Source organism: Camellia sinensis, chromosome 6 (assembly GCF_055761805.1).
Source record: "Camellia sinensis isolate YWXY chromosome 6, ASM5576180v1, whole genome shotgun sequence".
Taxonomy (NCBI): domain Eukaryota; kingdom Viridiplantae; phylum Streptophyta; class Magnoliopsida; order Ericales; family Theaceae; genus Camellia; species Camellia sinensis.
In genome coordinates, this window is record NC_138966.1 from 98,950,019 (window position 1) to 99,094,197 (window position 144,179).

The following is a 144,179-nucleotide window of genomic DNA, read 5'->3' on the forward strand; positions in this document are numbered from 1 at the left end:
AGCCCCAGAACATGGAAATATGGCACCCGATACATGGAATGAGACCCGAAACATGAAGTTAGGTACATGGAATGACCTATGGCTATGCAAAGCATGCATTATTTGAACATGAAGTGTGAAGAAAGAATCAACACAGTCCCAAAACAAGCATATTTATGGTTTTAAGCAAGGCCAAACAATGGACACAAATAGGACTATGCTAGCATGCAAAAATGGCCCGTAAGAGAGGTAATGATGCAAGTAGCAGCTGCTGGCCCTAAATGGCCAAGAGCCCTTCAACAAAGTTGAATAGGGGATCAAAATGAAGCACTTTACAATTTACAACAAGCCACGGATCTAAACAGAAACAGGCCTAAAACAATGTGCAAGAAATGGGCCAAAAGGGAGACAAAGAAGCAAGTGATGGTTGCTGGCCTCAAACAGAGGAGGGCCCTTCAACAAAGTTTAAGAGGGGCCCAAAACATGATATTTTATAGTTAGTGACCAAACCCAAAACAGTGCACATGCAAGCTTAAAATACTATACAAAATAAGGCCTAAAAAGAGGTTTAAACACAAAGAGAGAAAAGGGAGCTTCAAAAAGAAAAAGTTCCTTGATAAAACATGAAGAGGGGGTCAAAATAAGGCTATTTAAAGTTTGTACCAGAGCCCAAAAATGCGAGAACAAGGGGCTAACAAATCATGCAAAAATAAGGCCAAAAGAGGGATAAAGAGGCAAGTGACAAAAGGAAGCCTCAAAAAGTGAATAGCCCTTCAACAATGTTGAAGAAGGGCTCAAAATAATCCACTTTTCAGTTTATAACCAAGCTCAAAAAAATTTACAAATGAGCCTAAAATACTATGCAAGAAAGAGGCATACAAGAGAGGTAAAGAAGCAAGTGTTAAAAGGAAGTCTCAAACAGGGAAAGGCCCTTAAACAAACATGAAAATGAGATCAAAATAATGCTATTTTAAGTTAGGGTCGGAGCCCAAATATGCAAGCAAGTATAGCTTAGATTGTATGCAAAAATAGGGCCAAAAAGTGGAGAAGGAGACTTACCTTTGAAGAACCAATCTTTGACAGCCTTTGGACCAAGTTTGGGTGCTCCTAAGCTCTGAAAGACAGCCTCAAGCTACTGGTATGGAGTATGGAGGCCTTGTGCTATGAGGTGTAGTGTAAAATGGTGTAGGATTTGAAGGATTTTGGTGCTTGGAGTAGAGAGGGAGAGAGATGTAATGCAAGAGCCTAAAACAATTTTTTGTAACCCTCAGAACACAGCTGGGGGGCCTGGATATATAGGTAAAAGAGTGGAGAAAAGAGGGGAAAAATGGGGGGGGGGAAAGGAATTCAAGTTTCCCCCCAAAAGTGCAGCCCCCCGGATACAAAATCTGGGGGGAAACAGAATACATTTCTGTAAAGTACCTGGAGAGAGGATCATGGCCGGCCGATTTCCTAGGGTTTAGGTGGCCGACCGGCTCTCCCCATGGCCGGCCGGCCAAGGGTCAAAAGGTTCAAGCAATATTAGTGGCCGGCCACCCTAGATTGGTGGCCTTCTTTGTGTGCACAACACAACCATGTGGTCAAAAACTGGAGAGAATGAACTAGGAGAGAGAAAAGGCCACTTTTAGGAGGGGTTCAAAAGGGGAAAACACAATTACTGGCCGGCCATGTGATATTGGTGGCCTCCCAGGTGTGTGCAACACAAATATGTGGTTTGGGGCAAGAAAAAGTGGCTTTAGGATGGTCAACATTGGCCTTCGAGTGGGAAAAACGGGCGACGGAGGGCGATGGAGGAATAAAACTGGTTGTCAGAACAATTACTGGCCTCCCACCCTTCTATGACCTTTCTAACAATGAAACAGAGGTCCCTGCCAAAAATGAACTCAAACCGATGCAAAATGGACGTTCGGGGGCCGAAACGCGCAGCCCGAGTCCCCGAAAACTGACTGTTAGGCACCAGAAGTGGTGTTCGACCACGAAGTTAGTCTCTCGAGCCACAGTGTCCCTCAAAATGGAGAAAATAAGATGCACGCCAAAAACCGGAGCAAATGGAGGTGGTTAAGCGGTCCCGAACCGAGGCACACAGCCAACGGCTCCGAAAAATCGGAAACCGGACTCCAAACGGGCAAAATGGCCTACGACCATGAAACGTAGCCTACGGCCACTGAGAGATGATCTATGAGACCTCTCCCTCCCTTTGGGAAGAGAAAACAGAGAAAATAGAGCCTGGTTCGCAAACCGAGGCAAAACGTGGAATTATTTTGAGCCCTTCTTCAACATTGTTGAAGGGCTCTTCACTGTTTGAGGCTTCCTTTTGTCACTTGCCTCTTCACCTCTCTTTAGGCCTTATTTTGCATAGTATTTTGAGCTTGCATGTGCACTGCTTTGGGTTTGGTCACTAATTTTAAAATACCATGTTTTGAGCCCCTCTTCAACTTTGTTGAAGGGATCTTGGCCATTCAGGGCCAGCAGCTGCTACTTGCTTCATTATCTCTCTTTTGGGGCCATTTTTGCATGTTAACTTAGACCTATTTGTGTTCACTTTTTGGCCTTGCTTAAAACTATAAATATGCTTGTTTTGGGACTTTCTTGATTCTGTCTTCACACTTCACGTTCGAATAATGCATGCTTTGCATAGCCATAGGTCATTCCATGTACCTAATTTCAGGTTTCGGGTTTCATTCCATGTATCGGGTGCCATGTTTCCATGTTCTGGGGCCGTTTTGCATCATATTTCAGCACTGAAATTTGCATGTTTGCATACCATGTTTCATGCCTTGCCATGCCTTGTTAGTGTTGCATGCTATGCCTTGGGTTCGGTCCTCGATTTGCGTGCATGTGTGCACGCATTTCGAGTGTCTCATTTTTCATCTCATGGCTACTGATGTGAGTGTGGTTGAGGTCCACTCATGTTGGTATAAGTCCATTGTGCATTCTGTATGCCATTTCATTTCATAACATTGTGTATGCTAGGTTACATGTTAGCGCATTGTATATGCCATGTTACCTCATGCATCGTGTATGCCATTTCATAGCATTGTGCATGCTAGGTTGTATATTAGTTGCATTCATGCATGTCATGCATATTGCATTGTGCTTGGGATAGGAGTTAGCCCAAGCACGGGAAACGAGGGACGTTTCGTACTTCGAGTGACGGAATGTATCTCAATTCCCAGTCACTGACACTCCGGATTATCCATGATGGAGTTTAGGTCTTGTTGTGTTTATATGTGCATTCATTTCCTATCAAGTCGTGCAAATCGACTCCTCGGCCATCATGCATCGATATGCGTGATTGGTGGCACGAAGATCGAGGATTACACTCCCTGAAGAGTAGTCATGCATACATATGTGAAAATACTTTGCCATGCCCCTTTGTTGCTCTCTGTTGCAGCAAATCAGAAATCGACAGCCTTCCGGAGCTTGGCACGTATTCCAAGAACAATTGCAAACAGAGGCAAACCGGGGCATCGCAGTGGATTTTCACACAAGGCAACCCGAGCATGCATCATTCATCATCCGGAGTAGATTTGAGGCAGTCCCTGGCTTGCATGCCAATTTATTACTTTCCTAATTTAATTTGTTAATTAATTAGGGTTTTGTACATATTTAGACTGTAATTGTTCATTTGGGACTGTATATTATTTATTTGGACCCTCTGCGCGAGGGCAATGTTGTAATAAGTGTGTGTGTGTGTGATGTATGTCTTCCAACCCCACGTCTTTCTCCCTTTTATTTACCCGCTTATGATGGTTAGATTAGGGCATGTTTCAATTAGCATACAGTATGATAGCATGTTTGCATTCATTCATCTGTCTTGCATGCACCGGGCTCGGCGCATCATACTAACTACATTTGTATCTCAATTCCAAGTTGAATACATGTTAGCTGTAGCATTTCATATGTCATGTCTAGAATAGCTGAGCCTGCTATAGTTGCACTTTTGCATGTGTTGCATTAGGCATTTCGGTATATTTAGGATCATATATGGATTTCTAATTAGCTTCTGTTTTGGCTTGGAGTACTCGGTAAGTTTTATGCTTTAGCATCCTTGCATGCGTGTGAGTGACTGCCATGAATAGCATGCTTACCATGAGGCTATATGCTTATGTGATATAACTGCCTGAATGCCTGTGGGTGAAGGTTGGGTTATTTGAATTGGAACAATTCATCAAATGTGTGTTTTAAGCCCACTAGATAGTGACAAAATCATGTTTTTCTAAGCCCATACGAGGGTGGCAAATCCACGTCTTAGCCTACTTGCGGGTAGCACCATCAAACCACTTTCAAAAATAAACATGAAATGTTTTGTTCCAATTCAGACGATTCAGTCTATTGTTGTATGCTGTGCACATCACATAGTAAATCTAGGCTAATAACTGGAATAAGAACGCATAATGTTTTCAAAAATTGATATCATGGTTAGTAGAGGCCGATCTTTGATCGGGCGAGCGAGGGTGCTCACGAAGTGACCTTCCCCAATCGTACCCAAGTTCCCGAGCCGAGGCAACTTTGGTGATGACGGACACGTGGCCTTAGGCAAACGAGTCAGGGTTTCCTAAATTTCCCCAAAATAAAATATTTAGGTGGCGACTCTGTATCTGGCAAAGCAGTCCATGTTTGGCACTTCTTTCGAAAATCTGTTTTCTCAAAACGATTTGCCGGATTTGGACTCTTTGGTTCAGATTTAAAACCGTGAAAAATTGAGAGTCCGAACTGTAGTGAGCCCAATACGAGCGGAACGGGACCTCGTCCCTCCCGGGGGCATTCGGGGACGTTTACACTGTCTTGTTTAACCTTTGCAGTGTGAACCATGAAAAGGACACATACTTGTATTTTCTAATTTTTTTGTGCTAATTGTGTACATGTTTGTATCTAATGTAAAAGAGTTCTTACGTTAGATTCATGTACCTTTGTTTTTACAATTTTTTTCGATCGTATTTACATGGTAATGCCTAAATGATTGCTTTCAATATTTTTCTATTGGGGAAAAAAATGATCAAAGCCATGGAAAATTAAATAGTAAATTTACATTCTACAAAACACTACACTTCATTGTTGAAAGATACTGATGATACAAAACTATACAAATTACAAATGCAAGAAATCTTTTTCCACACTACAGGAGAAATGAATGTAGTCTAATCTAATTGTGGCATTTTTAAAGATTATCAAAGTTTCGTTAACATTGCTAAACAACAAAATTTTATGTAGTGCCAACAGCAAGCATTACTTAAAATAAACAAATAAATGAATACTTAAGATCCTTAAAATTTCACCTCCTAAATTTTATTATTTATTTATTTATTTTTTATTTTTTTTTTGGGTACAATAGAAGTAAACAGTTGATTTTGTGTTGTGGACTTTCTTTTTTTAAGACATTTCTCCAAGTAAAAAGTTATTTTTGTTGTTTTAAATGACGTGAAATGTTATATAATAATTATTAATTTGTTTAGAAATTAATCACTTAAGATCCAATAACCTGCTATGTCATTATGGGCTAGAGATAATATTTTAGAGATTCTAAACAATAATGTTAAAAATATATAAATCAAAGAGAAAATACAACTGAATAAATAAAATTTAAAAAATTTTATTGTGAAATCCAATCCTAAAAATTTCAATTTATTAATATATTTAGAGGTGACTATTGGTTCAATAGTTAAAACTTGGTTTAATAACCTTGAGATTATGAATTTAAGTCTTGAGACTATCACTTTGTACATTATACCAAATGTTAGGTGTGTGCTTAATCTTTCCCCTTCCAAATATGTATTAATGTGTACTAATTGAGCGTTATTTTTTTATTTATGTGTTCAACATTATATTTAATTTTCATAGTACTAGACTCACAGATTTGGATCCTCTACTGTAGTCCACCCACCTAAATTCAACCCAATTCTTGACAACCCAGCTCCCCCATCCCTTCGGCACCAAACATGTTGGATTGGCAACCAGTTCAAGAGAGAAAGACGCAAAGAAATAAATCATGAAGAGAACGATACCGTCTTTGGTGGTAGAGATTTCTGCAACCAGAACTTCTCACAATTTGGTTTCAACATTTTACAAGTTCCATTATTATTAAAAATTACTTTGATTTTTTTTTTTTTTTTGGGTCATTGAGTCTAACATTTCAACTGGAATCAACCCAAAACCGTCATGGTCATTTGTCAAAAGCATCAACCAAACCCCACTTCACTGTAAAGTTTTTTTCCAAGGACATCTTTGATCTGTACAGTAAGTAAGAACCAGAAGAGAGAAAAGTTTATTACTTTTAGTTGGAAATTTGTTTGAAAGTGTATGAGAGAACACACCAACAACCACGTCGTTCTAGTAAACACATTTCAGTCAAGCATCAACCAACTCATCTTAAGTTTTTGTGTTCCTTTTTCTGTTGCTTACCTTTTCACACCATTTTATCAATATTTTATGTTGCCTCACACTGAAATTTAGCACCTCTAATTGAGCCTTTCACATTTACCTCTCGCAATCAAATCCTTTACATATCCACATAGTCATGCCTAGAACCAAAAGAGCAAGACTAGAACCTGGACAATCCTCAAACCCTACACCACGTTAACAAAAGCCTGAAATTCATGCTTATCCAACTCCAGATTTTCTGACTTATAATCATGAACAAGCCTTTCAACACTTCTGCAGTTGACCTATTGTCACTAGAAAAAGGCTAAATCTTCCTCCTCAATATGATGCTCTATTGGTTACCATACTTGAGACTATGTGGTGGATAAGTTTGATAAACTTCTGTATAACATCGTCTTGTTTCTATATTTTATGTTCACTTGAGATGTACTTATGAAGAAGGTGGAGACTTTACTATTATGTCTTATATAAAAGGTAAATACATTGAATTTGATATCCCCACTTTGGCACGAATTATTGGAGTTGAGCAAGTGGAGATGCAAATCTACTTTCACAATGAGTTTGAACTACTTGATATTGTTGGCAACATAACTGAAGTATTTTCTACTATTTGTGAGAGTAGATTTATTGGAAGTAATTTACAAGGAAAACATTTGAAACCCCACATTCGTATTGTCCATCGATTTATAATAGAAGATGTGACTCCCAAAAGAGGACATTTTGATGTTGTTTCAATTTTTAATGTTTATTTGCTATATTGTTTTGAAGTTGGACACAAATTGGATTTATGTTGTACACTCATGAAAAAAATGGTGTTTGCAAATCTTAGTCAAATCACTGGCTGGTCATTAGTTTTTGGAGCTCTGCTTGCAAAAATTTTCAAAGCTTTCAAGATCAGACTTGTAGATGAAGTAGAAATAAAAATATTTTTTGCAGTTTTGGAGTACACACTCACCCGAACTGGTGGCGGTGAAAACTTATTGTAAAGTCTGAATGCTCCAAACGCACCAACAAATGCTCCCAAAAACCCTATGACTATGCCATGACACAAGGTCAACAACCTCAATACTAGACTAATTTTTTGTTTACGGAACAAGAACAACACAATCAACTCGTTCAATGGGAACAACACATGACTAATCAGTTCGATGAATTTGCTACCGCTCAGAATTCATTAATTCAACAATTTAGTGAGTTTCGTGTGGACACTAAAAGACGTCATAAAGTTACAAGCAATCGCATTGATCAAATTGAGCATTGAGTCAGTTAGATCTACCATCACTACATCCCTCTACCACCACCTGACACTGACCTTTGAAGTTATTGAGGAAGAGATTGGATGTACTACTACTATGTGGTCTCCAATCTCTTCCCCAATAACTTCAAAGGTCAGTGTCAGGTGGTGGTGGCGGAGGGAAATAGTGATGGTAGATCTCACTAACTTGATGCTCAATTTGATCAAAGTGATTGCTTGTAACTTCAAGGCCTTTTTCAGTGTCCACACAAAACTCACCAAATTGTTAAATTAATGAGTTCTAAGTGGTGGCAAATGCATTGAACTGATTAGCCATGTGTTGTTCCCATTGAAGGCGCTGATTGTGTCGTTCTTGTTTCGTAGACAAAAAATCAGTCCAGTATTGAGGTTGTTGACCCGGTGGCATGACATTGTCATGGGGATCTTCAGGAGCATCTCTTGGTGTATTTGGAGCATTCATATTTTGCAATAAATTTTCATCGCCACCAGTTCGGGTTAGTGTGTACTCCGAAATCGCAAAAAATATTTTTATTTCTTCTTCACCTACAAGTTTGATCCTGAAAGCTTTGAAAATTTTTGTAAGCAGAGCTACAAGAGCTAATGACCAGCCAATGACATGACCAGGATTTGCAACCACCATTTCTTTCATGAGTATATAGCACAAATCCAATTTGTGTCCAACTCCAAAACAATATAGCAAATAAGTATTAAAAATTGGAACAACATCAAACTGCCCTTTTTTGGGAGTGACATTTTCTATTATAAATCGATGAAAAATACAAATGTGGGGTTTCAGTTATCTTGCTTGTAAATTAATTCCAGTAAATCTACTATCACAAATAGTAGAATATACTTCATTTATGTTGCCAACAATATTAAGTAGTTCAGACTCATTGTGAAATTAGATTTGCATCTTCCCTTGCTCCACTCCAATAATTCGTGCCAAAGTGGGGATGTCAAATTCAATGTGCTTACCTTTTACATAAGACATAATAGTAAAGTCTTTATCTTCTTCATAAGTACATCTCAAGTGAACATAAAATAGAGAAACAAGATGAGGATATACCTTCTGTGGTAAATTTATCAAATTTATCCACCCCATAGTCTCAAGTTTGGTAAGTAACATAACATCATATTGAGGAGGAAGATTTAGCCTTCTCTCAGTGACAATAGGTCAGCTACAGAAGTATTGAAAGGCTTGTTTATGATTATAAGTCAGAAAATCTTGAGTTAGATAAGCATGAATTTAATGCTGTTGTTGACATGGTGGAGGGTTTGAGGACTGTCCAAGTTCTAGTCTTGCTCTTTTGGTTAATTTATCGAATTTATCCACCTCATAGTCTCAAGTTTGGTAACCAACAGAGCATCATATTGAGGAGGGAGATTTAGCCTTCTCCTGGTGACAATAGTTTGGCTGAAAGGCTTGTTCATGATTATAAGTCAGAAAATCTTGAGTTGGATAAGTATGAATTTGATGCTGTTGTTGATTTTGTTGAGGGTTTGAGGACTGTCCAAGTTCTGGTCTTGCTCTTTTGGTTATAGGCATGACTATGTGAATATGTAAAGCATTTGATTGGGAGAGGTAAATGTGAAAGGCTCGATTAGAGGTACTAAATTTCAGTGTGAGGCTATATAAAATAGTGACAAATGGTGTGAAAAGGTAAGCAACAGAAAAAGCAATATAAAAAACTTAAGATACGTTGGTTGATGCCTGATTACAATTCATAAAATAAGGTAGACACCGGTTGATCGACCAGTCAACCCGCCGGATGATCCCTTAGTCGACCGATTTTGTGTAGTCTGTTCTTTCGACTTTCTGCTTCTAGTCTTGCTCCAAAGACTTCCTCTACACTATAGATGCTTTTTGATCATGAATGAATGAGGTAGGTAGTTGATTAAATGAGGTGGTTGAATGTTTAATGAAGTTATATGGTTATATGTTTAACTGATGCATTCATGAGTTCAAGGCCGCAAGCGTTGGAAAGTGATGCATTTGGAGCAATTCACACTTGGATGCTTTACAAGACTCCACGACATTTATCAAATTTATTATAATAATAAATAATAAAAAAACCCATAAATTATAATTGCCTCAAAAGTTCCTCTTAATTAATTTGGAGCATTTTAGATACTACTGTCAAATTATTTGACAATAGTAATCACCATGTGGCTATGAACCAATTTGCCAAACTGGAAAATATATATATATATATAAGGCTATTTTCAAGATCAAATTAAGAACAAATTTGAGTTGCTTGCCATTTGAGCAGATCACTCAAATGATATTAACAGTAAATTGGATATTAGAACATCAATGAATTTAATATTAACAGTAAAGCAACATAAAATTAGAACATCAGTAAACAGAATACATCAGTAAATTTGATATTAACAGTAAATTGGATACACACAAAATTGAAGGGCTAATAACACTAGCAAAAAAGATGTGTACAGGTTTAAGTGCAACAACAACAAACACTGACAGCATTTGAGTAACAACTAAAATGAAGTATATGTATAGGTTTAAGCGCAACAACAAACACTGACAGTATCATTTGCGTAATCACCTCCCAATCAAAAAAGCCAACCAAAAGCTCATCATTTCATCCACGTGGTGAAGTTTTTTTTCACCATGAAGATGTCACATATGTTCTATTAAATTATTGCGGAGGGCATGATATGCATTCTTATTTCTAATACCTAAATGACAGGACATAAATGATTCAAAGTCATTGCTGCTGCTAGTAGAAACTACTACTGTTGAGTTGGTTGATGATATTTATAATCAAAATAAAGATGACAAAGGAATTGAGGAAAACATAAATGAAGGGAAACAGGTTTTTGGGGTTTACTTTTACCGGTCGACCGTCCAGTCATCCCTCCAGATGACCTATATTTTGCTAACCGCCAAAAATTCACCGTTGGAGAGCTGAATATCAAATAAAGGAATTCCTCAAATTTTCACTCAAATTTGATGAAATACTTGATACACCGTTGGAGATGCCCTTAGTAAAACAAATTTAACATCATTATTATAAGATCATTAATAAAACAAATTGAGCATCATTACTAAAACAATAATAACTGAGAAAAAAAATTAAGAAAATTGATATGAAACAAATTTCGAGCCTATTAGCAGGTCTTCATAAAACAGTCAAGGAAATTTGTTTGTTGATTGAAATAAGATTGTTGTTGAAGATCTTCATAGTAGACCCTTTGCATAGGATTTAAATTGGTCTTATCCATTGACATTGTTTTATAATTCCCATTTCGTTGTTCTCTTTCATTCATCATAGATAATATTTTTAGTTGTTTCTCCTTATCCTCGGCCCTTCTTCGACGTTCTGCAGCCTTTTGTTCACGTTCAATCGCCTTTTGTTCATCTCACTTAACACTTCTAGAGGACATAGTTGACAACACTTCAACAATTTTAGACTAGTTGACAGCCATTTTATCAAATCTAACATCATGAATTGCTTATTTCTTCAACTTTTCTTTCGCAGCTTTAGTACCAATTGGTCGTGTTGATGTATTAGTCAGTTATTGGTCCTCATCAATATTGTTGCTGGGTTGAAAAGCCTCACCTTCAATTGCTGGATTCGAAAATGGATAAGATAGTGGTGTGGGCTTTTTGCATTGTGTTCTAATTTCATCCCACTTACAACTTCGGCACAAAATATCTGGACTTGTATCAAATGTAAAGTATTTTTTATGTATTGCATGATACATGCGCTTAACTTCAGTGACCTAAAAAATGGAAAAGATAATCAGTTCGATAAAAAATAGATATATGCTACAAAAGAAATGAAAATTACAATACCTGTCTCAGTTGTTCCAATTTGTTGCCTCAATTGGATTTGGTCAAAAAAACCACAGAATTTATTAATTGTCTTTTGCATCACAGACCAATGGTGAGAGAAAGAAATACGATTTTGATTTGACTGGCCATTCAATTGTGAATTAAAATAAACGAGTACTCGTTCCGAGAATATTGCCATAGTCTAACTATTACCAGCAATGGGATCCTGAGAAATGGCCAACCAAGATCTACATAAAGTTTCATCTTCTATAATGGTGAATGCTTTACCACGAGAAACATGAAAAGTTTCAGAAATAAAAGTAACATTAGTGTTCTACTCTGAAGTTTGTGATTCCTCAAACATTTCAAAATCTTCCATAGTTTGAAGGTAAAATTTTTACAAATAAACAAGTTAAAAAAATTCAATAGGATACAACATTCAACACACAGTGAAAAATATTGTAAAAGAAACAAGTAAAAATTAAAGAAAGAAGTGAAAAATTCAAGAAATATTGAAAATTGAAGATCACACAATACGAATATTGTCAAAGAAACAACTGACAAACGAAAGAAAAAGTTAATATTATAGTTAACAATGACAAAAAAAAAAAGAAGAGAAATTGTAATGATATTGTGAAATTGAAAAACAAAACAGCCTTATTTTATAGACCACAGCAGCGGCAATTTTGTGAAATCCTCTACAAAACCCACAGTAACCTTATTGGAGTTGCACCCTACAAAATCAAAGGCTAATTTGAGTACAAATTTGAATCTACATGCAATGCATTTGCCTCATGCTATCCATGTATCACTATTGGTAAGAAATTTGGTCTTGGTGCCACAAAAAGCAAACAACTTTGCAAGCTTGTTGATACATTGGTTGTCTGGGAGGACATCCCCTCGATCGTCTAAACCATTGCTTTGTTGTGGGAATTTTTCAAGTAAAAGGATGACCGAGTGGACATCCAGCCGAACGTCCGGTGGCTCAAATCCTCAACTGCTATATACAGTAAAATGCTGAAATGTGCTAGACATCCTCAGTTTGGTAAAATATTTTTTATATTCTCAATTTGATATAGGTTTGATGAAACCATTAGAGTAGGAAGAAAAAAAGAAATTTTTCACCAAATTTGAATTTGGTGATGGATTTGGTGCAGCGTTGGAGATGGCCTAACAAAAAATAAATAATCCATATATCTTGGTAGTGATTGATCTTGAACCTTTCAATTGAAAATGTACAACTAGGAGAGAGTGAGTTAGCCCTTTTGGTTCAATATCAATACATCAATCATGTAAATTTTATGCACATAATATCACAAAAAATAATTAAATCAATAGTCAGACACAATAATATGGGTTGAATAATAATACGTGATATAATATTTGTGTATTTGTTGCCTTGTTTCTATATGCAAATTGGTTTTTACCTCGAGTAATAACTCAATGACTTGACGGGTCTTTGTGTGGCCATTCGACTAACCTAAAGTATCGTACTTGTAATCTCATCTTCTAGTTGGTGTTTGATAATCCATATCAACACCAACCACTGAACACCTACCATCACTACAAGAAATGTCACTTTTGGCGACCAAAATATTGGTCGCCAAAAGTCAAAAATTTTGTGGATGAAACGATTTAGCGACTAAAAGGTTTTGTCGCCAAGTTCGTCGCCTATACCCTGTCGGCGATAGTATTGGCGACTAAACTTTATTTGGTCGCCGAAAGTGTAACATTTGCCTACTAAACTTCTTTTGGTCGGCAAATGTTAGCTTTTCACCACTAAAACCAGTAGTCGCCGAATGTGACTTTTGGCTACTAACATTCGTGTGGTCCGGGAAGGTATTACTTTTTGCAACGAAATAATTAGTCACCGAAAGTGAACATTTGGCTACGAATCCATACTTAGTCGGCAAACGTGACATTTCGACCACTAATGTTTTAGTCACTAAAAGTTTTACATGAAAATTTTAACCAACTATTAGAGAATAAATATTTTGGTCACCAATAGAATACATTACTTTTTGCCACCAAATGTTTTAGTCGCCAAATGATACCCTTTTTTTTCCGTGACTAAAAAATTTAGTGGCGAATAGTTTATTTCTCTCATTCTCAAATGTTTTAGCTACTAACTATTTAGTAGCAAAAAAAATTTTGGTTATGTTTTTGCTACTAAATTATTAGTCGCCAAAACATTTGGCTACATATTTGGCTACCAAAATATTTGGTGGCCAAATACTTTTTGTTTTTGTTTTTTTTTTTTTCAAAAAAATTCTAAACAACCTGTATCCATTTTTAGTACAACCTGTATTGTATAACCAATATAATCCATCAACGCTAAATATATTATCAACCATTCAAGCATTCAACAATGTGCACACATTTTAGTTCCAACCATCCAAAACATTAATATTGAACGTCCAATTCTATATATAATACAAATTCCATACTGTAGACGTCCCCGAACGTTCCAGGAGGGAAATCCCATGTTGTTCATTTGGGGTCACTATAGTTCAGGACTCAATGTCACGGTCCTGTATCTAATCTCGCAGAGTGCAATGCAAGACCGATGAATCATCAAAGAGTCCAAATCCAGCAAATCGTTTTTTTAAAACAGATTTTTTTGAAAGAAGTGCCAAACATGGACTGCTTTTCCAGATACAGAGTTGCCACCTAAATATTTTATTTTTGGAAAATTTAGGAAACCCTGACTCGTTGCCTAAGGCCACGTGTCCTTCATCACCAAAGTTGCCTCGGCTCGGGAACTTGGGTATGATTGGGGAAGGTCACTTCGTGTGCACCCCCGCTTGCCCGATCAAAGATCGGCCTCTACTAACCATGATATCTAGTTTTGAAAACATTATGTGTTCTTATTCCGGTTATTAGCCTAGATTTACTATGTGATGTGAACAGCATACAAGTATAGACTGGGTCGCCTGAATTGGAACAAAACATCTCATGTTTGTTTTGAAAATGGTTTGCTACTCGCAAGTAGGCTAAAATGTGGATTTGCCACCCTCAGGTGGGCTTAGAAAACAAGGTGATTTGCCACTATCTAGTGGGCGTAAAACTCACAATTTGATGAATTGTTCCAATCCAAATAACGCAACCTTCACCCATAGGCATTCAAGCAGGTATATCATATAAGCAAATAGCCTCATGGTAAGCATGCTATCATGGCAGTCACTCACACACATGCAAGAATGCTAAAGCATAAGTACTTACCGAGTACTCCAAGCCAAAACAGAAGCTATGTTAGAAATCCATGCATGATCCTAACTATACAGGAATGCCTAATGCAACACATGCAAAATGCAACTAAGATAGGCTCAGCAATTCTAAAGATGGCATATGAAATGCTACAACTAACAAGTATTCAACTTGGAATTAAAATACAAATGCAGTTAGTATGATGCGCCGAACCCGGTGCATGCAATATAGATGAATGAATGCAAACATGCTATCATGATGTATGTTAATTGAAACATGCCCTAATCTAACCATCATAAGCTGGTAAATAAAAGGGAGAAAGACGTGGGGTTGGAAGACATACATCACACTCACGCACACTTATTACAACATTGCCCTGGCTCGGAGGGTCCGAAAGAATAATACAGTCCGAATGAATAACACAGTCCAAATGAATAGTACAGTCCGAATAAATACAAAATTCTAATTAATTAACAAATTAATCTAGGAAAGCAGGTAAATTGGCACGCAAATCCATGAACCACCTCAGCTCTGTTCCAAATGATGAATGATGCATGCTCGAGTTGCCTTGCGGAGAAATCCATTACGATGCCCCGGTTTGCCTCTGTTTGCAATTGTTTTCGAAATATTGCGCAATGCTCCAGAAGGCCGCTGATTTCTAATTTACTACAATAGAGAGCAACAAAGGGGCATGGCAAAGTATTTCACATATGTATGCATGACTACTCTTCAGGGAGTGTAGTCCTCGATCCTCGTGCCACCAATCACGCATATCGATGCATGATGGCCGAGGAGTAGAATTGCATGACTCGATGTGAAATGAATGCACATGAAAACACAACAAGACCTAAACTCCATCATGGGTAATTCGGAGCGTCGGCGACCGGGAATTGAGACACGTTCCGTCACTCGAAGTATGAAACGTCCCTCATTTCCCGTGCTTGGGCTAACTCCTATCCCAAACACGATGCAAATGAGATGGCATACACAATGCGACTAACATACAACCTAGCATACGCAATGCTATGAAATGGCATACACAATGCGACTAACATACAACCTAGCATACGCAATGCTATGAACTAAAATGGCATATACAATGCATGATGGACTTACACCAACATGAGTGGACCTCAGCCACACTCACATCAGTGGCCATTAGATGAAAATGAGATAGCCGAAATGCGTGCACACATGCACGCATACCGAGGACCGAACCTAAGGCATTAAATGCCACTCTACCAAAACATGGCAAGGATGAAGCATGGCATTCAAACATGTAATTTCCAACACTAAAACATGATGCTAAATGATCCCGAAACATGGAAATATGGCACCCGATGCATGGAATAAGCCCCGAAACTCAAAACTAGTCCAATGCATTGAACCACAAGTATACAAAGAAAGCATTATTTGATCATGAAGTCAAAAGACAGAGCCAAGCCAGTCCCAAAACATGCACATTTTCAGTTTAAAGCATGGCCAAAAGATGCTAACATGATGGACTAAAATAGCATGCAACATTGGCTAGCAAGCATGGTTTACATGGCATGTATATGAAGCAAATAAGAACTCATCAAACCAGCTGAAAACAGTGAATAAAACATGCCAAAATATGCCCAAATAATTACTAAAATGCAGCCAATGCATGCAAAAATGAGGGGCTTCTTTGGAAGGCCATTCAAGGGGTTGTTAAGCACATATAAGGTAGACACTTATAATGACCAAACCAACTCTGGAAATGAGTTATGACAGCCCTAAAACTCACAAAATTGGCCCTGAAATCAGTCAAAGAAGCATACGATGAAAGGCCCCCTCAAAAGGCCTTGAATGGAATTGTTCTACACATGCACTATAGACATAAAATATGATCAAAAGGGCCCCTGACAGACCTAAGGTAGACCTTAAAACCCACAAAATTGGGCCCAAAAAGTGACTTCAAAGCATACAAAATAGAGCCCCTTTGGAAAGCCAATGAGACCACCAAACAAGACAAGGAGAGAGGGGGTCACCCCCCTCTAATTTTGGCCCTTAAAAATACATCTAAGCCACTGAAAATCCACTAGATTTCAGTGGCTAAGAGGGCAAACCATGGCCAATGCAAGTGCTCTAATGCATGGCCCTAATCATGAAGGAATGAAGCATGCATAGGGGAGGATGACCCCAAACAGAAAAATGCCCTTAATAAAACTTGAAGAGGGACTCAAAATAAGAACTTTTTAAGTTTATGATAACTCTCAAAAATGTTCACAAGTAGGGATAAAATATGATGCAAAAATAGCCCTAAAAGAGAGATAGAGGGCAAGGGGAAGTAGATGACCTCAAATAGCAAAGTGTCCTTAAACAAAGTTCAAGAGGGACTCAAAATAAGAACTTTTTCAGTTTATGTCGAAGCCCAGAAATACTTGCAAGTGAAGCTAAGTAATGAAGCAAAAAAATGCAAGTTTAAGGGAAATGGACACTTACCCTTGAAGAGCCGACCTCCAGCAGCTTTTGGACCAAGTTGGTGAGCTTTCAACCTCTGCAAATGACTTCCAAGGTGCTGGAATGGATGATGGAGGTGTGGTGCTAAGGGTTGTAGTGCAAATGGAACAAGAAAATTAGGGTTTTGGAGCTTAGAATAGTGACAATGGAGGAGGGAGGTTAGGTGCCTTAGGAAATTTTGTTCAACCCTTAGATATGAAGAGGAGGGCCTCTCTTATAGAGAAGAGAGGCCAAAGCTTCTCTTGGAAGCTTCAAAGATCCTCCATACACGTATATGGAGGATGCACCAAATGCCCCCCAACTGGCACAGCTGTAAAGTAAACAGAGAGGGCAAAAAGCAAGAAGCAGGCTGGCCAGTTCAAGTGGCCGGCTGGCCACGTCCCCTGGTCGGCCAACCAGGGGTCAAAAGGTTCAAGCAAAATTGCTGGTCGGCCTACGCAGAAAGGTGGCCTCCTAGATGAGTAGAACACAACCCTGTAGAGAAAAACCAGAAAATGTGACCCAAGAGAGAGAAAAGCCAGATTTTAAGCAAGGTTTAAAAGGGTCAAGATGAATTTCTGGCCGGCCTGCCCATATTGGTGGCCTCCCAGATGAGCACAACACAATGGTGGTATGAAAAGCCAGAAAATGTGGCTCAAAAGTGAGAAAAACCAGCTTTCTGTCAGAAAAATCGGCTTTTGGAGAGAGAAAAAGAGAAAATTGGCCTTTCAGGGGAAAAGGTGGCTGGACACCATCTTACCACCTCCCTAACAGTGAAAATAGGGTCTCTACCAAAAATGGACCAAAACGGATGCAAAACGAAAGTTCGGGGGCCAAAACGCGCGGTTCGGGGCCCCGAAAACAGGTTGTTAGGCACCGGAAGTGGCGTATGACCACGAAGGTGGTCTCCCGGGCCACAGTGTCCCTCTAAAGGGAGGAAACAAGGTGTGTACCAAAAACCGGAGCAAACGAAGGTAGTTAAGCGGTCCCGAACCGAGGCACACGGCCGACGGCTCCGAAAACCGGAAACTGGGCTCCAAACGAGAAAAATGGCCTACGACCACGAAACGTAGCCTACGGCCACTGAGAGATGGTCTACGAGACCTCTCCCTCTCTTCGGGAAGAGAAAACAAAAAAAACAAGACCTGGTTCACAAACCGAGGCAAAGCACAAAAGAGCCCCAAAGTCCGGAGGCACGGCTCGCAGCCGGGACTCTGAAACCTCAAAACGAGCATAATATGCAACATCACCGAGCGCCCAGTTGGTGACGTCTGAGTCTTAAGGTTGGTCAAAAATGGGGTGTCTACAGTTGCCCCTCTTTGACAGAACTCGGAAGTCATAAGTGACGGGAGTGAATGTCAAAGTCCAGAGACGACCCATTTTTGACAAGGCCGAAGACTTAGACAAACATACAAGATAACAAAGATGTGCCCGCAGGCAGGGGCAAAATGCAAAATGGTATGCACAAAGCTAGATATAACTCATGATTATGCATAGCAGCAAGCTGTAATGAAGCGCACACGCAACAGTTTTAAGCAAGAATGCAAAGCAGCAACTACATTTCATGTAGTTTAAGAATGCGTAGAATTATTCAATTCCCGCCACGTCTCACACGAAGAAGGTACAATACCTGTGCGATTTGTCTGGTTGCACTAGCTTCAAATGAACCGTACGTACAATATTGTGCCTGAAAGAGGAAGAAACTTAACAAGTACAACATCATTAGCAACACATGTTCAATGCTACATCGAATGCAGGCAAACGGGGTGCCGATGGGAAAGCGTATCGCAATGCGAGAGACACGCGCGTGACAATGCAAGTTAAGCATGGAGGTATGACAATACCCTTGAAACGTGCACAACAATGTAAGTGGTATTGCATGAGAATGCAAGTGACGTGCATAGCAATGCAGGATAGGTGCAAATTCGAATGCGCGTTTGGCGCGAAACAACGAGCAAAGAAATGCAAGTTTCGACGAGTGCAATTCAATCGCGACCTCCGGTTTACCTCCTGGAAGGGTCACAGCATACTCAAAAAGGATACATCTCGCTCTTGACAAGTGACGATGAAACACGCATCGGAAGTTGGAGTTGGAGTTCTCGCGGAGGGATTTTGCGAACAAAAGTGCACTTTTCTTGTACTTTCTCGGGTCCCGGGGACTCCAATCATCACCAAAATTTGCAGAGACCTTGAAGACCACCTTGGAAACACCACCGACCAGGTTTGGTTCCAGGGGGAGGCCACCAACCAGGTTTAAGGGAGAGAGGTGGTCGGCTTACCAGAAAAGGTGGTCGGCCGACCACCTAGCCCAAATCCGGGGCAGTTTGGTCTTTTTGCTCTCATTTCTTTAAATATACAAAGCCAAACACCTTTTGCTTATAACTTCAGCTCCGAAACTACCTTCTCCTCCTTCCTAGACCATTTTCTTTCTCAGATCTGCACTTTATACGCGTTTTCCAACGCCCCACGCCAAGTTATTTCGCGAAAACTTTCAGTTCTCTTCACTTTGAACCGATTAAAATTTGATTTCGGAGCTTCTTTTCTCATTTTCACCACTTGAGGTAACTTTGTCTCAATATTTAGAAGATTTTCTCGGGAGTTGACTTTTGTTGACTTTTTCATTTCCCGAGAGTTGACTTTTGTTGACTTTTTCAAATTTTGGCTCATTTCGCTCATTTTTGCTCCTTTTTGCAGATTTCTTGAAATGGCAGGTAAATTTCCCCACGGCGGAGGTTCTCCAGGCGCCGGAGGCGAGCCTGACATCATGTCTTTGCATCCGAGGGTTCGCCCCTTCATCCCCGAGAGGTGCGATCCTTCGACTCATGTCCTCCCTCGGGCAATTTTTTACCACTTTACCGACTTCGACCCTCGAGCACCTATGGACCTGCTACTGCGAGAGTTGGAGTCCTATCTCTCCCATCAGGCACGAGAGGTACGTACTTCACCTTTTTATATTTCCTGCCTTAATTCTGCATTTTCCCTGCATTTCATGCTATGTATGCTTATTGCTCATTCTAAACACATTCGCATGCCATACCTCTGTTCATTTTAGCACACGACTTGTTCTGCATGCTTAGTCTATAACACAATACTCTGTCCTGAACACATAGCTCAATCACTTGAATCTCTGAAATCTAAACACGCAGCCCAAATTTGATTGTGAACACGCAGCCCATATTTGATTGAAAGTTGAACACGCAGCCCAAACTTTAAATTTCTGAAATCTGAACACACAGCCTAAATTTGACGATGAACACACAGCCCATGTTTGATTGAAAGCGAAACACACAGCCCAAACTTTAAATTTCTGAAATCTGAACACACAGCCCAGATTTGATTGTGAACACGCAACCCACATTTGATTGAAAGTTGAACACGCCGCCCAAATTTGAAATTTTTGAAATCCGAACACGCATCCCAAATTTGATTGTGAACACGCAGCCCACATTTGATTGAAAGTTGAACACTCAGCCCAAACTTTAAATTTCTGAAATCTGAACGCGCAGCCCACATTTGTTTGCAAGTTGAACACGCAGCCCAAACTTTAAATTTCTTAAATCTGAACACGCAACCCAAATTTGATGGTGAACACGCAGCCTACATTCGATTGAAAGTTGAACACGCAGCCCAAACTTTAAATTTCAAAAATCTGAACACACAGCCCAAATTTGATTGTGAACACGCAGCCCACATTTAATTGAAAGTTGAACACGCAGCCCAAACTTTAAATTTCTGAAATCTGAACACATAGCCCAAATTTGATGGTGAACACACAGCCCACGTTTGATTGAAAGCTGAACACGCAGCTCAAACTTTAAATTTCTGAAATCTGAACACACAGCCCAGATTTGATTGTGAACATGCAGTCCACATTTGATTGAAAGTTGAACACGCAGCCCACACTTTAAATTTCTGATATCTGAACAAGCAGCCCAAATTTGATTGTGAACACGCAGCCCACATTTGATTGAAAGTTGAACACGCAACCCAAACTTTAAATTTCTGAAATCTAAACACACAGCCCAAATTTGATGGTGAACACGCAGCCCAAACTTTAAATTTCTGAAATCTGAACACACAGCCCAAATTTGATTGTGAACACGCAGCCCACATTTAATTGAAAATTGAACACGCAGCCCAAACTTTAAATTTCTGAAATCTGAACGCGCAGCCCAAATTTGATGGTGAACACGCAACCCACATTTGATTGAAAGTTGAACACGCAGCCCAAACTTTAAATTTCTGAAATCTGAACACGCAGCCCAAATTTGATGGTGAACACGCAGCCCACATTCGATTGAAAGTTGAACACGCAGCCCAAACTTTAAATTTCTGAAATCTGAACACACAGCCCAAATTTGATTGTGAACACGCAGCCCACATTTAATTGAATTTGATTTGATTTGTACACAGCTCATTTCCTTCATTTGCACACAGTTTATTCATTCCATTCTGAAACTGAATACATGTGTTCGTTATGAATGCAGACATCCTCCCGCGTTACACAGGGATACGGTTACACGGGGATACGGTTCTATTGCTGCAAGGGATTGGTACGCGGAGTTCCCAGAGGCTGTCCGCGATTGGGTTGATCTGGCAGGATTCGAGACCTTTTGTACCGGGATATCTCGCTACCCAGCTAGCCAGACATTGATGGGCGCCCTGGTGGAGAGATGGTGGGACACCACCAACTCCTTCCATTTCTCAGCCGCCGGGGACATGACCATGACCCCATTTGATTTCGCCGTGTTGATAGGCCTTGACGTGGGAGGCTGGGCGATCCCTTACGACGAGGACATGGGCGAGTGGGAGGCTGCCTGGATTCATCTGTTGGGAGCTCGTCCACCGGCAGACCGATCTTCGGGCTGAGTCCGATATACTTGGTTTTCTACACAGTTCAGGGGGACTGAGCCCGAGACTCCTGAGGAGATTGCGCAGTACGCCCGCGGGTTTTTGATGTTCCTTTTCGGGACCACTCTGTTCGCCGACAGGGGGAGCACCGTTGGGCAATATTTGCTGAGTGCCTTGGTAGACCTCACACAGGTTAGTCAGTATGACTAGGGTGGCGCCAGCTTGAGTGCGACCTCCCGCGGACGGGGAAACATAGTCGGTGGCTATTGGAGAGCCTGGGAGGTACCTTCTGCCCTCTTGATTCACATTTCTACTTTTCATTATCTGTATATTGCACACACGACACACTTTACATTCTGTACTTATATTCTGCCCTCAGCATTCTTTATTCAGATTCTGCACTCAACATTCTGTATTCTCATGGCTTTTGCCCTGTTTTCCATAATTATGGGTCTTCGTGTACTTTCCGACGCTAGCCCCGGAACTCGAGGTGAAGGCCCCTCTCATGACCCCTTATTCGCTCGTCTTCGAGGGCCAGTACCGGTCGCGGCCCCGGGAGACTCTTCCCTACCTGCGGCAGTATTTTGACACGGTGCGGGCGACCAAGGTATGTCAGAACTCTCAATTCTTCTCGTGTTCATCTTTGATTCATGTTTGCACATTTGCGATTTCTAATCGGCTTATGCATTGACTATCCGCAGATCTTATGGCAGCCCTAGTTGCCTTTGGGTGAGGATCTCCGATTCCAGTTTGCCGGAAGATGGGCCTCCTCTCGGTATAGGATCTTGTTCAAGGGGCCAGTTGGTAGGGCCTGGTTCCTGGGGGAACGCTTTCTTCGTCAGACTATGGGCTTCCCTGAGCCGAGTGTCCCTTCAGCACCCCCAGACGATATACAGCTCGCTGATAGGCTTACTCCCCAGGGTGTCATTGATGCCAGGCTGGGCACTAATGCACTGCTGTATTTGGAGGACGGGGAGTACGCGACCTACCGTCACACCTACTTGATGCCTCCATTGACAGGTGTCCGTACTCCCTCGAGGAGGTCTACTGGCATGCCGTCTTCGAGTCACACCCGAGCCAGAGACATTCCTTCGGCCAGTAGGGTTGGCACATCCAGAGATGGGGCTGGACTGGTCCCCCCGATTCCCCCGACTTATCATCATGCCGATGGCCAGGTATCCCGACTGAGTTGACGGGATGGAGATACAGGGCTTCCTACCCAATTTCGCTAGAGCCTTCTATGCCAGATCATCCATACACCAGAGACCCTGACTCACCACCGGTATGTTTTACAGCTTTGCTTTATCACTCAGATACTTGGGCATTCATTCATTCACTGATGATTTGCACTTGCATCTGCAGCCTACCACGGAGTATGCTGAGAGGTTACTCGGGTTAGTGGCCTCGCTCGAAGGCATGGTCTTGCGGAGAGAGGCGCAGCTGTCCATCATGGGCGTCTCGGTACTGTTTAGTTTTCTTGCATTTATCATATTCCTGATGACATGCTGAATTTGAACATTTCACTGCATTGATTGACCGACTGTATGCGGAGAGCACATCTGACACACACCACATCCATGTACTATATTTGCATACACCCACTCCATGTAGCCTTTTATCTGTACGTTTGATATACATATTTTAGCTGATGTATTCAAATTGCACTCTTTTTTTTCAGATGCCTCTGATATATACCGGACCACAGGCCGGGCCATCTGGGCCTTCCAGAGGAGCTGGGCCATCTAGGCCTTCTTGAAGAGCCGGAGAGGGGAGTCGTCTCGCAGACGAGGCGGTCGCAGAGCACGTATCATTGAGGAGGAGTCCAGTGAGGAGGAGGAGTCCGTGCATCGTCAGTCAGAGACATCTGCTGGCAGAGAGGATGACTCTGAGTCTGGCTCTGGAGATGAGGTCGAGGAGGATCTCGAGGATGACAGCTCTGACTCAAATGGCGATGATGGTGCTGAGGCTGTTCCGCAGAAGAGGACGAAGAGGGCCTCTTTTTCTTACGCTTGAGAGCACAGATGTTTCCTACTTTATTTGCCTTTTTTACTAGTAGTTGTAGCACATTGTACATTATTAGGCAATTTTATTTTCTGTAAAACTTGTACCCTTGTTGTAAATGTTGTAACAAAGGAAACATGATGGAATGAAACGACTTTTGTTCAAAAAAGTGTTGTATTTTATGTTCTTGCATCGCATCGTATTATTTTGCACAAAAATGAGATTGAATGGAAATCGTGCATTGAAAATTGCCAAGTCAGGTAGTGAACCGACGCAACAAACAAAGCAACTTAACTTACTAAGAAAGAACCGAACCTTAGCAAGTTTACAACTCGATAAGCAAGACACAACAATGTTGATTAAACTTACAACTCGATAAGCAAGACACAATAATGTTGATAAACAAAGAGTAACAACTCAAGACACAAAACTCGTCAACTCGACAAAGCTTAACAACTTGGTAAGCTTAACAACTTGGTAAGCAAAGAAACAACTTGATAAGCAAAAACAACAACTCAATAAGCAGGATTTAACAACAACTCGATAGGAAAATGCATTTCGGACGATCTGGGTGACGGAACGCATCCGAAACAGAGGAAAACTTGCACATTTAACGCCCCCAATGCATAGAAATGCTTAGAACTTTCTTCTAGAGGCTAGAACAAGACCAAAGCCACCTTCCTCTTGATGGCCGACCACATAAGGGAGCTGGCCGACCAGCTTTTTGCATTGGAGGGGAGAGGGGTGGTCGGCCTGCCAGAAAAGGTGGCCGGCCAGCCACCTAGCTTGGCAACCACCAAATTTTCGACACGTGTCCTCCGAACAGTGCCTTATCCTCTTTAAAAACTCCAGCCTCATGGTTCTCTCATTTCATCTTAGTTTTGCACCAAAATGGAAGCATTTCTCACCCAAAATCTCACAGCTTGGATTGCTTCTCTAGATGGCTCGGAAAAGTTGAACTTCCGGGGCTTCGGCTTGAATGCACTATTCATGCTGAGCCGTACTTTGCTACACATTCCATTCCTCCATGCCGCGGCAAGGTTTTGGAATCTGGTAACACACGTCTTTAGCTTTGGCGGGCAAGAGATGTGTCCGACCTTCGAAGATTTTCAAGTTTTGATGGAATCTGAGCGCCATGAAGAGATTTTGTCCCAGTTTCGTTTCAGTCACGCCCAAGCTTTAGGACAGATGTGTGGGCTCACCATGCACGATGCTCGGTCTCTGATCTACAACGGGGAACTGGATATCCTTGGCTTGATTCATCACTTTTCTGATGCCGGTAACCGCGGCGACCATCATTGGCAAGGTTTTCGGCAACACGCCCTTTGCTTGTGTATGCTATCTCACTTTTTGCTTGCCCCGGGCTTTAGCGGATCTAGCATCTGTCTGATTGAAGTTGTTCGAGGCTTGAAAGAAGGAAAGAGCTACATTGCCATGACATTGCCCGAGACGCTGATGGGCTTGGATGCTTTCTATCGTCGAGAGACGACCAGATTCGCGGGGAGTCCACTACTGCTGCAGGTAATGTTTCCCACCCTTTCTCACATATATATTGCTCACATCACTCGGCCCTCAGGCTCGGTTTTTCTCACAAAACCCTTTTCTTACTTTTCTCTCATCGTACATCTCTCTATTCTTTATTCTCTCATTTTCCAATCCCTCCCCAGGCATGGCTGATGGATAAATTGCAGGTTGTGGACTCTTGCCTAGCCTACTCAGCTCGCGGCTACTTCTTCCGACAACGACTAGTCGATGCCCTTGATGAGGGACGATGGTTCGACTGGATGTGCAATTTGTCTACAGACCACATTGCTTGGTGCTGTCCTTGGCTCAATCTCCCAACAATGAGCTATAGCATGTCTCGGCAGACCGGGATCCAGTTGATTGGTCTGACTCACTGTGTGTTCTACTTTCCGTTCCGGTTCCGGCGCCAGTTCGGTCATGATCAGACTTGCCTGCCAGAGGGGGTAGAATATCCCGCCGCATTCCTGGTTCGAGGCGCACAGCTTGCCCGGTATGCCACAGCATGGAGGACTAGAGAGCTCCTAGCCCCTGCTCCTACTTTCAGTTGCACCATGTCTAATGAGTGCTTGGATTGGCTCAATGAAGAGGCACAGGAAGGGCCTACTTTGGCATCAGAGGTTTCGACCAGCTCTGGGAGGGGGTGTAGGAACACCTGACTTAGCTATGTCCCGAATTTATTGCTTTATTAGTACTTTCAAGTTTTCTTTATGATTGTAATAAAAAGCAACTTCAATTTGTATGCAAGAGCAGAAGAACTCTGTATTGAAATCAATGAAATTGAAGGTTATGGGTATTGAAAATTTTCCTCTCTAGTCCAAAAATGGTCTAAGTTGTAAAAAGATTAATTTTGAACAAAGTCAGCTTTTATTAAAACTTTTCAAAACCATTTTCGATATATATCAAAACTGGGCATGCCTGAAATCTGTCACTGAGATGCACAACCCCGGATCCCAGCAACTGGAAAGTTGCCCCTAGTCTGAAGAGTACCGCGGCACTGCACAGTAACGGAAAGTTGCCCCTAGTCTGAAGAGCACTGCACCGGAGACCATAACCGAACTCTTGAATGCTGAATAGACAAAGATGGCCGAGATGATCAAATGGACAAAGTTGATCCGGAAAAAGTTTATGGCTGAACTTCAAGATGAAGTTGCCTACATATCCCAAAGATGGGAATCAAGCCTTACGTAGTTCAGGCTTAGGTTCACTCGAGTATTTTCACTCTCCTTTTACGCTCTAACTTTTGCCAAGGCCGCCCTTTGCGGGTTTTCAACCTTGCAAGCTCAGTTTTTATATTTTTCAATTTTTTAATGCTCTAACTTTTGCCTAGGTCGCCCTTTCGGGTTTTCGGCCTAGCGAGCCTCTCAGGGGTAATATTTCTTCAATTTGTCCATGTTGATCGGTTGCGAGAACTCCAAGACATCTAGGTCTATTAGAACCACAGCTCCGTCTGACCAGATAGCTTTGATGATGTAGGGACCAGTCCAATTGGGTCTGAACTTGCCCCTTGGGTCGTGGATGGGAGCTCGGTTGTCTTTGAGCACCAAATCTCCTTCTTTCAGATTTCTGGACTTAACTTTCTTGTTAAAAGCCTTGGCAATTTTGCGCTGATAGCCTTGAACATGGTACAATGCTTTCAGTTTGCGCTCGTCAAAAAGCATGAGTTCTTCAAATCTGCTCTGTTGCCAATCTGCTTCGGCTATCTGACACTCAGCCAGCACTCGCAAAGACGGAACCTCAATTTCAATAGGTAGAACGGCCTCCATCCCATAAACTAATGAATACGGAGTCGCCCCAGTAGAAGTTCTAATTGAAGTCCGGTACCCCCACAGAGCAAACGGCAGCTTGTCTGGCCAATCCCGGTAGGTTTCCACCATCTTCTGCAATATGTGTTTGATATTCTTGTTGGCAGCCTCAACCGCTCCATTGGTTTGCGGCTGGTATGTGGATGACTTATGAAAAGTCACGTTGTATTTCTCCAACAAGTCAATCACTTCCTTCTTGAAGTGGGAACCATTATCTGAAATGACCACGTTTGGGACCCCATAACGACAGATGATGTTGTTTCTGATGAATTTTGCAACATGTGACGCCTTCAACACCGCGTAGGATTGGGCCTCAACCCACTTTGTAAAATAATCTATCGCGACCAGGATGAACTCATGCCCGTTAGACCCCTTCGGAGGGATAGCCCCGATCACATCGATTCCCCAAACTGAAAATGCCATGGTGAAGTCATATTGTACAACTTCGACGGCGGGATGTTCATGCGGTTTGCATGGATCTGAAATTTGTGGCATCGCCGAGCAAAGCCGATACAATCCTCCTCTATGGTGGACCAGTAGTAACCCTGTCTGAGGATCTTCTGTGCCAGCATTACCCCATTCATATGTGCACCGCATTCCCCTCCATAGATGGCCTCCATCAGGCGTTTTGATTCTTCAGCTTCAACGCATAACTTATGCATTCCCAGATGACCTCTCTTATATAATTTACCTCCGCAGATGATGAACTGAACAGCCATTCTTCTGATTGCCCTTTTATCCTTGGCATTTGCCCCTAGTGCATACGCCTCATTCTCCAAGAAGTTCCAAATGTCATAATACCAAGGGTTCTGATCTTGAACCTCGTCTATAGTAGCAATTGACTCATAAGCTGGCGCAAATTTCTGATCAATAATGACTAGACGCATCCGGACTCCAAACGGGATGTCTATCATGGAAGATAGAGTTGCTAGTGAATCTGCGAACCTGTTGTTCTCTCTTACTAGATGAGCAAAGTTTAGCTTCTCAAACCGAGGAATTAACAAATCCAGGGCCTGGTGATACATCATCATTTTTTCTTCTTTGACTTTTCAATCTCCTTTCGCTTGAGATACAACAAGGTTCAAGTCCCCGATGACATCCAACCGTTTTGCCCCTAGTTCCAGGGCTGCTTCTAGACTGACAATGCATGCCTCATATTCTACTTCGTTGTTCGAGACTTTGAATCGGAGCTTGAAGGCTAGAGGGATACGGGAATTGTCGGGTGCTATCAGCAACACTCTTATCCCATACCCATATTGGTTTGACGCTCCGTCAAAGTACATCGTCCAAAACTCGTCGTCGATATGCAAAATGGCCTCATTTAGGAATAAGTACTCAACTGCTTCACCCCCTTCCACTGGATGATCGGCTAAGAACTCTGCTACTGCTCTTCCCTTGACCGACTTGCGCGTTACATATTTTAGATCGAATTCGGAAAGCAACAACAACCAACGAGCTAGCCTACCGGTAAGTGCCGATTTCTCGAAGAGATATTTGATGGGATCTAATCTCGAAACCAACATTACAGAGTGAGCTAACAGGTAGTGCCGCAGCTTCCTGGTAGCCCATACCAAGGCTAAGCAAGCCTTCTCCAATGGTGTGTAACGAGTTTCATACTCTAACATCTTCTTGCTCAGATAATAGATAGCCCTTTCCACTTTGTCCTCTGATTCCTGCGCGAGCATGCAGTCCATTATGGTCTCAGTTACCGAAAGGTACAATATCAACGGTCTTTCCGGTTCTGGTGGTGACAACACATGTGGGTTCTGTAAATATTCCTTGATTTTTTCAAAAGCAGCTTGGCATCGGCCGTCCCATTGAAATTTCTTTCCTTTCTTCAGGAGACCAAAAAGTGGTTCACAAGTCAAGGTTAATTTTGAGATAAACCGTCTTATGAATTGCACTTTACCCAGAAAGCCTCGCACCTCCTTTTCAGTCCTTGGTGGTGGCATTTCTAGGATGGCCTTGATTTTGGAAGGGTCGACTTCGATACCTCTCTGTGTAATGAGAAACCCCAGCATTTTCCCTACTGTGACACCAAACGTACACTTCTGAGGATTCAACCACAATCGGAATTCTCTAATCCTTTGAAAGAATTTTTGCAAGGCGGTGTAGTGGCCCTCCCTTTCTTTGGACTTGACAATCATGTCGTCCACGTACACCTCAACCTCTTTGTGGATCATGTCATGCAATATCGTGGTCGCGGCCCGTTGATATGTAGCTCCAGCATTCTTCAACCCAAACGGCATCACTCTGTAACAGTATGTCTCCCACGGGGTGGTGAAGGCAGTCTTTTCTCGGTCTTTAGGTGCCATCACTATCTGGTTGTAGCCTGAGAAGCCATCCATAAACGAAAGCAAAGCATACCCCACTGTGAAGTCCACTAACTCTTCAATGTGCGGTAAGGGAAAGTCGTCCTTCGGACTAGCTCTGTTCAAATCCCTAAAATCCACACATACTTGGATCCTACCATCCTTCTTCAGCACTGGAACGATGTTAGCCAACCAGGTCGGGTATTCGGATACCTGCAGGAAACCTGCGTCAATTTGCTTGGTGACTTCTTCCTTAATCTTGAGGTCCCAATCCGGGCGGATTCTTCTGAGTTTTTGTTTAACGGGTCGGGCCTCGGGGTCAAGAGGGATCCGGTGCTGTACAATCTCAGGATCGATTCCAGGCATGTCTTCGTAGGACCACGCGAAAACATCTTTGAAATATTTTAATAAAGCGACTAAGCGCTCGCGTTCATCTGAAGACAACGTAGACCCGATCTGGACCAGCCGCGGGTCCTCCTCAGTACCGACATTCACAGTAGTGATTTCATTCATTAAGGGTTTAACAAATCTTTCCTGCTCTTGTTCAATTAAGCGTTGCAAAATCGGAGGAATTTCTTCCTCATCGTTTTCATCAAAATTTTGAAAGCCTGAATTAATGCAATAAATCAAGGGCACAGAAAAGTACTCAGAAACTACAGCTACTTGATTCTCATTAAGCACATCCAAATCGTCCGATTCTTCGGTTACAACAGACTCAAAAGAGAAAGAAAAAGACGATCTGGACAAGACTGTGGCATCCGGGTTATCATCCCCAGGATTACCAGACTCAGACTCAGTCGATCTGGAACCTGATTCCGACTCACTAGATTCGGTGGAATCAAATTCCGGCTCACTACCTGACCCGGTGCTGCTGGACAAAAATCCCTCTTCATACTGCCAAATGAGAGAGGGTGCGATAGATGCATCCAAAATGTTTGCTGGTGGGCCTGCAGTCGTTCCATTGTAGATCATGCATATCGAGAAGTTATCCCCCGAGCACTTCTATTCGATCGGAGGATCTGAAAGTAGACACGCCAGTGCTACCCCCATTTCACTTTCGACGTCCTCAGACTCCACTTTCTTGCTCTGCTCAACCTCAGCTAATGGGTCTGTTTGCTCTTCGACAACGTCATCCCCGGGTAACTGCAGGTCAAAGAAAATCTCAAATCCCGGCACGCGCTTCCTCTCCGCGTTTAGCCACGACTCTAGGAAGCCACAGAACGGAAAGTCCTTCCCCTCCCGGACGAAGCGTCCGTTTAGGGTACCCTGAATGGGCCGGTGCATTAAGTCAAAAGGCTTCCCCGCCTTCTTCGCTCTGGCTCTCCCAGCCATCTCCTTACCCTTCCTTATCCAATCCTCTTTGGTGGGCAGATAACCCAAACCAAAGGTATGTGGGTTATGTGGCACCTCGGCCGATGCTGCGATGCTCTTCCGGCCGCTCTTTCCCAATCCCATCCCGGGGGATATGTTGAAGCTTGTTCATGAGGTATACCGATTGAGCACTGACATACATCCCCTCATTAAAACCGGATAAGAACACATCCTCCATACCGTGCTAAATTTCCAAAATTGGCACAGATACTTTCGGCGGTGGATGGATCGATGAATTCCCAAAAATAAGGGCTACTCCTTTTCCATGGGGGTATTTCACCATTTGATGCAAGGTAGAAGAAACTGCCTTCACTTGATGCAGCCACGGCCGCCCCAAGGGTAGATTAAAAGTGGCGGGCACCTCTAGGATGTGAAAGTCAATTTCATGCTGCCCTGGCCCAACCTTGGTTTGAATTTTCGCTGTCCCCGTGACTTCTCTGCTTGTATTGTCGTATGCCCGAATCACCTGGGCTATTGGCACAAAGTCCGCGATCTTTAAACCAATTGCATAGGCAGTCCTCGCTGGACATACATTGATGGCGGACCCTGTGTCGATAAGCACCACGGGTATCCATTTATTTCTGCACTCCACGGAGATGTAGAGTGGCTTATTATGGTTCGCACCCTCAGGTGGCAGTTCTTTGTCAGAAAAGGTCAACATCTGGGTTGCTCCTCCCGGAAAAACTAAGCCCACCAGCTGTTCGGGCGTGGTGTCTATAGAGAGCTTGGCCTTGTCCATGGCCGATAAGATAGCTTGTCGATGCACTCGCGATGCCATAAGCAGTCCCCAGATGGAGATGTCTGCTTGTATCTTCTTTAACTGCTTCAGTACAGCCTCTTCTTCGACTTGCTTCTCTTTCTGTCTCTCAACTTCTTTATCCTTCCCAGATGCCTCCGGCTGGTCTAAGTGCGGGAGCTTGAAATACCGTCCGCTTCTCGTCATATGATCGACCTCATCGATATACCGGGTATCATCTGGCTGATTACTCCCCCAATCCTCATCTGTGTGGGCAAGACATAAATCATCGTCTTCCCATCATATTCCGTCGGCAGCCAACAGACACCTGTCTGGCTCCAGTTCAATTGCATTCGCAGTACTCTCCGTCCACATGCTCACAGCATTCTCTATCTTCGTGCACACAGCACTCTCAGTCCCCTCAGGGCCCTTAGCTTTCCTAATTCTCTCGCCATCCTCAAACCTTTCTTGTTCCAGCTGCGTCAGTACAGCTGGCTGTTCAACAATTCCCGCATTCATAATGCCCAAGTCTCAAGCGGAATTCTTAGCACCGGCACTCTCCGACGATTCATTCTAATTTCTGGCCCTTCCGGCCAACACTGATATACTTGCCCCTGCCGGGCCCTGTTCTAATTGAGCTTCATCAACAACGTCTGGCAAGTCATTAAGCCACCCAGTAGCCTCTGTCGATTCCTCATAATCAAACCAGTTGACTGCTGCGTCTCTTGGATCTTGGTCGTTGAAAAACTGGAGGTTAGCCAAGTCCTCTTCCATAACCGTCAAACCATCTATCCCCTGCTCAAATCCATCTCCTTGGATCACACACAGCTCTGCCCTCTCTAGCAATTCAATATTTGGCTTAAGCTGGCCTGCTGGCAGAATGTAATCACTCGGATCGTAGGCTTCCCCAGCGACACTCCCAGACTGCTCAAACCCTGATTGAACAATTTCATCCTCCTCTGAAATCTCCTCTGTTCTATCTTTGCCAGTCACCACCATTGGCTCGGGTTGGGTTTTGGAGATGTCCAACATGCATAAAGAGTCAGTGCAGTCAGGAAGGAGCACCTCCGGCTTAGGTAGGTGGGAGGGAGTGATATATATGCTGGGATCATAAGACATGACCCCAGTCTAGATAAAGTTGATTCTTTTGGGAGGTGGAGCTTGGATGTGCGGTGGGAGAGGGTTTGTTGTGACATTGGGTTTTTCTGGAGGTACAATCACCTCCTTGTCAATGAGGTCTTGAATCTCATGACGCAATCTAAAACATTGGTCAGTGTCGTGACCATGTTGCTGGTGATATGCGCAGTATTTTGCTGGGTTATGAGAAGGTGGGAGTGGATTTGGCAATGGCCTTGGCTCCAGGGGCTTTAAGTGCCCTTTCTTGATTAATACCCCTAGAGCCTTGGACAGGGGCATATATAGTGGGGTGAAGGTTCTTTGGCCTCTGGGTTGGAATCGAGTGGTTTGTGTGTTACTTCCAGACGCACCGGAGAAAGGTGTAGCCGCCATGGGTCTTGGAAAGGGAGGGGGAATGGTGGTGACCACGCTTACTTCTGAAGCTCTAGCATTTGTGGCATTGCTGGTGCCTGTGTTGTTGTTGCGGTTGAAAGTTCTTCGGGATTGCTCTCTATCTTGGTCAATCGGACCTTGTTTCATTGCATCTTCAATTTATACCCCCATTTCATGTAGATCTGAAAAAGTGGGAAAGGAGAGCATAATCATTTTTTGCATCAGTTTTGGCTGGAGATTGCGCACAATCATCCTGATTTGGTCTTTGTCAGTAGGCCTCAAGGTCATCATCGAAGCCTTCGCCCTCCACCGAGTTACGAAATCCAAGAAGCTCTCCTTAGGCTCCTGCCTTGTTGTTTCGAGATCTCGGGTCGTAATCCCGATTTGGGTATTGTAAGAGTATTGCGCGACAAAAGCCTCGGTCATTTCATCCCAACTCCGCTTGACATCATCCTCTAACTTCGCATACCAAATAGCGGCCACACCCGACAGGGTCCGGCCGAATAGTGAAAGCTTTTGTGGTCTGGTGAGGCCCATTGGCTGTAGTATATCTGAAAATAGCCGGAGATGCACCATGGGGTCCCCAGATCTGTCGAAGCGATCAATTTGTGGCATTTTGAACCTATCCGGCAGCGTCACAGCCACGTCGGTATATCCGTTCTCGATATCCGGGATAGCCTTTACCCCTTGGGATTTCTTGAACAACTTCTCAAGCTTCCTCAATTTCAATGCTGTATGGTCTACCTCGAACTCGAAGGGAGAGTTTGGTTGATTGACAGACGTAGGTGCCTTAGATAGTTAGGGCAGAATTGGGGGCGGAGCTGGCCCCGTTGGTATGTCCGTATCTGCCTGGACATTTGGTGCCTCTTCTGGTGCTGGAATTCCTAGTGGGGGGGAACTGGGTATGAAGCAGATGCTCCAGCTTGTTGTTGCAATCTGGCAATTAACTCTACCTACTGGGCCATGATCTCGGTCTGTTGTTTGGCAAATTCGTCCCAGCGAGCGGCATCCTGCTGCATGGTTCTCATGGTGTCCTGCATCTGATGCATCATTTCCTCAACTCCTGTCGGTCCCGCCATACTGCCTTGATCTGTCTGAACTACTGGCAGGTCTATCTCTATAGCAACAATTCGGATCTCAATCTGACTGTCCACTGATGGGGCAATCCGCTGCTCTGGCAACCTCTGCTCAGATGCACTATCCCATTTCGACCTATGTCTAATAACCGGGGGTAGAGAGTGGAACACTGGTTGTCCGTCGACCAAATCCTCAAATCGATTGAGTCGGCAACCTCTTGTCCAGAGTGCTTGGGGAATATCTGCTTGGTCTGGAGCAATTGTGCTAAACTACCTAGCAAAAAGATAAATAAAACAATAATAAGGAAATAAACGAGCAGACGAACAGACAGCATAACAGCGTAAATAAACACAACACACAGTCGGGTATAATTAAAACGCAATTGATACACTGCTCTCAAAGACCGATCATTATTCCCAAATTACTATTCCCAAATCACTGTCCCCGAAGCTGAATCTGATACCCGCAGATAACTGCTTCCAAAAATACTGAACTGGTGCCCATAGGCCTGATACCCAGAAATACTGTATTGGTGCCCGCAGGCCTGATACCCAGAGATACTGAACTGGTGCCCGCAGGCCTGCCCAAACTTGCAAACTGATACATGCATTCGTATAGAGACGCACTCTAAAAGCACATAACAAACAAATAAGAGCCAAGACACCCCTATGTTGAGGTGAGGTTTTCCTGTCCTATTTTGTCAGGAACTAGGGTTTTACTACGCACGCAGCGGTTTCAAACAACCTATAAACGGGTAAGCAACTTGTCCTAGTTTGGAATGGTCACTATGGATTCCGAATATGCACTAGGTCGAATGGTCAAAAAGGGTGCCCCGGTAAAAACCGGGGTTTGTGTTCCCATACTGGCAGAGCCCGCAATCGGTCAGCCAAACGGCATGCTTTGACAAAGCAAGCCTCCGGCAAACTGTTCAGGAATAGCAGATGGCAAACATGGTGTCCTAGGCGCACCAATGCAAATGCAATGCAAAGAAACACATAAGTGTAATCAAAACAAGATATCATGAGTTCGAGTCAAGTTCTCTAAATCCCCAGCAGAGTCGCCAGAAACTGTAGACATCCCCAAACGTCCCAGGAGGGAAATCCCGAGTTGTTCATTTGGGGTCACTACAGTTCAGGACTCAATGTCACGGTCTTGTATCTAATCTCGCAGAGTGTAATGCAAGACCGATGAATCATCAAAGAGTCCAAATCCGACAAATCATTTTTTTAAAAAAGATTTTTTTTGAAAGAAGTGCCAAACATGGACTGCTTTGCCAGATACAGAGTCGCCACCTAAATATTTTATTTTTGGGAAATTTAGGAAACCCTGACTCGTTGCCTAAGGCCACATGTCCATCATCATCAAAGTTGCCTCGGCTCAGGAACTTGGGTACGATTGGGGAAGGTCACTTCGTGAGCACCCCCGCTCGCCCGATCAAAGATCGGCCTCTACTAACCATGATATCTAATTTTGAAAACATTATGTGTTCTTATTCCGGTTATTAGCCTAGATTTACTATGTGATGCGCACAGCATACAAGTATAGATTGGGTCGCCTGAATTGGAACAAAACATTTCATGTTTGTTTTGAAAACGGTTTGCTACTCGCAAGTAGGCTAAAATGTGGATTTGCCACCCTCAGGTGGGCTTAGAAAACAAGGTGATTTGCCACTATCTAGTGGGCTTAAAACTCACAATTTGATGAATTGTTCCAATCCAAATAACCCAACCTTCACCCACAGGCATTCAGGCAGGTATATCATATAAGCAAATAGCCTCATGGTAAGCATGCTATCAGGGCAGTCACTCACACACATGCAAGGATGCTAAAGCATAAGTACTTACCGAGTACTCTAAGCCAAAATAGAAGCTATGTTAGAAATCCATGCATGATCCTAACTATACAGGAATGCCTAATGCAACACATTCAAAATGCAACTAAGACAGGCTCGGCTATTCTAAAGATGGCATATGAAATGCTACAACTAACAAGTATTCAACTTGGAATTGAAATACAAATGCAGTTAGTATGATGCGCCGAACCCGGTGCATGCAATACAGATGAATGAATGCAAACATGCTATCATGATGTATGTTAATTGAAACATGCCCTAATCTAACCATCATAAACTGGTAAATAAAAGGGAGAAAGACGTGGGGTTGGAAGACATACATCACACTCACGCACACTTATTACAACATTGCCCTGGCTCGGAGGGTCCGAAAGAATAATACAGTCCGAATGAATAACACAGTCCGAATGAATAGTACAGTCCGAATAAATAAAAAATTCTAATTAATTAACAAATTAATCTAGGAAAGCAGGTAAATTGGCATGCAAATCCATGAACCACCTCAGCTCTGTTCCAAATGATGAATGATGCATGCTCGAGTTGCCTTGCGGAGAAATCCATTACGATGCCCCGGTTTGCCTCTGTTTGCAATTGTTTTCGAAATATTGCGCAACGCTCCAGAAGGCCGTTGATTTCTGATTTACTGCAATAGAGAGCAACAAAGGGGCATGGCAAAGTATTTCACATATGTATGCATGACTACTCTTCAGGGAGTGTAGTCCTCGATCCTCGTGCCACCAATCACGCATATCGATGCATGATGGCCGAGGAGTCGAATTGTACGACTCGATGTGAAATGAATGCACATGAAAACACAACAAGACCTAAACTCCATCATAGGTAATCCGGAGCGTCGGCGACCGGGAATTGAGACACGTTCCATCACTCGGAGTATGAAACGTCCCTCGTTTCCCGTGCTTGGGCTAACTCCTATCCCAAACACGATGCAAATGAGATGGCATACACAATGCGACTAACATACAACCTAGCATACGCAATACTATGAAATGGCATACACAATGCGACTGACATACAACCTAACATACACAATGCTATTAACTGAAATGGCATACACAATGCAAGATGGACTTACACCAACATGAGTGGACCTCAGCCACACTCACATCAGTGGCCATTAGATGAAAATGAGACAGCCGAAATGCGTGCACACATGCACGCATACCGAGGACCAAACCTAAGGCATTAAATGCCACTCTACCAAAACATGGCAAGGATGAAGCATGACATTCAAACATGTAATTTCCAACACTAAAACATGATACTAAATGATCCCGAAACATGGAAATATGGCACCCGATGCATGGAATAAGCCCCGAAACTCAAAACTAGTCCAATGCATTGAACCACAAGTATACAAAGCAAGCATTATTTGATTATGAAGTCAAAAGACAGAGCCAAGCCAGTCCCAAAACATGCACATTTTCAGTTTAAAGCATGGCCAAAAGATGCTAACATGATGGACTAAAATAGCATGCAACATTGGCTAGCAAGCATGGTTTACATGGCATGTATATGAAGCAAATAAGAACTCATCAAACCAGCTGAAAACAGTGAATAAAATATGCCCAAATAATTACTGAAATGCAGCCAATGCATGCAAAAATGAGGGGCTTCTTTGGAAGGCCATTCAAGGGGTCGTTAAACACATATAAGATAGACACTTAGCATGACCAAACCAACTCTGAAAATGAGTTATGAATGCCCTAAAACTCACAAAATTGGCTCTGAAATCAGTCAAGGAAGCATACGATGAAAGGACCCCTCAAAAGGCCTTGAATGGAATTGTTCTACACATGCACTATAGACATAAAATATGATCAAAAGGGCCCCTGACAGACCTAAGGCAGACCTTAAAACCCACAAAATTGGGCCCAAAAAGTGACTTCAAAGCATGCAAAATAGAGCCCCTTTGGAAAGCCAATGTGACCACCAAACAAGACAAGAAGAGAGGGGGTCACCTCCCTCTAATTTTGGCCCTCAAAAATACATCTAAGCCACTGAAAATCCACTAGATTTTAGTGGCTAAGAGGCCAAACCATGGCCAATGCAAGTGTTCTAATGCATGGCCCTAATCATGAAGGAATGAAGCATGCATAGGGGAGGATGACCCCAAACAGAAAAATTCCCTTAATAAAACATGAAGAGGGGCTCAAAATAAGAACTTTTTCAGTTTATGACAACTCTCTAAAATGTTCACAAGTAGGGCTAATATATGATGCAAAAATAGCCCTAAAAGAGAGATAGAGGGTAAGGGGAAGTAGATGACCTCAAATAGAAAAGTGTCCTTAAACAAAGTTGAAGAGGGGCTCAAAATAAGAACTTTTTCAGTTTATGTCGAAGCCCAGAAATACTTGCAAGTGAAGCTAAGTAATGAAGCAAAAAAATGTAAGTTTAAGGGAAATGGACACTTACCCTTGAAGAGCCGACCTCCAGCAGCTTTTGGACCAAGTTGGTGAGCTTTCAACCTCTGCAAATAACTTCCAAGGTGCTGGAATGGATGATGGAGGTGTGGTGCTAAGGGTTGTAGTGCACATGGAACAAGAAAATTAGGGTTTTGGAGCTTGGAATAGTGACAATGGAGGAGGGAGGTTATGTGCCTTAGGAAATTTTGTTCAACCCTTAGATATGAAGTGGAGGGCCTCTCTTATAGAGAAGAGAGGCCAAAGCTTCTCTTGGAAGCTTCAAAGATCCTCCATACACGTGTATGGAGGATGCACCAAATGCCCCCCAACTGGCACAGTTGTAAAGTAAACAGAGAGGGCAAAAAGCAAGAAGCAAGCCGGCCAGTTCAAGTGGCCGGCCAGCCACTCCCCCTGGTCAGCCGACCAGGGGTCAAAAGGTTCAAGAAAAATTACTGGTCGGCCTACCCAGAAGGGTGGCCTCCCAAATGAGTAGAACACAGCCCTGTAGAGAAAAACTAGAAAATGTGACCCAGGAGAGAGAAAAGCCAGATTTTAAGCAAGGTTCAAAAGGGTCAAGATGAATTTCTGGCCGGCCTGCCCATATTGGTGGCCTCCCAGATGAGCACAACACAATGGTGGTATGAAAAGCCAGAAAATGTGGCTCAAAAGTGAGAAAAACCAGCTTCTGTCAGAAAAACCAGCTTTTGGAGAGAGAAAATGAGAAAACTGGCTTTTCAGGGGAAGAGGTGGCCGGCCACCATCCTACCACCTCCGTAACAGTGAAAATAGGGTTTTTACCAAAAATGGACCAAAACGGATGCAAAACGAAGGTTCGGGAGCCAAAACGCGTGGTTCGGGGCCCCGAAAACAGGCTGTTAGGCACTGGAAGTGGCGTATGACCACGAAGGTGGTCTCCCGGGCCACAGTGTCCCTCTAAAGGGAGGAAATAAGGTGTGTGCCAAAAACCGGAGCAAACGGAGGTAGTTAAGCGGTCCCGAACCGAGGCACACGGCCGGCGGCTCCGAAAATCGAAAACTGGGCTCCAAACGGGAAAAATGGCCTACGACCACGAAACGTAGCCTACGGCCACTGAGAGATGGTCTACGAGACCTCTCCCTCCCTTCAGGAAGAGAAAACAAAGAAAACAAGACCTGGTTCGCAAACCGAGGCAAAGCACAAAAGAGCCCCGAAGTCCGGAGGCAAGGCTCGCAGCCGGGACTCTGAAACCTCAGAACGAGCATAATATGCAACATCACCGAGCGCCCAATTGGTGACGTCTAAGTCTTAAGGTCGGTCAAAAATGGGGTGTCTACGAACCAAGTCTAATCCAATGTTAATAATTTCATTTCATACATAATACAGGACTAACCAAAACCATTCATTTCATTTCTTTATATAATACAAATCATTAGTTTGTATGTCCAAAACCATCATATCCACATTTGTATGTCCAAAACCATATCCACATTTGTTTGCCCTTCCGTACTTGTCAAAAAAAATCATATCCACATTTGTATGTCCAAAACCATCTGCAAATTAAAAAAAATGTCATTAGTTTGGTGCCTATAAAGGCACTTTTGGACGACATATAGCAACTGTATTAATTTCAAACATGAAAAGACAAGGAGAGTAATAACTATTAACTAATGAAAGACACCCAAACATGAAATGGTAGACAAACATCGATTCTATGACATTTTCAACAGTGGTTCGGGGGCTGTTTCGCATTTTCACCCCCCAAACCCCTTTTTGTCGACTAAATTAATGACATTTTCAACTCTAAATCACCACAAACTGGCATAAATCACCACAAATATTAATAATTTTGACAACAAAAAATTGTAAATCTTCTTACGATAAAGAAATAGTAAATTAATATAAGCTTCCCATTATCCACCTATTTCTCCATCCAGATGCAACATAAAATTTAACAAATAGGAATAATATATGTGTTTAACTTTTGACATCTAACGCGGTTAAAAATTGACAGGAACTAATTATCATGTTTGTCCTGAACAAAAGTAAGGAAATTTATCTATGATGAGAAACTAATTACCATGTTGGTATCAAATTCACTGCTATGAACAACCAATACTCAGTAGTCCCAAGAATAAGAGCATTTTTCAACCCTAGAAATCGAACCACCAATGCAGCAACCAAAGAAAAAACCGTAAAAGATGAATACAAAATCCCAAGTGAAATCGTCCCTAAATCTTCCTTCTGAAACCAAAATTCAATTCAAATTAATCAAAATATTAGCCTAAAAGTAATGAATTATTCAACGGATTAATTTCACTTCTATCCCTTAAACTATTAACATTTTCTTTATTTCATCTTTAAAATTTCAATTGCATTTAGTCCTTCAAATTTCTGATATCTATGGAGAATATCATAAATGGTTGCAATTTATAGAGTTCGTTATTTAACTGTGTGTGTATTTTTGTCCTTCTTCCTGATAGTTAAGATATTTATAGTTTTCTCTTAACAGTGCTTCTATAAATAATGAATTTTAGCAATGAACTGGCACTGGTTCACAATAGATGGTTGAACAGGGCTTTGCAGCATTACCAGTAATGACTCGATGTTGGGAAGACTCTATGCCTGAAGAAGATGACCACAATGAATCAAGTGAGGTGAAGGTGTCTGGACGAGCTACCATTGCTAGAGATTTGTCTAATCTTCTACAGCAGGGTTGGCTTAGACCTGCACAGCAAATGGTTAGTCTATAAATGTAGTTAATGTAATCGGATTTATTTCTCGAGTAAGAAAATCCATCACCAGCTAGAGAGTCCAAATATATGATGTTGGAAACTTGGCAAACAAAGATCATCAATTTAGGAGCTTAGTTAAGAAATATGGGTAATATAAATGCTATTTGACATTCAAACAAATTTATAACCTTGGACCAGCTATTTGACATCCAGTAATGTAGTTTGGGAAGGCTTCCCTTTGTCTCCCGTTTCAAAATTGAATGGTCCTACATAATATGATCTAAAGATTGTTTCACACATTACTTGAATTAACTGAATTGAAGAGAAAAACAATTAATTTGAAAACTTATTAAGTGCTTTCAATAGATGAAAGTAGAAGAGGGTAAACAAAACCTTTAAGTCTGAAATTCCATATCTTAAAAACACAGAAATTATCCCAGATCAACGAAAATCTAAACCAAAGCACAGCTATTTTATTTGATTCAAAGGGCCATAGCATCTGAATCCACAAACTGGTTATTTGAAAACTCAAAAAAGAGCCCCAAGAATCATAAAGATATGGGAGAGGTTATAGGAAAAGTTATACTTTTTGAGAGAGAAGTTGTATATTTTGTGAGACGAAAATTACGATTTTTGTGATGAAAGTTATGAATTTTGAAGTTATAAAGAGCACCTAAAAGTTATGTATAACTAAAGTATACTTTTTGTGAGAGAAGTTATATATTTTCTGAGAGGCAAAAAAGTTGTATTTATAGTGAAGAAAAAAAGTTATACAAAATGAAGTTATGTTTTTCGCGTAAGGTGCATACGATCACATCATAGCATTCTCCTAAAGTGATTTCAAGAATTCTCTATCCTATTCTGAAGTATGTGGCTATGGAAACAAAATACACACTTTACATATTTTGAAGTACACAATATAAAATTTTCATTTGTGCCTCAATCCAAAGAATCCAAGCAGTTTTAGTGATTCACAAGATTAGCAAAAGCTTCAATCAAGTTTTCCTCAACAAACCAAAAAAGACAATATGGAAACCATACAGTAACACAAAGAAATAGGTCCAAGACTCACAAATATAGGAAATAGGTATAGTTCAATTTGTGAGTGTTACTTCAAAAGGGAAATAGGTCCCCAAAGAGTCATTAGCATTAGAGATATGAGGTTCAATTCAAATGTATTGTTTTGTTACTGTTGATATAAATTATAATCGTGCAAAGGTAGGCTACAATTACGAGGCGCATTCAAATTTCAATTTTTATCCAAACAACAGAAACTAAATTTGCCAATAATATGTTTCTGTAATTCCACGCTTACCATAACAATAAGAGTTCCCATCTCTTCATAATGATAGTATTCAATGCGTTTCAACCGTAACGCACTATTAGGTACTTAGCAGCAGTCCCTAAGAGAATCTAGAGTAGCTTGTTGTAGCAACTAAATATCAAGCATGGCAAGTATACTTACATTTATAAGGAAAGGTATAAACGGATTTGAAGAAGACTGCTCAGAAGAATAAGTCTGATTTAGAATAGCAAGAGTAACCAAACGTTGAATAGGTTTAAGCATCTTCTTGTTCTGTAACAATATGTAGCTTATTAGCAATCACCAAGCAATACCACAACCCAAAAAATTCATCATTCACATTAGGTATCTATGAGGTTGCAAAATTTAATATAAAATTCAGGGAGAAAGGGAGGGAGAATAAGGCTTGCATCCAACCAGATGATCGAATTTACTTATGCCAAAAAATAATTTATGATGATATGCCATCTCAATTAGATAGTGAAATGATAAATGCGAAATAACAGAGCTGCAAAGGGTCCAACAAATAAAGATATGAGGAATGGCAATCTTTTCATTTAAAATTACAAATAGATAGCATACTCAGCATTTTTTCCCTAATTCATTTGTCTCCTCTTTCACTCACACAGTGTTAAACACAAAGCAAGAAAAGAGCAAGCAAAAAGCAGTCAGATTAGTAGGTAGACATCTAGCAATGTTTAAGTGAAACCCTAACCAAAAATAAATTTTTAAAAAAAAAATTTAGAAGAAGAAAAAGAACATGAATAAAGTGAAAAAAGAAAGCAAAGATTAGTGAAACCCCAAAATAAAGTTGAGTTGAATTAGAATTTCAATTGACACGAAAGTTATGACTAGCATAAAGAGCAAAATTAGCCCCCTTTCAGTGTTAACAAGCACCCATACTAGAAATTCCCAAAATCGCATAATTCAATTTTCAAAAACCAAACAGTGTGCATATTCGTGTTTGCATACAAAACCTAACAAAAATTCCAAGTTCAATCTCAGAACCCAACACCTCATATGGCCAATAAACAAAGCCCTAACTGTCCAAAGTCTTACATCTAAACTCCAATCAGCTAAATTTATTATCTTAATCAAGTATGAAAATCTCCATTACAATTGATAAATAAAATAATTATATATATATATATAGAGAGAGAGAGAGAGAGAGAGTTGCCCCTAAGGCCCCGTTTGTTTCCAGAGATGGAATGGAGGGGATTAATAATGAGGGGATTAATAGTGAGGGGATTGTTAGTGAGAGTCGTTTGTTTTCAGAGATAGAATGGAGGGGATTGATAGTGAGGGGATTAATAATGAGGGGATTGTTAGTGAGGGGATTGATAGTGAGGGGATTAGTAGTGAGGGGATTGATTGTGAGGGGATTAGTAGTGAGGAATTGTTAAATTATTTTTATATAAAATAATAAAACAAATAAAAAAATATAAAAAATTAAAAATTATATTTAAAAAAAATTTCCAATATATAAAAAATAAAAAAAATAAAAAAATTTCTAATCCCCTCACTATTTTTCTAATACCATCTCTACCTTCTCACTATGAATCCCCTCCCCAAGGGTATTAGTAATACCAAGGTATTAGTAATACCCTCCCTATCTCTCAAAACAAACAAGGTATTAGTAATACCAAGGTATTAGTTAGTCCCAAGGTATTAATAGTCCCAAGGCTATCTCTCAAAACAAACACCCCATATACTAATCCCAAGGTACTAGTAATCTTAATCCCCTTGCTATAACCCAAAACAAATTGGAGGGGGGCGAGGGAAATTGGAGTTGAAATCCGCCATGATTTCATCGTAGGGTCGTTGATCTCCGGAGTTGAGCAGACCCATCAACGACTTCGAATCTTCTTAAAAAATTTGAAGTATAGGTATAGGTATAACACAAACAATACCTAGTTGAGCAAACCCATCAATTGACGGTGGTGCTCCTGTGCGATGGCGATGATGCTCCCGTACCCAATGACGATGGAGACAAAGGCGAGAGAGAGAGCTGGAGGAGGGCAGAGGCGTGAGAGAGTGAGAAAAAGAGAGAGAGAGTCACAGAGTGAAAGACAGCTGAGCCTGTGGAAGTGTATTTTTTATATATAGATTTCTTTCCCGACTACTTTTTGTAGTCACCAATAATAAATAATGACGTTTTTCCGACTAGCGACTTTAGTAGCCAATTAAATTTCCCTTCGAAATCTGAAGTCCAATTTTTAAATTTTTTAATTATAATCGCCGACTAAAATTTAGTCAGTAAAAGTAAATTAATACAGACTAAATTATTTTTAGTAGCTAAGGATTATACATTTAGAGACCAAAATTTTTCTAGTCGCCTATAGGGTAATTTTTTAGCGACTGAGTCATTTTTGGTCGCCTATTGGGCTATTTTTAGCGACTAACTGTTTTTTAGTCGCTGATTGGGTCATTGTTTAGCTACTAAGTCATTTTTAGTCGCCTATTGAGTAACTTTTTAGCTACTAATTGTATTTTAGTCACCTATTGGGCTATTTTTAGCGACTAACTGTTTTTTAGTCGCTGATTGGGTCATTTTTTAGCTACTAATTATGTTTTAGTCGCCAATAAGTAATATACGGCTACTAAAAAAATTTAGTAGCTAAAATATGAAACATTGCCGACCAATTCAAATTTTAGTCGCCAAAGGGTTGACTTTTGGCGACTAAATTAATTTTAATAGCCAAATTTGATCGCCAAAAATGTAATTTCTTATAGTGCATTGAAGGGTAAATTAATTATATTAGGTTTTGTTAACAAGTGCCCTTTGGCACTAGTTAAGATTGCATTAAATAAATCTAACAACCACTAGCATAGAATTTAGAAAAAGTAATCAGTGTTTGATTTAATTTTTTTTTGTAATATGTCCAAAATATCCTCTCTTTTGAGTCAAATTTTTTATTTACTTTTCAGGTCTTTTTTATGTTTGGTTGAAAAAAAAAATAATATTTTACATTTAAATTAAACTTGTATACACTAACTTATCTACCATAACGTTTTTCAATGAACAACATAAAAAAATATTTTTTTAAATAATAATACTTGGTTTTCAAAAATCATGTTTTAAAAATGTACATTTTCTTCTTTGAATATAAGCGTTTAATTTGGTCAGATTTGCAAAAGAAAGAGTTTATTTTTTCTTTACCAGGTTTTTTTTTTAAAATAAATTTATTCAATTTTTATTTATTTTTTATTTTTGAATAGTCTATTAATTTTTTGAAATTTTTGAAAAAGGTTCAAAAAAAGAAAAAAATGATTTAATTTTTGCAAGATTTTTTTTATATAGAATTTGATTTATTTTCGCTTTTAATGAAAAAAATTGACTCAATTTTTCTAATTTTTAAAATTTTATAGTCAAAAACATAACTAAAAAATTATATTAAAAAAAAATTGACTAAAAAAAGAGAGGATGTTTTGGTCTTGTTACAAAAGAATTAAATTTTTTCTAATCAAACATTAATTAGATTTTCCAATTTTCATACTAGTAAAGGGGGTTGGCTTCATTTAATGCAACCTTAATTGGCACTTGTTAACAAAACTCAATTACATTTTATTCCCTTAAGTTTTCTAACTTCTCCAGTTTGGCCTTTAAAATTAATTTTTCTTCCACTTTAGCCCCCAACATTTGTAATTTTTTTAATTTACTCTGAAAACCAACTTCTGTACAATTTACCCAACAAAATAATAATATATTAATAGTCACATGGCGTAAATGGATAAATTACACATTGCCTTCTTGGTTAGCCCCAAGAGATGAGCCAAGATATATCAAAGGAAGACGTAGATATTTGCAAGTAAAGGGAAGCACAAGTCCTTCCCCAGATTCTCCTCAACATTCACCCCACAAACAACACTTTCATAGAAGTTGATTTTCAATCCTTACATAACTTCAAAAAAATCTCAGGGTTCTCTTAAATTTATACTTTAAATCAATTTGTTTTGCAAAAAATAACTGTATCATCAAAAAGTTGTGTCAAACTCATCCTATTTTGACCACACTATTCCTCTAAGAAGACACAATTGCTTAGCTTAAAAAATAAATAAATAAAAATAAAAATTCCAATTAAGATAATCATGTAAAACAAAGTTCCGATTAAGATAATCATGACCCTTTTTCAAATCTAACTTTAGCAGTATATCCTCTTTCAAATTAGCCCTCTAGTAATTCACTATCTTATTAGGACACCATCCTTAATAGTTTTTCTCACCAACAAACAAAGGCTGATTGAACTTCACCAATAATTGAAGGTATAATAATACTTGATAATCCGAATTTTCATAGATAGCTCAACTATCTCAAAACGACATTATTTTGGGTATAAAACGATATCGTTTGGATATATTCGAAATCATTCGAATCACAAAAATTCGAATTACCAAACATTTTTCTTATCAACTTGAGAATGTTTGTCCAAAGTGATTAACTTGTGGGGATTGTTTTGGGCGGCTCCAAGCTTTGTAGGTGATTCTTTTTCCATTTCATGGTCAATATGGGGGTACTATAAATAATTATATTTTTAACGAAGGACAACCTAACTAGGAGGAATTTACTGACTCAATCAAGTTTAGGATTGTGTCTTGGGCCAATGAATCCGGATCTGCTGGATGATGTTGCCAAAGCTAGTGGGCTTATTAAGGGCTATTTTGGGGAGTTGACTAAAAGTCACTTTTTTTTGTTTGTAACAAAAGTCAAAAGTTGGTTTTTTTGTCTTTTTTTTCATTTGGGAATTTGGTTTTTAGCCAACGGTGAAATTACAATTTTACCCTCATGGGTCAAAATGTGTTACATAGGTGAAGTCGTAAATATTTTACATAAATGGGGGTAGTTTGGTCATTTTATTATGATTTGACATCATAAACAAACATTAATCAAAAAAGTCAAAAGTCACTTTTTACCAACTTCCCAAATCATTTGTCTAAAAAAGCCAAAAACTTGATTAAAAGCCAAAAAACTACTTTTTACCATCTTCCCAAAATAACCCTAAGTCAATTTGTAAGTTAAAAAATATATAAAGTCTAACATAATTATATTTTTGGGTATATATCTATGACTTTTTTACTTGTGTAATAGTTGAAAGAGATGTCCGTAAAATGAGTCCGGATCTTCTGCCATACATTCCTGCAATACATTCCTGCCATACATACAAAACGACGTCGTTTTGTATTAGTTTTTTTTTTTTTTTTTTTTTCAAAATGTTTTTACGTTGCTTCAGAACTGTTTAGAACCCTAGGGGTGTTGCTTCAAAACTCAGACGAATTGAGAGTAGAGGCAACACGACGAGGAGATGAGAGGCAGCGGTGAGGCAAGGGGAAACGACGGCGACGACGGCGAAACGACAGCGACGAGGTACGTTCGTCTTCAGGATCATTTTTCTCCCTTCTCCCTTCGTCTTTTATTACTGATTTATGGATTTGTTGCCTATCATATGATTTCTGGATTTGTTGCCAATATATGATTTCTGGATTTGTTGCGAATAGATGCTTTTATTACATTCCAGGACACATATCATTACTGTAATTGATGAGCTGCATTTTAACAAGGAAATGACTTCTCTCCATTTGGAGAGTTAATTGGACCGAACCAGTTCTATCCAATGGGCTCATCATATGGCTCACTTCAACAATTCACATCGTTGATATATTGGATGAAATTGATGTTGATTGTTGTGGTTGAATTTTTGCTCAAATTTTGACTTTTAATGATCATAGTGCTATTGTAAGTTCTGTAATTATAGTCAGCTTCTTAATTTCTAATAATAGAACTCAGATTCTTACTTGATGTTGAAACATGAATATAGTGCCAACTGAATTCTTAGATTTCCATGTGGATTTCCTTTTCTACTTTCCAAAGTCATCCAAGATAGTTATTCAGATTGCCTATTACATGTTTGTTTATATGCCAAGCTTAAGTTGAAGACTGTTTGGCAACCATTGAAAAGAGAGAGAGACAGAGGGGCTGGTTTATTCAGATTGGCAACCACTGTGCTATTATAATCACTTTTGACTTATAGGCTTGCCATCTTGTGGTATTAGCTAATTGACACTTGACAACATACATTGACACATATCATTATGATAGGCACCTCCACATGTTTGCTATGTCTATGCTGCACAATCACAAGAAATGGGTTAACCATAGTCATATTGAGCGTAATTTATTGGCATAGATTTGTCATGTTTCTGGAGGTGCTCTGTCATGTGGTCCGGCAAGCATGATCTGTCATTTTATAAATAATTACATGATTTCCGGGGAGGCTATTTCGGTGAATTATATAGATGATCTGTCATTTATCTAAAATTCCATTATTGGTTCATTCTTCATTGAATTATATAGAGATGGAATTTTTATTCTGTTTACTGAATCACATGAAATTTTGCCCAACTCCCTATATGGAATGTATGAAATACGTATGAACGGAGGAATAAAGAGAATTTTCTACTCAAATTGGAATTTGCAACGGATACAAATGGAAAAGAGTTGATAAAATATGCCTAGAAACAGAATTCTGCCACTTAGACTTATATGTTATGGGAAAAAAAAAGAAACAGAATTCTGCCACTTAGAATTCTGCCACTTAGACTTAGAATTCTGCCACTTAGAATTCTGCCACTTAGACTTAGAATTCTGCCACTTAGACTCAAATGCAAACCTTTCCCTCTCTGACTCGAATTCTGCCACTTAGACTCAAGCAAACCTTTCCCACTTAGACTTAGAATTCTGCCACTTAGAATTCTACCACTTAGACTTAGAATTCTGCCACTTAGACTCAAATCTAGCATGATGGCTGCATTCCTTTCCCTCTCTGACTCGAATGCCAATATAAAAGAAAGCGATGCTTGAGCTGCAGCATTCCCACCACCTCTAACTCCACATAACTAAACGATGAGGAAGCAAGTCAGAAGTACTATAAACATGGTTTTTGTCTCCATTAGGGTCCAAGAAAATAAAAATTAACATTTTAACACAAATGCCTAAGCCTATAATAGAGGCCGTGACTAGCTTCGGATAAAACAAAACCATGTATATGATCTAAGAATGAACTATGTATATGATCTAAGAATGAACATGAACTATGTATATGACTAGGATGAACATGAACATGAACTATGTATATGATGTAGGAGTGAACATGAACATGAACTATGTATATGAGTAGGATTAACATGAACGTGAAAATGACAATGTTTATTAGACAAATAGTTATTATATCATTGATTAGTGCTTTATTTGACAGCTTTGTTCGAATGTTGTCTTAATGGACTGATTGTAATTGTGGAAAATGCTCTTACTAGGATCATGTCAATGTCAATGGGTTCAAACGTTGATGCTGGATATTTGCAAAATCAGAGATGCAATTGTGGAAAAAAAGCTGCAGTGTTCATATCAGAATCAGAGAAAAATCCAGGGAGGCTATATTTCAAGTGTCCAAATAGGATGTGCGAGTTCTTTGGGTGGGGACCGGCTTCGACTGGGAATGCATCAGATTTCCAAAGGAAAAGTAAAGCTAGTCATATGCAGAATGAAGATGAGAGAGGCTATGATTATGATGTTGACAAACTCAATCAAATTATAAATAAATTGGAACGAGTTGAAGCAAACCAAGAAGCTATGAAACTGTTTATGTTCACAGCCAAAGCAAACCAAGAAGCTATGAAACTGTTTATGTTCACAGCCATAGTCTTGATTGGTTTTACCATGCTAATAGCACTACTGAAGTGAATGTAACCTTTTAGTTATTTTTTTGGTATTTTGTATTTTTTTTTTTTTTTGGTGGATGTATTTGGGTTTTGAATGTTGTAGACCTTAAACTATGAATGTTGTAGACCTTAAACTATGAATGTTGATATGTAAAGCTTAATGGAATTACCTACGTTTGACGAATGTGATGCGCTTGTATTTTGTTTCTGTCAATGACGTTACCTGAAATTACCTATGCTTGACGACTTCATTATTTTATAATGTTGTGGACAGCTCTCATTATTTTATAATGTTGTGGACAACAATGTTGTGGACAGCTCTCATTATTTTATAATGTTGTGGACAGCTGTCATTATTTTATAATGTTGTGGACAGATTTTATTAATTTATATTCTTATTATTGGTCAGGTCATACTTGTTCTTCACCAAATCTGTCCACAACATAACACAACCAAATATGTCCACAACATAACTGAATCTGTCCAACACAGTATACATGTATCCAAATCTGTCCAGAATCCACATCTGTGCAGACAACACAAAATAACACTGTCCAAAAGCAAATCTGTCCAAAAAAAAAAAAAAAAAAAAACCTGTCCAAAACAAAAAAAAAAACTGTCCAAATCTGTCCAGATCATTCCAAAATCTGTCCACAACATTATAAACCTGTGCAACACAAAATATGACAACCAAAACTGTCCAAAATCAGTCCAAAACCCAAAAATCTGTGTAGATCATTATAAGCATGTCCAAATCTGTCCAAAACCCAGATCATTATAAAGCAGTCCAAATCTGTCCAAAACCAAAAAAAATTGTCCAAAACCAAAAAAACAGTCCAAAACAAAAATATCTGTGCAGCTCATTATAAACCTGTCCAAATCTGTCCAACAACCAGAACATTATAAACCACTCCAAATCTGTCCAAAACCCAAAAAAACAGTCCAAAACCAAAAAAATAGTCCAAAATCAAACAATCCAAAACCCAGATCATTACAAACCTGTCCAAATCAGTCCAAAACCAAAAAATCAGTCCAAATCTATCCAAAATAAAAGCAAACTATCCATCGGATGTCCATATCATTCAACATTTGTCCACAACATTATAAACCGATAGTCCATATCATTCAACATTTGTCCACAACATTATAAACCTGTGCAACACAAAATAGCACAACCAAATCTGTCCTAAATAAAAGCAAACTATCCATCGGATGTCCATATCATTCAACATTTGTCCACAACATTAAACTATCAAAATCTATCCACATCATTATAAATCTGTCCAACACAAAATACATCTGTCCAAAACAAATGAAGATAAAATAAACTTCTCAGGGATGTCAATCTACATGGCTGTCAGCAGGAGTATCGGGCGCTTGCGACAGATGGACTGCAAAGTTTTCAACACTTGTACCTCGAAGCAACCCCTGAAAAGATCTGTGAGTGGGATACACAGAAGGCATTGACTGAGCCGTGTTATTTCCCTGCAATGCACCAAACCATGTATTCAACTTCGATTACAATGTATACTACATTTTAAATGTAAACTATGTCACTAATTATAACTCACATCATAGGTACCATACGTAAGAGGAGGACCACTTGTACCACCCATAAGAACTTGAGGTCGAGGTTGAGATGGAGAAATGTACATATCATGACGATGATCCTAAATTAATACCCATGACGAAAAACAAACAAAAAAAAGATTAATAACCAAAAAATTTTAAAAACAAAAGAAACATCAGTGAACATTAATATTACCTTATTATAATTAATACCCATGACAAAACGAGGTTGTGATTGAGAAAAATTGACACGGAGACCATGATCCTAAATACAACCAATAGAAACTATGTAAACAAAATATTTGAATAAAAAACATGGTCATTATTTAACATTTTCTTAAAAACTTGCACACAAAAAACTATTACCTGAGTAGAATTACCACCCATGACGAAACGCGATTGTGATTGACCTTGGCAAGTATAAATAGCATCACCCGACTGCATTGCCAGACAAACCAATTACAGATAAAAATAATTAAATGCCAAGCAGTAATGAGGTTGTGATTCACTCATGAATGAAATTACCACCCATGATTCACCCATTAAATACCTGAATATAATTACCACCCATGACGAAATGAGGTCGTGATTCACCTTGGGAAGTGTACACAGTGCCACCTGACTACATTGCGAAGCAATCCAATCACACATAACAACAATTAACCATATAATGAACGAACTTAATGAAATGAACTCATCAAACTAACCATTAAATACCTGAATAGAATTACCACCCATGACGAAATGAGGTTGTGATTCACCTTCGGAAGTGTAAACAGTGCCACCCGACTACATTGCGAAGCAATCCAATTACACATAACAACAATTAACCATATAATGAACGAACTTAATGAAATGAACTCATCAAACTAACCATATAAAGACCACATTACTATTAAATATTACCTGAATAGAATTATTACCCATGCGGAAATGAGGCTGAGATTCACATTCGGGAGTATAATCAGCGCCACCCTACACACAACGAAAAACCTTAATGAAAGTGGGCCATTACTAAATGAAATCAATGTTTTAGTTTACTAATCTACTGTATTTTAATCGTATGCAATTTGTCATGTCCAAACCTGAATAGATTGCATCCTTTTCTTCTTTGCAATAGCTTTTTCCATCCCGCCTTTGATCCTCCTTCTTCCCTTACTAGTTGACTCTCTTTTCTTCAGTCCCTTCGCTTGGATTGGACAATCTACTTCATCACTCTGTGGGCATGCATTGCTTGGCGAATTTCTCAAATCAGTTACCTCCACTTGACCACAAATGTGGAGACTTAATTTGTCTTCAACCATTACACTCAGTTCTTCACCTTTTGAAACTAACAATTGATAAGTTTCTTCACTTTCAGCGGCTCTACTCGCTATATCGGGCATGACAATTGGAATGGCCTTAGCCATCGCAGCATCTTGATCTGTGAAAATAGTTTTCGGAGCTTTGTTTGACATTGCCTCCAAAAAAATTTGAAACAACCATGTAAAAGATTCAGCAGTCTCATCATACATCAATGCTGCACCGAATATAACTGTTTCTCGATGATGATTAAATCCAACAAATGATCCAAAAGGTCTATGCTCATTATTTAGTTTGTAAGTAGTGTCAAATGTCACAACATCACCGAACTGAGCATAGTCCATGATCATTTGAGCATCAGCCCAAAATATATTACTTATCTGCTCATCACAATCTAATTGGACTGCATAAAAAAAAGATGGATTTTCCACAGTTTTCTTACGAAAGTAATGCAAGACACTACCCGCTTCCCCATATTCCAAATCTTTTTGTCTCTTCGATCTTAGGTAATTTTTTTGGTCCAATTTGGTGAAACCAAGTGATGCTCTTCCACCAGATTCCCTACCAAATAGTTCATAAGCAGACCTAAGAGGAATTCCAGATTGTGAAGCTAATTCTACTTCAATTGCTTGGGTGGTAGAAAATTTTCTTTGGGATGGCAACATATGAATGCAATCTTCAGGCACAAGATCATGATTATGATGTTCAACAAAATCACAAGCAATATATTTTCCTGATATTCTATCTAACTTGATACTAAATCTGGCACCACAACCACATCTTACCTCTTGTCTTGGATTTTTGACAAGTGGATCTCGTTTGTCAATACCCCGACTTCCCTCTTTGTAACATACAAACGTGCGTGATGTTATCTCCTTCGTCTGTCTGTGCTTGTTTGCATATGCCTTCCTAATACTAAAGCCCACCTTTCCCCCATACGTATTGTAAAAGTCATATGCGGCTTGTTCAGAGTCAAATGGCATTCCCACTTTCGGCTTCCAACCACAATCATCAACAATATTATTTTCTTCCATTACCTACAATTCATATATATAAACCACATTTATACTTAATTGCAGGTTCATATATATAAACCACATTCATATATATAAATCACATTTACCTACAATTCATATATATAAACCATATAATTATATGAATCCACAACTAAATTTATGAATCTGAAAACAGATCAATGCGATTAACTATATATGTAGAACATAAAATTGCTCCCACCAAGCCATTGCAGGTTCATAGACAGGAACACTTTACAGGATAAACAGCAATGACAACACCGAAACATTCACTAGAAACATCACAGATGGTTCTGAATTCTGTCCACAATAACATCACAGATGGTTCTGAATTCTGTCCACAATAAATCCTCATAGAGTCATGATCTGAAGTTTCATTTATAAATCACAAAATACTTTACAGTCAATGTATTTGTGGATGCTATCACTAACTATTTCTATTATGTGCTGCATGAAAAAACATTGCTAGTAATAAAGAAGTGAAGCTTTTTTAATCATCTAGTCTGTATGTCATTTGATTTGTTCTATGAGGAACAACCAACAACTAGTTGCTAAATTCTAATCCACACACGGGTACTCAACAAGCAACGATTTTCCACACCTAATTAACAGTTATATTTCTCCATCAAAAATTAAGAATCACATACTGCCACAACCAATTCACTCCATTAAAATCAACAAACAATGACTAGCCACGATTAAGAGCACGTCTAATCCTCAACCAATTATGTCTAACACTCAATATTATTACTCGAATTCATTTTAAAAAGAGTACGGATTCATTTAATCAAATTTTCACTCAAATTAAAATGAAAAGAAGGGAAAGAAAAAGTTAAAAAAGGATTGAAGATCAGGATTATATTTCTCATTCTAATATACATATATACATATATATATATATATATATATATCAAACTATAACAGCAAGATAACAGATACAGATTATACATATATACATATATATATATAGATTGATCCAAGTTATACAGATACAGATTATACATATATATATATACAGATACAGATTATACATATATATATATATATATAGATTGATCCAAGTTAAAACAATGCTTCTTAAATACAAACTGGTTTTAGCTTTTTCCCTTCTATTCTTCTTACATACTTTCTATCATTGAACTGAGTTTCTATTCTTTTTAGCTTTTTCCCTCTTATGATACAAACTGGTTTAAACCAATCTCATGAGCTGTGGAAAATGCAACTGCTATATTCAAATGGAAACTTGGGGGGAAAATTTATTGCTTCCAATATTTAAACCAATCTGTATTCAGAAGACAAACTACAAAAAAATAATATACCACATGGTCCACAAATCAGTTGACAACACAGTGAGATAAAACATTTGGTGTAATGAATTATGCACCATTTACATTTTTCCATCATGTTTCAACTAATAATGCGGGCTACATTCCATCACAACTGTGGTGTAAACTTCAAATAATTTAAATTTACATACCACCATATAGTATCTGGTTACAAGTATGGAAATCAGAGTATGTAAATTTACACCTCCAACAAGCCTTCCAGAAGTTTTTTTGTGGAGGCAGCCTTGGGAGAGAGTTTAACCATTGTGCACACATGTGATGCTAACTCTTCAATCGTGTGATAGTCCAGTCAAGTCATAATTTTAAGGCAGATCTATTGCTCCTTAGTGATGTAAACTAGGACATTTTTAGTCCTTTACAAATTCGATATGACTATAGAATGAAAGAAAAATTAGACGGGTTTTTTACCTTCTCTGTGCTAATTTTATAGATTCATTCACAGTTTAAATATTATTACACAGTTACACAGTTACTCCAAATGTGTTCATATATATATAGATTGATCCAAAACAAATACAGATTATACATATATACATATATATATATATATATATATAACAACAAGTAATACAGAATAAAAAAAAAATTAAATCTGGAGCATTTGCAAATATCTTCTTTCAATTAATTGGAGATACAATTAGTGTACAACATTATCAAGATTTTGATCACTAGATAATCAGAGGAAGCAACACCAAAATTAGCCTAGAAACCTGTCATCAAACCCATTTCAAATCTAACAAATCTAACCCAAAAAATCACATACATATACATATACATATACATATACATATACATATATATATATATATATATATAACTGCAAGATGATATATAACAGCAAGATGATGAAATAGACCTCGTTGTCGCCGCAATGTCGCCTTCCCGCCATCGGATCGCCGCCGGACTCACCGTCGCCCGCAACCCTTTGCGTTGCTCCTTCAACATCGCGGTGCTCCTCCATCTCCGCCATCTCTTTCGTCTCTCAGTTCCTCTCTCAGTTCGCGTTCGTTTCTCCGTCACTCTCTCAGTTCCTCCCCTGCCTCTTGCGATGCCTCTCTCTCAGTGTGCTAGGGTTCATTGCCTTAGATCGATGGTGGAAAGAGATGATGCAGAGAAGAGAAAAGGGGGGAAAAGAAACATTTTGAAAAAAAAAAAAAAAAAAAAAATAATACAAAACGACGTCGTTTTGTATGTATGGCAGGAATGTATTGCAGGAATGTATGGCAGAAGATCCGGACTCCCGTAAAATCCCCAGGGGAAGTCAAATCCTCACTGTCTCCTTGAAAGAGATGTCCTTAAAATAAGTTCGATGGTTCATCTGATGGATGATGAAGCCAATCAAATGTTGGCATCGTGGCGCAAAACAACAACACATCAATAAACGATCACATTGTCCTTCTGTCTTTAACTTCTGTTTTTTTTTCCCTATTTGACTTTTCTGAATTCTCTCTCTCTCTCTCTCTAAAACTCTATTTCTTTTTCTAAATTACTTCTAGATTAGTAACTCAGTTGCTCAGTACGCGAGTGAGTATGGGTTGGCGTTTCACCAACCCATTTATGAACCACAAAATCCCACTAGGAGTGCCTAACGCGGATGGTGGAGTTGATGGCATTTTAACTATTGCCAATCTTTTGGCAACGAACTCATTCAAAAACAATTACTTCCACGACTCGATTGACCTGCCTTGTTTAACCCTTTCACTGTGAACCATGAAGAGGACACATAAACATTGTATTTTCTCTTTTTTTTGTGCTAGTTGTTTGCATGTTTGTATCTAATGTAAAAGAGTTCTCGAGTTAGATTCATGTACCTTTGTTTCTACAATTTTTTCGATCGTATTTACGTGGTAATGCCTAAATGATTGCTTTCAATATTTGTCTATTGGGAAAAAAAATGATCAAAGCCATGGAAAATTAAATAGTAATTTTACATTTTGGCAAAACACTACACTTGATTGTTGAAAGATACTGATAATACAAAACTATACAAATTACAAATGCAACAAATCTTTTTTCCGCACCACAGGAGAAATGAATGTAGTCTTATCTAATTGTGACATTTTTAAAGATTATCAAAGTTTCGTTAACATTGCTAAACAGCCAAATTTTATGCAGTGCCAGCTACAAGTATTACTTCAAAAAAAAAAAAAAAACTTAAGATCCTTAAAATATCACCTCCTAAATTTTATTTTATTTTATTTTTTTTCGGTACAATAGAAGTAAAGAGTTGATTTTGTGGTGTGGGCATTCTTGTTTTAAGACATAATTTTCTCCAAGTAAAAAGTTGTTTTTGTTTTAAATGACTTGAAATGTTATATAACAATGATTAATTTGTTAAGAAATTAATCACTTAAGATCCAATAACCTGCTACGACATTATAGGCTATTTAGAGATAATGTTTTAGAGATTCTAAATTTACCAATGATCCTAAACAATAATGTTAAAAATATATAAATCAAACCGAATATACAAATGAATAAATAAAATTTAAAAAATTTTATTGTCAAATCCAATCCTAAAAATTTCAATTTATTAATGTATTTATGTGTTCAACACTATATCTAATTTTCATAGTACTAGACTCACAGATTTGGATCTTCTTCTGTAGTCCACCCACCTAAATTCAACCCAATTCTTGACAACCCGGCTCCTCCACCCCTTCGGCACCAAACATGCTGGATCGGCAACCAGTTCAAGAGAGAAAGACGCAGCGAAATAAATCATGAAGAGTGAAATAATAATTTGAGAAAGGGAGAGAGAGAATAGAGAGAGAGAGAGACAATTGTTATGTTTGTCTGTAAAATGTATTATGAATTACAAAGAGAATGCACTCTCTTTTTATAGAGAGAAAGATAGTGCATTGTATGCCAAAGACCACCGAAAACATAAGGCCTAAATCTAAAGGAATAAAGCTAAAGTTAAAGTTAATAATTATACGCTATTAACAATTATGCACTAGACAATGATACACTAAACAATTATGCACTATACTATTAACAATTATGCACTAGACAATTATACACTAAACAATTATGCACTAGACAATGATACACTAAACAATTATACACTAACATCCCCCCGCAAACTCAAGGAGGGAAAGCATCAACCAAGTTGAGTTTGGAAACAAGGTCATTGAAGCGGCCAGGAGGATGAGCCTTAGTGAAAATATCAGCGGGTTGATTGACGGAAGCAATAGGGAGAAGATGAACAGTACCACAGGTAACATGCTGGCGAATGAAATGACAATCAATCTCAATATGTTTGGTGCGATCATGAAAAATATCATTGTGAGCAATCTGAATGGCACTCTGATTGTCACAATAGAGAGGGGTAGGATCAGAAGAAGTGTTGGAAATGGTTATAAAATTCTGGATAAAACCAGAATTTTTTCCTAAGTTCGGTCTATTTTTTAGGTGGGCCCTGAGTGTCGATTTACTCGGGTCAAAGTGGTAACGCGTTCTATGCCGCGTTGTGATTCACGTGGTGTATTTGGTTGCTCAAAACCATTACCGAGTGAATGGGAAATTGAAGCCAAAGTGTGCTCCATGGAAATGGAGTTTTGGTGGAAATTCCTTAAGGTTGTAAATTGGCTTGTCCCACATTGATTTGGTGGGAAGGTTTGAAAGGGTTTATAAGGCTTAGGGTGAGATACTTGGGGTGTGCCCCAAGGGGTACCCAAGTGTTTTAGAGGGAGAGGTTATGGGCAAAATGGGCTAGACCCATTGGACCCAAAAATCACCACCCGCCGCCGTCCGTCCGGTCGGACGGGCTGGGCGCGGGTGCGTAGTGTGTGGTTGGGCTTCTAATCTTTTTGGGCCAAAAACATTTGAATTTAATTTTATTTTTTATTAAAATAAAATCCAAAATTCAAATTAAATTGGTTTGGATTTTTTTTTGTTCATCCAAACAGGGCCCTTCCCGTTTTCAAACAGAAATAAACTGTTTTGGAATTAGTGCACACCCAAACAGGGCCCTTCCCGTAATTGCTATCTGTTTGAATTGTTGAATCTGTTTGAAATTCAAAACCCAACAGGTATCATACCTGTTCAATTCAAAACCAAGAGCCACATACCTGTTCAATTCAAAACCAAGAGCCACCTTCACATCTATAAATAGGACCACCCTCATTTGATGTTTTCCATTCCGAAATTTCGTATTTCACCTCTGCTAATTATATTCTTCATCTTGCTGCATTTTATTTTCAAAAGAAAGAGTGTAAACACTTAGTGTGTTCGTAAGGCAAACAATTAGTAGTGCTGCTATTGTTTGTGGTAGATCATTTCATCCTGGGAGATAGACGTCCATATTCTGAAAGCACCGTGGAGAGGACGAATCTGTCTTAAGGACACAGTGTTAAACACTGGACTTGATCAGAAAAATTATTCATATAAATTAACCAAGTAAGTTGTTTAATTTAATTCTGTTTTTATTTGTTTATTTAATCAGATTTTAATTTTGTTTTTGTAACAAAATAAAATCTGTGGTTTTATTTATTTATTTTTATTTTGAGTTTGATTTTTGTAATCAAACATATTCTCTCCTTTTCTCTATTTCTTTTATTCTTGTTGTTGTTTTGTACACAACAGAATTTAATCTTTTTAAATACAGTGAAGATTGTCCTACAAGAAGAAACACCCATATCAGCAAGGAGCCAGCGAAGCTAGAGAAGTTCTTGAGTAGTATCAGCAAGAGCGCGGTATTCAGCTTCGGTGCTAGAGCGGGCAGTGAGGGTTTGTTTTTTGCTACGCCAAGCAAGAAGAGAATCCCCTAAGAAGAAGCAAAATCCCGTAGTGGAGCGTCGATCCGTAGGATCCCCAGCCCAATCAGCATCGGAGAAAGCACGCAGTTCAAGAGAGGAGGAAGCAGAGAAGTGAAGGCCATGGAACAGAGTGCCTTTGAGGTAACGAAGGATGCGGAGTAGAGCAGTATAGTGGGGAGTGCGAGGAGCCGACATGTACTGACTGACAATGTGAACAGCATAGGCAATGTCAGGACGAGTTACTGTGAGATAGACAAGGCTGCCGACGAGTTGGCGATAAAGAGTAGCATCAGAGAGAAGAGTCCCATCAAGAGGAGTGAGACGAATCTGAGGATCAACTGGTGTAGAGGTAGTTTTGCAATCAGTAAGACCAGCACGAGCCAGAAGATCGGATGCATATTTGGCCTGGGATAAATAGGAACCAGTAGAATCATGAGAGACTTCAAGGCCTAAGAAGTAGTTAAGAGTACCAAGGTCCTTCATCTCAAACTGGCAGTGGAGAAACTGTTTAAGGTGAAGAATACCAGCTTCATCATTACCAGTGATAATCATATCATCCACATATAGAAGAAGAAGAGTGGTACCATGAGAAGTAGTCCGTATAAAAATAGCTGAGTCATAGGAGCTAGAGGTGAACCCGAAGTCATGAATGGTAGAACTGAACGTAGCAAACCAAGCACGAGGTGCTTGCTTGAGGCCATAGAGAGCACGCTGGAGTTTGCAAACCTGATGAGGGGGAAAAGTGGACCCAGGTGGAGGTTGCATGTAGACCTCCTCAAGAAGATGACCATTGAGGAAAGCATTTTTGACATCCATCTGAAAGAGCCCCCAGTGGCGAGCAGCAGCAACAGCAAGTAAACTGCGGACAGAGGTGAGCCGAGCAACAGGAGAGAATGTTTCCTCATAATCAATACCATATTCCTGGTTAAAACCCTTGGCAACAAGACGAGCTTTGTAGCGTTCAATAGAGCCATCAGAATGTGTTTTGATTTTGTAAACCCATTTGCAGCCAATGGCAGTTTTGCCAGGAGGAAGATCAACAAGATCCCAAGTATGAGCTTTGTCCAAGGCCTGGAGTTCATCGGTCATAGCTTGCTGCCAAAAAGGATTAGTACAAGCCTCACGATAGGAGGTTGGTTCATAAGTAGAGAAGGCAGCATATCCAACAATATAATCACGAAGATGGAGAGGAGGTTGAGTTACTCGGCGTGGTCGACCCGTAGGAGGATCGGTGGGAGGAAGAACCGGTGGAGAAGGAGGTGTGGCAAGAAGAGGTAGACCTTCAGGGAGAGCAGGCTGGACAGGATCAGGAGTGAGCACGGGCGTCTCGATGGAGGAGGAACCTGTATCAAAATCAGCAGAGAAAAGATCTATGGAAGGATTAGTAAATAGTACAGTAGTGGAAAGTGCGGGTAAGTGAAAGGAGGATAGCGAGGAAAACATTTGGTGCTCCCAGAAAACGACATGGCGGGAGATACGAAGACGTTTAGAGAGAGGATCTCAACAACGAAAGCCTTTATGTTCAATTCCATACCCAAGAAAGCAACAAAGACGAGAACGAGGTTCAAGCTTGGTGTGTTCATGGGATTGAAGTAGAACAAAGCAGGCAGAGCCAAAAACCCGAAGATTGGCGTAAGGAGGGGGAGTGCCATGCAGACGTTCAAAGGGAGTTTGATTATGAATGACAGGGGAAGGAGCACAGTTGATAGTGTAAACAGCAGTGAGGGCAGCTTCCCCTCAAAAGTTTTCAGGGCAGGAAGAAGAGAGAAGGAGAGCGCGAGTAGTGTCAAGAATATGCCTATGTTTCCGTTCAGCGCGGCCATTTTGCTGGGACGTGCCAGCACAAGAACGATGAGGCAGTGTACCATGATGCTGAAGAAATGAAAGGAAATTGGAATCCCGATATTCCATAGCATTATCAGAGCGAAAAATTTTGATGGCTTTGGAGAATTGGGTGTGGACCATTTGGGCAAATCTATAATAAATGTGTTTAAGTTCAGACCTATTTTTCATGAGAAACAACCAAGTAAACCGGGAAAAATCATCAATAAAAATAACAAAATAGCGGGATCCCCCCATAGTAGTAGTAGGGGAAGGCCCCCAAATATCTAAATGTATAAGATCAAAAGGTGCAAGGGAAACAGACGTACTTTTATTAAATGATAAAGCAGGTTGTTTGGCAAGTTGACAGGGGATACAATCGAAATTATCAGGAATGACATGACCCAACTGTCCACTAGAAACCAAAGACCTCAAGCGATTAACAGAAATATGCCCTAAACGACAATGCCAAAGATGAAAGGGAGATAATGATGAAGTAGATGTAGGAGCAGCAATCTGAGGAGAGGCAGGAACATGGAGGTGAATGAGTTCATAGAGACGTCCATGCTTACGGCCGATCCCAATAGTTTGCCCTGTCTGAGGGTCCTGTACCAAACAATCAGTAGCAGAAAATGTGACAGTTAGACCAAGTTCACACAATTGACCAATGGAAATAAGGTTTAAGGTAAGAGCAGGGATATGATAAACTTGAGGGATAGATAAAGAAGGGGTGGAAACAGTACCAACATGACGGACAGACATGAGGGAACCATCAGCAGTATGTATTGAGGGAATATGAGGAGATGAAGAGAAGGAAGAAAAGATAGTAGAACTGGAGGTCATATGATTACAACAGGCAGAGTCAAAATACCAAGAAGAGTTACCTGGGATTACAGACAAAGCAGTAGGAGGAGGTGTACCAGATGGGGAGAGAAGTTGTTTGAGCATGTCCTCTACATCCGTCGGAGAAAAGCGAGGGGTAGATGGAGCAGGTGACTCAGAAAACCCCGCAGAGGTGGCAGCATCAGTGTGAGGAGACTGATTCCCGGAAGCAGCAGCAGCAGTGTGATGAGACTGATTCCTAGAAGCAGTAGTAGTAGTGTGATGAGACTGATTCCCGGAACGATGAAAGCTTCCCCGGGAAGAGCCACCGCGAGAGGAGTGGCTATTGGACGATGAGCGGGATGGATTGCGAAAACAATCCTGTTGCAGATGACCAGGACCAAGTTTGTTGCAGTAGCGGCAGGATCTGACGGGGCAATTGACTAGGAGATGGGTTGAAGGAAGGCCCCGATTTTGACAATAGAGGCAAGCAGTGGTCTGTTGGGTAAATGATGGCCGGTACGGAGGAGTGGCAAGAACAGAGTCCACATGATGAGTTTGAAGAGTACCGAGACGCGTCTCCTCTGATAGCAACTCAGAAATTGCTTGTTCAAGAGTGGGCAATGGATGGCGATGAAGCAGAGAGGCACGTACGGGCTCAAAAGAGGTAGTAAGAGCCATAAGAAAGTGCACCAATCTTTGCTGGTTGCGATAGATAGTAAATAAAACAACATCTTCAGGGGTATGCCCAGTTGGTTCTGAAAGAGCAAGCTGATCCCAAACAGAGTACATTTGAGAGAGGAAGTCATTAATGGACTGAGTGGATTCTTGGCGCATGCGGTGAAGTTGGTTCTGAAGTTGATATTGGTGGGCAAGACCAGTAGTCTGGTATCGTTCTTTCAAGAAATCCCAGATGTCTTTTGCAGGAGTAGTTACTGAGTCAAGTTGAAAACGACCAAACTGAAAACTGATAAAGGTAACAGAGGTATTACGAAACCAGGTAATGATTTGATAATTCTTACTGTCTCATTCCTCAAGTCGGTCTTCAAATGTGGCAGTAGGAACAGTAGTCTCATTAGTGTCATTGTCTTTCACCGGTTTAGTCACATCCCCGGTGACAATTCGCCAGAGCTTCTTTCCTTTGAGGAAGGAGGACATTGCTTGGGCCCACAGAACATAGTTTGAACCATTCAAAATAACGGAAATAGGATGGGAGGCATCATGACGATCCATAATACTAGTTGAATAGGGTTTAAAGTAATAGGATAGACCTGTAGGAGCAAAATTAGGTAAAACAGAGTGTACCAGTGAGTCCGGAAGGTCGAAAATAGTCAGGAAAGGTATGCTGAACAGAGATGATGTCAGCAAGATGTCAGCGGCGCACGTTAGCAGAGTGCAGGAAGGAACACGTTAGCAGGAAGCGGTGGTGCACGATAGCGGTCAGGCGCAGACGCAGCGCACGGTAGTGGTTTCGGCGCACGCAGGTGCACAGTAGTGAAACGGCGCACGAGGGGCGCACAGTAGCAGGCGCGGCGTATGGTCTGACGTCAACCGTGGGTCGTGTGGGCGCGTGTCAGAAGTGACAAACAACTGATGGCGCGTTCAGGCGCGTGTGAGAGTGGTGGCGGAAATGGTGACGCGCAGTGGACAACGGAGGCGCGTGTGGGCGCGTAGAAGGTTTCCTGAGGCCGGGTTTGGTGCCGTTGGAATCGTGAGGAAATTCCGAGTGGTTTGATGTAGTGCCACTGTGTATGGGACTAAACACCAAAATTACAAATTGCCAGAAATGTAACACTGGGCTCTGATACCATGAAATAATAATTTGAGAAAGGGAGAGAGAGAATAGAGAGAGAGAGAGAGACAATTGTTATGTTTGTCTGTAAAATGTATTATGAATTACAAAGAGAATGCACTCTCTTTTTATAGAGAGAAAGATAGTGCATTGTATGCCAAAGACCACCGAAAACATAAGGCCTAAATCTAAAGGAATAAAGCTAAAGTTAAAGTTAATAATTATACGCTATTAACAATTATGCACTAGACAATGATACACTAAACAATTATGCACTATACTATTAACAATTATACACTAAACAATTATGCACTAGACAATGATACACTAAACAATTATACACTAACAAAGAGAACGATACCATTTTTGGTGGTAGAGATTCTGCAACCAGAACTTCTCACAATTTGGTTTCAACATTTCACAAATTCCATCACTTTCACAAATTACTCTGATTTTTTTCGGTTGTTGAATCAAACATTTCAACTGGAATCAACCCAAAACCACCATGGTCATTTGTCCAAAGGCATCTGTGATCTGTACACTAAGCAAGAACAAAAAGAGAGAAAAGTTTATTACTTTTAGTTGGAAATTTGTTTGAAAGTGTACGAGACAACACACCAACAAACACAAACACATCAATAGAGCTATCCCTTAAAAACGACGTGGACCCAAAACCACGCCGTTCTACTAAACACATATCATTCTCTGCAACGTGGCAACTTCTAGCCTTTTGGATTGCTTCTTGGCGACGTGTCACAATCTCGTTAAAACTACTGAACAGTGCTGGACGGGAGACTGCAGGAGAGGATCCAAATCCCTCATTGAATCCAAAATATGGATTGCATCGATGCACATGTCAGCTCCTCGGTCTTATACACTACCATTGGACACAACATTTTATATTATTACATATCAAGTCAATTTATTATTTGTATATTTTTATTTATTAAAAAATCAAAGCAAGTTGGCGTTTTGTCTTAGCTTATGGCATTTCTTGTTGGACGGCAAATTGCCCTTTGGGTCTCTCTTGAAACGACAAGATTGCATTGATCATGTGAGAAAAACTATTTAATATTTTTGAAATACTACTTTTAAAATATTTACGTAGTGCTTTTAAAAAATAAACAAGTACAACACCCATTAAGTAAACAAAATTCTCTCTCTCAAGAAAGTTGAATCGATGTAAATCAATTATAAAATTTTTTGCTACTTGATTAATTTGAAATATTGTGTAAAATAATTAGTTGTGATGAGATGGTAAAGGAAGGGATACAGAATAGAAATCCAAACACTTTCTTAAATCTTCAAACCTGGAAGGCTAAGAAGACTAGCTTGAGAGAGAGTTGAACCTCTTTGCTGGGCTATAAAACTATTTCCATATTCTCTTTGCCATAAGCATTAATCCCACCATAGAGAGAGAGAGAGAGAGAGAGAGAGAGAGAGAGAGAATGGCTTCCAGATCCATGTTAGAGAAGCCTCATGCAGTTTGTATACCATTCCCAGCTCAAGGCCACATCAACCCCATGCTAAAACTAGCCAAACTCCTCCATTACAAAGGCTTCCATATAACCTTTGTGAACACAGAGTTCAACCACAAACGCCTCCTCAAATCCCAAGGCCCTGACTCACTCAACGGCCTCCCCTCCTTCCGCTTTGAGACCATACCTGACGGCCTCCAGGAATCCGATTCCGAAGCCACCCAAGACATCCCCTCCCTCTGTGAGTCCACCTCCAAACACTGCTTAGCTCCCTTTAAAGACCTCATCTCCAAACTCAATGACAATGTTGGATTGAACGTCCCACCGGTCACTTGCATAGTCTCTGACTCCTCCATGTTCTTCACATTCACCGCTGCTGAAGAACTAGGCATCCCCCATGTTTTTTTGTGGACAGCCAGTGCTTGTAGTTTCATGGGTTACCTTCAATACTGCAATCTAATCGACAAGGGTATCATACCACTCAAAGGTAGTAACTATAAGCATACTTACATACATAAACAAATGCACACACATGTATATTTCATGTTTATACGAGTACATGTATATATGCAAGCAGTGACAAATAGAGAATTTTAACACAGGCAAATCTCACTTCACCCCATTGTGAATGACCCCGTCATTTTAGAAATAAGAAAACCAAAGTGCACCATTAGCTTCTGCTAACGGCACCTGTAAATTTAACCAAATAACCACGTCTTCTTCCACCTCTACATAGTTATAGTTAGGGCAAATTACATATACACCCCTCGAGGTTTGATTAAATTACAGATACCCCTTGAGGTTTCGGAAATTACATCCCGCCCCCTGAGGTTTGTATTTTCATAACAATTTACCCCCTGAGGTTTATATTTCATAACAAATTACCCCCTAATTTCTTATGCAAATATAGCATTCAGGGGGGAATTCGTAATTTCTCAAACCTCAGGGGTATTTGTAATTTAGTCAAACCTCGAGGGGTGTATATGTAATTTGCCCTTATAATTACATACATTCACACACAAAGCACCATCGCTCACCAAAACAAATACACAACTTCAATTAACCCCACCCAGCCAAGCTTTCACCAAGGGAATTTTTTTGTTTTTTTTCCCTAACATACAAACATGATAGGAACATTGGGCAGGGGGGATGAAGATCAGAACAGCAAACCCACCACGACAAAGCTGATCACAAGGAACTCCAACGATGGTTGGTTTGGCATTGATGGGTGGGGTGGGCACCATAGGCTTGGGTCAATCCCTACACAGATATGTTTCTTTGTCCAAATATGATTATGCACACAACCTAAAGAATTATTCCGTCTATTATATTATAAATATAGATACCATATATAGCAGACCAAAAATTTATCACATATCCAAACTTTAACCAATGTCCCAGTCCCACTGACCCAACCACTCAATTGATCAAAAATCTAGTAAAATAATTTAGAAAAGGCATATATAAGCATCAAAAAAGTTCTAGATTTGGACAACCAATCTATGAGCTAACCATATGCTAGTGTAGCACTCTGTGTATTGGTTTTATTGTTGGCCATTAAAGTTCATGAAGTTTGAGATTATTTTGTAGGGCGGTGGTGGTGGGAGAGAGAGGTTGGGCTGCCGGGAGATGCAGGAGGGAGTACAAATTATGGTGTGGGATGTGGGAGGGGTTGGAGAGGATGTGGGAGAGAGACAGAGAGAGGGAGTAGAAGGCATAGAACAGTAGAGACGGGAACAAGAAATAAAGTTTTTTTTGTTCCTGTAAATTTTAAGGTGTATAAAGGATATTTGTCTTAAAAATTAACAATGCACTTTATTTCACAAACCACGGAAGCTTGTATGTTTATTTCCAAATAACAATGAAGTCCTCTGCACAAGTTCTAAACCATAGCACCAAGGATCCTCTAGAGTGAAATTTTCCTAAAGTTTCCTAGAGTGCTACATTGTGAATGTAAAACCCAAGTTGTGTGTAGGATTATTTTATTGGATAGATTAGTAATTAAATTAATTTATATGGGTCATTTATTAATATCAAAGAATTAGTTATGAGATGGCATTATATTTCCTATTACTTAGATGGGTAATTTTGTAACTTTGTGAAATTAGGTTAATATGCCCACCTATTGTGGCTTTAAGTCTTGGAAAACAAACAAAACAGAGGCTATGAATTGCTCCATAGGCGGCTAGGGTTTGAGAAGGTAAAAGAAAAAAAGAAAAGAAAAAGAGAAGAGAGGTTCAAGTGAGGCTACAATAGGGATTGAAGGCAGCACGTTGGTGATTTTTGGGACACCCATTGGTTAAGGTAAAATCTGTCTTTACTGTTAATTATTAAGTTTATGTTGAGGAATTTAACAATCAATGCATTAAGGAGATTTGGAAGATCTATAGGTGCCTACTTAGGTTTTGAGAATTGGGTGCAATGTGTAAGTGTAACTTTGGATGGGTAATAGAAACAATGGAGTTTTGTATCATGGGTAAAGGTGTGTTTGGCTATAAAGTTGGGTTGAATGGTTTGATCTCTTGAATATTAAAGTAATACATTAATCTAATATAGTGGTGCTTTTGTGAGTGTTTGTAACATGTAAAAAAATATTAATTTATTTGAAGTTTTATTTAATAGGTTTGTGTGATTGAAGTGGTGAAATTGGGTGTTTGGAGTTGGTGTTGGAGTGTTATTTCTAAGCGTTTGAGGTAAGTAACCCTCTATCACTGTTGGTTCATTTTTATTCCTATCGAATCGTTTAAAATCATAAATATTTATTTATATCCTTCATGTTCTCTTAAAATAAAATATGGGTCAAGTATAAAACAACATCGAATATTATTATGAAAATTATTTGAATATTTGATGAAACTATTTTGAAAATTGTACTAAACATTTATTCTGAAAATATCGAATGTTTTATTTGAAAGTTGTGTATTGTTTGAATTTTGAACATCACTCTAGTCTGACTATGATTTGGACCCTAGCCAATGGGGGTTATTTATTGGCACAGAAACTAGTTTCTTTTGGGGCTTTACCACCGGCCTATGTGTGGTTCTGGGCCTTGTCACGGGCTAAGTGACCGTAGTCACCAAGACTTGGGTTTTGTGAATTGCATCATTGAACCATTTGAATATCGAACCATCAATTTTGAACAACGAAATTTCATCGAATTACCTCATTGTCTTTTCAATTAAAATGTATTGCTACACTGTTTATTTTCAACTACGAAACCATCTTACAAAATAATTATTCATTTATTGAATGGTAGCAAAAAATATATCTATTGGTTATCGACTATTTTTTTTGTATACTTGATCCAGCTAATAGTGATGGTTGGTTATTTACTGGGCTGTCTAGCTTACCCTTATTTTATTTTTCAGATTCTGAGGAGTAGAGCTGTGCAGGGTTTTTACTTGTGGGAGTACCGAGAGTAGGACTATGATTTGAGTATTTGGATCATTATTATTATTATTATTATTTTTATTAGTGGACTTGGTGGACAATTTCATATGATAAGAATTATCTATTTGTATGGTTTTTAGCATTATGATATTTAAGGATTTAATTTGAGTATTTTACATTGTTGGTTATGTGTTGGATTCTTAGCCTTGCATGCTCACTTAAATGAGTGTGCGGCGTTGTCACGGAGCTTGGGGCGTGACAATTTTATGGTATCAGAGCCAGGTTGTGATTTTAAAAGTTGGTATAGAATAGTGGTGAGATTGGGTAGATGTAGGATTGGGAACGCTTATAATTTGGTAAAATGTTAATTTTATTTACGTGTTATAGGGACTTTAGAATAGAATAAGATGAGGTTTTATTATTGATGCATATAGGTTGCAACGGAACATGAGGAGACATTGGCAAATATGGCTAGGAATACACGCTAGGGTCAAACGAATCGACGGACTGGTAATAACAATCGGCAAGGGAATGTGACTAATATTGGTAGTGGTTCTCAAGCAGTCGAAGGAAATCAGGGGCAAGAGTTGAAGGAACAATTATAAGAGTTACTAGATAAGGGCTTGATTAGGCCTAGTGTTTCTCCTTAGGGTGTGCCCGTTTTATTTGTGAAAAAGAAGGATGGTAGTTTTCCCTTTGCATTGATTATCGAGAGTTAAACAAGGTGACAATTCAAAATAAATATCCTTTGCCTAGGATAAATGACCTATTTGATCAATTGCAAGGAGCATAAGTCTTTTCTAAGATTGACCTTCATTCTAGATATCATCAGTTGAAGTTTAAAGCGGAAGATATACCTAAGACAGCCTTCCGAACTAGGTATGGGCATTATAAATTTTTAGTGATGTCGTTTGGGTTAACCAATACGCCTGCAGCTTTTATGGATTTAATGAACAGAGTATTTAAACCATTCTTAGATCAATTTGTGGTAGTTTTTATTGATGACATTCTTGTGTACTCAAAGAGTAAATAGCAGCACGAAGAACATCTGAGAATAGTGTTGCAGTTATTAAGGGAGAATAAATTATTTGCTAAATTAAAGAAGTGTGAATTTTGGCTGGAGAGTGTATCATTTTTTTGAGTCATGTGATATCTAAAGACGGGGTGTCTGTTGACCCCAAGAAAGTAAGGCGGTAGTAGAGTGGAATAGGCCTACTAGTGTCATTGAAATTCGTAGTGCCTTGGGTTTAGCAGGATATTATAGAAGGTTTGTTAAAGGATTTTCTCGAATTTCTATGCCTTTGACTCGTTTAACACAAAAAGGGGTTAAATTTGAATGGTCTGATGATTGTGAGAAGAGTTTCCAGGATCTAAAGAGTCGATTAGTATGTGCTCTAGTACTTATAGTTCCGTCCGGAGATGAAGGTTTTACCATCTATTGTGATGCATCGAAGATAGGCTTGGGTTGTGTCCTGATGTAGAACGATATAGTAGTGGCATATGCGTCTAGGCAGTTGAAGCCATATGAGCAGATTATCATACGCATGATTTGGAGTTGGCTACAGTGGTGTTTGCATTGAAAATCTAGAGGCACTAATTGTATGGGGTAAAATGTGAGATATTCATTGATCATAAAAGTCTGAAGTATATTTTCACTCAAAAAGAATTAAATATGAGGCAAAGGCGATGGTTGGAGCTATTAAAGGACTATGATTTGACTATCAATTATCATCCAAGAAAAGCCAATGCAGTGGCTGATGCCTTGAGTAGAAAGACCCTGAATAATTTGGCTACCTTGATCATTAACCAAAAGAATATCTTGGAGGACTTGCAAAGGTTGAATATCAAGATTAGATGGCATAACCATGGAGTGCAGTTGGCAAACCTTAGAGTTCAACCCACATTGATTGATAGAATTAAAGATGCTCAGGGAAAAGATCCTCAGTTGCAAAACTTAAGGCTGAAATGGAAATAGGGCTATAGATGGAATTTGGTATGCATAAAGATGAAACCTTGAGATTTGGAGAGAGGTTGTGTGTGCCTAATGATTTAGAGCTCAAGAGAGAAATCCTGAGAAAAGCTCACAGTTCAGGGTATACTGTACATCCAGGGAGCGCTAAAATGTATAAAGACTTGAAGATGAACTTTTGGTGGAATAATATGAAGAGGGAAATTGCTCAGTATGTTGCTCAAGGTTTGGTATGTCAACAGGTGAAAGTTGAACATCAGAGACCTACAGGTAAGTTACAACCTCTTCCTATTCCCAAGTGGAAGTGGGAATATATTACCATGGATTTTGTGATGGGGTTGCCTAGGACCTAAGGTGGTAACAATGCTATTTGGGTTATTGTTGATCAATTGACCAAATCTGCTCACTTTCTAGCTTTTATGGTAGGGTTCTCCTTAGAGAGGTTTGCAAAATTGTATATCAAGGAGATTGTGAAGTTGTATGGTATTCCAGTGACCATAGTGTCTGATAAAGATAGCAGATTTGTATCTATGTTTTGGAGGAGTTTGCATACAGCTTTGGATACTAGTTTGAATTTTAGCATGACCTTTCATCCTCAAAGTGATGGACAGTTAGAGAGAACTATTCAGACTCTTGAAGACATGTTGAGGGCCTGCATTAATGATCTTGGAGGTTCTTGGGATGAGCATTTGGCCTTAGTGGAATTCTCTTATAATAATAGTTATTATGCGAGCATTCAAATGGCACCATATGAGGCTTTATATGGACGAAAATGTAGATCACCTATTTGTTGGGATGATGTAGGCAAAAGAAAGTTGTTAGGGCCTGAGATTGTGCAACAAACAGTGGACAAGATCAATCTTATTAGAGAGCAACTTCGCACTGCAGAGAGTAGACAGAAAAGTTATGTAGACAACAGGAGACGCGATTTGGTGTTTGGGGTTGGAGACCATGTGTTCCTTAATGTGTCTCCTATGAAAAGAGTAATGAGGTTTGGTGTTCGTGGTAAATTGAGTCCTAGATTTATTGGACCATTTGAGGTTTTAGATCGAATTGGAGAGGTAGCTTACAGACTTACCCTACCACCTTCACTAGTTGGAGTTCATAATGTCTTCCATGTTTTGATGTTGAGGAAGTATATACCGAATCCCAATCATGTGATTGATTATGCACCGTTGTAGTTTAAGGAGGATTTGACCTATGAAGAACACCTTGTAAGAATTGTTGATAAGAAGGAGCAGGTTTTGAGGCGTCAAGTCATCCACTACGTTAAGGTTCAATGGAGCAATCACTTGGAGAGAGAAGCTACTTGGGAACTTGAGAATGAAATAAGACAAAAGTATCCACAACTTTTTGAGACTACAGGTATGTCAAATTTCGAGGACGAAATTTCTTTTAAGAGGGGAAGAATGTAAAACCCAAGTTGTGTGTAGGATTATTTTATTGGATAGATTAGTAATTAAATTAATTTATATGGGTCATTTATTAATATCAAAGAATTAGTTATGAGATGGCATTATATTTCCTATTACTTAGATGGGTAATTTTGTAACTTTGTGAAATTAGGTTAATATGCCCACCTATTGTGGCTTTAAGTCTTGGAAAACAAACAAAACAGAGGCTATGAATTGCTCCATAGGCGGCTAGGGTTTGAGAAGGTAAAAGAAAAAAAGAAAAGAAAAAGAGAAGAGAGGTTCAAGTGAGGCTACAATAGGGATTGAAGGCAGCACGTTGGTGATTTTTGGGACACCCATTGGTTAAGGTAAAATCTGTCTTTACTGTTAATTATTAAGTTTATGTTGAGGAATTTAACAATCAATGCATTAAGGAGATTTGGAAGATCTATAGGTGCCTACTTAGGTTTTGAGAATTGGGTGCAATGTGTAAGTGTAACTTTGGATGGGTAATAGAAACAATGGAGTTTTGTATCATGGGTAAAGGTGTGTTTGGCTATAAAGTTGGGTTGAATGGTTTGATCTCTTGAATATTAAAGTAATACATTAATCTAATATAGTGGTGCTTTTGTGAGTGTTTGTAACATGTAAAAAAATATTAATTTATTTGAAGTTTTATTTAATAGGTTTGTGTGATTGAAGTGGTGAAATTGGGTGTTTGGAGTTGGTGTTGGAGTGTTATTTCTAAGCGTTTGAGGTAAGTAACCCTCTATCACTGTTGGTTCATTTTTATTCCTATCGAATCGTTTAAAATCATAAATATTTATTTATATCCTTCATGTTCTCTTAAAATAAAATATGGGTCAAGTATAAAACAACATCGAATATTATTATGAAAATTATTTGAATATTTGATGAAACTATTTTGAAAATTGTACTAAACATTTATTCTGAAAATATCGAATGTTTTATTTGAAAGTTGTGTATTGTTTGAATTTTGAACATCACTCTAGTCTGACTATGATTTGGACCCTAGCCAATGGGGGTTATTTATTGGCACAGAAACTAGTTTCTTTTGGGGCTTTACCACCGGCCTATGTGTGGTTCTGGGCCTTGTCACGGGCTAAGTGACCGTAGTCACCAAGACTTGGGTTTTGTGAATTGCATCATTGAACCATTTGAATATCGAACCATCAATTTTGAACAACGAAATTTCATCGAATTACCTCATTGTCTTTTCAATTAAAATGTATTGCTACACTGTTTATTTTCAACTACGAAACCATCTTACAAAATAATTATTCATTTATTGAATGGTAGCAAAAAATATATCTATTGGTTATCGACTATTTTTTTTGTATACTTGATCCAGCTAATAGTGATGGTTGGTTATTTACTGGGCTGTCTAGCTTACCCTTATTTTATTTTTCAGATTCTGAGGAGTAGAGCTGTGCAGGGTTTTTACTTGTGGGAGTACCGAGAGTAGGACTATGATTTGAGTATTTGGATCATTATTATTATTATTATTATTTTTATTAGTGGACTTGGTGGACAATTTCATATGATAAGAATTATCTATTTGTATGGTTTTTAGCATTATGATATTTAAGGATTTAATTTGAGTATTTTACATTGTTGGTTATGTGTTGGATTCTTAGCCTTGCATGCTCACTTAAATGAGTGTGCGGCGTTGTCACGGAGCTTGGGGCGTGACAGTGTGGTTGAGATTTACTGGTAAGTTACATCAGAAAAATTGATGTGACTTGCCAGTAAATCTCAAACACACAATGTAACACTCTAGGAAACTTTAGAGAAAAATCACTCTAGAGGATCCTTGCTCAAACCATGGGGGCAAACTAAAATTTGCACTCAAAATTTATGGATGAATATATATGTAATTTAATTATATATATACTAATGTATATGCAATCAAAAAAAATTATACATTAATGTATATGAATATATTATAAACTAAGGTCTACAATATTAATAATATTATTTTTCCAATTTGAAAATATTATAAACTAATACTACTACAATAAGAGAGGTTTGAAACTTGTGGTGTTGCCCCAGCCAAAATAGGGGTGGGCAAATGATGCGAAAAACCTGTGAAAAAAACCAACTCGGCTTTCATAGGATGGGTTGGTTTGGTCCATGAAAGGCATTGCACAATTCCGGGTCTTAAAGTGACCAATATAACCAAATCGATTTGCTTCTCTGGTTGGCCTCAGGCTAACTTGAACATAAAAATAAATTTTACAAATTTTTTATAAATAGCAAACACATGTTTACGTAATTTGTTGTGATAATTTATTACCATAAATATTGTTACATTCAATCATCTAATATCAAATTTTTCTACAATCTAAACAATCCTGAATTCGTATGGATTGGATTTTCTCGGTTTTAAAAGATAATTGATGCGGTTCTAGGGCCAAAAATTTAGAATTGATCAAGGTTGATTTGTTTCTAGGTTTGGCTCTAACATTTTGGATGACCAATTTTCTTGCATATGAGATCTTCTTGAATAGATATAGGCACTTTTGCCTATATTGATATGTAGCCCCGAAGAAGCTTCATAAGAACTAAGGAATTTAAAGAAATTTTCTAGAGATTTTTTTTAAACAAGTCATACCGAAACGACTCATACTCACCCATTAGGTACATCCCTGCATAAGCAAGTATGACGAGCACATAGTTATACCAAGTTATTATTTATATATCTACATATAATTTCAGTCTGGTGTTGCACTTTTTGTTTTTAGCCATGGGTGTTCAACTGTTGACATTACCAATATTGTGATGTGCAGACCCGAGCTATCTCACAAATGGGTATTTGGATATGGTTATAGATTGGATACCTGGTATGCAAGGTATACGTCTTAAGGATTTCCCAACCTTTATTCGATCCACTGACCATAATGATGTCATGCTGAAATTTGTGTTGGATGGAACTGAGATCGCTCTTAAAGCTTCTGCAATTATTTATAATACAATTGAGGAATTGGAGCATGAAGTTTTGGACGCACTTTCATCCATGTCCCCTCCAATTTACACAATTGGACCTTTACACTTACTTGCAAATCAGATCAAGGATGATAGTTTGAAGTCCATGGGATCAAATCTGTGGAGAGAAGCACCTGAGTGCATAGAATGGCTGAACTCTAAAGAACCTAACTCTGTTGTTTATGTGAACTATGGAAGCATAACTGTAATGACAGCAAATCAACTGGCTGAATTTGCTTGGGGACTTGCTAATAGCAACCAGACCTTTCTGTGGATAATAAGGCCTGATCTTGTTGCCGGTGACTCAGCAGTTCTTCCACCGGAGTTTGTGACTGAGACCAAAGAAAGAGGCCTACTTGCAAGTTGGTGCCCACAAGAGCAAGTTATCGCCCACCCGTCTATCGGAGGGTTTTTAACTCACTGTGGGTGGAACTCCACTCTTGAAAGCATTTCCAGTGGAGTGCCAATGATCTGTTGGCCATTTTTTGGAGATCAACAAACCAACTGTTGGTACTGCTGCACTAAGTGGGGAATTGGGGTAGAGATAGACAATGATGTTAAGAGAGATGAAGTTGAGAAGCTTGTGAGAGAGTTGGTGGCTGGAAACAAGGGCAAGGAGATGAAGAAAAGGGCCATGGAATGGAGGAAAATGGCCGAAGAAGCCACTGCAAGTTCATCTGCTTCATCTTTTTTGAATCTAGAGAAAATGATTAAGCAACTGCTTCTCCCTCCAAGACAATAGAGTAATTGGAATGAACCTAGTTTACAACTATGTTTTGTCCATCCCATTTCAATATGTTGTGTTGTTTTGGGATGGGTTGTTTAAGGGTTATTGTTTGTTATTGGCATTGAATTTAAAAATAAAAGGGTAAATTACACTTTGCACCAAATCTCACCTTTGCCCCTACACATAAAATCATGACAGTCAACCCCTACACTTCTGATCCCTACACATGAAATTGTGACAGTCAATCCCTTGTACTTTTAGTAAAATCTCACTTTGGTCCCTACACAAGTGTCAATATCCGTTTTTTGTTACTCAATTGTTTAAATTTTTAACAAAATCTAATCATGTGATAAGAATGTGACTACGACATGAGAGTAAAAAAGGAAAATCATCTATATTTTCCACCAATACACACTTTATCCCAAAATTACATTAAAATATAACTGTATTAGGCTAAAACAAAATGCAGATTGTGAACAATTAAGAAGATAAACTAAGGTTTTGCATAAATTGGAATCACGAAACTCTATTTTTCACAGTAACACAGTCTTTTGTCTATTCATCATTCTTTTTCTTTGATTTCTTTGTTGCATTTTTTTTATTTCAAAAGCTCTACTTGCCTTTTCGTACCAACTTTTACCATACGAACATATTTACTGTATTATATTTCTTTCATGTGCTTATCATGTAGGACAAAATGTATTGGTAGGAAACATGAATGATGTTCCTCTTTTATCCTCATTTTGTAGTCAGATTTTTGTCACATGACTGGGTTTTGTTAAAGATTTAAAAATGAAATAACAAAAGAGGAACAATAACACTTGTGTAGGGACTAAAGTGAGATTTGAGTAAATGTGCAGGGGGGTGACTATCACAATTTCATATGTAGGGACTAAAGAGGGATTTGACCAAAAGTGCAAGGGGTTTACTACTATGATTTCATGTGTAGGGGCCAAAGTGAGATTTGGTGCAAAGTACAAAGGTGCAAAGTGTAATTTACCCAAAATAAAAAAATAAAATGCTATATGCCACTGTTCAACTCATCGAGTCGGATTATCAATTCTCAAACTCTTTTATCTTCAAATCTTTGTCCTGTTATAATTTTAATCATACAATCATGGATCACCAAAAAGATGGAGGCAAACATGTTTGTGGCTAGAGTTTTTTCTTTTTCTTTTTCTTTTTTTCAATCGGTAGGAGATTATTTATAAATATTAGGAGAATTGCATTAAACGACAATCAACTATATAAGAAAGTCAAACAACACATAGCTACAAGACCAACACTAACAATCATTACAAGATAGAGCCTCATAATAGGAAAGAAATAAACAACAAAAGGAAAACCCTCGAATAGAGAATAAATAATCCATAATTTCCCTTGGCAGTGATTGAGCCCTGACCTCTCAGTTAAAAGAATAAAACTAAGAAACACAATGAGCTAGCCCAATTGGTTCAATTTCAATATATCAATCAAGTATATTTTATGCACATAATATCAGAAAAAATAAATAAACCAAAAATAAGAGACACAAGGATATATGTAAAAAGTAATTTTGAACAATAATAAGGGTTGAACAATATTGTGTGATACTATTTCTGTGTCCGTAGCCTTGTTGGTTCTGCATGTAAATTGGATTTGTATCTGGAGTGGTAACTTGGTGACTTACTGACGGGCCGTAATACACACCATACTAGTAACCCCATCACGTTATCTCATGAGATTCATAATTCTACTCAACATGTACCAATTATCAAACAGAATGGGTGGATTCATACAAGTGCTAGCTATAACACAAAACTAGTAGGCTATATTTACATGTATGAATAATTGCGCTTCTTGTCTGCGACTTATACGTAAACTTACAAGTTTACAATAAATCAAGTCTCAAATAAATCTTATTGTTTTGCATAGCTATGATTTTTTTGACTTTTGTTATGGTTAAAATAAGGGGGTTCAGTTTTGCTACTGTCGTATAGTATCTAGTTCATCAAATGACTGATGTAACCAAATGAATGCTTGCCTCATGGCACAAAAAAAAACACACACATTAATAAGTGTTCACATCGTCCCTCTGTCTCCAACTTTTCTTTCCCTATTTGACTTTCCTAAATCCTGTTCAACTCTCTCTCTCTCTCTCTCTCCCTCTCTCTCCCTCTCTTCATTTTCCTTTCAAAAACTCCTTTTCCTTTTGCTTTTCTGCTCCCTTTCTTCCACTGTAATCATCAAATCTGTGGCCTGCTTGTGCTGGAGATTAGAAAAATTGATTAATTGAGCCTCACAATTTGTCTTATCAGCTTCTGAACTTGTCCATGTCCTCATAGTAAATGAAGGTTGTTTATTCACCTGTACAAATCCACTTCCCCCAATTGTCCAAGGATTTGAACATGGAGCAATGAGGCTACAAAAGATGAAGCTAAGTGTTCTTGGAGTTGGATTCCAAGATGGGGTCAGGGCTGTTGCATGAGTTACGGGTTTCACAAGTCAAACGCCCAAGAGAAATAGGCTTTTATCCAGGTTGGTAACTCGCCGACCCAATGTCGGGGTCAATGCGCTTGGTCGCTTCACCAATACATTTAGAGACCTCAAACTGTCCCACTAGGTGCACCAAATGCAAATGTCAGGGTCGATGGCACAATTCTAAATATTGCCAGTCTTTAGGCCAGAACTCTAATTAACCCATTTGGAAATGACTACTTCTAGGGCTCAGTTGACGCACCACTCGAGTGGGCTTGCCTCGGTCTGTATAGTAAGGGTGCATACTCAGGTTACTTGAGAGTTGGTGGATTCAACTATGGGTGCTAGTCACAATGCATTGTGTAAGGGTGTAAGTGGTTCGGTATGGTCGGACTAGGTTGAGGGAAAGTTTGGTATTGAACCAAATATTTCGATTTTGTTGATTAAGGAACCGAAACAGACCGTATACTGCGGTCCAGTTTTATAAATTTTGTCAATTTGGTGTAGAGGAGGGATTCACATGATGTTTTAAAAGGCTTATAATAACTTGTAGAATTCCACATTGGAATAAATGAAGAAAAAGGGCAAAAGTTGCTCTAAAAGTGTCTCCCTCCCTAACTTTTATTACAAAACTTATATTATTAGTCACTTATCTTCTAATGCTTAAGAAATTAAAATATAAAAGTATTTAAATATAATATTTCAATTGGTTCAGTTTGTATCGGTGTAAAATTTTCAAACTCGAAGCAGACCACATATTATAAAAAATAGACTGAAAATTGAAATTTCGGTCAATATTGAGCGGTCAATTCGATTCCGGTGTAAAACGTGTATTATTAGTCACTTATCTTCTAATGCTTACAAAATTAAAATATAAAAGTATTTAAATATAATATTTCAATCGATTCAGTTTGTTTTGGTGTAAAATTTTCAAACTCGAAGCAGACCGTACATTATGAAAAATGAAAATTAAAATTTTAGTCAATCTTGAGCAATCAATTCAATTCCGGTGGCACTTCTTACGCCCCTAGCATTGGAGGAAATATTTTTTGCCTGGCCTGTTTAACCCTTAAACTTTGCAGTGTTCAACTATGGTGTTAGAGTTGGATAGAGAAAACAAAACAAAATAAAACTATAGTGTTAGAGTGTTAACATTGACAATCGAAAGGGACATATTATTGTTTTTTTTCTCTTTTGGTGCTAGCTGTGCATATGCATATAATGTAAACGAGCTCTTCTATTAGATTCATGCAGTGTTAACCATGTTTGATTTTTACAAATCTTTTGACTTATTTTACATGGTAAAGCCTAATCGATTGCTTTTAATATTTTATTATGAAAAATGTTATACATAAACGAATTTATTTTTTATTTTTTTATCACTAGACACAATACATCCCACATGTCTTAATTAATATAGACCTCACTACTTTTGTGTCTGGTGGTAAGAAAATCTAGTGAAAAATTAATTTATGTATAACATTACTCTTTTGGTATGAGGAAAAAATGAACAAAGCCATGTAAAATCAAATAGTAATTTTACATTTGCACAAAACGTAAGACTTCATTGCAAAGATAAAGATAAGATAATATTACAAATCACAACTGCAACAAAATAATTTTCCAACTACATGCGTTCCTAAACAAGATTGTTAGGAACGTAAAATTAAACACAGAATCATATGCAAAAAAACATAAAAATATATAAGATTTTAACAAATGTGTTACTAGAATCCAATTTTTAAAAATTCTACTAATTAATATATATTTTTGCATCCAATTCTATAGTAAATTTCTGTACTCCTAAACTTAATGAGTTCGAAAAAAGGATTACATATGTCCATTTGTTAGCTCCTTCATCTTATTCACTACTATACCTTAGTCCATGCATTATCATTAAACAGTTCCAAAAAGGGCTTACAGAACACAAATGTATTGTGCATTCAATAAGCATTTTTTTTTTTGATCAGCAAAGAAAAATTTCATTAACAACATGAAATTAAAGGTACAGGAAGATGACATGCATCGAGAGAGATTCGGAAAGTATAAAATACCCTTACTACTGCTACTCGCACCCATACAACCAACCCCTTGGCCTCACTTTTTTTTTTTTTTTAAACAAAAAAAAAGTTAAGAAGGACTTAACTAAAAAATAAAATACATGAATCCCCACAAAATTAGCCCACAAAACCCAAAGCCACAGCCAACACCCAACACCAAATCCAAATCTGCTACACTCCCTACGCCAACTTGCTATTTTTTAAAACTAAGTCTATTCACTTATGCTGCTACAACACCCAACGCCACCTGCTACACTCCCACGCCTGACAACACTAGTCTATTCACCTATATGCTGCTACACACCCACGCCTGCTACACTCCCACGCCGAACCTGCCAGCCATGGAGAACCCTGCACAACTTTGCCAGCCCAGAACCTTGCACAACGCTCACCTGCCGACTTCTCCTTTCACATTAACACTCCTACTAGTAATCTACCACACTGGACGTTCCATGGCCGGAAAACTCCATAGCCAACATGGCCGGAAAAACTCCTTGCCTCCACCGCTGCACAAACCCGGCAGACCTGCCTTCTCCCACGCCTAAAGAAACTCCTTCCACCAGCCTTCTCCCACGCCTGACATTTCCGTTCTGCTGTGCTGCTACTCGAATTCTCTGGTGGAACTCCCACGCCGTAGCACTGCTCCCTTTGCAGTACTTCCAATATCGAGACACCCATCGAGACAAACACTTACACCCAACAAGAACCCCCACGATCTGCTGTTCTGCTACTTGCGCACTATGGCCGTAACTCCCACACCGGACTTCACCCACTCCGGACTCCCCCAAGACCAACAACTCTTTAATCGGCCCAACGCCGGCCTCCACAGATCTGACTGAAATCCACCCCTCAAACTCCCACTTGCGTAGGAGCGCACGAATGAAGTTCCAAAACAAATCCAACCCTTCCATATTCAAGGCGCCTTCCATGATCGAAACCCCCCAAGACTGAAACCCACCCCAAACACCCAACAGAACTGAAAAAGAAATGGAAAAACTATGGGGATTCAAGTTTATTAAAATAGAAAACAACGATCATGCACGAAAGAGGCGAGGCCAGTCGACCGCCATCGCCAAAGGCGACGGCCGGCTGGCCAACAGCGAGACCCGGGGTGGAGGTTTAGAAAGAGAGAGGTTTTTTAGAGAGAGAGAGAGAGAGAGAGGTGCATTCAATAAGCATACTATTAAGTATTAAGAAAGTCAATCTCCTTTTTTTTTTCAAAGAAAAATTAGTTTTTGTACAAATAAAATAAGGTAATAAAAATTATGAGGAAAGTATTGTTAGCATATTATATTAAGTGATAGCATATTATATTCGCCGAAAGGCATACTAGGGTCTGTCTGTAATCACTGTAATCATTTTATGCACTCAGGGATAGCACTCAGGGATCATCTTGTAAATTGCATTTCTTGTAAACCCTAATCTTCTTTTATAAATAGGGGGTGATATTCTATCATTCCCCAAGCTGGTTACCCAAGCTTCATGGTATCAGAGCTACACCTCTAGGGTTAGGGTTCAAAACCGTACCTAGTTGGATCATCTGCTTCATCGATCTTCAGCCACCGTCGTCACTCCGCTTCATCTTCATCAGCCGCTTCGTCTTCATCAGCTGATTGGATCATCTGCTTCGTCTTCGTGGATCATCTGCTTCGTCTTCGTCGATCTCCTCAGGTCCTCAGCTCGTCTTCGTCTTCTCCTCAGCTCGTCGATCTCATCGCCCTCGTCGTCCTCAGCTCCTCTGTCGTCTCCGTCACTCGTCGCCCTCAGCTTCGTCACTCGTCGTCCCTCGTCGTCCTCACTGTGGTATGATCTCCGACTCTAGTATATATATATATATACTGATATATATATATATATATAAATAGCCTGATATATATATATATATATATATTTATATATAAATATATGTATATATCCTGATATCTACATAAATCAATCAATATAAAAAAAAAAATCAATCAAAAAAAAATCAATCAAAAAAAAAAACAAAAACAAAAAAAAAAAAAAACAAAAACAAAAACAAAAAAAAAACAAAACAAAAAAACAAAAAAAAAAAAACAAAAAACAAAAATGGTTTCTTAATTTTGTTATATCTTTATAGTGGTCATTGTGCCTGTTATATCACTACCACCTTCCAGGTTTGTGATTGCCCCTAGTTGTGTTGCGGGTTCGGTAGTATTGTATCCATGACAGATTCCACCAGTGTGTCCCCTTCTTCTCAAACACCAAAGAGTGAGAGTCCCATTCTACCTACTGCCATGATTGAGAATCCCAACCCTAGTCTGAAAATCACCACCTCTCTATTTAATGGTCAGAACTACCTAGCATGGTCCCAAAGTTTGACTATGTTTTTGAAAAGCAGAGGGAAGATGGGATATGTTGATGGCAGGATACAGGCCCCTAGTACCACTGACTCAAGTTATGAACAATGGGAGATTACCAACTCTTTAATTATGAGTTGGCTTATCCATTCGATGGTTCCAGAACTTGGTGAGGGCTACTTGTCTATGGAGACTGCCCAGGATGTTTGGGAGGCTGTGGCTGTTACCTATTCCCGCAAAGGGAATTTTTCACAGGCATTTGAGTTGCGCCGCTCTATTGAGAGCACACTTCAGGGGGAGCAAACTGTTCTCCAGTACTTCACTTTCCTCACCAACGGCTAGAAACGCCTTGATCACCTGGAAGACTATAAGCCCGTTTGCCCTACTGATTCTGTCGGGTACAAGAAGTTCATCGCACGGGAACGGGTCTTTAAATTTTTGGCCGGCCTAAATGTGGAGTATGATCCAGTTAGGGGTCGAGTTCTGAGTATGGATACTCTTCCTTCACTTCAGGAGGCATTTTCCTATGTACAAAATGAGGAGAGTCGCCGATCTGCTATGATGTCCCCTGTCTCTACTGACCGTTCCGCATTACTGTCTACTCCTCGAGATGGCCTCAGCCTGCCTCATCCGTCTGTTGCTAAGGAGTCTGTATTTTGTGATTATTGCAAGAAGCCACAGCATACTCGTGAGACGTGTTGGAAGCTTCATGGGACTCCATCCGGGGGTCGCAGTGATCGGTCTGGTTCTCGAGGAGGTCGGTCAGGTCAATTTAGGGGACGTGGTTCCTATTCCCGGGCTCATCAGTCTAGTGCCGTTGATACCCTTGATACTACTTCTACTTATGTTACCCAAGCTTCTGATACTGAGCTGGAGGATGCTTTGCGCCAATTGTTGGACCGCCGATCTTCTACTGCTCTCAGTACCGCTTCCTCGTCCTTTGCCCGCTCAGGTAACTTAGCATCTTCTCCTTGTGCTTTCCTGTGTCATACATCTTTGCCTTGGATTATTGATTCTGGTGCCTCAGATCATATGTCTGGCTCCGCTGATCTTTTCTCTGTCTATAAGCCCTCTTCAGGTCAGGACAAAGTTAGGATTGCCGATGGAACTGTTTCTTCCATTTCTGGCAAAGGTTTAGTCCAAGTCACTCCTACCATACATCTATCTTCTGTTCTCCATGTTCCCAAGTTTTCTGTTAATCTATTATCCTTAAGTCGTCTTACCCAGGATTTGAATTGTCGTGTGACGTTTTTTCCTGATCATTGTCTTTTTCAGGACCTTGTCACGGGGAGGACGATTGGCAGTGGTAGTGCAGCAAATGGTCTCTACTTCCTAGATCAACCGGACAAACTTGCTTATTCTTCCACCACGTCTTCTACTACCCCCGCTGATGTATGGCTGTGGCATCGGCGTCTTGGGCATCCCTCCTTTCATTTACTTAAGCATTTATTTCCTTCTAGTTTCGCAAATCATCATGTGTCTGACTTTCTTTGTGAGTCTTGTCAACTTGGAAAACAACATAGAGCTTCTTTTGCTCCCAGTTTGAATAAAAGCTTTGTTCCTTTTTCATTAATACATTCTGATGTTTGGGGTCCCTCTCGTGTTCTGTCTGTGAAAGGTCATCGCTGGTTTGTTACATTTATTGATGATTTTTCTCGTGCTACTTGGGTGTATCTCATGAAAGATAAAAATGAGGTTTTCTCTGTGTTTCGCACTTTTCATAAGATGATTTGTACTCAGTTTGGGGCCACTATCAAAATCTTTCGTTCTGATAATGGCGGGGAATACATCGATTCTGGGTTAGGACAATATTTCTCTACTCATGGCATTATCCATCAGACCTCTTGCACCAATACCCCTCAACAAAATGGGGTGGCCGAACGCAAGAATCGGCATCTTCTTGACATGGCTCGGTGCATGTGTTTTTTTATGCATGTGCCTCGACCCTATTGGGGCGACGCTGTTCTCACCGCTGCCCATCTTATTAATCGTCTCCCTACCCAGGTCTTGGCCAAACAGGCTCCGCTTCACGTCCTCCTCGGTTCTCAGTCCTTGTTTTCTATTCCTCCTAAAATATTTGGTTGTGTCTGTTTTGTCCATAATCACTCTCCCTCTCGTGGTAAGTTGGACCCTCGCTCCCTCAAGTGTGTTTTCCTTGGTTACTCTCCTACTCAAAATGGGTATAAATGTTACCACCCTTCGTCTCGTAAGTGGTTTGTGTCCATGGATGTCACTTTCTTTGAATCCCAGTCCTATTTCTTGTCCTCTCCGGTGTCACCGTCCTCATTTCCGGGGGAGCCTTGGTGTGAAGTGAGTCCTGTGCCTCCTATGGTGGAACCAGTTGTTCTTGCACCACCCTCTACTACTGTGCTTCCTATGGTGGAACCAGTTGTTCTTGAACCCCCCTCTTCTACTGGGACTATAGAACCCACTGTCACCAAGAATACGGACGGGCATGTTTATGTCCGGGACATAGACAGAAAACAAGTTAACTGGATACACGGGACCGTTTCTGCTACCCCACTGCCATCTCCTGCTTCTGATGAGAGTCGAGGTAACTTTGAATCTCTCGAGTCCATTGATCTTGATGTTCCTATTGCCAAGAGGAAGGGTGTGAGATCTTGTACTCAACATCCTATCTCACAGTTTGTATCATACTCTCATTTGTCATCCTCATATAGAGCGTTTGTGTCCAATATTTCCTCTGTTAGCATTCCTAACCATTTTCAGGATGCTCTTGCTACCTCTGAATGGAAACTAGCCATGATTGAGGAAATGAAAGCACTTAGGAAGAATGGCACTTGGGAATTGACTGAGTTACCTCCGGGCAAACGACCTGTGGGATGTAAATGGGTATATACTGTGAAACACAAAGCAGATGGGTCTATTGAGCGTTACAAGGCAAGACTTGTGGCAAAAGGGTTTACTCAGACATATGGCATTGATTATCAGGAGACCTTCGCACCCGTGGCTAAAATGAATTCAGTCAGAATACTTCTCTCTCTAGCAGCTAATCTAGATTGGCCGCTTTATCAGTTTGATGTCAAGAATGCTTTTCTCCATGGTGACCTCGAAGAAGAAGTATATATGGACATTTCTCCGGGTTTTGAGGATCATCAAACAGAAGGCAAAGTATGCAAACTTCGGAAGTCATTATATGGTCTCAAACAGTCTCCAAAGGCTTGGTTTGAGAGATTCACTCTGGCTATGATTAAATATGGCTTCAAACAAAGTCAGGCAGATCACACATTGTTTGTGAAACATTCCTCACACGGTAAGACTACAGCACTTATTGTATATGTAGATGACATAGTTCTTACAGGCAATGATAGTGGGGAAATACCTCTGTTGAAGAAATATTTAGCTAAAGAGTTTGAAATCAAAGACTTGGGCAGCTTGAAGTATTTTCTGGGCATTGAAGTTACTCGCTCTAAGGATGGGATATTTATCTCACAGAGAAAATATGTGCATGACCTGTTGAAGGAAACTGGGATGCTTGGCTGCAAGGCATGTGCCACCCACTGGAACCCAATCAGAAATTAGGGGATGATGAAGGAGGAGAAGTTGTGGATAGGGGGAGCTATCAACGATTAGTGGGTAAGCTCATTTACCTCTCTCACTCCCGTCCTGATATTGCTGTTGATGTCAGTATAGTTAGTCAGTTTATGCATGCTCCTCATCAGATTCACCTTGAGGCTGTCATGAGAATCTTGAGGTATTTGAAGTCTGCTCCTGGTAAGGGTCTGTATTTTTCAAAGTATGATCATCTTCGTGTAGAAGCCTATACAGATGCTGACTGGGCTGGGTCAGTAACTGATAGGAGATCAACTTCAGGGTATTGCACATTTGTTGGCGGCAACCTAGTTACTTGGAGGAGTAAGAAACAGAATGTGGTTGCCAGGTCAAGCGCAGAAGCTGAATTTAGAGCTATGGCACAAGGTGTGTGTGAACTTTTATGGATCAAATTATTGTTGCATGATCTAGGTGTTGATCAGACGGACTCCATGCGGTTATACTGTGACAATAAGGCCGCCATCAACATCGCTCACAATCCAGTTCAACATGACAAGACAAAACATGTTGAGATTGATCGCCACTTCATTAAGGAGAAACTCACTAGTGGTATCATTTGTACTCCCTTTGTCCAGTCTGGTGAACAACTTGCTGACATTCTCACCAAGGGAATTGGGAATAAACCATTTCATGACATCGTAGGCAAGCTGGGCATGAGAGATATCTTCGCACCAGCTTGAGGGGGAGTGTTAGCATATTATATTAAGTGATAGCATATTATATTCGCCGAAAGGCACACTAGGGTCTGTCTGTAATCACTGTAATCATTTTATGCACTCAGGGATCATCTTGTAAATTGCATTTCTTGTAAATTGCATTTCTTGTAAACCCTAATCTTCTTTTATAAATAGGGGGTGATATTCTATCATTCCCCAAGCTGGTTACCCAAGCTTCAAGTATACCATGCAAATATAAGGAAAATATGAAATTGAGAAACAAATATGCTTAGAGAGTCTGAAATAAACCAAAGACACTCACTGAAAAGAAGGAGACCACACATTTATGCCTAGAGCGGTCCAATACAAGAAACTCTCAATTAAAATTACTAACTCCTATATTAATCAATTCAGTTAATTCAATTTCAATTTATCAATTACATATATATATGTATAATATCACAAATAATAAATAAATCAAGAATAGGAGACAACGATATATGTGAAAAATTATTTTAAAACAGGGGAAACTTACGATAAACCCCTTTGAGTTGTAACCCTTTTGCACTTTGCACCTCTAAACCTTTAAAACCCGATGGATCGATCCCTCCAAGTGCCATTTTGTGATACTAAGCCCTTCTGTCACTGCACCATTAGATATTTGGACGGATTTATACCATGTGAGTAGCATGTGATGCTAAAACTGAGAATTTAGGACTAAAGTACTCTTGACTCTTAACTTTTATAACCAAATATAACCTTATTCACATATGCATTGCATAATGCATATACACACTGCATCGTATATACACACTGTATATCACATTGCATATACACATGTATAGACATTGCATATACCTTTTGACCTTATACACATTACATGTAAGCACTATATATTCATCAAACATCCCTACCTTCTCCATTTGCTCTGGCAATACACTGCATTGCATCTCAACCACAGGCTCCGGATCATCTCCTTTGTGCATCCCATCTCAACCCATTCGTATCTTTTCCCTATTTCCTCTATCAAGCTTTGTATCAACAGCCATGGTGAATTAGGGTTAGTTGAAAACGAGAGAGAGAGAGAGAGAGAGAGAGAGAGAGAGGGATGGTTTTGACCTGGGCTGAGTATGGCTATAGAGAGGGAGAATGGTGTGAAATGGCATGTCATCATGGAAGGGAAAATGGTGATCCAACGGGGCCCTGGTTGAGGGAAATGGTTTTATTCAGCCTTGATGCCACTTCATTATTTAGTTGGTCAGTAATGGCGGGGAGAAAGGGGGGATTTGCAATGGGGGGCACTATAATACAAGAAATGGAGATGGTATTTATCAAAAAAAATATATATATATATATATATAAGAGATGGAGAGGGATTCTGATCAGTGGTACGGGGAGGTACGGTGCTTGGTGGGGCCAAGTACAGTGAAAGAGAGATTGGTTGATGTGGGTGGGGTGTTTGGTTAGTTGTTGGTGGTGGAGGTGAAAGGGGTCGGTCAGTGTGGTGGTCCGACTATAGAGGGTAACTATAGTAGAATCTGAAAACGCCATTGTCAGTCAACCAAAGGTTAAAGGAAGACTAACGGTAGGGGTGGGGTGAAGGGCGATGATGGTGGGGGTAGGTGGGGGGAGGAGCAACAATGGTACCATTAGTGTTGATAGTGTGACATGTTCCACAAACTGTCAAATGTCGGAGGAGAAACAAGAAGATAGGATAATAGAAGTGTATATTTATGGCTTTTAGGTTTCATATATTTCCAAGGGGCAAAGTGTTTGAGTTTTAAATATTAGGGGGGGGCAAATAGTAAAAGATTATAGTTCAAGGAGGTAAATTGTAATTTACCCTTAAAATAATAATCCCCATAAGGAAGAAAATATTGTCACTCTTTTGGTTATGTCGTACAATTATGTTTGTAGGATTGTTGGTTCAGAACGAATGTTGGTATTTTTATGAGTAGCTAACTATATGACTTTAGTCTTGGTTTAGTGTGTGTGGTCGTTCACTAACTTGAACCACAAACAGCAACATTTGGTACAAGTTGGGGTGAATTCTATGGTCATAAATATTGCCACTCTTTCGGCCAAAACTATAACAAACCCATTTGGGAATGTCTACTTTAAAGGCTCAGCTTATGGGCCGCTCATGGCAGCTTTCGCTTGCCCTAGGAATACGATAGGTGCAAAAACTCATTTTACACATGTTTGCTAGCCTAGGTGTTGGGATTGAATTGGCAATTTCACGGATTCCACATAATTCATGTTTGCTTGCAAAACGAGACCGAATAAATAATTTCATTGGACTATTAATCCTTCAAAATGGGCAGGTTAAGAACACCAAATGGGATGGAATTAGGTGGCAAACTTAACCTAGTTCTATGAGTTTAAATGGAAAAAGATGATTTTGATCACTTGAAAAGAGGTATTTTTAAAAAAACAAAATATTCACTTAATATACCCTCTTAATATACCCCATATTGGGTTTGTAGTTCCATTTTTTGAATGTCAAGGAAAATTATATTATACTTCTTGAATAATTTTATAGTTTGTGGGATTTGGACCTACATCTCTTGATATAAAGCCAATGTCTTCCTAATTAAAAAGGGTAGTCATGTCCTTATATAAGAACTATTTTATAACATATAACAAAATCATGTTGTTTCATAATTATTTTTTTATATATACGATTATTTAACATTGTTTTTTAGACTGTGTACTGAATCTTAACGACTTGATTCTGTTCGATTTATAATTCATAAAATTAGGATTTTGATTCACAATACGATTCACGATTTGACAACCATGCACTACATGAGTGATCTCAACCACTAATTCCAGAGGATTTACAATCTTATTCAACCTGTATCAATTATCAAAGAGGGATTAGATCTATGGAAATTGAAAGGGAAAATACAATTCACTGTGATTTTTACTTTTTTAATCAGATACAATTCAGTGTGATTTGGGACAAAATATTACATTTCAATTGTAAATTTCTTAAAAATACAAATAAATAAATTAGCTACTCAATGGGTACCAGCTTCAGCTATCAGGGTTTCATCTCTGCTGGGGGGTTTCGTTGTCCGTTTCTTGGTGTTCTCACACACACAAACAAAAGTTCTATTCAATTAAAGTTTATCAAGATTGCTTTCTATTTTAATAGATTTACCATATAAAGCGTAAGTAGCAAACTAACAAAATAGTTTTCCCTTTTTTTTTTTTTTTTTTGTAAATTAACTCCGTTTGTGCTATGTTAAATTCTCATAAACAATGTTAGTTTTCTTGTTAACTTGGTAATAACTCAAACATGTTGAACTCAGATGTTTACATTAAAATGTTTTTGGGGCAATTTATAATGTGTGTATATCATTCTGCTAATGAGCCACTCCAAACTCCAAATCATTCTATCAAACACTTAGTGGGCAAGTGAAGATGGAGGCACTAACAGATTCAAACCAGAATAAGCCACCAACATATTCAAACAAAAAAATAATAATAAAAAAAAATTAAAAATAAATAAATAAATAAAGCCACCAACAGATTCAACTCAACAAATTTTGAAAAATCGGTGGCCCAAATGACAAAGATACGGTGAGTAAGTAGAGACGCGAGAGAGAGAGAGAGAGAGAGAGAGAGAGAGAGAGAGAACCTGAGAAGTAGCTAGCGGTGGTGATAGAGGAACGTTGTTGGTGTTCGATCAGCAAAGAAGGTGGCGGCGCTGGCGGTGGTGGTCGATCGGCAATGGAGGTGAGGACTGGTGATGATGCACGTGTGAGATTGAGAAAGAGAGAGAGCAGTGAGGGAGAAAAACTACAACTAAAACGACGCCGTTGCAAAATTAAGATACACATAACATGGTGTGGTTGCGACAACGAAATCCGAACCCGTCGCCAAATCTCTTTAGAAAAAAGAAAAAAAAAAGTGCACTTCTATTTACACGTCATTAATATTCACAGTACACATTATTAATAAATTAAATTTATATTTCAATAATATTTTTCGATGAAATGCCTATTCAGAACAATATGAAATATATTTTATTCATTCAAAAATTTCATATATTAAAAACAAAAAATATTCTTTACGTATCATCATTCCTATAAAATTTGATTTTAACATATAAACACATTGCGGGAGATTTAGTCAAAATCCCCTTATAGTAAAATTTTAATACAATGAGGACAAGTATAAAAAATTTCTTTTGAAAAGTCCAATATATACCACTATTATTAAAATAGAACCGTGCTACGTAGCTCGAAATCGAAGCCCCCGAATCCCCCTCCCCTCGAATTCAAAACGACGTCGTTTCATCGTTTTGAATTTTTTTTTTTTTTTTTGGTTCAATCAGAAGAAGAATAAAGAAAGAAGAAGAGAAGAAGAAGAAAGAGGCAGTGGCGGAGGCGACGACGGGCGGAGCCGGGGCGACGGCGGGCGGAGCCGGGACTGCGACGAGCTGTGGCGATCGGCCGAAGAGCTGTGATGAGCTGCGACGATTGGCCGACGAGCTACAATTGATCGACGGAAGGAGAGGGGCCCTCTCTCTCTCTCTCCATTCCCTTTTACCCTCCTCTTTCTCTTCTCCTCTCTTTTTCTCTCTTCTCTCCCTCTCTCTCTCTCTTCTATCTGTTTTTCGGGCTGTTCAGGGGGGAAATTTGGGGGGGAAAATCATTTTTGATTAAAATATTAAACTTTAAAATAATATAACTTTTGATGTAGATGTCGATTTTTAATAAAATTTGTATTTTTAGAATCCTCTCATTAAGATTTATCAAATAAGACCCATGTTAACCGTGAAATTCTTTAAAAAAAAAATTATTACTGTTGAAATTGATATAAATAATAACAGTAACATGTTATTCTGGCAATATTGTCCAAGAAAAAAATATTTCATTTTGTCTTTAATCAATTATGTGTTTTCTCCTTCAGGGGTTTATGAAACAAAATAAATTGGGTTTTTTTTTTTCACCAAACAATAGTTCAATGGAGGGGTTTTGGCTAAATTTTCCAACATTGTATTTGTTCATTATCTTCACCATTAATATACACTCATGATATCAATTATTATCAATTAGCTTATTTCATCCTCTTTACCATTATACTTATTTTTTAAAATCAAAACATTATTGTCTTTGAATATTTAGGGGTAAAGAATATTGAAATAAATTAGTTTTGAAGATTTGCGCATCATATTGTGTTTCAATATAGACATTGAAAACGTTGATTGCAACAATGAAAATTTTAATTTATGACTTAGTTTTTTGATTTTTTATTAATCTCGTTCGTATGTTGGGAAGATGAGTTTATTCATCGTGTTCAAAAAATTAGAGTTTAATTTTTACACAATGTTCAATTATTTATATTAGAACAAAACAATTTTGTTCAAAATTATTAAGATTGGCCAAATATTAAATATTCATACAAAAAAAAATTGAATCTTTTAAGTTAGTTCGATTAAAATAAATTAAATTTTTATTCATCGTTCAGATATAAATTTGTAAACACATTAAATTTGTTCAACTCTGTATTTATGAGTATAACTAATTTGATGAATTTGAAACGACGATGAGAGACAAAAGTTCAAGACAGATAATGAATATCAACACCATCGAAAATTGAGGCCGAATGAAACACTTCGTCGACAATCTGAAACGACAAGACGATGAAATGAAAGAGTTCAATACCAACTATGAAAATCAACACCAACGAAAATGGAGACGGAATGAAACCTCTGTTAGATAATGTCTCAATGGGACGACATAATTAAATGTGGTGTTATCATTTATAAGAAGCCTACAATTTAAGTGATTCAATTTAGTTAATAGGCTTAAGGGTATATGTGTTATGGACCTAATGTGTAGATACTAGTTATATAATTTCTATTTCTATGAGGGGCAGAAATAGAAATTAAAACATATTGGTTAAAGTTGGTTTTCATTACCTTTCAGTTTTAAAACCAATAATGGTTAATTTATTAGTTTTCATTACCTTTCAGTTTTAAAACCAATAATGGTTAATTTATTGGTTTTCATTACCTTTCAGTTTTAAACCAATAATGGTTAATTTATTGGTTTTCATTACCTTTCAGTTATGAAAACCAATTACAACCTTTAAAAGGTTATGGTCCCTATTCCTTCCTAAGGTGAAAAAATTAAGAACACTGTTTTTTTTTTCTAAATCCTCTCAAGGAGAAACATAAGGCACCAAAGGGGAAAGGATTAGAAGGCAATAACATAGTCAATATCAAGGTTTTATTGACAATCAGACGCTTCCGTTTAACCGTTCATCGATGGATTCAGGTATGTCATTTTGTCTTGATTTCTTGATGATATACATGGTAGATGATCCGAAACATGAAGTTTCATGTTTTGAAATTTATGTTTACAAGTGGTATCAGAGCGGTTATATCATGTGTATTATCAGAATAGATATGCTTTTATTCATCCTATTTAGTTTCTTGGAATCAGATTCTGTTTTTTGTATTTCTGTTTTTCCCTCTGCTGCAAATTCTGTTTTGTTTTCTGGAAATGGAACATAATTCGGATGGGCGGTTCATTTTTCAAATGGTGAACATCATGTATTTATATATATATGTATATATTTGGGATTGCTGCAGATTATATAACATATACGGGGTAACAAATTTAGAAATCTTTAAATTTAATGTAATTTCATACAACGTCTACGGAAATTTAATTTTTTAATGTTCTAAATATAAGTCAATTCAAACAAGATGTCACAAAAGTGATCTCTCTTGTCTAGATTGTTTTATATGGAATTTTTTGAAATTCATGTCTGTGTATCTCATGCGGGTATTTATCGGTCCAAAGACATGATTAAGACTTGGCAGAACTACACACACATTTTGTGGTGATAAACATGTGCCAATTGTCAAGGAAACCTAATGTGAATAATAAATCCATCAAAAGATAGATTTGTTATTTGACATAACTTATTGTCAATGTTTAATCATTACAACAAGAATACCACTTACAGTTAATATCACTACCCAAAGGCTTGGTATTAATGTTGTGCTAGGTATCTTGAGATGTTGTCAATAAATTAATTTATTTAGAGATTATCTGTTTGGTAACTTATTCAAGATGAGGTAATTGTTCCTGAGGAACAAACTCTACAACCTCAACCTCAAGAATCTGTGCGATTAAGGCGATCCACCAGAGAAAGGAGATTTGCATTTTCAGATGATTATATTGTATATCTCCAGGAACATGAGGTAGAAAATGGAATGTCGAAAGATGATCCAATCAACTCTCGTCAAGCCATGGAAAGTTCCAACTCTCATAAGTGGATAGAAGCCATGAATGAAGAATATAAGTCTATGCAAGACAATAAAGTTTGGGAACTTGTCTCATTACCAGTTGGTGCGAAACCCGTAGGTTGTAAATGGATATTTAAAACCAAAAGAGATTCAAATGGTAATGTGGAGAGGAATAAGGCACGTCTTGTAGCCAAAGGCTTTACTCAAAAAGAAGGAATTGACTTTAAAGAAACTTTCTCTCCAGTTTCTTCGAAAGATTCTTTTAGGACAATTATGGCGCTTGTTGCATATTTTGATCTTGAGTTGCATCAGATGGATGTCAAAACAGCTTTTCTTAATGGTGACATTAAAGAAACAATTTATATGGTGCAGCCAGAAAACTTTGTGTCAGGAGACCCAAAGAATATGGTTTGCAAATTGACTAAATCCATCTATGGACTCAAACAAGCTTCTCGTCAGTGGTACTTCAAATTTCATCAAGTTCTCACTTCGTATGGTTTTGAAACTAACGTTGTTGATGAATGTGTGTATCACAAGTTCAGTGGGAGTAAACACATATTTTTGGTTTTATATGTTGACGACATATTGCTTGCCACAAACGATATAAACTTGTTGCATGACACCAAGAGATTTCTATCTAAGAATTTTGAAATGAAAGATCTTGGTGATGCTTCCTTTGTATTAGGAATCGAAATACTCCGAGATCGTTCTCGGGGTATTCTGGGATTATCACAAAGGAGCTATATCGAAAAAATACTCATTAGATTTGGCATGCAAAATTGTAAATCAGGTGAAACCCCGGTTGCTAAGGGAGACAAGTTTAGTCTCAGCCAATGCTCGAAGAACAGTCTTGAAATTCAAGAAATGCAGAAGATTCCTTATGCCTCAGCTGTAGGGAGTCTAATGTATGCTCAAGTATGTACGCGTCCGGATATTGCGTTTATAGTTGGCATGTTAGGCAGATATTTAAGTAATCCTGGCATGGATCATTGGAAAGCAGTCAAGCGTGTTATGCGATATTTACAGAGAACAAAGGAATATATGCTCACATATAGGAGATCGGATAAGTTAGAGGTCATTGGATATTCCGACTCCGATTTTGCTGGATGCCAAGACAGTAGGAAATCCACATCAGGCTATATTTATCTGTTAGCTGGCGGAGCAATTTCTTGGAGGTCTGCAAAGCAGACGCTCATAGCTTCATCCACCATGGCTGCAGAGTTTGTAGCATGTTATGAGGCATCAAACCAAGGGATATGGCTGCGGAATTTTGTCACTGGGTTGCGTATTTTGGAAGGCACTGAAAGACCACTTAAGATATATTGTGACAATAAGTCTGCAGTTTTATATTCCGATAACAACAGGAGCTCGACAAAATCAAAGCATATTGATATCAAGTTCCTAGTTGTAAAAGAAAGAGTGCAGAGTGGACAGATTTCCATAGAGCACATTGGGACAAACTCCATGATAGCGGATCCACTTACGAAGAAACTACCACCCAAGGTCTTTCATGAGCACACTGCTCATATGGGTGTTGTTCTATTTGAGAACATTCTGGTTTAGTGGGAGTTTGTATTTATATTACTGCTTTATGTCAGCCTTGAGTTTTATCTATGTAATTAGATTAATTTCTGCAGAAATGAAGTATTCAGTTTATTACGCTCTGTTACGTATTGTGAAGTATTGATCTCAATAAAGTTAAGTAGGACCAGTTGGACATAGGCATGTATGGATCACATCACATGTAATTTCCATGCTACGCATCCATGATTGATCTATGTCATTTAGCTATATTTGTATACGTGACCATTGGTGGGTTGAGTTACGATTGATGTAACGAAGACCGCTTTGAACCTATATTAATATAGTTAATGGACAAGATTGTTTGGATACCCTCAAGTTATGATAACAAATTTCTGAGCTCACTAAAGTTAAGCACATTTTTCAAGATACATATGTGGTCCAGTGGGAGATTGTTAGAAAATGTCTCAATGGGACGACATAATTAAATGTGATGTTATCATTTATAAGAAGCCTACAATTTAAGTGATTCAATTTAGTTAATAGGCTTAAGGGTATATGTGTTATGGACCTAATGTGTAGATACTAGTTGTATAATTTCTATTTCTATGAGGGGCAAAAATAGAAATTAAAACATATTGGTTAAAGTTGGTTTTCATTACCTTTCAGTTTTAAAACCAATAATGGTTAATTTATTGGTTTTCATTACCTTTCAGTTTTAAAACCAATAATGGTTAATTTATTGGTTTTCATTACTTTTCAGTTTTAAACCAATAATGGTTAATTTATTGGTTTTCATTACCTTTCAGTTATGAAAACCAATTACAACATTTAAAAGGTTATGGTCCCTATTCCTTCCTAAGGTGAAAAAATTAAGAACACTGTTTTGTTTTTCTAAATCCTCTCAAGGAGAAACATAAGGCACCAAAGGGGAAAGGATTAGAAGGCAATAACATAGTCAATATCAAGGTTTTATTGACAATCAGACGCTTCCGTTTAACCGTTCATCGATAGATTCAGGTATGTCATTTTGTCTTGATTTCTTGATGATATACATGGTAGATGATCCGAAACATGAAGTTTCATGTTCTGAAATTTATGTTTACAACCACTGCTGAAGATGGAGATCAAGACTAACAAATATGGTCTCTATTGATATTTGTTCTGAAGATTGTGGGGTTTTGTTGTGTATAGTGGTGAAGATAAAGAGTCGTTAGTGTGTGTAATGGTGTATATTCAAATAGTTAGTAGTGAGTTAATATAAGGTTAGCAATGAAAAGTTAAGGTGTGAATTAAGATATTTTTAAACCTTAAAAATTATTTTGTTTATATACTAAGTAATGGTGTGTACTGAGAATATTAGCGGTGTGTAAATAGAATCACCTAAAAAAATGGTAAATTACAAATACGCCCCGAAATTTGTTTAAAATACTATTTGTCTCTTAGGCCTTGTTTGGCAAGTAGCTTTTTTAGCCAAAAAGTCACTAAAAAAATCAAAAAGCTAGCAACTCATATCAAAAAGTCAAAGATTCTCTTTTCTCTCTACTTTTTGCACATCTTTTCGTAAAAAGCCAAAAAATCATCCCAAACAGTTCGTTTGGGAAGTGGGTTGACTTTTTGACATTTTGGCTTTTTTGGCTATTTTAGCTTGGGCTAAAAAGCTTGGTTTGGGAAGAGCTTTTTGGTTTTTTTGACTTTTTTTGTGAGAGAAGAGTGTAATGATTATGTGTTGGATGTGATGTTTTGTTTGTTGTGGCTAAAATAGCCTATTTTGTCTTTTGTGGCTAAAATAGCCAAAAAAGCCCATAAACTAACTTGCCAAACGGAGGCTAATTTTTTTTAACTCATATTTTAGCCAAATAGCAAAAAAGTTACTAAATTAGTCTGTTCTCAAATGAGGCCTTATAGTTCTAAAAATTACATTCCGTTTTTTTAAATTTCTAATTTTATATTAATAAATCATCGAGTTAATTAATAATTTTTAATGATGTCATAAATTTATTTCAATTAATAATTCAGATAATTTTATCATTATGTAGAAGAACAGTTAGAAATTTTATTTTTTTAATTAATTTTGCTAAATAAAAAATTATGGCAAGGGAATATTTATAATTTTTCAAACCACAAGAAGCAATTCATATTTTAAAGAAATCTCAAGAAACGCATTTGTAATTTATCCAAAATATTATTTATGGGTAATGCCATGTTGTGGTATCCATATACAAGTTATGACATTTATGACTCAATTTTATGGTAATCATAATTTTTTTAAAAAAAATTATAACTAAATACTACATAAAATATAATAAAAGAGTTCGTTGATCATAACCAAAATAATATAATGACCAACATGTGTACAACTAAGTCATAATTAATACCTCAACACGTCATAATCAAATGCCACAAAGGTCTTAATTAGATGGCATATGTACCCTTGAATTTCTCATTATTCACACATAAAAATTCATACCAAGAATAATGTTATTTTAGTAAATAAGTATCTTTAAGTCACATTATTATGTATTAAAATTAGAAAAATATTAGAGAATTTAAAATTTCTAACAAAAGTTTTATCAAATATAAGACTCACACCATGAGAGATATTTGATAATTTTTTTTTATATTCCCGACACTACTCTTAAAATCATGTACGAATCTATTTGTTTTTATATTATTGCTCAAAAAATAATAATAAAAGTAAGACTAATCAACTTGTTTGGTTTCTATTTTCAGAATTCACTTTTTAGAAAATTGAAATTTTTTATTTTTCATATTTTTGTTGTGTTCATTGAATTTTTTTAATATTCTAAGCAATTTTTTTTAATTTTTAAATATACCTAACATTAATACACTTAAAAAGCCTAATGTTTGTGAAAAAATCTGTAGAAAATTCACTAAATACCAAAAATATTAAAAAAATGAGAATTCAGTATATTTTTCGTATTCTTGTGTATTTATTAATATTTTAAAATATTTTTTATAAATATTTTATTTTTTAGATACATCTAAGTAAGATGCATCTAAAAAAGTAAAAAAATGATTAAAATTTTAAAAATATTCATCAAAAAAAAAACAAAAAATAAAATATTTAATTTTTAAAAAATTAAAACCAAATACACTGAATAATACTATACGAACAAAAAAAGATATAAAAAAAATTATACAGAATGAAGTATCTGTTTCGTGGTCTAATTACTTAAAATAAAAAAATAAAAAATAAAAAACCCTCATCAAGTCGTTGTTACTGGTGAAAATGCCACTACCATGCGGTGAATTATGTTGAAATATTCGGACAGTGCGGGCAGCCCTCGAAATTCGGGTCTGCCCAGCCCGAACCAAGTGACAAAAATTTAGGCATAGGCCCAGGCCTACTCAAAATAAGGCGAGTCTTTTTTTTCTTTTTGAAAATAATTGGTAGATATATTATATATATAGATTATTTATGAGTGATAAAAAGTCAAAAAAACATATATTATACTATTTTAATTATGATTAATGAGATATTTAGTTATATTTTATGTGGTATTTAGTTATGACTCATGTTGTTTTTTTGTTATGACTAAAAAAAATATAAAGTTATGTAATTTTCTTTTTTTGCTATGTCATTATTTTGGAAAAAATTTACCTATAGTCCTATCTTGAGAAATGATGATTCGATTAGTCCCAAGAATTTTTTGATAGGCCAATTACTCTCATTGATTTTGAAAATGTAGATTTAATATATTATTTGAAAATTAAATTTACGGTTTACCTTTATTTCTATTATGCTTTTTTTTTTCTTCCTTCCTTTTGCGTTAGAAATGTAAAATACACAACTTATGATAATCAAATTTGGGATAAATTTTTATAAAAAAATCTTTTTTATTTGGAAAGACTTGATATATGAAATTCTTCAAATATTTCAAAAGGAGTACAAAAACTCCTTAGTAAGTTTTGAGCAATGCATGGTTTCAATATGTAACACTCCAATATAACTGTACGGGGAGCAGATATTCCGGCGTGCCCGTATTCCTTTCTTCCGAGCTCCGTCGATGTCCGATCACCTGCGAGTCAATAAGGATGAGCTACCCGGCGGTGTGTGGCCGGAAAAACCCCTCCGACGGTCAAGTTAGCACACACCTTAGAGGGAATAGAGAGAAGGGAGAGAGGGTTTGAGTGTAGGGATTTTCTTACAGAGTGTTCGTCCCGTATGGGGGGCGCAGACAGGCTTATATACCTTCTGTGCCCCATATCCACTCCCTGTCATCTCCTGACACGTGGCTCTGCTATCCCATCTGTCAGCTTAAACCATGTCGTTCATCACCTGCTCTCAACTGCCTGCCAGCATAGCTGGAGCTCGGCAGCCGAGCTGCCCTACCTCGGTCATACCATGCTTCATACCTTAAGCGCCCGACCGGATAACCGAATGAAGGACCGGGCTAGGCGGCATCTCGGCAAAGCTTAGCCCGGGATCCTCCTTTGGTCGGTCTTCTCGCCGGTCAGTCAACTACCTCGGCTGACCGCGCCTTTCCGAGCGCCGGCCTCTCGGTCTGTCTGATCTCGACAATCCTCAGACCGAGCATCCTGGTCTGACCGGTCACTTCCTGGCCGAGCACCTTCTGCACGGTTCGGGGCAGCACATAGTCCAAACTCTGCCCGGCCCAAGTTCTGGTAGCCCATCTCCGGGTGAACAGTCGATCATCTCGGCCCACTGCTCTGCTGGGCCCCCAACCTGTTCGGTTTATACCTCGGCCCAACGCCGGAGCATAAATCACCCTCTCAATAACACTCTAAAAAAAAAAAAAAAAACTCCTCATTACACTTTTTGCAAACATAACACTCTAATGTAATATTAAAAAAAAAAAAAAAAATCTTTATTATACTTTTTCCAAACCTAACACTATAATGTAATACTAAAAAAAAAAAAAAACTCCCTATTAAACTTTTTTTAAACATAACACTCCAATGTAACATTATAAAAAAACTTCTTAGTGTACTTTTTCTAAACGTAATATTCCAATGTAACACTTCACCAAAAGGGTATGGGATTTTTCAAACCATTTTAAAATGGTATAGGATTCTTCAAACTATTTCAAAAGGAATATAAAAATTCCTCAATAAGCTTTAGGTAAATGTATAATTTCAAACTGTGAGTGTTACATTTGAAAAAGTACACTAAGTAGTGTTTTAGTGTTTTTATGTGTATTATATTGAAGTGTTATGTTTGAGATTATATTGATTGGAGTGTTACATTTGAGAAAAGCACACTCAGGAGTTTTTTGTGTATTACATTGGAGTGTGTTATAATGGAGTGGGACGTTTGGGAAAAGTTCAAAGTGTTACGTTGTTACGTTTGGAAAAAATATATTACGGAATTTTTTAGTATGGTACATTATTAGAGCGTTGTTACGTTCTTATTCGTAATGTGAGATTTATTCTAAAATGAGGGAAAATCCAAAACCTCTATAGTGCAGATACGCCAAATATGTAATTTCCCAAACATGTAAGTGACTATCCTTTTGTGTAGTTTTCATTTTAATGGGACTTTTGGATTCGTAAGAAAAAATGAAGGATTAAACAGTTCACAAAATCACATTTTAGAGAAAGCTGCACCATTTGGTACTAAGAGTGTTTTTTTTATGCATCAATTAGTCCTATTTTTTTTTATAAGATTTATTAGTTGATTTTTAGTTTACATTAATAACTTTGGTGTGACTTTATTTTTCTATTGTGGGTGATTCGATTTTTGTGTTAGTGTTCCTTTCCGATGTATCCAAAAAAAAAGATTTTTGTGTTAGTGTGGTAACTTGTGCAAGGGTTTTGATTGTGTAACAATAACTGGGAGTAGGGGGCAACGTTTCTAAGGGTTTTGGTGTTTATCATTTGAATAATGTTTGGGACCTTCTCTACCACGTGGCGGGTGGTGATTAGGGGAGGAGGGAAAAAAAGAAAAAGAAAAAGAAAATGTAACCAATGAGAGAGAGAGGGGGTCAAAGGGGGTGGGAGAAAAAGGGGATGAATCATTATTGTTATCATTTTGGCTGATTTTTTTTGAATGACGTGAACCTCGTGGCGTAACCTCAACAACATCAAGTACACAATCAATTTCATATACAACATATAAAGTAAATATAACATCGACAAACAATTACACTCCATTGTCAACATCAACGACTCTCTAACCACCATATCGCCATACATTACACATTAACCACCGCATCGCCAAATGATACCATGACATTAAGAATGCCCTTAGTGTTATTTTATTATATTGGCTGACACGATCGGAACTACACACCCATCATCAATACTACTAAACATACATACTGGAAACAAAAACACACTACTCCAAGTACAAATGAGTTAGAACCCAGATTACATGGAAATTCCGTAAAACAATGTTTACTTACCACATGCTACGTACCCAAATTGACATCACACACATATGCAATACAGTATCCAATTCTCTAATGTTACTGCACTTCTTCTTTTTCCAACGATGCCGACGTGTTTGATGTCAATAGAAATGTATTCAACTAAAAGACCGATACACAACATCTAAAATCCATTCTTGAAAACAGAGGAACCAACAATGCTTACTTACACCAAACCATATTCTAATGTTATATAAATCATTCAGACTAACGCATATTCAACATAAGATTAGCACCACTCTAACGAGTTAAAATAGGGAAGCACATCATCAACCAAATCATATCTTCGCAAACCCACACATGACAACTACTCTTTCATTTTCAACAATGTCTTCTTTTCAGTGACTACCCACTTTCGACAACAAACAACATTACGTGACAAATCAAGCTAACATCACTTTATAACAAACATCACAGTAACAATACACCAACTTCACAAACCTATACATATCATAATAACAATCACCATACGTATAATGTAAACCCAAATCACATAACATTACAAACAGAAAACTCAAACTACATAACAAAATAGATACCTTCTTGCTTTTGCATCATGTTACAATATCCCAAATCTACAGACATTGATGCTATGTTTTCGAACCACAATCAAGGTATTGCAAAGGCCGTTCAATTTGCCCTTCACGCTTTGTCAATTGCATACACAGTGACCGAATCGATGTGACATCTAATGTTTTAGGGTTCCTCACATCTAGGGTTTCCACGCTTCATTTTCAAAGATGCAAACATTACAATCACCATTCCATTTCTAACACTCCGACGTTTACTGACTAAACATTAATCCTCATAATCTTTCCAGTTCCCCAGCTTCAACACTAACCACAAAGGAAATGAAGATTACCCAATTTCGTAAATTGCCACTGTGTAAAATACCATTAATGTCCATTGCTTTGTAACACACACACACATTTTTTTGATCGGCAAAAGAAAGCTTTATTGATGGAAAAGCAAAATACATGCAAGAATACATCAACCAAGCAGGGAAGTGCACTGAGCATCATAACTACCCTCTACAATCCCAACTAGGTTGGCACTGCAAAGGAAGCAAAATCATATGCTAGCACTTGACCCAAGATTGGTGAGAAACCAATCAAGCAAACAACAAAAGAGAAAGAACAAAAAGAACAGAAAAAAAAAAACACCCTCTTCAAACAATAGCCATTATAGACTGGGGCATTAGATGGCATGAGTAGCAGGATAGCATTTCAATAGCAGAAACCAACACCAGCCATCAATCAAGCAGACCATCAAAGCATCACAGAATCACTCTTTGATCATCCTAACCACTTCATGCCCTTACTTCCAATTGTTAGCTGCTCAGGTGGACCAGAGCCAGGCTGATAGCAACATCACAACATCTGCAGCCACACAGATCAGCCTCAGCACTGCAACCTGCAACTGCACACCAACTGAATACCACCATACACCAACAGAATTCGCCAACCTGCAACTGCAGACCAAGGCACTATCAGCCAACAAACAACACATGCAACCAAGAGCAACATTGCAGCAGATCACAGAATTGAGGAAGGTGCCTCAAAAGCCAAATGCCCCAGAAGCACACCAGCAACAATGCAGAAGCAGAGCACACACAACAGAAGCAGAATACACACAGAAATTACTCATGGTATCACAGCAGACTACCCCAACCAACAATACCAACAAACTTACAGCAACAATGCAGAAGCATAACACAGAAGCAGAGCACACACAACAGAAGCAGAATACACACAGAAATTACTCGTGGTATCACAGTAGACTACCCCAACCAAGAATACCAGCAAACTTACAACAACAATGCAGAAGCATAACACAGAAGCAGAGCACACAAAATGGAAGCCACACACACACAGAAGCAGAACACACACACATAGCACTCAACAGAAGCAGAATTCATCAAATGCACCTCCTGGTCTGGTTGAAGTTAAATATAAAATCATGAATGGAATAAGAGTATGAGTTCCCAATAGAGTGACTTTTCAACCAAATGGCAACTCTAGTCTTGATAAGCTCACAAAGCTGCAGGGAGTTAGGTTGAGCACTATTAAACACACAATCGTTCCTGAGTTTCCAAATTGACCATAAAACAGCAAGTGGTAAGGCTTTCCATATTTGGAGTTCCTTCTTCCTGATTTTAGTGCCAATCCACCAATCAAATAAGGCCACCATAGAGCCTGGACATATCCAGTGAAAACCACACCAATCTATAATGTCAGACCAAATTTTCCAGGCAAAAGGGCAAAGGAGCAATACATGGTTAAGGGACTCAGGTTCTTCTCTGCAAAAGTGACACTGAGTAACCGCCTCGCCTCTAAGAACAGCAATGCTATCATGGAACACAGATGTTTTGATTCTCCCTTTCCAAGCCAGCCAAGAAAAAAATTGAACTTTTGGTGGTGTGATGTTATTCCAGATGAGCTTAGGCATGGACACAACTGGACCTCTATTAGACTGCAACCAACAGAATAAGTCACATGATCTGAAGGAACCCTGATTTGAAGCTTTCCATCTCATACCATCCTGCACCTCATGCCTTAATAATGGCCCATTACCCAGTAGGACTTGCAAATTTTGAACTTCCTCCTCTTCCCATGCCAATAGAGGTCTCCTAAAGGTTAAGTTCCAGTTGGGGTAGCTATTTTTCCTATCCATGAAATCTTTAAGAGAACCATCTTTATCAGAAGAAAGACAAAATAGTCTAGGAAAGAGGGATTAAAGACAGTCACCACCTAGCCAACCATCCTTCTAGAATGAGATATTGGCCCCATTACCAACAACCAATTCTGAGTTAACCAAGAAGTAGTCGAGTAAGGTAGGGTTATCAGCAGCTAAACCCATAATGTCTTTCCAGATCCAAGAGCAATTGGTAATAGTACCTTGGGAGTGAAACCAATTACCTGATCTGCTGCTGTACTTGCAACAAATCAATCTTCTCCATAGGGCTTGTTTTTCATTACAGAACCTCTACCACCATTTAGCAAGTAAACACTCATTAACTTGACCCAAACTTCTAACACCTAATCCTCCTTGATTTTTTTGACATTGAGACAACCTTCCAATTGACCAAGTGGACCTTTCTTTTGACCTCGGTGTCTCCCCACATAAAAGAAGCTTGAATTTTATCCACCTCTTTGATTATACCCTTTGGCATTTTAAACAAAGAAAGGTAGAAGATTGGGAGGCTTGAAAAAACTGACTTAATAAAGGTGAGTCTTCCAGCAAACGATAAAAGTCTTTTTTTCCATCCAGAAAGTTTACTTTTAAATTTATCCAGAACAGGTTTCCAGGTGGCTTTCCTTCTAGGGTTGGCACCAAGTGGAAGACCAAGATACTTCAATGGTAGCTTCTGAGTGAGACAGTTCAGTTTTGATGAAAAGTCATTAACTAAAGTCTCAGAGATTCCAATACCACAAACAACACTTTTGTGGAAATTAATTTTCAGACCTGACATAATCTCGAAACATCTAAGTATCCTCTTTAAAGTTGTGATTTCCATCGAATCTGCCTCGCAAAAGAGAATGGTGTCGTCAGCAAATTGCAGGTAAGTGAATTCTAGCCCATTAGGTCCAACATTAGCACCTTTAATTAAGCCCATAACCTTAGCTCTTGATAGTAAGATATTCATCCCCTCTGCTACAATATTGAAGAGGAAGGGTGAGAGTGGATCGCCCTGTCTGAGACCTCTTTTCGGTTGGATTTCATCAGTAGGTGAGCCATTGACAAGGATGGAAATACTTGTAGTTGATAAGCAAGTTTTCATCCAACCCAGCCATTTTGAACCAAAACCAAACTTTGCAAGCAAATCAAATAAGAACTCCCAATTCACCGTGTCAAAGGCTTTTTCAAAGTCAAGCTTAATGATCACCCCTTGCTTATTTGATTTTTTCCACCAATCTACAATCTCATTGGCAATAAGCACTCCATCCATTATATTTCTACCTCCAATGAATGCAGATTGTGCTTCATTCACAATGTTAGGCAAAAAAACCGTCAGTCTCTTGGATAGTACCTTGGAAAGGATTTTGTATATGGAACTAATCAAGCTAATGGGCCTTAAGTCAGACAGAGATACAGGATTATCCTTTTTGGGGATAAGACTCACAAATGAGCAATTAAGACCCCTGGCCAAAGTACTATTCTCGTGAAATTCTTTCATGAAGTTTAAAATGTCATGTTTCATAAAATTCCAGCATTTTTGGAAATAGGACAGGTTAAAGCCATCCGGACCTAGGGCTTTGTTTCCATCACAGTCCTTAATAGCAGCCCAAACTTCCTCTTCAGAGAAGGCACTGTCCAGCATGGTTGATGCATTATTGTGCATGTTGATGGAATTAAATTGGCCTCCCAATTTAGGCCTACACTTCCAATGGTCTGAGTAGAGTAATTTGAAATGATTCACCACGGTAGTTTTAATTTCAATAGGTTGCACCACTGAGATCCCATTGACTTCTATTGAATCGAGTGAATTTCTGTTATGTCTGTTTGTGGCAGTAATGTGGAAGAACCTGGTGTTCTTATCACCTTTCAATGACCAGATAAGCCTAGATTTCTGTGACCATAATCTCTCTTCCATCTTTCTCAACTTCCAAACTTCCCCTAATAATTCCATCCTTCTAGCAGATTCATCAACTTGGAAAGTTCTAACCTCAGCTAGCAAGTCCCATGAGTGAAGTTCAGCTTCCTTCTCCTTGAGATTTTCATTGATGTTACCAAATACCTCCTTATTCCAATTTTTGAGACACAGTTTAAGAGCTTGTAATTTCTTCTTTAGGATATAACTAGCCCAGCTCTCCAAATTTAAGTGCTCCCAATTTTGCTTCACTGTTTGATAAAAGCTGGTGTGCATAGCCCAAGAGTTAAGAAATCTAAAGGGTCTAGGACCCCAATCCCTCTCATCCTCCATTAGCAACAGAGGACAGTGATCAGACATTGATCTAGGCAAACCCCAAAGTTTGAACCTAAAAGATTCAAGTCACTCTGGATTTAAAACGAACCTATCAATTCTGCTCCACCTATCACTATCCTGAGAACTACCCCATGTGTATCTTCTGCCCAGCATTGGTAAGTCTAACCCTCCAATTTTTTTAATAAAATTTCTGAAATCCTTCATCCCCACATCCCTCCTGACACAACCCCTCATTTTCCCTATACTTTTGACTTCATTGAAATCACCCCCAATACACCAAGGATGAGTGAAAGTGGTTCTAACACACGCACACATTACAACAGCCCATATTGGTAATATTGTATATAATAGGACCTTTATGTCTATAAGAAATCTTTCAGGACCAAACAATGCATAAGTCCACAATCTAGGATTTATTGGTGCATCACCCATAGAAATATCGAGCCTATTGGGCATGGCTCATGGCTCGAGCTTCAAAACAAATAGGCTAGGCCTAGGATCTCAAGCTAGGGCTAATGGGCCACGAGTAGGCTTCGTGTGGGTCGTGGGCTGGTAGGCTAGATTTATATCCCCAATCGTAGTTGGTAACGCGGTTGTCACCCTTGTCATTTAGTGTGTCAACGGGCATCTATCTGGATGATCGGCATCGTCCCAGACGACCGCCCGGATGACTGGTATGCACAAATTTAGACAATTCTGGCAATTAAAATTTGGTAGATATAACATTACTTCTTTTTTTTTTTTCCCCCTTCAAAATCTCTTATACATTGGATGGATAATACTATTTATTGGCCAAAAATGCTAGAAACTCCAAAAAAAAAAAAAAAATTACTAAAAGTTTTACACAATTATGGATCTCATATGATATGAGTCTCATGCCCATATGAGTATTGTCTAAAAAAAAAATTATAATTTTTGAGGTCCCTAGCATTGCTCAAACGCCAAAAGTTGTAATTTAACAATTAGGCCACTTAATTTATTGTTCAAGATCTCATTTTAATAAGTTGAAGTTTTCAGAAAAAAAACTTGATCAGCTAATGTTTCGTGACAAATTTTTTTTATTGTTTCTCCAAAAATTTCTATTATTGTTTCAATAATAATAATAATAATAATAATAATAAAATAATAATATATCACACTTCAAAGTATTCCATTTAAAAAATATATATATATATACATTCACTCATCTAACATTTTGTTTTTCTAATACTTTAAAATTTCCACACTAGTTGCATATATTAGCCATTTTCTATATATAAGATTTTGGATATGAGATTGTCAAATAATAATAATAATAAAAAATGTGTATAATTTTGTCGTCACCAAACAAAAATCCAAATCCAGACTCCCATCTTCCCAAAAAAAAAAGAAAAAAAAGAAAAAAGTAAAACACATCCATCATAGAAAGTTCACCATCTTTAACATATTTGATTAATATAATCTCCCATTCCATAATTGAATGATTTTAATTATTAATCACTTCGGGGGTGTTTGTTTTCAAGGATTGGAAAGTAGAGGGATTTGGACTCCATGTCTAATTCATTATGGAGTTTATTGTTTAGTTGAGAATTTATAATCTAGATTAGGAGTCCCAGTGGACTATGAATCTCATATATATAGTGAGTAGGATTAAGTTTTTATATGATAAGTTTTTCTTTTGCAATAAAAAATCAACCACATAAAAGAATATTTGAAGCACAAGATTGGATTTTAAAATCCTTAATGAATATATAAATAAATTATTTTGTTTTCAACTCATAATACTCTGTGTGTATATATATATATATATATAAAACGAAAACTAATTGTAGACAAGGTCATTTGGATCCATTCGAAGAGCAAAAACTCAATATACATGTTTTTTACTTAATTAATATTTAATAGTTAATTTCAATTACATTATTGAATGCCATGTAATTTTTAAACAAATTTGATTCAATATGTGAATACTTCAATAAAAGTATGATTAATTTAAACAAAATTATTAGTATTCAACTATGTTTGTGTTGAAATTATAAACACATTACATATTAATGATCAAAATTTTAAAATTTAATTTGAATAAATATGTTTTATGTATTTACACAAAAATCATAGGTAAGAAATTATTTTCTATGATTGTTGAATTTTATATTCACGTGTCACTGCCATAGAAATATTTATGTCATGCGCGTTCTATGGTTAAGACTTTATTATTTAAAATAAATGATTATATTATTATATAACATAAAGTAAAAATAAAACTGACTAAGATGTTAAAAAAAAAGTGATGCTTTTTTTTTTATTTTTTATTTTTCTTATTTAGTAGTTTGAAAATACGAAAGTTGTTGAAATTTATAGGTTATAGTCACAAAACAAATTTAAAAAAATAAAAAAGTGATCCTTGAATTTTCTTTGTAATTAAATAGCTTTAAAATACAAAAACTGTTAAAAATAGAGTTAAAATTTGTATAGTAAGATAACATAGATATTTATTTTTTAACTACACAAAATTTAAATTTTAAAAAATTATAGATTGCATTTAACTCTTATATAATGTTAACTTACTACGGTTCTTATTTTTGAGTTCTTTTTTTTACCAATTTTAAAAAATTATAGGTGGCATTTTACTTTTATCTAATTTTTAAACTACTATTCTCTCCAGTCCTTCTATTATTAGAATTATATTAGATGTTGTTTTTCTTATCAAGTTTATCTTATCTTATTTTTGAATTTTTAAATTTCAACTTTGATTTTTTTTTTCCAATCTTCATTTGATATTTACTAAATTTCTCTCTACCTCATTTTTCTAGGATTTATCTAAATTTCTCTTTCTATATTCTTATAATTTATCTTCATATTTATACTTGATTTAAAAAAAAAAAAAAAATCTTTATCTTATATTTACATGATCTACTCTTACTCTTGATTTTCAATTAAATTTATTCTTTTTTTAGGATTTATCTAATTTTCACTTTCTATATTCTTTTAGTTTATCTTCAAATTCAAACTTAATTTATTTTTATTTTTGTTTTATATTTATAGAATCTCACTTTGATCTTTTTTTTTAGTTGAGATCAATCAAATCTATTATTTAAGTACCTATCTAAATTAATATTATAGAATTTTGTTATTAATTTTTAACATATTTAGTATTGTTTACCACCTTTTGTTACTTGCTCGTGCATAACATGGGTTACCACTAGTATATATTGAACTATTGTGTCCTAAATGATGTGTGATAGAAATGGTGGGATTGGAATCCCATGGAATTAAGTTGTAAAATGATACATTTGCCCTCCAAGTATTTGATTTCATTATATATTGTATTTAGTAAAATAAAACAAAACATAAAAATCTCAATTAAAAAATAAAATAAAATAAAATAATTTAATTTTTATTGATGTTTATTTATTGTTGAGATTTTGGACCAAATCACAACTGAAAACTTTGGACCAAACAAAAAAAATTAGGCAGAGATTTCATTATATATTGTTTATTTATTTATTGCTTATTTATTGTATTTAATTTTTAAAAAATAAAATATTACAAATCACAACTGAAAACTTTGGACCAAACAAAAAAAATTATGAAAAGTTGAGTAATTAGGCAGAGATTTAGAGAGAAAGATGAGGACATTAACTTGTTGAGACTGTACAATGAAAACTTTCCATGAAACCAATGTATATTTGGATGAGGATCTCCCTATTGGACCTTCCGAAGTAATGACTCCAACTTCAGTTTTTATTGTTGAGACATGCTTTTGGAGCTTGTGAATCTGACACCAACCATGGCAGTTTATAAGTTTAAAGGAAAATGTCTCGTAATTTAAATTTTGTGGTTCAAAAGTGGTTTAAATGGTCAAAACGACGTCGTTTGGCCATATTTATGTTGTTCTGTACTCAAAACGACGTCGTTTTGGCCATTTGAGCCACTTTTGAGCCACAAAATTTGAGTTACGTAGCATTGTCGATTTTTTTTTTTTTTTTTTTTTTATCGTTAGATACAAAATAATGAATAATATGTATATTTAATTATTAATGTAAACTTTACTACATATGTGTCTCGTAATAAGAAGAGAAAGAAAGGAAAAAATATATATATATATATATATATAAAATCAAATTTATATTTAGGACGAATTACACTAACGGTCCTTATAGTTTGGATCTGTTTTACTTTGGTCGCTGATTATTTAATTGTAACACATTTAACCCTGAACTTGTTTTAGATAAGGTTAATTGAAGATATCATTACTTAATATCAAGGGTAAAATCATCAATTTGATAAATTATAAACTAATTTGACACAAACAAAAGTCAAAAAAATATTTTTGAATTTTTAAAAATTATTTCTACTCACTAAAGATAAAATTAAAATTGATAAATCTTTTAGACATTTATTTATTTATTTTACCAAATTAATTTTTATTATGTGTTTGAATGATAATCATGTAATGAGTAGTTGTTTTTATTTTCATTAAATTAATTTTTATTTTTTTAAAAGTCAAATATGACGATAATTTTGATATCATTATTAAACTAATCCATTAAATCAAAAAATTCAAAACTAAAAACATTTCATATATCAAATATATTGATTACACATTAAAATCTTAACAACCATCATTACAGGATTATTATCCAAACACATAATAAAAATTAATTTGGTAAAATAAATTAATAAATAAATGTCTATTAGATTTATTAATTTTACATAATGTTTATCTTTGGTGGGTAGAAAAATTTTTAATTTTTTTTATGTTTATTTTTGTCAAATTAGTTTATATTTTATCAAATTGACGATTTTACCCTTGAAATTAAATAATGGTATCTTCAATTGTCTTTATTTGAAACAAGATTCAAAATTCAGTGTCAAATGTATTATAATTGAAAAGTCAATAATCAAAATAACACAAGTTCTAAACTAACTATAGAAACTATTAGTGTAATTCGCCTTTATATTTATATAGCATTTACACTTCATTGATTACTTTAAACTAATATACATAATTGATATTGAGAGAAAATAAAATATAAATAGAAGGAAATTGGGGGTGACCTCAGAGCCTCCAGTGAGGTGTGATTGGTTTATATATATATATATATATATTTTAATCCAATAGCCAACCCTCTACGTGTATATAGGGGGTGGTGGGGGTGCTCACGGTTGTTTATAACTTGAAAACTGTCCCTTGAAAGCCTAGAACGAATTCACTCAATTGTAAAAAATTGGAAGAAAACATAACTTAGCTACAAGAAAGACAACATAAAATAAGGACTCTGTCATCTCCTGTGGACATTGAGATTGTTTTAGCTTTTACTGTTATAAGCTTTCTAAAATTTGTTCAAAAATAACCTTAGAATAGTTTTAAAAATTCGAGCAAGTAAGGATAACCATCAAATGGGCTGAGCCGAGTAGGGTCTGGCCTAGGGCCCTATCTGGCCAAAAGAAGAAAACAAAATCCTATCTGCACCTAACCTTAAAACATTATACAATTACAAATCTGCCCAACAAATTTATATATGACATGAAATTAAATATCAAGAAATTTATAATTGAGTTGGCACAAAAATTATTACCTAGTTTGTAACATTCTCGAAATGAGGGACCGTTCGACCGGTAAAGGCGGTCAACCAATATTTTTTTGTGCAAGTCTGAAATTATTGAAGGATGAATTGTTTGCTCGAGCGTTGAAGTAATTGCTCGAGCGGTCTTTACTCTCATATCGCTCGAGCGGTGGATTGACTGCTCAAGTAGTCTGTTCGTAGGGTCAACCGGTTAAAAATCATTTTTTTTCTTCATTTTTTCTTACTTTTTCTTTTCCTCTTCTCTCTCTCTTCTATTGTTCGAGAAACCCTAGCTCTAAACTCTTGACCTCACCCATTTTTATCAAGAGATCATCCTAGATCTTGTGCTAGAATCGGAGGGGAAGTAAAGATTAATATTCCTACCGATTGAATCACATCAACTTCAACTTTTTCTACTTGGGTTTCATCTCTAGCTCTTATTTTCGAGGTAGGGATAGCTTTTGAAAAATCTAAAAACCCCGGAGAAATTGATTTGTGATTATGATTCAATTTTAAACAATGAATAGTAATCCCAATCAAACAATCAACAAGGAATCAGTAGAATGATTTAACGTGAAAAAAATCACAATTGGAGAACTTCTAATTGTGATAAAAAAAATCACGAGTCAAAGCCACAAACTCATCCATTAAGAAGACAAAAAGAAATTACACATGAAAACCCTCAATTACCTAGCGAATCCATGCCTGAATTGAACCAAACCTGATGTGCCTCTTCCACCACCATCTTCACCTCAGAATTGTTTTGCCCAACGTTGAATCCACAATGTCGATATCAAATCCACGATGATGAGCCACTTTGGAATCCACCAAAGCTTTAGGCCCAAGTTCCTCGGAATCCACTGATGAACACTTCTCTTTTTTGTGAATGAAAAAACAAAATAACCCTTGATGATAGTCAATATAAAGCTCGTTGATCAATTGATTACACTCAATTCATCAAGGAAACTCATATATAAACACCTTTCAATATAGAGCACTTTATGATTTACTTATCTCTGAGAATCTAGACGGGTTCAATCATAAAACAAGCAAATGATGCACTTTATATTAAATAGAGTGGTGAAGACCGCTCGAGCGCTCACTTTACTACTGGAGCAGTGAGGCTGAAAGGCAGTTCTCAGATATAGGTCAACCATTCGAGTGATAATATATGTTTCTCAAAAGTTCAGAATACAAGCAGAGATATTGGATGAACCACTTCACCACTTGAGCGCACAAAAGATTGCTCGAGTGGTCAAACAACTTTGACTTTTTTTGGCTTTGGGGGCACTGCCCCTCGATCCTCTTACTTAGTTAGTGAAGTGGTAAATAAGGAATGCTCAAGTCAAGATCGGAATGTCAGTACATACTCGTCTATACAGACACAACTCATGTTGGATTCGCATCTAAACTCTCATAACTCACATATACAATAGTGCGAATAAAAATATAATTGAATGGAGTTTTGTCCAACAGGATTGCCAATTACAAAAAAACCTAACACTTTTAACCTAATATATCTATGATTTGACATTGGTATGTGGTATTTTCCTAAGTTATATTGATGTATGAGATGAACCATTTGATTTTCAATGAAATGTTGATGTAAAAAGGGTGATTTCTTCCAAGTTCTTGAAATGTTTTTGAATATTTTGACATATTAGGAGATGATACTTGTAGATTTGATGATTTATCAAAAAAAGAGAAAAATCCCCAATTTCTTAGATACCCTAGAATTTAAATGTTAATTAATAGGAGATTTTGGAATAAATTGATTTTCTCCTATGAAATTGAGATTGATTTGATATTGTTATGTGAGAAATACGTGATTATTATAAACCTTGAGATACGATTATTCTTGTTGAAGTTTGTAAGAAGGGTTGAAGTTGATGTTTGAGATTCCCACTTCATGAATTTTGTATTAAAGGATTGGATGTCACTTATTATTGAATTGAACCTTAGGTGACATGAAACATTTACAAATTCATGCATGACATAGCATCCATGATTATCCTTATGATGGTGCACTTGTTGGTTATTGACAATGTAAAGAGGAGATAAGTGGTGTATGAGTCTTGATAATAAAATTGGTTGGTGTTAATGAGTTGAGTATTGTATTGGTACCTACGCGGGGAGTCTAAGTGCCAAGTTGCCTTGTTTTGAACTTATCTGTGACACTCCAAAATATAGTTACTTAATCTGTGAAAACAAAATGTAATTACAACATTTTTTGGGCATAGTAGAATATAAGAAACTTGTGCAAATAGTTTTCCAGAAGCCTCATGTTTGGTGTGGTGAGCCATGTAGTGAAACCATATGGTGTGCTGTATGGTAAGGATTTTCTCACCTATAAATAGGTGAGTTGCATAGTAATGAAATCACAGAAATAACAAACGAGGGATATATGAGAGAGTGAGCCAAAGTTAGGAGTGAGAGTAAAAGATCCAGTTTCAGATGGTGTGTCAGGACCATTGCGTAGGCAAAAGGCATTTTGTAGTCATAGTTTAGCTCTGGCAATGTAAATGAATAGAAGCTCCAATGTATATGTTTTTGTTATAGTTAAATTAAGTTTTGGGTACCCTTTTATTTTACTCTGCTGCACTATTAATTTGTTATGACTTCAGTTATTGTCTTGTTGCAACGCTGAACCTCCAGGTATCGGGTTTGGGTTGTGACAAAGTGGTATCAAAGCAACGGTTTATTTCTTTAAAAAAAAAAAAACATTAGAGTATAGGGCAAACGCACAATTACGTAGCGGGATAGGGGGTGAACAATACCTAAAATATTATATTTTATTAGTCTATTTCTTATATGATAAAGTAGTGTGATTTTATATAGGATTTAATTGTATCAGAGTGCGCAGTAGAAATGAAAAGATAATTTTCTAAATCAATTTTGACGACGAAATTTTAAAAGGAGGAAGATTGTGACACCCTAAAATATATTTACTTAATCTATGAAAACAAAATGTAATTACAACATTTTTGGGGCCATAGTAGAATATAAGAAACTTGTGCAAATAGTTTTTTAAAAACCTCATATTTGGCATGGTGAACCATGTGGTGAAACCACATGGTGTGTTGCATAGTGCAGCATAGTGCTACGTAGTAAGGATTTTCTTACCTATAAATAGGTGAGTTGCATGGTAATCAAATCATAGAAATAACAAAGAGGGATATATGAGAGTGTGAGCCAAAGTCAGAAGTGAAAGTAAAGGATCCACTTTGAAGTGAGTTTTACTATATTTTGAGCAACCATAAACTGTTTTATCTAAAATATGTTTTGCAAATTATATTAGTTTTTAAAGTATTATTTGGTAAATGAACCCTATTTTCTTAAAAGGGGAAACCCATGGATATAACTATTTATTAAATGTGTTTTACACAATTATTTTGTAAGCACCAGCATGGAGATCCCATGCCTTGGAGGACTTAAATAACCGTTGACCCTCTATATTGTCACTCTAAATGACCCTGTTGTCATGGATTCACTATGCGAAGCAAAGTGCTGAGTGGAGCTAAGTGCTATACTATTGTGGAAGCCACTTCCAGAATTTGTACGAGCCACCTCTTAAGTCCATGCATCTGTTATGTTCTATTCTGTACCGTGGTTATGATTATTTGCTTATATAATTTTGTGTTATGATTCTGTTATTTACAATGATTTATGTATTTTTGTTACCAAACAAATCTATATTTAGCCTAAATAATTATCTATGGTGATTGTTATACCCTTATGCTCACAGTATAATATTTCTCACTCTGCTATGTGCTTATAGTTGTTAACCACTTTCAGGTTGCGTGTCAAGACCATTGCGTGGAGTAGGCATAAGGCACTTTGTAGTCATAGTTCAGCTTTAGCAATGTAAATGAATAGAAGTTTCAATGTATATGTTTTTGTTATAGTTAACTTAAGTTTTGGGTACCCTTTTATTTTACTTTGTTGCACTATTAATTTGTTATGACTTCAGTTATTGTCTTGTTGTAACGCCGAACCTCCGGGTATCGGGTTTGGGTTGTGACATTATATAGACACCCCATTTTTGACTGCCCTTAAGACTTGGGCGCTTCAGGTTGATTACCTAATGATGAATTTATACACTTGTCAAATGCTCAATTTCCTCAGCAGGAAGCCTTGGATTTGAGCCTCAATAAGCCTACAAACCTTGCACTATTTTTGGACTAAAAACAATAGTTTTCCAAGCCTGACCACCCAGGGGCCTGCAAGCCACCTAGTGGCCGCCCGGTTACTTGTGTCAAACACTTCCTAGACCAAATTTTTAAGTCTCCTTGCTGAGGTTCTTGAGCTCAAATCTCAATCCTTGAGAGTGAATACCTTGTGGTTTGTGAACAAAAGAGTTACTCCTCTTCAAGAGGTATAATTTTGACTATCTTTACACTACTTCTTCCTTCCCTTTTCTTGCTATTTTTTTATACTGTTTTTGGATTTTTTTATGGGTTGAAACTTGTGGCTTAAAGCTATTAAAGGTAGAGGGGTTAATCACCCTTCTTTGAACCTTGTCTCCTAAACTTTTGCCCTTGTGTTTTCCATATCTTCCTCAAATTTTTTCCAACTTTTTACCACTGTTTTTAAAGTTTTTCGGAGGCTAAAAATGTGGTTTTGAAGTCCAAAAAATGGAGGGGTTAGCCACCCCTCCTTGTACATGTTTACTAGCTCTATTTATCCATAATTGTAGCTAGCTTTTTCAAACTTTTCCATGTGCATTCCAGCACTGTTTTAGCTTCATTTAGGACTATTTTTATGTGTTTGTTTCATTTATTCTTTGTATAGTAAGCTTGGAGTGTAGTGGTCCTCATAGGCTTGGTGGTTTAGGCCTTAGCCACCAACCTATTTGAGTTGATAGCATTTATTTCATGCTTTTCATTCTCGTATTCACCTCTGCAACCTCCCTTCTTTCTTAGCTTTTTATTTCTTTGAGAGTTGATTCAACTGAGTGTTGTTTAAGCTTGAGAAAGAGACCCTTCAATGCTAAATGGTTTATTCTCTTTTGGAGGTTCATTACTAGGGCATTACTTCTATCTCATGCCCAAAACAACTTCTCGTTTGACACTCCTCTCTATTTAGTGGACTTAATGCTCGTTTTCAGACTAAAATGACTAATGAATGGAAATGTAATTAAAAAAGGCAATAAAACTTGGACTAAAATGGAATAGGATAATAAAATCAAGTTTGGGGTTCAATCAGACGTTAATTGAACCCATTGAGTCTAGAGTCATTTCATACTTTTAGTGATGAAAATAGTTCAAGATTCAATGTCAAATCACCTCCCTTTTCAATTCCATGATAAGGCAGAGGTTTGTGGGTCTTTTATTGTCATTTATTAAGCTTTTGTCCCTTGATCCATAAATCATCACACAATGAATTTGTGTCAATTGATGGTTTGCGAATCAAGCCTATCCATCTTTTGATCTGTTTGATGATAAGGAGAGGTAGGATGGACAAACATCTCCTGAAAATACTTTGTTTGTGCTCTATTTCTTGTCTATTACAGTAGAGCAGTACCAAACATTACTGGCTGGCTGGCCACCTTTACTGTACGGCCATCCACTTCTTCTGGCCAGCCAGCCGCCTTTTTTGGCTAGACAGTGTCCTTTTTTCCTATAGAACAGAATAGAGGCTGAGGTAAAAAATAGTGCAATTTTCTAACTGTGCAACAGAAGCATTTTGGTAGCGAAACAGAGAGCATTTTTGGGTCGAAATCTACATCCATGCATGAACCATCCCTCGTTTCTCAGGGCCCATTAACATTATGTGTTAATAAGTAGTATGTTGTACTTAAAGTAGTGAACTTGTAATAATTAATTACTTAGTTAGTTCATTATGTATTGTAACTAATTAGCTAGTGTAGCTAGTGTAATAATTAATTACTTAGGTAGTGCATTACTTAGTTCAATTCTCATTTGTAATAATTAGCTAGTGTAGTTAATTCATTTTGGTATTGTAATAGTTAGTTAATTCGGTAATTAGCCAGGACATTCATTCGAACCCGCCTGCGCAAGGGCAAAAATGTAATAATGTGTATGTTTTCCAACCCCCCATTTCTTTCTCCCTTTTATTTACTTGCTTATGATGGATAGAATAGAGCATCATGTTTCAATTAGCATTTTCCATGTACAAAGTATCCATTTGTCTTGCACACTTAAGGTTCGGTTCATCATTCTAACGACATTGTCATTTATTACTTCCTTGAATACGTGCACCACTGCATGCTGTCAAAGTGATTTACATGACATATTAAAAATTGAACCTATTAGTTACATTTTTGCATGTTTTGCATTAGTTATTTTACATCATTAGGATCATGCATTTTTCCTAACTATTTTATTCCTTTTGGCTTGCCTTGGAGTACTAGGTGAGCATTTATTGTTTTAGCATATCGCATACGTGTGATTGTTGCCATGTCAAGCATATTTTTCATGAGGCTAAGTGCTTAAGTGATATACTCATTTTAATGCCAGTAGAAGAAGGCTAATTACTTAATTTGGGATGATTTGACGAATGTACATATGAGATCACTTTTTCAAGTGGTACATATTCAAAACTCTTTTCAAAACAAACATAAAGTCAAAGTGTTCTAAACTTTTGCAAATTAGTCTATATTTGTGTGCAACACATAACAATATACCCTAATAATCGGGACAAGAGCATATAATGTAAATAAGAATTACATCATGATTAGTAGAAAGAATCTTTGATTAGGTGAGTGGGGTGCTTAATTCATGACCTTCCCTTCTCATATCTAAGTTCCTGAACCGAGACACTTTGGTGATGACGGAGAAGTGGCCTTTGGCACGAGTCTTGGGTTTCTTAAATTTTTCAAAAATATTTAGGTGGCGACTCTATAATCTGGAAAAGAAGTCCATTTTTTGGCATTTTGATTCAAAATCCATTTTCCAAAAGATTTGTCGAATTTGGACTCATTTGTGTTTATTTATTTCACATTACACTTGTGGAATTAGATTCAGAACTACAAGAGTTCGAATTGTAGGGTTTTCATATCCGAAAGGAGCACGAAAAACAAGCTACACATTATCGCTGGATGAATGTGGAAAATATTTTTGGGTGTCCACTGCCCCTACCGTATCAAGTCAGCAAATGTGGAAAAACAAGTGATTTTGGGTGTCCACTGGTCATGTTGTATTATGAGCCAGAAAATTTGGAAAGGTTGTGCGTGATTTAGGTGCCCATCGCCTTACCGTATTATAAGCCGACAAGCATAGGAGTAACTTAATGATGCTTGAGTAATTGGACATTCTAATTCTTGATATTACTTGGAAATTCATTGCATCTTATTACTTAAAAGAAGGAAAAACAAGGATTTTATCTAAGCATGTGCATAACATGATCATATTCATTTCAAACATTTACATATTTTGTTAAATGTGTTCTTATTGGACAACTTTGCTCATCCCAACCATTAACTTTTCAGGAATAGGTGATATGTTTCCACCAAACTGATGGATGGTGGTAATTACTTTTGATGGAGCACGGAATGCTCGTCGGATGTTGGTTGTGCTCAAGCTACCAAGCTTTAATTAATTAATTAATTAATTAATTTTTTTTTGGGTGTAATCAAAACCCATGTCTTGAAATATGTAAGCCATGACGACACTCGCTTTTGTATCACTCTAACTCTTTGAATTGTAGTGTATACTCAAATGCTCACTTTTGGAAACAATTATGTACTTGTTTGGAAAATAGTTCAATGGGAAAGGGTGTATTACACGGAAGTCTTAATGAATATTTTATCGTTGTTGAGCATCATATTTTGGTAAATTGTATTAAAATATCAGGGCGTCACATAGCTAATACATACCATTTCAATTCTTGTCTTGGTGGGTCGGGGTCGTAGACACCCCATTTTTGACCGCCCATAAGACTTGGGTGTCCTAGATTGATCACCCAATGATGAATTTATGCGCTGTGCAAATGCTCCATTTCCTTAGCAGGAAGCCTCGATTTTGAGTCTCAGAAGCCTACAAACCTTGCACCACTTTTTGATCAAAACAAAATTTTTCCAAGCCTGACCACTCAGAGGCTTACAGGCCAACCAGTGGTCGGCTGGCCAGAAATTAGTGGACGTTCGTCCCCCTAGTGGTTGGTCGGCCAGGCATTCCATTAGAATAGATATTTGTTGCTAGCTATCCCTCTATGTGCATGTACTACACGGGCTGACTCAATACAGATATTTCCGAGATATCAACCAGTTGTTCTATATATAGAGAGCCATACCTTATGTTTTTAGGTTAGAAAAATTTGTGAGGTGAAAAATTCTTGAAAATTTCTCTCTCTCTCTATCTTGCAACCTACACACACTCTACCTATACTTCCTAAACCAAATTTTTAGGGCTCCTTGCTGAGGTTTTTGAGATTAAATTTCAACACTTGAGGGTGAGAATTTGTTGGTTTGTGAATCAAAGTGTTACTCCTCTTCAAGAGGTATAACTTCTAGCTTCTTTACACAACTTCTTCCCTATCTTTACTTGCTGTTTTTGGACTATTTTTTCACTATTTTTATGGGCTGAAACTTGTGGCTTAAAGATATCAAAGGTAGAGAGGTAAACCACTCTTCTTTGAACCTTATTTTCCAAGCTTTTTCCTTTATGTTTCCCATTTATTTTCCAACTTTTTCCAACTGATTTTCAGAGTTGTTTAGAGGCAAAAAATGTGGTTTTGAGGTTCAAAAGGTGGAGGGGCTAGCCATCCCTCCTTAGGTTTGTTAACTAGCTTCATTTCTCCATTTTTGTAGCTTACTTTTTCTAGTTTTTTCATGTAAATTCCAGCACTATTTTTGTGAGTTTTAGGACTGTTTTAGGGTGTTTACTTCATTTATGCTTTGTATAGCCCTTATAGGTTTGGTGGTTTAGGCCTTAGATACCAACCTATTTGAGTTGATAGAATTTATTTTATGTTTTTCATACCTATGTTCACACATAATCATCTCTGCACTCTCTCTCATTCTTAGTTTTTTTTTTCTTTTTTTATTTTTTTTTATCTCTTTGAGAGTTGTTTCAAACGAGTATTGTTTAAACTTGAGAAAGAGACCTTCCATGCTAAACGGTTTAATCTCTTTGGAGGTTCATTACCAGGGCATTACATCTCTCTCATGCCAAAAACAACTTCTTGTTTGACACTTCTCTCCATTAGTGTACTCAATTCTCATTTTTGGACTAAAATGACTAAAGAATGGAAAGGTAATTAAAAGAGGCAATAAAGTTGGATTAAAAGAGGTAACAACATAACAAAAAAGAATTGGGATCAATCGGATGTTAATTGAATCCACTAAGTTTTGGGCCATTTCATACTCTCTTGTGGTGATAATGGTTCAAAAATCAATGTCAACCACTTCCCTTGATCAATTCCATGATAGGGAGGAGGTTTTGTTGGTCTTTTGGTTTCACTTATTGAGCCTTTGTCCAAACGAGTTATGGATCATCATGCAATAACCTTGCGACCGTTGATGATTTGTGAATCAATTCTACTCTTCCTTTTATCAATTTCATGATAGGGAGAGGCAGAGTGGATGAACATCCCTTAGAAACACTCTGTTTTTGTTCTATTTCTTTTTTGCTACAACAAGGAAGTACCAAAAATAGTGGCCGACCGGCCACCATTTGAATCCGGTCGACCATTTTAGCCAAACAGTGTCTTTTTCTTGTAGAGCAGAGCAAAAACTGAGGCAAAAACAAAACTATTTTTCTGCAGATAGAACAATTTTGGCAGCAAAACAGAGGCGTTTCTGGGAGGATGTTTGCATTGGAACGTGTGGTTCTTTAACCCTCGCTCGATTTTAATTAGCTTACATAGCTCTTAGTTAATTAGTTAATTAATTAATTAATTCCTTTGAACTTGTAATAGCTTAGTTAATTAACTAGTTAGTGTAGCTAATTTATTTTGGTATTGTAATAGTTAGTTAATTTGTAATAATTAGTTAGGACATTTATTCCAACCCTCCTGCGCAAGGGCGAAGTATGTAATAATGTGCGCATGTCTTCCAACCCCCATTTCTTTCTCTCTTTTATTTACTTGCTTATGATGGATTGCACGTAGCATCATGTTTTCTTTAGCATTTTCCATGACTTGCATCCATTTGTCTTGCATATATAGGGGTTCGGCTCATCATACTAATCACTGTCAAATTACAAATTCTTACTTGAATATGTGCTTAACTGCATGCTATCAAATCGTTTCACATGCCATACTAGTAGCCGAGCTTATTAATTGCATGTTGTATGCGTTGCATTAGTTATTTGACATCGTTAGGATCATGCATTTTTACTAACTCTTTTATTTCTTTTGGCTTGCCTCGGTTGAGTACTAGGTGAGTGTTTTTGCTTTAGCATATTGCATTCATGTGATTGTTGTTATATAAAGCATAATACCATGAGGCTAAGTGTGTAGTTGATATACCTGTTTGAATGCCTGTGGATAAAGGCTAATTGCTTAAATTGAGATCATTTAATTAAATGTACATATTCGATTACTTTTTCAAGTGGTACATATTCAAACACTTTTCAAAACACACGTAAAATCAAAGTGTTCCAATTTTTGCATATTAGTTTATACTTGTGTGCATCACATAGTAAGAATAGCCTAAATAATCGGAACAAGAGCTTATACTGTACATAAGAATCACATCATGATTAGTAGAGGTCGATTTTTGATCGGGTGAGTGGGGTGCTCAATTCATGACCTTCTCATTTCATACGTAAGTTCTCGAGTCCAGAAACTTTGGTGATGACGGACACATGGCCTTTGGCACGAGTCACGGGTTTGCTAATTTTTTCAAAAATATTTAGGTAGCGACTCTGAAATCTGGCAATGCAGTCCATTTTTGACATTTTTGATTCAAAATCGATTTTCCAAAAGAATTGTCAGATTTGGACTCAATTGTGTTTATCTATTTTACATTGCACTTGTGAAATCAGATTCAGAACCACGGGAGTCCGAATTGTAGGGCTATCGTATCCAAAAGGAGCATGAAAAGAAACCTACAGTGATAAACGAATCAAATAGCTCAAGCCTGATTTGTAACACCCCTGAATAATTAACCCTTGGAGATCCCACATAAAACCATTAATGTGAGCTAGTTTTCGATTAATTATCTCCAATATATATATACAATATATAATGCCTTATTATTTATCATCATCAAATCTTTTATACTACTATTCATTAGATACAAGAGATTACCAAAAGTATCCCACATATAGCATGTAAGCCAAGAATTTAACATATGATAATGCCCCATGGGTTACAAGTTCCAAGGCTTATGCCCGATTATACAAAAATGGTTATCAAAACTAATACATGTAAAGCTTTTGGCTTGTCAAAATAAGACATCAAAAAAAGAAGAGTCTTGTGCCCTCGAAACACTTTCCAAGTCTCTACATCGGCGGGATCACCATATCTTTTCCTGCAACGAATCCAATAGGAATGAGCATTAAGTGTAATAGAGAAATCTTAACAAAGTATTGTTGAAAAATATGGGTTTTCGGTAACTTTAATGTGAAATTAAAGTGGGACCAAGAGTGGTTTTGTATTCTCTTAAGTGAGAAGGTTGCAATATAAAAATAAAGAGCCGGAACCATTAGGTTGTGAATGGGAATTATCTCGTAAAGTGGGCATCAATAGAAGTTATTCTTGGGCTTGGGCCTAGGCTTGGACTTGGACTTATGTCTTAGTCTTGGTTTGGACTGGACTAGGCTTGTGTATGTGCATGTTGTAGACCGTCCGGAGAACTCCCGAGAAAATCTCGTTTTGTTCTCTAGCTACTACAGTTCGGACTCAATGTCACCGTTCTGAATCTAATCTCGCAAAGTGCGATGCAAGACCGATAAATCACCAAAGAGTGTAAATACGGCAAATTGTTTTGGAAAATTGATTTTTAAAAAAGAAGTACCAAACATGGACTGCTTTGCCAGATACAGAGTCGCCACGTAAATATTTATTTTGGGGGAATTTAGGAAACCCTGACTCGTGCCTAAGGCTACGTGTCCGTCATCACCAAAGTTGCCTCAGCTTGGGAACTTGGGTACGAGAGGGGAAGGTCATGCAATGAGAACCCCCGCTCGCCTGATCAAAGATCGGCCTGTACTAAGCATGATATCTTGTTTTTGAAAACACATGCGTTCTTATTCTGGTTAATTAGCTAGAATTACTATGTGATGAGCACAACACACAAGTATAGACTAGATCGCCTAATTTGGAACAAAGCATCGCATATCCATTTGTTTGGAAATGGTTTGAAGTTTGCTACTCGCAAGTAGGCTAAAGCACGGATTTCAATGAATCGTTCCAATTCAAGTAATCCAACCTTCACCCACAGGCATTCAGGCAGTTATATCACATAAGCAATTAGCCTCATGGAAAGCATGCTATCATGGAAACATTTACACACATGCAAGATGCTAATGCATAAACACTCACAGTGTACTCCGAGCCAAAATAAAGAACCAGTTAGTAATCAATGCATGATCCTAGTTCGTGTCAAGATGGGTAATGCAACACAGGCAAAATGCAACTAGAATAGGCTCGGCTATTCTAAGATGGCATATGAGATGCGACAATTCGATACATGTATTCAAGTAGGGATTGAAATATAATGTAGTCAGTATGATGCGCTGAGCCTGGTGCATGCAATACAGGTGAATGGATACAACATGCGAGCATAAGGATGCTAAATGAAATATGCCCTAAAACTAACCATCGTAAGCAGTTAAGTAAAAGGGAGAAAGAAATGGGGGTTGGAAGACATGCATCACACACACGCACGCTTATTACACCAATTGGCTCTCTCGAGGGAGAGACCGAAAGAATAATACAAACTATCTAATTAACTAACTAACAAGCTAATTAATTATTACACAATCAAATGAATAACTAGCTACAACTAATTATTACAACACTTAAATAATTAACAAATTAATTAAGCTACGAAAAACGGTAAAGAGGCCTCGAGAAGAGGGACAAATGCATACTCGGTCGGCTTCGCTCGGAAATCCGTTGCCATGCCTCATGTTGCCTCTGTTTGCACTGCTCTGTACCTCTGAAAAGTGTGAAAATTCCCAACACACTTCTGATTTACCCCATAGGCACTGTGGGAGGCCATCAGCCAAAAAACATGGTCATCGGCTAAGATAAACAGGTGATCGACCAAACATGAAGCCATCGGCCAAACACTTGTAGCCGACCGGCACTGAAGATGGCCGATCGGCCATCCCTTCCTGTAAAATGCTCTTTTGCTACAGCAGAGGACAAACAGAGCATGGAAATGCATTTACAAGACAATGTTTGCAGCTACACCCCTTATCATGTTTGAGACTCAAAGGAGTGTAATTCTCGACCCTCGGACCATCAATTGCGCATTTCAATGCATGATGGCCAAAAGAGTCAAGTGTGCAATTCAATATCAAATGAAATGCACAAAACACATAAGGGACCTTAACCTCTATCATGTTTGATCAAGAGGCAAAGCAATGCACACACAATGCAATGCAACCTAAGCATGAAACAACATGCAATGGAACTAATATGCAACAACATATAATGTAATAAATATGTAACAAGCATGCGACAACATGCAAGGCAAGATGGATGAGCATGCAACAACGTGCCAATTAGCAAGCATGTGACAACATGCAATATGACATGCATGCAACAAGCATGCAAGCATGATGTAAAGTAGCAGCTTTGAACAACATGGTAAATGGACTTAAACTAAAGATGGACAGACCTCAACCATGCCCAAAATTAGTGGCCAAAGTTATGAATTGGAAGCATGAAAATGCAAAACAAACATGCACATATAAATGGTCCAACACTTAGGCATAGGAGAGCAACTTTCAAGAGAACTTAAAAGGGGACAAATATGGACATGTGACAAACATTGTAAGCTTTGAAATCATGCATGGAAATGTGCCAAACCAACTAAACAAAGCACGCAAAGCATACAAGAAAGCCCAAAGCTTAAGGCTAGCCAAGGGACTCAAACCATGGCCGCAAGGATCAAGCCCCAAAGGGCCAAGGGCATCCAAAACAGTCCCAAGGCAGGTCAAGAAAAGACCAAAAACATGCTCGAAACTAGCCGACACAAGCTAGGATACAACTCCAAAAGGCATGAGGCATGCAAGGCTACAAAAGGGTGTTACTATGATAACCCTGTTCTGTATTATGCTAATTGGTCCTTATTATGAATGTGATTATGTGTTTGATATGATTCTGTGTGCCATTTATGTAAAAATATGTGGTTTTGAATTTCTATCTGTTCACTGTAGGAATATCTGTTTGATTATCTGCTTTGGAATTTAAACTGAAGGCCTCATCGGCCACCAAACCCAAAATTGACTACGCCATTGTGATTAGCGTAATTTTTAGAGCCTACGACGAAATTTAAATGAAAATTTATTCGGATCAAAATAATTAGATTCAGAACGATTAATTAGGTGCTCAATTATTTAAATGTGTTGAGTAGGAGCTTATAAATGGGCCACTTTTATTCAATTTCCTCTATTTTATTCATTTGGCTGATATTAACTCTTGAAAGAGAGGGTGAGGGTCGGTTAGAGAGAGAGGGAGATCAAAAATTGGAGTTTTGATCTTGAAGCTTTGAAATCTTGAAGATTGCTTAAGAATTTGCTATAGATTGAAAGAATTGAACCTCTAGGTGAGCAATTGAACATGAATTCATGAATATAAGTTTGTAGATTTGTGTATTCAAGCTAGTTGGGTAATCAAGAGCAAGAATTCAAATGAAATTGAGTTGGTTTTGGTGAATTGGAGATCAATGGATGCATGCATGTAGGAAATTATCATGAATTTGTATGTTTGAGCTTGAAATGCATGATCCATGTTAAATCTTTGATTGAAATTCATGTTTTTAACCATCTCTTCATCATCTAAGTTGAGAATGAAGGTTATATCTCACATGCATGAACAATTCATGAGAATATGAGTTTGAAATACATGGAATTGTTATGAAGGAAACAAGTTTGGTGTAATATGGAACATGCATGTAAGTAATTCATGGAATTGAGCTTCATAATGTTGTAATTTGGTGTTTGTACCATGTTAGTACATGTATATGTGAAGATGGAGCCATAATATGCAAAATATGTTGATTTGAATGTTGAATTCGAGCTCAAGAACAATTCTGGATTTTCTAGAATTTGGAATGTCTGCTTGAGTGGGGAAGGCGCCGCTCTAGCGTGAAATGCGAGCTCCCAGTATTTTTGCAGACATGGACGTCCGCTCGAGCGAGGAAATTCACGCTTGAGTGGGGGAGCTATATAGAACGACCTTCAGCTCGAGCGTCTGAGTTCACGCTCGAGCATAAAAATGATGTAACCAGTACTTTTGCAGACCTTATGGGTCCACTCGAGCGGGAAAGTCCACGCTTAAGTAGGGGACCCCTGTTTCTAAAATTTTGAAAATGCATCCTGGTTTCGTTTTCTGTTCTCTTTCACTTCTAAGTACTCTTAGGCATGCATTAAGCATTCTAAATGAGTTAAGGATAAGAAAGGAGCCTGAAGAGGAATATGTGAATTAAGGAACGGATTGAATCATTTGTGACCCTTGTGTGTTATGTGATATGTAGGGTCAAGCTCCAGGGCAAATCATTCAGTCGAACACTGTGAGTAATATCTTAATAAAGATATTTTGAAATGTGTCGTTTGTCCAATTTCTTATCTCTCTATAAGTTTTATGAGTTTGTTGATTTGAATTGTGGACAAATGTTTGCTATGCCATATGGTTGGGCCTAAGGCCGTTTGATATAAGTGAATGGGCCGAAGGCCAGTTTGAATGAATGAACGAATAGGCCGAAGGCCAGTCTGACATGAAAGATAGAATGAATGGGCCAAAGGCTAGTCTGACATAAAAGATAGAAAGAATGGGCCGAAGGCCAGTCTGACATGAAAGATAGAATGAATGGGCCGAAGGCCAGTCTGACATGAAAGATAGAATGAGTGGGCCAAAGGCCTGTCTGACATGAATGATAGAATGAATGGGCCAAAGGCCAGTTTGATCTGAATGAAAGAATGGATGGGCCAAAGGCCAGCTTGATCTGAATAAAAGATAAATGGGCCAAAGGCCAGTATGACACGAACGGATTGGGCCTGAGGCCGTATGATGTGTTTGGAACCGCAGTCACTTGACCTAAATTTGTATATATGCTAAATAGAAATACGAATTGGGCCCAAGGCCATTTGAAGCATGTTGTTCTACGTATCGTTTGTATAACTTCTTTATTTGATATTATTCACTGAGCTTTCGCTCACGCTCATTCATGTGTTTGTAGGTGAGCCAAGAGAGGTCCAAACCCAGCCTCAGTGAAGTTTGTGTGGAACAACCAAGGTTTTGAAGAGTCAGCCCTTACGTCTTATGCACGAGACCCGTCTTCGCCTTTTTGCTATCTTGATTTATTTTGTCATGTCAGCGAGGACTTTGAATATGTTTGTATATAGTTTTGACTGGCTGACTTAGACTTGAATGATCCTGTATGTACAGAACTTTGTGATAGTACACATTTTGATGTGAGTTATTAATATGTATATATATGGTTTGTTATGATATGCCATGTTAGCATAGCTCTATGGACAAAGTTTTAAATTTTGCATCCGTTTGGCCCCTTCACTCTGATGAGTTATGTTTGGTTTGGTTTGAGGCCGTAGGTGATCTCAGGATTACTGGCCGGTTATGTCCTTAACCCATGGGGGTGGGTTCGGGTCATGACAGTTACACTACACCTATCAAAACCAAACATGGCATGAATTATCCAATGAAAAACAAAGTTATGACATATCAAAATAAGCCCCAAAACCCACTTAGATGGGATCCCAAAGACCTAAGCATGGAGACATCAACTCTTTAAAGCATTAAAGGAGTGATAAGTGCAAGTATATGAGTATAAAACATGAACTGAAATAACATTTCAAATGATGCCAAATCATGATAATAGTCCAAATAAAGCATGCTAGTGACTTGGGCACTCAAAGCTAACAAGGTAAAATGCCTTATGGCTATACAAAGCGTGGCATATATGATCAAAACAACACAAAACAGAGCTCAAGCATAGTAAAACAAGGCTAAAAGCTTCTTTGGGTCAAGCCAAAATCATGCTAAAAACATGGCTTAAAGCACAAATCATGTTAAGGCAATAGAGAGGATTGCACTAAAAAGTACATAAGGCATGCATGGTATGGTCAAACCAAGTCAAAACAGTGTTATATCATGGAAAAACAAAGCCTAATACATACTGAAATGAAGCCACAACGAGGTATAAAAACATGCTAACTTAGTAAGCCAATACCACAAGCACACAAGAGAAGGGGAGAGGGGACAAGCCCCTCCTATTTGAGGCCTCAAGACCTCACTTCCACCACTAAAATGCCTCTGGAATTCAGTGGTGGAGAGGCCAAACAAAGACGGAACAAAAGCCTAAAGGAGGTGGCCCAAAACAAGGCCAAATAAGGCACAAAGGGAGTAGACCACCCCTCAACACCAATGAGCCCTCAAACAAACATGTTAAGAAACTCAAAACAAAGCTATTTTCAGTTTAAAGCTAAGCCAAAAGAAGCATGCAAATATGGCTAAGCATTCAAGCAAAACAATGCTTAAAAGAGGATGAGAGGCTCACCCTTGTAGAACAACAAAACCAGTAACTCTCCTATGCCAAAACCAACTCTAGGATGTTAAAACAAGTCCTATGGAACCTCAGCTCCAATGTCAAGAGGTTTGGCTAAGGGGTTCTAGACAAAATACAAGAAGAATTCTCACTTTAGGGCACAAACAAGGGCCAATATAGAGAGAGAGGGATATAACTTCTCTAATACAATTTTTCAGAACCCTTGGAAAGGGAGAGGGGTCTCCCTTCTTATAGGAATTCAATTCCAAAGCTTCCTAAGCAAGCTAAGCTTGGTTGAAATCCCTCCATATACGTGTATAAAGGAGATAGAAAGTGGCCAATAGCTGGCACCAGCTGGAAGCACAATCTCTACAAAAAGCAAAGAAAAGGTCTTGGCCAAAATAAATGGCCGATCAACCACCATAAGTGCCGACCAACCAAAAAGAGTGCCGATCGGCCAACATTTTTGGCCGATGGCAAGAAAGCAAGGCCGATGGCATGAAGCCTTGGCCGATGGGTTGAGGAAATGGCTAACAAGCCACCTTCTTCCCTCAGAAGCCAAAACACAAGTGTTTTGTCCACAACCAAGCACAAAACAAACAAGTTGAGAGATCCTAACGCGAGGTGCGCGGCCGAGACCTCCGAGAACTCAAAATAAACACGAGCATGGATGATCATCGAATGTTCAAACGATGACGTCCAAGTCTTGAGGACGGCCAAAAATGGGATGTCTATAGTTGCCCCTCTTTGACAGAACTCGAAAGTCATAAAATGACGAGAGTGAATGTCAAAGCCCAGAGACGACTTATTTTTGACAAGGCCGAAGATTTAGACAAGCATACAAGATAATAAAGATATGCGCCCGCAGGCAGGGGCAAAATGCAAATGACATGCACGGTGCCGAACATAACTTATGATCATGCAAAGAAAGCTATAATGAGGCATAACATGCAATAGTTTTAAGCAAGCGGATAAAAATCAAACTACATTACATGCAGAAAGGATGTAAGAGAATTATACAATTCTCGCTATGTCTCACACGAAATACATACAATATCGTCCGGTTCGTCTGGTCGCACTAGCTTCAAATGAACCATACATACAATATCGTGCCTGCAAAAGGAAGAAACTTAACAGGTACAATATCGTTAGAAATATGCATAGCAATGCAAGTGAAAAGTGCATAACAATGCAAGTAGAACGTGCGAAACAACGCAAGTTAGAGATGTACATAACAAAGTAAGTAGAACGTGTGAAACAACGCAAGTTAGATGAAGGTACGAAACAATGCAATTTAGATGGGGTGCGAAACAATGTAAGTTAGGTAGGGTGCAAAACAATGCAAGTTAGATTGGGTGCAAAATAATGCAAGTTAGATACGGTGCAAAACAATGCAAGTTAGATAGGGTGCAAAACAACACAAGTTAGATAGGATGCAAAACAATGCAAGTTAGATGGAGGAATGCAAAATAATGCACAAGTTGGAGGGGGAGTGCAAAACAATGCACAAGTTAGAGGGCATGCAAAACAATGCACAAGTTAGTAGAGGTGCAAAACAATGCACAAGTTAGAGGGGAAGTGCAAGACAATGCACAAGTTAGTGGGGGTGCAAGACAATGCACAAGTTAGTAGGGTGCAAAACAATGCACAAGTTGGAGGGGGTGCAAGACAATGCACAAGTTAGAGGGGGAAGTGCAAGACAATGCACAAGTTAGTGGGGTGCAAGACAATGCACAAGTTAGTAGGGTGCAAAACAATGCACAAGTTAGTAGAGTGCAAAACAATGCACAAGTTAGAAGGGGTGCAAGACAATGCACAAGTTAGTGGGGGTGCAAAACAATGCACAAGTTAGAGGGGAAGTGCAAGACAATGCACAAGTTAGAGGGGGTGCAAGACAATGCACAAGTTGGTAGGGTGCAAAACAATGCACAAGTTAGAGGGAAAGTGCAAGACAATGGCCCCATTTGGTAGAGCTGTGGGAAAGTGATTATAACTTATAGCCTAACAACTTATAGCTTATAGCTGTGAACGTAAGCTGATTTTTGACTTATAAATTAAGCTTCTCCTTCCCTACTCAAAGAATAAGTTGATTTTTGACTTACAAAAATCTATAAGCTGTGTTGTTAAGCTGAACCAAACACATCAAAATAGCTTAAATTAAGCTAAACGCTGAAATAAGCCCTACCAAACAAGGCCAATGCACAAGTTAGTGGGGGTGCAAGACAATGCACAAGTTAGTAGGGTGCAAAACAATGCACAAGTTAGAGGGGGTGCAAGACAATGCACAAATTAGAGAGGGTGCAAGACAATGCACATAACGAGCAAGACAATGCAAGTTATAGGGGATGCAAAACAATGCAAATAACGAGCAAGACAATGCAAGTTATAGGGGATGCAAAACAATGCAGATAACGAGCAAGACAATGCAAGTTATAGCGGATGCAAAACAATACAAATGATGTGCGAGACAACGCATGTAATGAAATGCATGACAATGCAAATGAAACATGCGAGACAATAGAAGGTAAGGAAAATGCATGACAATGCAAATGAAACATGCGAGACAACGCAAGGTAAAGAAAATGCATGACAATGCAAATGATGTGCGAGACAACGCATGTAATGAAATGCATGACAATGCAAATGAAACATGCGAGACAACGCAAGGTAAGGAAAATGCATGACAATGCAAATGATGTGCGAGACAACGCATGTAATGAAATGCATGACAATGCAAATGATGTGCGAGACAACGCATGGTATATGACATTCAAAAGCAATTGTCGAATATCGCGATATACAAAAGGATACGAAAAAGGATACGTCTTGTGCGTATCAAGCAACGCACATGGAAGACGTGGTTCGAGGTCAACACGAAGGCCGGTTAAGCTTCAAAAGTGTACTTTCTTGCACTGTCTTGAGAGATGAAGGTGCTAATCAACAAAAATGACCCAAACAAGGGTGTGGGAGGTGCATCGACCAGAAGGGGAGTCCATTGGCCATCCATCGGCTACAAAAAGAGCTCATCGGCCAAATATTTAGCCGATCAGCTAACAATTTGGCCGATCGGCCAAAAATGGCAATTTTGGGGCAGTTTTGTCATTTAGCCTCGGGTCTTTTAAATATAGGGTTCCAAACCCTATATTCTCACTTCTCCAAGCTCGAAAAACATTTCTCCCTCTCTCTACGTGATTTTTTTTGCTTCAATCCATGTTTTCCTTTGTTTTCGAGCCTCCCAAGTTGTCCGATTCGCGAAACCCTTCCCGTTTCACACACTTTGAACCGAACAAAACTCGATTTCTGTGTCCCTTTTTTGGTTTCCACCACTTGGGGTTTGTTTCTCCCGAGTTTATCTTGATCTTTGTGCCTTTTTCCACAATCTGACCTTTTCTCCCATTTTTCACCCCTCGGGGTTGACTTTTGGTCTTCTTGCCCATTTTTCGCATCCTCGGCCATTTTCGCATCCTCGGCCATTTTCGCACTCTTCTTTAGATGGCAGACGACATTCCACGGGGTGGGACTCCCTCTGAGATGGACGTGTATCCTGAGGTTGAGTTCTTGCCTCTTCGCGTCCGACCATTCGATTCGGCGACCTATAGGCCGGCGATACATGTGTTGCGTCCCGATGGCATCCACCACTTTAGGAGTTATGCTCGGGGTGCGCCACTGGAGCTCATGTTGCGCGAGCCAGAGTCACATCTGTCTTATGGCGCTGTCGAGGTATACTCCTTCTCTGTTTCATTTTCTACAATGTAGAATATCTAACTGCGATAGTCGATTCTGTTCTTTAATAGATATACTGATATGCCATATGCTTAGTTCACCGTGAGCACACCCACACCCGATATCTGTATAAACTTGAACACATGCACACACACTGCATATTCAACTGAATAACCTAAACACACTGATACATCATGTGCTTAGTTCACTGTGAGCACACCCGCACCCAATATCTGTGTAATCTTGAACACATGCACACACACTGCATATTCAACTGAATAATCCAAACACACTGATACATCATGTGCTTAGTTCACTACGAGCAGACCCGCACCCAATATCTGTGTAGACTCGAACACATGCACACACACTGCATTTTCAACTGAATGCATTCAAAAACTGTATTTCTAACATTGCTTCGCAACTGCTTGTTTTGAACACAAGGAGATTTCCATGCCTTCCGGGGGTATGGGAACACCGTTGCCCATGGTTGGTACATGGAGTTGCCCGATGCGGTCCCCCACATCGTCGACCAGGCCGGCTTCGGCACTTTCTGCATGGGACTCTCGCCCCTCACTGCGAGTAGGCTCCTTCTTGCTGCTTTGGTGGAGAGGTGGTGGGATACCACCGATTCCTTCCACCTTTCTGCTACAGGGGAGATGAGGATGACTCCCTTCGACTTCTCGATGCTCACCGGCATCGGGGTAGGGGGTGATCCGATCCCCTTTGATACTGATATGGATGAGTGGGACGCCATCCAGGTGTACCTGCTCGGCAATCGACCTCCTCTCTCCCGTCCCGGATTCGTGAGGTACTCTTGGTTCGAGGACCACTTCAAGATTCAGGCGCCCATGACTCGCGAGGAGGAGGAGCAGTACGCCCGCAGCTTCATCATGTTCCTGTTGGGGACCACACTCTTCGCCGACCGGGCGAACACTGTCACCCTTTACTTGCTGAGCGCACTGGTGCACGTGACCAGGATCCGCTGCTATGACTGGGGTGGCACAGGCCTGGCCACACTTTATGGATATATGAGTTCATCCTCTTGCCACAGCAGACACTTGCTTGGAGGCTACTGGCAAGCCTGGGAGGTACACCTTCTTTTTTTATTTTACAATTTTGCTTTATACTATCTGTACACCACACACTGCACACACGCAATCTGCTTTACACTGGTTGTACACTGCACACATGCAATCTATTTTACACTGCACACTGTTCTCTGATTTATGCTTTATTCTGTATTCTGCTTTATCTGATAAGCATACTGATATTTGCCTTGTTACGCTCTACAATTGTGGGTGTATGCCTACTTTCCTAGGCTTGCCCCAATGCCAGATGTGGAGATCCCCCTCAACGTTCTGTTCTCTCACTGCTTCGATGTGAGGTGTGAGCAGAGGTCGCCGGAGTCCTTCATGTTCTTCCACTGATATTTCGACACCATCACCACCGCAGAGGTATTTCAAACTTTAGAGTTCATTTAAGTTTCACTTTACATTGTACATTCAACAGTAGATAACAAACTGTATATCATTTGCAGATCACCTGGCAGCCCTGGGCTCCGTTGCCGGACATGCTGAGGGACCAGTACACAGGCGCTCAGGAGACTGCCCGATTCAGGATTCTGCTAGAGGGCCCGATCTATCGGGCTTGGTACCTGGGCGAGCGCTTCCTGCGCCAGACCTTGGGCTTACCGGAGCAGATAGTCCCGGCGTTTCCTCCTACCCACATGAGGCACACTGAGAGATATACCCTAGAGGAGATGATGGACTACACGATCGGCTGGGACTCAAAGCCCCTTAGAGACGAGGGCGACTACACCGAGTTCATCCAGGCCTATCTGATGCGGCCTCTGACCGATGTTTGCCGAGCTGAGCGAGAGAGACCTGCAACACCAGTGACCGGAGCAGGAGCACCGAGGGCACCTCAGGCCCGTAGCAGGAGTGGGTCCCGGAGAGGACAGGGGGTCGGGTGGCCAGAGCTGCCCACCACCATGACATGCCGAGGGCAGGGTGGGGAGATGTATCAGATACCCATTCCTCCTCTGGCTGATCATGAGCTTGTTGGAGTTCGCGGCTCGACCCCTGTATGTATTCCTATACTTTGCATTCTGTACAGTCATTTCATTTCATTTGATATCCCATAGAATACTAATGATTTCAACACTTTTGCAGGCTTCCATCGAGTATACTAGTCAGTCTCTGGAGCTGACGGCTTCCGTGATGGGGACACTGCAGCGGAGCATCGCCCTGCTCACCATCTACAGAATTCCGGTGAGTTCTTTTAAACCTAGTCCTGAAACTTTGCATATTCTGTTCCATGCATGATCTGGCACATCGCGTTACCAATACGACACTCGATACACTACATTGACATACCACTCACGGCACTGATACACTGTAACTCACACACTGCTCACAGCATTGCTCACGGCATTCGTATACTGTACACATACACTGCATTCGGTATTCATACTCTGCTTTACATAGCATAACTGATGCATTTGCTCACTGTTCTTTTCAGGCCCCATTCCAGATTCCGGCCACGGGAGCTGCTCTAGCAGGGCCTTTTGTACCTGCCCGAGGAGGAGGGGGAGTCAGGCGGGAGATGACGATCCACAGCTGAGGCAGGCACAGGCGCACCCGTGCTGAGAGCAGTTCACGGTAGCCTTCCCCTGATGATTCTGATGCAGAGGCAGAGTCTTCTTAGGGTGAGGCTGGAGATAGCATAAATTCAGACTACGGAGCTGGAGGTGGTGATCCTGGACCCTCGTCCAGGAAGAGGACCAGGACGGATTCCCGTGCCTAAGACGATTGATGTTGATCTAGACATTGCTGCTTTTCTTTTCTACTTTATTCAGACATTTTGTTGTTTTTCTCCTTTTTTGCTTTACTTTTCTTTTTGCTAGTAGTTTAAAGCACATTGTACTGCCTCAGGCAAGTTTTACTTTCTTCAAAACTATGTACTTTTGCAAGAGACATATGATGAAATGAAACAGCTATTTTGTTCAAAAAGTGTTACATTTGTACATTCTATGCATCGCATCGTATTTCATAACAACGTAAATGAGATTGAACTTTGTTTTGAAAACCAAACGCTCGAATTGCATCAATTAGGTAGTGAACCAACTAACGACAAAACAACTCGATAAGAAAAACAAAGAACTCGATAAGCTGACCAAGTGTAATTACAACTCGATAAGAAAAACAAAGACTTAAAGAATACGAAATACAACTCGATAAACAAAAGTACAACAACTTGATAAGTAAATTGAAGTAACACAGGCGCGACTTCGCAAAATCATCACCGGAAAGCATTGGAAGTGGTACCAATCACAAATTCTTAGCATATTCAACATATAGACTGCTCATAGAACAAAGGGAGAGGCCATTGGCCAAAGGGAAAGGCCATTGGCCACAAGAAATGGCCATCGATCAACATTTCTAGCCGATCGGCCAAAAAAGATGGTCGGTCGGCACTATTTTTGGCCGATCGGCCAAAAATGGCAAGGACCTCCAGAATGTTGACAGCTGTCTTCCACTCAACACCTTATCTTCTACAAAAGCCTTAGCTTCGTAGTTTTCCTTATTTCAGCTTTTATTTGTACCAAATGGAAGAATTTCTTGTCCAAAATCTCACAACTTGGATTGCCAACTTGGATGGCTCAGAAAGGCTAAATTTCTGGGGTTTCAGCATAAATGCACTATTCACGTTGGGTCACACTCCGCTGTGTTTTCCATTCCTCTATGCCGCGGCAAGGTTTTGGAATCCGGTAACACATGTCTTTAGCTTTGGTGGTCAAGAGATGTGTCCCACTTTCGAGGATTTCCAAGCTTTAATGGAATCCGAGCGCGATGAAGAAATCTTGCCTCAACTCCGGTTCGGCCACGTCCAAGCTTTAGAAAGGATGTGCAGCCTTACTTTGCATGACGCTCGGTCATTGATTCACAACGGAGAGCTGGACATTCGAGCTTGGTTTGTCGATTTTCTGATGCCGGTGACTGCGGCGACCATCATTGGCAGGGTTATCGGTAACATGCGCTTTGCTTGTGCATGTTGTCTCATTTCTTACTTGCCCCAGGCTCCAGTGGGTTTAGCACTTGTTTGATTGAAGTCACCGAGGGCTTAAGAGAGGGTAAGAGCTGCATCGCCATGACACTAGCCGAAACATTGATGGGCTTGGGCGTTTTTCATCGCCGGGAGATGGCTAGGTTTGCGGGAAGTCCACTACTATTGCAGGTAATGTTTCCCATCCCATCTCACATATCCTGCTCACATCACTCGGCCCTCAGGCTCATTTTTTTCTCTCAAAACCCTTTGCTCACTTTTTCTCTCAACGTACACCTCTCTATTCTTTAATCTCTCATTTTTCATCCCTCCCCAAGTATGGTTGTTGAACAAGTTGAGAGTGGTGGACTCATGTCTAGCATATTCAGCTCGCAGCTGTTTCTTCCGGCGACGTCTAGTCGATGCTCCGGATGAAGAATGGTAGTATAATTGGATGTGCAGTTTGTCTACGGACCACATTGCTTGGAGCTGCCCCTGGCTCAATCTGTTGACGATGAGCTATAGCATGACTCGCCAGGCCGAGATCCAGTTGATCGGCCTGACACACTGCGTGTTTTACTTTCCGTTTCGATTCCGGCACCAGTTGAGACATGATCAGACTTGCCCAGAAGAGGGGATTGAGTACCCTGCTACATTTCCAGTCCGAGGCGCGCAGCTAGCTCGGTATGCCACTACATGGAGGACGAGAGAGCTTTTGGCCCCCGCTCCCACTTTCAGCTACACCCTCTCTGATGAGTGCATAGATTGGCTCAATGAAGAGGCACAGGTAGGGCCCATTTTGGCATCAGAGGCTTCGACCAGCTCTGGGAGGAGACGTAGGAACACCTGACTATGCCTCGAATTTATTTGCTTTAATCAGAACTTTCAAGTTTTCTTTATGAATGTAATAAAAGCAACTTCAATTTGTATTCAAGAATAAGAGAACTCTGTATTAAAATCAATGAAATTGAAGGTTCTGGTTACTGAAAATTTTCTGTTTGGTCCAAAAACGGTCTAAGTTGTAAAAAGATTATTTTGAACAAAATCAACTTTTATTAAAACTTTTCAAAACCATTTTCGATATGGATCAGAACTGGACACGCCTGAGATCTGTCACTGAGATGCACAACCCCGGATCCAAACAACTGGAAAGTTGCCCCTAGTCTGAATAGCACCGCACTGGAGATCACAACAGAGCTCTTGAATGCTGAATAGACAAAGATGACGAAACATGATCACATGGACAAAGTTGATCGGGGAAATGTTTATGGCTGGACTTCAGGATGAAGTTGCCTACGTATCCCAAAGATGGGAATCAAGCCTTACGTAGTTCGGCTTGGGTTCACTCATGTATTTACGCTCTTCTTTTGCACTCTAACTTTTGCCAAGGCCGCCATTTGCGGGTTTTCAACCTTGCGAGCTCAGTTTTTATAATTTCAAATTTTTCATGCTCTAACTTTTGCCTTGGTCGCCCTTTCGGGTTTTCGGCCTAGCGAACCACTTAGGGGAAATATTTCTTCAACTTGTCCATGTTGATCGGTTAGGAGAACTCTAGGCCATCTAGGTCTATCAGAACGACAGCTCCACCCGACCAGATAGCCTTAATGATGTAAGGGTCAGTCCAATTGGGTCTGAACTTGCCCCTAGGGTCATGGATGGGAGCTCGGTTGTCTTTGAGCACCAAATCTCCCTCTTTCAAATTACTGGACTTAACCTTCTTGTTGAAAGCCCTGGCAATTCTACGTTGATAACCCTGAACATGGTACAGTGCTTTCAGCCTTCTCTCGTCAAAGAGCATGAGTTCTTCGAACCTGCTCTACTGCCAATTTGCCTCAGTTATCTGATACTCAGCCAGTACTCGCAATGACGGAACCTCAATTTTGATAGGTAGAACAGCCTCCATCCCATAGACCAATGAATACGGAGTCGCCCCAGTATAAGTTCTAATTGAAGTCCGGTAGCCCCACAGAGCAAATGGCAACTTATTTGGCCAGTCCCGGTAGGTTTCCACCATCTTTTGCAGTATGTGTTTGATGTTCTTGTTGGCGGCCTCAACTACTCCGTTGGTCTGTGGCTGATATGTAGACGACTTATGAAAAGCCACGTTGTACTTGTCCAACAAGTCAATCACTTCCTTCTTGAAGTGGGAACCATTATCTGAAATGGTCTCGTTCGAGACCCCATAGCGACAGATGATGTTGTTCCTAATAAACTTTGCAACATGCGAAGCCTTCAAAACTGCATAAGATTGGGCCTCAACCCACTTCATGAAATAGTCTATCGCGACCAGAATGAACTCATGCCCATTGGACCCCTTTAGAGTGACAGCCTGAATTACATCAATTCCCCAGACTAAAAATGGCCATGGCGAAGTCATGTTGTACAGTTTCGACGACAGAATGTTCATGTGGTTTGCATGGATCTGACATTTGTGGCATCGCCGGACAAAGCCAATACAATCCTCCGCCATGGTGGACCAGTAATAACCTTGTCTAAGGATCTTCCGGGCTAGCACCACCCCGTTCATGTGCGCTCCGCACTCTCTTCCATGGATGGCCTCCATCAGGCGCTTTGATTCTTCGGCATCAACACACAACTTATGCATCCCGAGATGACCTCTCTTGTACAGTTTACCCCCGCAGACGATGAACTGAGGAGCCATTCTTCGAATTGCCCCCTTATCTTTGGCATTTGCCCCTGGTGGATATGCCTATTTTTCCAAGAAGTTCCAAACATCGTAATACCAGGGGTTCTCATCTTGAACCTCATCTATGGCAGCAATCAACTCGTAGGCCGGCACAAATTTCTGGTCAATGATAATCGGACGCATCCGAACTCCAAAAGGGATGTTTGTCATAGAAGATAGAGTTGCTAGTGAATCTGCGAACCTGTTGTTCTCTCTTAACAGATGAGCGAAGTTTAGCTTCTCAAACCGAGGAATCAGCAAGTCCAAGGTCTGGTGGTAGATTCTCATCTTTTCTTCTTTGACTTTCCAATCTTCTTTAGCTTGAGATACAACAAGGTTCGAGTCCCCAATGACGTCCAACCGTTTTGCCCATAGTTCTAGGGCGGTTTCTAAACCGGCAATGCATGCCTCATACTCTGCCTCATTGTTTGAGCCTTTGAACTGGAGTTTGAATACTAGGGGTATGCGGAAATTGTCAGGTGCTATCAGCAACACCCCTATCCCATACCCCTATTGGTTTGATGCTCCGTCAAAGTACATCGTCCAAGTTTCATCTTCGACATGGAAAATAGCCTCGTCTGGGAATAGGTACTCAACTGCTTCATCCCCATCCACTGGGTGATCAACTAGGAATTCTGCTACCGCTCTCCCTTTTACTGACTTGCGCGTCATATATTTCAGATCAAATTCGGAAAGCAAAAGCAACCAACGGGCTAGCCTACCCGTAAGTGCTGGTTTCTCGAAGAGATATTTAATGGGATCTAATCTCGAAACCAGCATTACAGAGTGAGCTAATAAGCAGTGCCGCAGCTTCTTGATAGCCCATACCAAGGCCAGACAAGCCTTCTCCAGCGGAGTGTAGCGGGTCACATAATCCAGCATTTTCTTGCTCAGGTAGTAGATAGCTCTCTCCACTTTGTCCTTAGACTCCTGTGCAAGCATGCAGCCCATTGTAGTTTCAGTCACTGAAAGATACAAAATCAACGGTTTTCCCGGCTCAGGCGGTGACAACATGGATGGGTTCTGAAATTATTGCTTGATCTGTTCAAAAGAAGCTTGGCATCGGCCGTCCCATTAGAACTTCGTTCCTTTCTTCAGGAGACCAAAGAGTGGTTCACAAGTCAAGGTTAATTTAGCAATAAACTGTCTTATGAATTGCACTTTACCCAGAAGGCCTCGCACCTCCTTTTTAGTCCTTGGTGGTGGCATTTCTAAGATGGCCTTGATTTTGGAAGGGTCGACTTCGATACCTCTCCGTGTGATCAAGAACCCTAGTATTTTCCTTGCTGTAACACCAAACGTACATTTCTGAGGATCCAGCCGCAATCGAAATTCTTTGATCCGTTGAAAGAACTTTTGCAAGGTGGTGTAGTGGTTCTCTCTTTCCTTCGACCTGACAATCATGTCGTCCATGTACACCTTAACCTCTTTGTGGATCATGTCGTGCGACAATCATGGTTGCAGCCCGTTGATATGTAGCTCCAGCATTCTTCAGCCCAAACGGCATCACCCTATAACAGTAGGTCCCCTACGGGGTGGTAAAAGCAGTCTTCTCCCGGTCTTCGGGTGCCATTACAATCTGATTGTAGCCTAAAAAGCCATCCATAAACGAAAGCAACGCATGCCCCGCAGTGAAGTCCACTAACTCATCGATATGCGGCAGAGGAAAGTCGTCATTCAGGCTAGCTTTGTTCAAATCCCTGAAGTCCATACATACCCGAATTCTATCGTCTTTCTTCGGCACTAGAACTATGTTAGCCAACCAAGTTGGGTATTCAGATACCAGCAGGAACCCTGCGTCAATTTGCTTGGTAACCTCTTCTTTGATCATGATAGCCCAGTCCGGGCGGATCCTTCTGAGTTTCTGTTTGACGGGTCAGGCCTCTGGGTCAAGAGGGATCCGGTGCTGTACAATCTCAGGATTGATTCCAGGCATGTCTTCATAAGACCACGCGAAAACATCTTTGAAATCTTTTAATAAAGCGACTAAGCGCTAGCGCTCCTCCGAAGACAATGTGGACCTGATCTGGACCAGCTGCGGGTCCTTCTCAGTACCAACATTAATTTGGATGATTTCATCAACCGGTGGTTTTACAAACCTCTCCTGCTCTTGTTCTAGCAAATATTTCAAAATCAGAGGAATTTCTTCCTTGTCATTTTCATTGAAGTTTTGAAAGCCTGAATTAATGCAATAAATCAAGGGTACAGAAAAGTAATCGAAGGCCACAGCCTCACAATTCTCATTAATCACTTCATCCAGTCCATCTGATTCCTCTATTACAACAGACTCAAAGGAGAAAAAAAAAGATGACCTAGACAGGACTGTGGCATCCGGCTTGTCACCCCCAGGAATACCGGACTCAGACTCAGACGAGTTGGAACCTGATTCCGACTCTACAGACTCGGTGAAATCAGATTTCGGCTCACTTCCTAATCCGGTGCTGCTCGATAAGAATCCTTTCTCGTACTGCCAGACGAGGGAGGGTGCGATGGATGTATCCAAAATGTTTGAAGATGGGCTCGCAGTCGCTTCATTTCCAATCATAGACACTGAGAGATCATCCCCTAAGCACTCATGTACGATCGGAGGATCTGATAGTAGACAAGCTAGTGCTACCCCCATTTCAATCTCGATGCTCTCGGAATCCAC

At 38.6% G+C, this 144,179-nt stretch overlaps 2 protein-coding genes and 3 long non-coding RNA genes across 6 annotated transcripts; 1 reads left to right on the top strand and 4 right to left on the bottom strand.

The window, feature by feature from the left end:
- Positions 1 to 39,904: 39,904 nt before the first annotated feature.
- LOC114317355 (uncharacterized) lies at positions 39,905 to 43,735 on the bottom strand. Its single transcript, XR_014332688.1, has 4 exons — positions 42,719 to 43,735; positions 41,442 to 41,519; positions 41,111 to 41,245; positions 39,905 to 40,071 (listed from the first exon to the last, which is right to left on the bottom strand). It is a non-coding gene; the product is annotated as an uncharacterized LOC114317355 (long non-coding RNA).
- Positions 43,736 to 51,463: 7,728 nt separating this feature from the next.
- LOC145792789 (uncharacterized) lies at positions 51,464 to 53,192 on the bottom strand. The gene is made up of 7 exons (XM_082874306.1): positions 52,924 to 53,192; positions 52,745 to 52,813; positions 52,556 to 52,627; positions 52,205 to 52,276; positions 52,035 to 52,103; positions 51,841 to 51,939; positions 51,464 to 51,754 (listed from the first exon to the last, which is right to left on the bottom strand). The coding sequence occupies exons 1-7, from the start codon at positions 53,140 to 53,142 to the stop codon at positions 51,611 to 51,613; spliced, it is 744 nt and encodes a 247-aa protein (XP_082730432.1). The 5' UTR covers positions 53,143 to 53,192; the 3' UTR covers positions 51,464 to 51,610.
- Positions 53,193 to 65,048: 11,856 nt separating this feature from the next.
- LOC114256765 (uncharacterized) lies at positions 65,049 to 91,589 on the bottom strand. Of its 2 annotated transcripts, none has more exons than XR_003627320.2 (3): positions 91,393 to 91,589; positions 88,282 to 88,391; positions 65,049 to 65,256 (listed from the first exon to the last, which is right to left on the bottom strand). It is a non-coding gene; the product is annotated as an uncharacterized LOC114256765 (long non-coding RNA). The 2 variants fall into 2 exon arrangements; XR_003627321.2 differs by lacking the exon at positions 65,049 to 65,256 and adding an exon at positions 66,518 to 66,649 and having other exon boundaries at positions 91,393 to 91,588.
- Positions 65,271 to 66,153, bottom strand: LOC145792790 (uncharacterized). Its single transcript, XR_014332689.1, has 2 exons — positions 66,026 to 66,153; positions 65,271 to 65,592 (listed from the first exon to the last, which is right to left on the bottom strand). It is a non-coding gene; the product is annotated as an uncharacterized LOC145792790 (long non-coding RNA).
- LOC114256756 (7-deoxyloganetin glucosyltransferase) lies at positions 65,814 to 76,962 on the top strand. The gene is made up of 2 exons (XM_028196441.2): positions 65,814 to 66,680; positions 75,757 to 76,962. The coding sequence occupies exons 1-2, from the start codon at positions 66,164 to 66,166 to the stop codon at positions 76,692 to 76,694; spliced, it is 1,455 nt and encodes a 484-aa protein (XP_028052242.2). The 5' UTR covers positions 65,814 to 66,163; the 3' UTR covers positions 76,695 to 76,962.
- Positions 91,590 to 144,179: the final 52,590 nt, after the last annotated feature.

What these genes read in the sequence shown, in the direction of transcription:
- LOC145792789 (XM_082874306.1), bottom strand. Translation starts at nt 53,142, where the DNA reads ATGGTTGAAGACAAATTAAGTCTCCACATTTGTGGTCAAGTGGAGGTA. An exon ending in TGGGTATTAATTATAATAAG is followed by an intron (nt 51,940 to 52,034) that starts GTAATATTAATG and finishes GTATTAATTTAG; the next exon opens with GATCATCGTCATGATATGTA. An exon ending in TTACGTATGGTACCTATGAT is followed by an intron (nt 51,755 to 51,840) that starts GTGAGTTATAAT and finishes GGTGCATTGCAG; the next exon opens with GGAAATAACACGGCTCAGTC.
- LOC114256756 (XM_028196441.2), top strand. Translation starts at nt 66,164, where the DNA reads ATGGCTTCCAGATCCATGTTAGAGAAGCCTCATGCAGTTTGTATACCA. An exon ending in GGGTATCATACCACTCAAAG is followed by an intron (nt 66,681 to 75,756) that starts GTAGTAACTATA and finishes TGTGATGTGCAG; the next exon opens with ACCCGAGCTATCTCACAAAT.